Source organism: Coregonus lavaretus (genome assembly GCF_964263955.1).
Source record: "Coregonus lavaretus genome assembly, chromosome: 8".
Taxonomy (NCBI): Eukaryota; Metazoa; Chordata; class Actinopteri; order Salmoniformes; family Salmonidae; genus Coregonus; species Coregonus lavaretus.
In genome coordinates this window covers 51903105-52044879 of record NC_139995.1, presented here as the reverse complement: position 1 = coordinate 52044879, position 141775 = coordinate 51903105, and the positions used below count along the sequence as shown (strand labels likewise).

Genomic DNA, 141775 nt, shown 5'->3' with positions numbered 1-141775 from the left:
CCTAGTAGTCGGCTCTTGTCTGTTGGTGACTTTGCTTTCTTATCCTTCTCTGTTCTCTGTTTTTCGTCTCTCTCTCTCTCCACTCCTTCATATGTCAGGCATGTGTTTGTGTTCCCACATATGTGAGCCCCAGTGTGGAGGAGGCCAGAAAAACACAGATGGCTCCCAGATGGAAGAGGATAGCCAGGCCTCTCTCTCTCTCTCTCTCTCTCTCTCTCTCTCTCTCTCTCTCTCTCTCTCTCTCTCTCTCGATGTCACTGACGAGGCCACGCCCCCCTCGGTGGAGCTCAGCCAATGCCGCACTAATCTATTTAATGTATTTACCGACAGGCCTCGTAATAAACATAACTAATTGTCCTGGCACCTACAGACTAAACAGAGGCCGTGCCAAGAAGGGGGGGGTATTACTTTCCTTTTAACCTCCCTTCAAGAGTGGGGCTCTCACAATGTTTTATACCCCCTCCGTGGTCCTTTTTCTTGTTGTTTTACCAACTTAATGCAGTCTGGTAGACCATTGAATCCAGTGTGTGGACATGTGAGGGGAGATGAATGCAACCTCTTGTCCTCGAGCTTCACTGAGTTAAACGTAAGCCACCGAATGACTTATCTGCAATACAAAAACAGATTCAAAAGAGAGAAAGATGGAAACAAATCGTAGAAAGTGGATGGTTTTTGCTTTCCACCAAAATGTTTGGGGCATGGAAGCCTCTAAAAAATAAATGTTTAGTGCTGACTTTAGATTGTGTGGCGAGTCAATTATTAGGCTCTATAAATGACAACTGGCAAACCACGGTACACATAATCAAGGCTTTTCAAAACTCCAGACAGGGGTCCTCTAAAATAACACACACAACAACAAACAAACAGTAGTCAAACACAAGCAGTTCATTAAGAAGTGATATAGCTCAGCCTTACACACACACACACACACACGCACACACACTAATGGCTTCCCAAGGTTCAGCAGATACTGCTGGTTGCGCACATACACACACAGCACAGCTTTATCGGATATCCTTGGACCGATACAGAGAGTGCATCTGGCCTTGGGAGAGAGGGCCAGAGCGCCATGGTAGGGGGAACAGGAGGCGCAGCACTGACTGCGGGTGCTCTGCAGATGCTAACCCAGATGCTCGCTAGCCCTTCAGATCAGTGTGTCCACGCTAGCTAGCTAACTAGCACATCATACCAGATAACCCACACCAACCAACCACTCTTAGCCCTTTCGTTTTCTCTGCCACACTGTCTGAACTGTGTATGATAGAGTGGGAAAGGAAAGCATACACTTATGTAATCATTTTTTAATGAGGAAAGTCAATACTGAATGTGGTATGGAATTGCTTTAGCTCCTTCTTCATGCAGTCTCCCACAGCTGTTAACCATTGTGCTGAACTGTGCAGCCCGAGATTGAAAAAGAAAAGGGGCCGTTTCTAGCTGCCTACAAAATTAGATATCCCAGTGAACCTTGAGCATCTGGTTCTGTTCACACGCTCTCTCTCCGAACATCTACTTTTATAAAAATAAACAGAGAGCTTAAACGACAGCACCAGCGCTCTCCTCCAGTCCAGAGCTGGGAGGAACGAGGAGTTTGGACATTGGAGGGTCTGAAGGGGGTAGAGAGAGAAACATAAAATCATTACCTCACTCAATCACTCATTTTTCCTTGTGTTGGATGGTTTGTTGTGCGAGCGAAGGCAATAGGGGGATGGTTGTGGTCTTGAGTCCACAATGATATAGCTACGGATCCAATGGATACAGCAGTGTTGGGCCAAAGCCTTGACCATTTGGAGTGTGTGTGTGTGTATGTGTGTTCCCACAAAGCCTCAACCAAAGTGTAGTCACACCTCGGTAAGTGATAATGTATTTTGGATGACCCACACTCAGATGCAATCATTACCCCATCTACAGTACGTTGACAGTGAAGAGTGCCAAAGGTAGCCTACTCTGCCAGGGATGGGGCATGTCATGTGGTCTCAATCAAAAACCATCCTCCTTCAGCCAAAGACCCAGGCACAAACAGCTCCCCTCTTGGAGCGAACCCAAAAGCCTTTATACACACTTTACACTCACACCACCTTGTGCTAGGAAAACACAGCGGCCCCCGGTCAGCTGAGTTGACTACTGAAAGGAGTCATTATTATCACAAAAGGTGGCCACGCAGCCTTGTGGTGGCTCCAATGCCTCATGAATGGCTGTGGTGGCTGCTGATGGGAGGCTCCATCTCAAAGGGGGCTGGGGTAAAAAATAACTTTGCTTCTGAAATGGGCAATTATCTCCTGGCATTTTAACAAGCCCCAGAGGGCAACAAAGCTGGGGCGAGCCCGGCAGTGCTGTGGGCCCCCTCTTCTCTGTGCAGAGAAAGCCACCAACCACCACAACGCAACAGGAGCCCCATTATGCTAAGGCAACGCACATATGGTCTGAACGCAACGGATAATGTACTAGCCTTAGCGCTACGTTTGGTTTATATCTCTGACGGCTTCAGTCAAATGTTGGGCTGCATTAGCATATGAAGCCATTCAAGAAAGTTTTAGGTGACGAATGTTTGCGAAGCACGCAGGGTGGGAGGCAGCAGCATTTACTGCAATTTCATTGGTGATAATGGCATAATGACTGCTAATACTTAGCAAACAGCAGACAAACATGGAAGCCTACTCAGGAAGTAAACAAACAGACAAAAAACTATGGCCTTTTGTCAATTGGATTTGCTAAACTCCTGTGTCCTCTCTGGTAATCGAGGAGTGGCGGCAAGGAGAGGGAAAGTGGCCGAAAATGTGCTTGTATGAAATGAGACTCTCCTCCAATCACACGGCATCAGGCAAATGACGAGTTATGATTTTCATATGCACATTTCCATGGAAAATTTTCATTTCATTTATAAAAAGTCTTCATATCTCAAAATCAATGTCATGTGGTTAATCAAAATTCTATCTAAATGAAAATTATACAAATCTAAAAGTAACTTCTATTGCCATTGCCAATATATAAAAATAGCATGCATAAACCAACAAATACAAACATTGCAGCCTACATGTTGAAAATATCCTGATAAAAAAAAGAAACTATAAATCACATTGGCTACACATGGCCTGTCTGCAAGGAACTTGAAACATTGTATCAACTATTAACTTGGTCCAGCCCGATCGTGCTACCATACTTGCAACATTGTAAGGCCCTCAGAGTTTCTGCGCCAGTGAGCTCCGGACAGACAGACACATCTGTAGATTATTTGCGCAAGAGATCAGGTAGGCCGATTTTGACTTTCCACCAGATGTCACGCCCTGGCCTTGAGAGGCCCGTTGTCTTTAGTTGGTTTGGTCAGGGCGTGAGAATCTATGCTAGAAATTCTATGTTTATGTTCTAGGTATTGTATTTCTATGTTTGGCCGGGTGTGATTTCCAATCAGAGACAGCTGTCGCTCGTTGTCTCTGATTGGGGATCATACTTAAGTAGCCTGTTTGCCTACCTTAGTTGTGGGATCTTGTTCCTGTGTTAGGCTTGTTTTGTGTATAGCCTTGGACTTCACGTTACGTTGGTTTGTTGTTTTGTTTTGTGTTTATTGCACCTTGGTCTGACCCGTCTCTCAACGATCGTGACAGAAGATCCCACCAAACAAGGACCAAGCAGCGTGGCCAGGAGCGGACATCCTGGACATGGGAGGAGATCCTGGATGGTAAGGGATCTTGGACATGGGAGGAGATCCAGGCTGGGATGGATCGCCGTCCTTGGGAACAGACAGAGGATGCCCGGGTTAGAGAGGAGCAACGGCAACACAGAAGGTGCCGGCCGAGGAGGAAGCCCGAGAGACAGCCCCAATATTTTTTTGGGGGGGCTAAAAGGGTGGTCGGGGATCGATAGAGAAGAGCCCTGACCACTGCACTTGTGGGGGCTCAAGGAGGAGTCCTCACTGGAGGAGGACTGGGCACGGAGAGTAAAAGACTGGTACAGTCGGAGATCTCTAACGACAGTTCCCAGTCCGGTACACCTCGTGCCTGCGTCTCGCACCAAGCTAGTGGTGCGTGTTCCCAGTCCGGTACGGCCCGTGCCTGCTCCTCGCACCAAACCAGTGGTGCGTGTCGCCAGCCCGGTACGCCCCGTACCTGCTCCCCGCACCAAGCCAGTGGTGCGTGTTCCCAGTCCAGTACGGCCCGCCCCTGCGACTCGCACCAAGCCAGTGGTGCGTCTTCCCAGTCCAGTACGGCCCATCCCTGCTCCTCGCACCAAACCAGTGGTGCGTGTCGCCAGCCCGGTACGCCTCGTACCTGCTCCCCGCACCAAGCCAGTGGTGTGTGTTCCCAGTCTAGTACGGCCCGTCCCTGCTCCTCGCACCAAACCAGTGGTGCGTGTCGCCAGCCCGGTACGCCCCGTACCTGCTCCCCGCACCAAACCAGTGGTGCGTGTTCCCAGTCCAGTACGGCCCGTCCCTGCTCCTCGCACCAGACCAGTAGTGCGTGTCGTCAGCCCGGTACGCCCCGTACCTGCTCCCCGCACCAGACCTGTGGTGCGTGTCTCCAGTCCGGGCCGGCCCGTTCCTGCTCCTCGCACCAGACCAGTGGTGCGTGTTCCCAGTCTGGCCCGGCCCTGCTCCTCACACCAAGCCAGTGGTGCGTGTTCCCAGTCCGGCACGGCCCGTGCCCGTTCCACCGGTGCCTGGTTCAGCACCGGTCAGCTGCTCCACTCCGGAGTCAGAGCAGTCCGCTCCACCGGTGCCTAGTCCAGCTCCGGTCAGCGGCTCCACTCCGGAGCCAGAGCAATCTGCTCTGCCGGTGCCCAGTCCAGCTCCGGTCAGCGGTTCCACTCCGGAGCCAGAGCAGTCCGCTCCACCGGTGCCCAGTCCAGCCCCGGTCAGCGGCTCCACTCCGGAGCCAGAGCAGTCCGCTCCACCGGTGCTCAATCCAGCCTCGGTCAGCGGCTCCATTCCGGAGACAGAGTAGTCTGCTCCAAAGGTTACCAGTCCAGCTCCGGTCAGCGGTTCCACTCCAGAGCCAGAGCAGTCCGCTCCACCGGGGTCCAGTTCAGCTCCAGTCAGCGACTCTACTTCAGACCCAGACGTCAGCCCCTCTCCAGGTTCGGGGTCTCCCACACCAAGATGAGAGAGGCCTGTAATTTTCATCATAGGTACACGTCAACTATGACAGACAAATTGAGGAAAAAAAATCCAGAAAATCACATTGTAGGATTTTTTATGAATTTATTTGCAAATTATGGTGGAAAATAAGTATTTGGTCACCTACAAACAAGCAAGATTTTTGGCTCTCACAGACCTGTAACTTCTTCTTTAAGAGGCTCCTCTGTCCTCCACTCGTTACCTGTATTAATGGCACCTGTTTGTACTTGTTATCAGTATAAAAGACACCTGTCCACAACCTCAAACAGTCACACTCCAAACTCCACTATGGCCAAGACCAAAGAGCTGTCAAAGGACACCAGAAACAAAATTGTAGACCTGCACCAGGCTGGGAAGACTGAATCTGCAATAGGTAAGCAGCTTGGTTTGAAGAAATCAACTGTGGGAGCAATTATTAGGAAATGGAAGACATACAAGACCACTGATAATCTCCCTCGATCTGGGGCTCCACGCAAGATCTCACCCCGTGGGGTCAAAATGATCACAAGAACGGTGAGCAAAAATCCCAGAACCACATGGGGGGACCTAGTGAATGACCTGCAGAGAGCTGGGACCAAAGTAACAAAGCCTACCATCAGTAACACACTACGCCGCCAGGGACTCAAATCCTGCAGTGCCAGACGTGTCCCCCTGCTTAAGCCAGTACATGTCCAGGCCCGTCTGAAGTTTGCTAGAGTGCATTTGGATGATCCAGAAGAGGATTGGGAGAATGTCATATGGTCAGATGAAACCAAAATAGAACTTTTTGGTAAAACTCAACTCGTCGTGTTTGATGGACAAAGAATGCTGAGTTGCATCCAAAGAACACCATACCTACTGTGAAGCATGGGGGTGGAAACATCATGCTTTGGGGCTGTTTTTCTGCAAAGGGACCAGGACGACTGATCCGTGTAAAGGAAAGAATGAATGGGGCCATGTATCGTGAGATTTTGAGTGAAAACCTCCTTCCATCAGCAAGGGCATTGAAGATGAAACGTGGCTGGGTCTTTCAGCATGACAATGATCCCAAACACACCTCCCGGGCAACGAAGGAGTGGCTTCGTAAGAAGCATTTCAAGGTCCTGGAGTGGCCTAGCCAGTCTCCAGATCTCAACCCCATAGAAAATCTTTGGAGGGAGTTGAAAGTCTGTGTTGCCCAGCGACAGCCCCAAAACATCACTGCTCTAGAGGAGATCTGCATGGAGGAATGGGCCAAAATACCAGCAACAGTGTGTGAAAACCTTGTGAAGACTTACAGAAAACGTTTGACCTGTGTCATTGCCAATGAAGGGTATATAACAAAGTATTGAGAAACTTTTGTTATTGACCAAATACTTATTTTCCACCATAATTTGCTAATAAATTCATTAAAAATCCTACAATGTGATTTTCTGGATTTCTTTTTCTCATTTTGTCTGTCATAGTTGACGTGTACCTATGATGAAAATTACAGGCCTCTCTCATCTTTTTGAGTGGGAGAACTTGCACAATTGGTGGCTGACTAAATACTTTTTTCCCCACTGTATGTGATGTTTTCTATGTTTAAGATTCGTATTTCTATGTTTGGCCGGGTATCATTCCCAATCAGAGGCAGCTGTCGCTCGTTGTCTCTGATTGGGGATCATACTTAAGTAGCCTTGTTGCCTACTATGTTTGTGGGATCTTGTTCCGTGTTAGGCTTGTATGTGTATAGCCTGAGGACTTCACGTTACGTTGTTTCTTGTTTTGTTTATGTTTATTGAGTTTAATAAAAATTTACGCTTTTCACGCTGCACCTTGGTCTGACCCGTCTCTCAACGTTCATGACACCAGATCAGAGCATTACATTTTTTCCCCTTTCATGCTGAGTGGTTATCAAAAGGGAGAGCTGGAAAGACTTTTCAAATAGGCTACGTTGAGGAACTATTGTCATTCTCAATGGACGCATAAACAGACTTTGTTTACTTGCTGTTTGAGGCAAAGAAAAAATTACTTTGAGAAGCTACACAGTGATGGTGAGTTAAGACAATCAGATCCCCAAATGGGCACATTCATAGGCCTACATTTGCGCGCAGGCCAGGTAGCCTAGGCCTACTTCTATGCGTAAAACAGGTGCGTGTCCTTACTCAAGATTGACAGGAGCGCTCCAAACAAAAGACAATTAATACATTGACAACTTGTAAATGGAATGAAATAAACCAAAACTTTTTTCTCACAAGTGTAGCCTAGGTTGTGCGCTCTGCAAACAACATGTCCACTCTTACAATGACAACGGTAAGACTGTAATAACAATATATTGAATGCATGAACAGATATTACCATAACCAAACAAACATTGTAGATTTGAAATTGTGGGAATTAACGGTAAATGTACTACTGGTGATACTGGTGTGTCATCCCCGCGGCCTCCGCAACGGATTAGTCCACTGAGACAGGCGTGAATCAGACAGGTGTCTCGTGTGCCATAATTTTTTACAATATATATTTGCCACTGCTCGACTAAAAACATCTCAGTTGACCAACAGCATATCGGACCAATTGTCACGATCGTTTACAGACGGGACGGACCAAGGTGCAGCGTGATATGCATACATGTTTATTTATATTGAATAAACACCACGACAAAACAACAAATGAAACGAAACGTGAAGTCCAAGGTAGACAAACAACATACCTCACACGGAACAAGATCCCACAACTAACTCGTGCCAAAAGGCTGCCTAAGTATGGTCCCCAATCAGAGACAACGAGCGACAGCTGCCTCTGATTGGGAACCACACCGGCCAAAATAGAAATAGACATACTAGAACATCAACATAGAAATATACAACATAGAACATACACACCCTGACTCAACATATACGAGTCCCTTGAGTCAGGGCGTGACACCAATCGACTAAATGGGGTCAGCCCTACAGAATTCAAAACTCTTCCGTGAAGTACTCAAGTAGGATACACTTGTGCTTCTTCACCAGAAGGAGACTATCGAGGAGGGGAGGACCGTCTCCCGTTTGCCTACTAACGATTTTAAATCCTAGAGTAGAGAGGATGGAGAGAGGGGGGACTTTTTCCCAAATGAGAAAAGGCCTTTGAGGCAGCTTGAGTGTCTTACATCAGTAAATACATTTCCAATAAGACATACATGACTGAAAACATTCATTAACTTCATTTGCAATAATGACTGCTAATGCTGCGCAAACATGCTAACGCTAGCCAACATGCTAACGCTAGCCAACATGCTAACATGCTAACGCTAGCCAACACTAAATTGCTAACAACATGCAAATAGGGCTCCATGCAGTAAGTAAACAAAAAACACTAGGATGCTGCTAAGTGTATTTTCTTTCAGCCGTAAAGCATCTATCCCCCCCACCTTGGTTCAAGTAGACGCAAGAGATTGTTTGTGTGTTGTTTTTTTGTCTCTTGAAAGGCCAAGCTTGTCTTTCGACATTCACAGGCTTGAGAGCCAGCCAAAACAGATCACTCCTTGGCTTGCCTCCCACCCACCATATCTCAGGCCACAGGGGTTCCCTTGGAATCAATGAAGGCACAATGCACCTCAATCTTTGTGTGTGTCTCTCTCTCAAAAATAGTGCACTATGAAGGGAATATGGTGCCATTTTGAACACACCCCTGCTCTCCTCTGCTCCAGCACCTCTCTACCGCCACACTACTGCAAGGAACTCATTGTGCTTTATGTGTGCATTCTGGAGGTACTGGCCTTTTTTGGAAAATGTGCTTATTTTTCTGTCCTGTGCTAATAATAGACAGATGAAGAGATGACTTCACACCTTAACCATTGGCTGGAGTCTCTCTCTCTCTCTCTCTCCCTCTCTCTCTCTTTTGCTTTTCTTTGCAGACTCCTGCCTTAGATTATCAGAGGAGGAAACCGCATGAGTCCCGTCTGATCTTTTAATGCCCTCTTTTCCATTACATCTGGTGTGGGGACAACCTGACAGGAGACATAATGATTTTCTCCATGTCTGCTAGGATCATTTAGGGTGAAGGAAAAAAATGTAAAATAAATATGATGCTTGGCAGTGGTCTGGTCACATGCTAAAGTGAGGGACTATTTTCCTCACTGTATGCTCGGCACACTAATGATATCAAATCAGAACAGGCCATGTGAAGTCCTACGGGGAGGATGGTTGGCGGGGGGTGTTCTCTTCTTGGCCTCATCCCCAAGAAGTCTCAATTCAAAGCTATTGATTCACTCAAAGGCTTGTTCGCAGCTCATCCCGGGGATATTAAAAACAAATGGGTGGGGTGAAACGCTTCGAGCGAAAACACCAAAATATCCATTGACTGCTACTTTAGCCCCCCCCCCCCCCCCCCACATAAGCTATTGTACCCTACTTTTCAGACACTCCTCCTATATCACCCACTATTATTTTTCTCTCACTCACCCCCCCCCACACCCCCACCCTCGTTCCCTCTCCCTCACTCTCGATGAAAGGCATGCATTGAGCCGGCAGTGGCATTCCGAAACCTCAACCCACGGCTCCAGAGTGTCTGGCTATTCAACACTGCTGGGAGCGATTAGTTTAAGTAAGGCCTGACCCGCCTACTCACCCATGGAAAAACGTCAGATCTCTTGTTACACTTTGGGTTGGAGAAGAGGAGGCCTGTGTGTGCATTGTGTATGTGTGTGTTGATGTGTGTGTGCATTGTGTTTGTGTGTGTTGATGTGTGTGTGCATTGTGTATGTGTGTGTTGATGTGTGTGTGCTTGTGAAAGAGAGAGAGAGTGCATTCGTGTATGAAAGAGAGCGTGTGTGTGTGCACGCGCGTAGAATTTACGAGAGGTGGGTCACACGCTCACTTGGCTGCATCTTCCTAAAGTTTCCACAGAGGAAGGCCAAGTGCACAGACGCCAAACCTTTTCTCCAATAACTCTGTTAAACGATATTCAATAACCACCTTCTCCTTCTCTCGCCATTTAAACCGAGCACCAGATAAACCTACTGGGCTATAGTTAAAGCCTTACATGCTCCCACTTACAGCATTATAATTACTAAATGCACAATGCAGCAAGAGCTCATCTGAAGTTTGTCATCCTCTGCCAACCGCAGCACATAAACATGAGTTCTAAATTACTGATTAGAAGCAAAAACATGCCAGACCGACAGTCAGAGTGCAATATGCATGCTTTCTATGGCCCTACTGTAGTTTTGATACCTACAGTATGAAGGCCTAAAGCCTTTGTTCTATAGTATAGCATAGTAACATATACCATATGCAATATGCATACTGCGTTCTTATCTTCTAATAGCCAAAACATACAACATATACTGTAATCCATTTGAAGTCCATGATTATTATAAGCATAGTGCATTAATGTACACTGAACAAAAATATAAACGCAACATGTAAAGTGTTGGTCCAATGTTTCATGAGCTGAAATAAAAGATACCAGAAATGTTCCATACGCACAAAAAGCTTATTTCTCTCAAATGTTGTGCACACATTTGTTTACATCTCTGTTAGTAAGCAATTTATCCTTTGTCAAGATAATCTATCCACCTGACAAGTGTGGCATATCAAGAAGCTGATTAAATACCATGATCATTACACAGTCACACCTTGTGCTGGGGACAATAAAAGGCCACTCTAAAATGTGCAGTTTTGTCACACAACACAAGTTTTGAGGGAGTGTGCAATTGGTATGCTGACTGCAGGAATGTCCACCAGAGCTGTTGCCAGAAAATGTAATGTTCATATCTCTACCATAAGCCGCCTCCAACGTAGTTTTAGAGAATTTGGCAGTACGTCCAACCGGCCTCACAACCGCAGACCACATGTAAGCACGCCAGCCCAGGACCTCCACATCCGGCTTCTTCACCTGTGGGATAGTCTGGGGTGGGGGGGTGGTTCTGAGGAGTATTTCTGTCTGTAATAAAGCCCTTTTGTGGGGAAAAACTCCTTCTCATTGGCTAGGCCTGGCTCCCCAGTGGGTGGACCTGGCTCCCAAGTGGGTGGGCCTATGCCCAGTCATGTGAAATCCATAGATTAAAGCCTAATGAATTTATTTCAATTGACTGATTTCCTTATATGTGAAATGTAACTCAGCAAAATCTTTGAAATTGTTGCATGTTGCGTTTATATTTTTGTTCAGTATACTTAACAGCCACCTCGTAAAACAATTGTGCTTACAGGAAGGACCTGACAATAGTGCCACTTTCTGACCCACTAAGAACTGTATCGTTCCTGTCATGTCAGAGACGTAACAATAGGCATGTGAAATGAAACATACATCAAGACGGGGGCCCGGGAAAGTCCTTGTCGTTTCGACTCAAAGGTGTGCTTTGACATCGCCAGCCAGAGACCTCATCTCATCAGGGTGTACGGTTACCGTGACCTTGCGTGTGTTGTTCTGGTGCGTGTGTGTTCCTTCCTCTACCTGCAGTTGATCCTATAATAACCTTCTCGTTATCCCACGGGCCCGAGCAGCTGTGTTGTGCTCTTGTCTGGCGACAGCCACACCTGTGTTTTGCATGTGGCTCATCTGGAGAGCTGTGTTGGGAACACCTGACCAGGCAGATAGAGCCTGCTGGGGGATTTGTGAAGGGCTCAATTAAGCCTTGTTCACACTGCAGGCCTTAATGCTCAAATCAGTTTTATTTTTCACATTTGTTTTGGAATACTGACTGTCCAAACAGCAAGTTACAAGTGACCAAATCGGATTTGTGTGTGTTCAAACTGTAGTCATTTGCTGACATGGCTACGCTAGTTGTCATAGTAACGACGGGTGTGTGCTCAGGGGTGTAGGCTGATTGGTGGTGGTGCTTCTGCTTCCTATCACTCAGAAGTTGTTTTGTAGCAAGCTAAGGTGACAACAATGCCTGCCATTGAAGTCTCCCAGTTGCTTTGAATGTTCGAAATCATAGTGTAAGAACACTTTTAAAGCCTCAAAGGATAAGATGATCCAACTTTCAAAACAAATCATTTTTGGCTAGCCAAGGCAGTCAACTAGCTAGCTAGGTAGCTAGGAAATTCATTCATTTGTTTGCAAACAATTAACAAGCTAATTAGGTACCACATGTTCTTGTCAAACTGTCAAAAGAGTAGCAAGCAACAAGATATGCCAAATAACAGTCCACAAACTAAATAAATCAGATTTGACCGTTCAGACACAAGTCGCATGGCGAGGGATCTGATTTGTATCTGATTTCAAACCACCTAAAAAGGGCTCGTAAGGGCTCGTAAGTAAACGTTTCATGGTATGGTCTACTACACCTGTTGTATTCGGCGCATGTGACAAATACAATTTGATTTGAGAAATCAGATTTGTATCTGATTTCAAGCCACCTATAAAGGTGGTTTGAAATGTGGCTTAAATTATCAAATTTCATGTGCTTTTTGGCTGTTCAGACTGCAGGAAAAAGATCAGTTTCGAATATGCAAAAATTTGGATTTGAGTCACTTCAAACTGCCAGCGCGAAGAAGGCTTTACAGCTCAGCTAGATAAGAACTCTGGGGGCAGACACACACACACGGGCATGCCTTTGCCTTACTCAGGGTTCAGCCGCAGGGATGTTAAGACTTGTCAGAAGTGCGCTCCCCCTGAAGGTGTGTGTGTGAGTGAGTGAGTGAGTGAGTGAGTGAGTGAGTGAGTGAGTGAGTGAGTGAGTGAGTGAGTGAGTGAGTGAGTGAGTGACTCTCTCACCCTATTTCTCCCACAGACACTAACAAAACAAACAGACAAGTTGTGTTTCTCTTTGTTGTTGACTAAAACTGATACAAGTTCTCTCTCCCCCCCTCTCTCTCTCAATTCAAAGGGGGTTTACTGGCATGGGAAACATGTTTACATTGCCAAAGCAAGTGAAATAAACAATAAACAAAACAACAACGAAAAAAAACAACAAAGAAAATTTAACAAAACAAAGATCTTTCTCCAAAAACTTCCCCACACAATAAGGATGATGAGACCACCTGCCTCGGCTCTGTGACCACAAGAGGTAAACTAAGGGCATAATAACACCACTGATCCCTTGATAGCAGAACACAAAAAGCCAACAAGCAAAAGACACCACTAAAGGTAAGACACATGAAGATAATTGCACAGGTCTGAAAAGATCACATTCCAACAAAAGAGTGCAAGCATCGTTGAATACTGTCTGGAGATAGAGGAATGACAGAATGACAGCAGGGTTTAATTTCACAACAACTGGGCCCATATTCATAAAGCATCTCAGAGTAGATGTGCTGATCTAGGATCAGGTTCCCCCCGACGATAATAATTGTATAAAGACGATGATCTAAAAGGCAAAACTGATCCAAGATCAGCACTTTATGACTTCAGACCCTGAACAGACCCCCTTCCCTGGGTGACACTGAAGCTCAGCAGGACTGGAAACAGATCGGCGATAAATGGGGTGCAGTTTGATGAGGTAGCATGAGGAGTCATAAAGCGCTCGTACAACAGACACATGGGAAGAGTTGTAGGGAGACTTTGTCTGAACCTTCCATCATTCGTGATTTAAGTCTGCCGGTTTGCCAGAAAAGGTTAGCTTTAAAGCAGGGGTGTCAAATTCCTTCCATGGAGGGCCTAGTGTCTGCTGGTTTTTGTTTTTTCCTTTCAATTAAGACCTAGACAATCAGGTGAGGGGTGCTCCTTACTAATTAGTGACCTTAATTAATCAATTAAGTACAAGGGAGGAGCGAAAACCCGCAGACACTCGCCCCTCCGTGGATTGAGTTTGACACGTGCGCTTAAGCATATAACGAGACAGACTTGGACAATTTTACACATTATTTTTAACAGCCAATGATGTGTCATGTCATGTCACGGTTATGACAGTGTAAAGAATGTCAACAGTTATGACAATGTAAAGAATTCCGTGTGAGAGAAGGTTTGCATTTAAAATATGTCCTAACTCTTGAAAGGTTTGGGGGGAAATTCTGCAAAGTCTGAAAGGGGTATTTGGGGGGGGGGGGGGTCAAAATAACTGACAACTGAGTTTCTCATTTGAAAACCAGTCCATATTGTGCTATCAGTTTTCAATGGGAAACTCATTTAGGCATGGATTTGAACTCTCCTCTGGGTGCTGACAAGCCCACTGCAGCTGGACTCCCCATACCCATTGACCAGGAGCGAGACAGAGAGAGAGGGGTAGAATATCCCGAAAGCAGTGGAGAATAGGGGGAACCAATCCTAACGAGGCTTTGTCTGGGCTGGAAGAGGGAAGAACGGGTATTGAAAAAGCATAATGTGGTGGTAAGTTCCTTTCAGTTTTCTTTTTCCACTGTGACCGCTCTAATTTACTACTGGGTGATTAGTACTTTTGTTCTCGGTCAATGTCCTCTGCTTAAAGTAGGAGCCTTAATAAATGCCCACAGACAATAAGGCCCCCACGTCCCACCAGTCGAATGCCCGAAAACACAGAGGGGTAGAAAGGATACATGCACTTTCAATGACGGTTTTGAAAGAAACACTTTTCACAGCAGTACAAAGGTCTTAATCCATTTTGGGGGACTTTCAAAAGTCCTCTGAAATCTGCTAAACACATTTTGAACCCCATTGCTGGTTTCAAACCCTTAAATGTGTTAAATGATATCAATGTGTAACGCAGATACAATGACACAGTACCTACATTATGAGGCTAGTTAGTCAAACAAAATGACAGTGTTAACAGCTCTGCGAACTGAGCCCTGTAGTCAACTCAACAGCATCACAAAAAGCCTCTAAGAAGTGATCGTCTTGACCGTCCACAAAAAAAAAAAGGGTTTGACATGGCGAGAGGAACGGAGCGGAGCGCGCCCCAGGCCCACTAATAGGTTTTGTCTCCTGTAGACTGGCATTCCAGAGGATTGTTATTGGCGGGCGATCCAAAGAGTAGGGCCCACATCTGGATCCAATCCTCGCACTCGATCCGTGCAGTGCGCAGCAACAAGAAACAGCTGTGCGAACCTGGTGTCAATTAGCCTCACATTCTCCTGACAGTTAATCAGTTCCTCTCCTTTTTTTTCTTCCCCCCTCCTTCACTTTCTGTCTCTCTATCGCTTTTCTGTCTCTCCCCCACACTCTCCTTCGCTTCAGGTTGCCTCACAGGCTGAAATAATAGGGGTATGTGAAATAAGGACGGACGGCAACTATCTCACGAAAACACATTACATGACAGGGTCTGTCAAGGGCGATTCATTGAGTCAGTGACTCGCAACACACTATCACAGCTTATTGTGAAATAGACACAAATTACTTATTTGAAATTCTTGACAGGCACACGAAAAAGTCAATTTTTCGTGTGTATTACACGATTTTCATTACACGATTTTCTTTCTTCATGATTAATTCGTGTACATTACACAAACTCAAATTTGTTGTGGCTAACGTTAGCTAGGCTAGCTAGGTGGCTAACTTTAGCTAGGCTAGGGGTTAAGGTTAGGGTTTAAGGTTAGTGTTAGGTTACGGATTAAGGTTAGGACTAGTTAACATGCTAGCTAAGTAGTTAAATGGTTAGGTTTAGGAGTTAGGTTAAAGAGTTAACGTTAGGGGAAGGGTTAGCTAACATGCTAAGTAGTTGCAAAGTAGCTCAAAAGTAGTAAGTAGTTGCAAAGTAGCTAATTAGCGAAAATGCTAAAGTTATCCATGATGAGATTCGAACACACAAACTTTGGGTTGCTGGGTTCTGACTCGTGTTAACCCTTGTGGAAGAGATTTAGGGTAGATGTTGTGAGTTTCAAAACTCGAATGAACTTAAAAATGGATAGGACAGATGGATGTTTGTGATTTCCTCTCACCAAATGGAATAGATTGATTTACTAGAGTAAAAGTTTGGTTTTCATTTATACTTTTTAAGTTAGTATTTTAGTAGTTTATGACCCTCATTAATGAATAGAAGACTTCGGAACAGAACACGTTTGCGATTGTTTTTGTTGTGGCTCTTGATGAGGTTACGGAAAAGCGAGGCACCGCGATCTAACTGATCTAACTCCACTCTAAGCATGAAAGTGTGCTCAAGTTGTTTCCATTCATAACCACACTTTATAAATGACTACGTATGATCTGCCTGTGCACACAAAATGTAATCACCCATCAGTGATGACTCAAACTTAGTTCATCTAAAAAAAAAAATCAATTCCACCCCACTCCACTCAAATCATCTGCATTTCTGAATCAAACTCAGATTCATCCTCTGATAGTTATTAATGGGGGCCAGACTTAGAGCAAACCTCCAATCTGATGGGCCTGATGACGGAGCTGGATGAGCCCCCAGCCAGCGCAGCGCCATGGGGCCCAGTAAAGCATTAACAGGTGTTACTGGTGGAAAAGACCCACTCAGAGACCAGAGAGAGCCGTACATGAGAGACGATGAGAGTGGATGAGGATGCTGGGCTGACTCACTCCCCGCTACAGGCACCTCTCTCTCCACAGCGCCAGGGAAATTCTCCCACATGACAACACAACATAAAGGCGCCAAATCTGGCAACCCGGAGGAGCCACTCGAGCCAAAACCAATTAGGAGCCTAATGCAAACCTGCAGGGCCTTTTTGTCATTTATTTATTTCCCTTTTAAAAGTCAGGGGAATGGAATCACAAAAAAGAAGGAAAAAAAGAAGGAAAAATTGGAAAATTGTAGTTGTGTCCAATTTGCCCAAATGTTTTCAAGTGGATTTAATTGAATCAAGTGACAAAACAGTGATTGAGAAAGAACGTGAGCGATGCTGTATTCTCTTTGGCACGTTTGTCATCGCACAACTATCTCCTAACACACCATATCCTAGCAAGACAACCGAGGCGCCACACTCCCCTCCATACTTTAAAACGATTCAAGTCATACCATTGAAAAAATAACTACATACTAACTAGTTGTATTTCAACAGGTCAACATTTTGGACCAAAACCCAAGAACACTAAGAACCATAAAACGGCAAATCGATCACGATTACGTTTCCATCATGGATGCCAGAGGAGCTCTGCTGCTCTCTGCTGGTTACTGTAACAAACAATTTCTCATCATTAGGACTACTGTCTCGTCTTTGTCGAACCATCGTTTGTTATTCGACATTGGGACAAAGGGGAGACGAATTGTTGCTCCCGGGTCAAACACACAAATACAGTTGTGCCTTGAGGCTGTGGCTAGGTCTGGCGACCCCACTTCCATTGCATGACTGTGCCTTTGTCCTACAGGCTAAGTAGAAACGTGGGAGTTCTCTATTGGCAGTCTTTCGACCGCCTGGTGTTATTGTCTTGAAAAGCTGTAAACTCCAGATGGTGCAAAACTTTGCCTGGTGGATTAACTCCAAATCATCCACTGAAAAGGCACATTTAGAGTGGCGGCATAATATCAGGATAGTATCAGCTATATGAGGGCAAAGCTCACAACATAATTATATGCATGTTATTATAGCCTACAGTTAGGTTAATAATTTAATCATCTAACAACCATGACAACAAAGGTAATGCATTTTTTTATTTTTATAATGAGACACATTTTAATTGACACCAAGACTGTCAACATAATTATATTGTTCTTGATGTAGGCCTACTTGGGCTATGTGTGAATGTTTTGGTACATGTAGATCCCATTGAATGTTTCCACTCTCAGTCAAAATATTGAGATCAAATTAAAATGTCTGCCTACTGAACGTCATAACATTACATTAGGCAACAAAACACTCAGGACAAAAGACACGTCTATTGTTGTGGGAGAAAATAGAGTAGCCTACCATACAAACACAGTTTCCGCATTTATGACTCCTTTCCTGAGCGCGCGCGACCAGTAGCTAGTTGACGTTGTCCCTTTTATTTATAGCGGCGCATCTCAACCAAACAAATAGCCATAGGATATTGTCAAAATAATAATAATACACAAAATGGTCACAAAAAAACCTTTTGGATGTATTTTACAGCACTAAAACAAACTAGCCGACAGCATTACATATAGATAGGTTAGTTACTTACATTGCAAAGCGCCCGGGATCCCGACCATGCTCTTCGCACTTTAAATGGCAGTGTGCACGTTTCAAGATACAGCCTACTATAATCAAAATATTATGCTTATCGAGTCAACTGATATCAGCCACTGACTTGTTGTTTTTCTATCAAGATAATAGACCACATTGATTTGTAACACTGCAGCATCAGGTATCAGGGGGCATAGGCTGCTACTGTAGCAACATTGCGCTGAATATTTGGGTGGGCGGGCCAAATTGTAATCCTTTCGACACAAGCCAATACTCTGCTGCGTTGTTACACCGTCGTAAAAGCAGGGAAATACATTTTACTGGCGCTAAATTAGGTTATGGGAAATACGACAATAATAATAATTAGGTGGGCGCTTACATTTGTCCTATTTCACACATGTACAAGTGCGAATTGGAAATTTGACAGCAACCCTGGAGCAATTAGGGTTAAGTGCCTTGCTCAAGGGCACATCCACAGATTTTTCACCTAGTCTGCTCTTGATTTTAACCAGCGACCTTTCGGTTACTGGCTCTACTCTCCTAACCGCTAGGCTACCTGTCGTCCAATAGACCACTGCTTGGATATCAACGGTGTGTAGACAAAATGTTCTTTACCGGGAGCCATGTCTTTTAAATCAAGATATATATTATGTTTTTAGCAACCACTAGTCTGCAATGCATATAGGCCATATCCTACTGTAGTCATAAGAAAGAGCAGACAGTCATTACTAATGTCTGAACATTTTATCATGTTATCCTTGTTGAGAATATTCAGGTAATGTTTAGATTGATTCAGTGTTCTATTTTGGTCATGTTGTAGGCTATTTGTGGCATAGATGCTAATCAAGAATGTTCTATTTGATAATAATAATAATTTCTATTTGAGAGAGAGGTAGGTCTGGAGCACATCCCCATCTATTTATTTGATACATCCTTGTGCCATCTCTACAGTAGTGTTGCTTTCTTGCCTCTCTGCAACACAACAACCTATTGAAGGCAAGGAATGACTGGTATTGGAACCCATCCAGGCCCTCATGTTGTTTCTCTTGGAAACAGGATATATAATTTGGTTGCTGAGAGCTAGCCCTCCAACCCTCCCCCAACCCCCCTACCAACCACCCACACAAACACATACCACATGCTCCTCTCTCCCTCCCCCTCTTCTCCTCCCTCCCTCTCTCTCAATCCCCCATCCACCACCCCTGCGAGGCTGCCACCTGCTCTCGGAGCATGCCGCACAGCTGCTGAGTTACAATAACAAATTAACGCCCACCGTGGCCCAGCCATTACCTACTGTTTGTGGTCCCCACCAGGGACCTACTGCAGGCTGCAGCCTATCAACCCCAACCGGGACCTACTGTAGGCTGCAGCCCATCAACCCCAACCGGTGACCTACTGCAGGCTGTAGCCCATCAACCCTAACCGGTGACCTACTGCTGGCTGCAGCCATCCAGAGAGAGAGGGAGAAAGAGAGGGGGAGAGAGGGTGAGAGAAAGAGGGAGAAAGAGAGGGAGAGAGAGCGGTTGTCACAACTGCATCTGCAGCTTATTTTTGAACATTCTAGAAGGGAACAGGCGGCATCCCCTCAATCTCCAGATCCATCTTCATCATCTCCATCTACAGCACATAGCCTATACTATTCTAGGAAACAGATTAAAAGATGACTATGGAACAAATGAATAAAAAATATGATGGATGAAATTCAAGGTTGGGTTTGATATTTCAAATTTTCACATCATGTCAGAATTACGTCACCAAACGAAGTAAAAGCAGAGTACCATAACCCAAAAATATTCAGTGGTGGGAAAAGTACCCAATTGTCATACTTGAGTAAAAGTAAAGATAACTTAATAGAAAATGACTCAAGTAAAAGTGAAAGTTTAAAATAATTGCTAAAATATACTTAAGTATAAAAAGTACTAAAGTATTCGGTCGCGCCCGAGTGGCGCAGTGGTCTAAGAGATCCTGGTTCAAATCCAGGCTCTGTCGTAGCCGGCCGTGACCGGGAGACCCGTGGGGTGGCGCACAATTGGTCCAGTGTAGGGGAGGGAATGGCCGGCAGGGATGTAGCTCAGTTGGTAGAGCATGGTGTTTGCAACACCAGGGTTGTGGGTTCAATTCCCACGGGGGGCCAGTATGAAAATAATGAATGTATGCACTAACTGTAAGTCACTCTGGATAAGAGCGTCTGCTAAATGATGTAAATCATTTCCTTATATTAAGCAAACCAGACGGCACCATGTTCTTGTTATTTTAATGTACGGATAGCCAGTGGCAGACTCCAACACTCAGACATAATTTACAAACGAAGCATGTGTGTTTAGTGAGTCCGCCAGATCAGAGGCATTAGGATGACCAGGGATGTTCTCTTGATAAGTGAGTGAATTGGACCATTTTCATGACCTGCTAAGCATTTAAAATGTAACAAGTATTTTGGGTGTCATGGAAAATGTATGAAGTTAAAAGTGCATTATTTTCTTTAGGAATGTAGTGGAGTAAAAGTAAAAGTAGTCAAATATATAAATAGTAAAGTAAAGTACAGATACCTAAAAACAAAAATACTTAAGTAGTACTTTAAAGTATTTTTACTTAAGTACTTTACACCACTGAAAATATTAATCAATGGGTTGAACGAAGGGATGATAAATTGTTTACATGTTCAACATCCGAGCACAAGAACCAACCAATAATAAATCAGGAAGAAGCTGCTTGTTGTAGACACTGTCTGGCAACACTGAACATATACAAGCAATTTAAGAGCTTTCTAATTATATTCTCCTAAATAATCTCCTTCTATACTACTACAGATGCCGTATGTGATAGTAGGCACAAAGTAAGTTAAGTACGTGTTACAGTATAAGCAAGTTTTAAAGTCTAATTACTACAGATATACTAATAAAGACATTGCATTTGGACCTTTTACAAAATGCACCTTTAATTATCTTAAACACAGGCAAAAACAAAGAGCAACAAACATTCTATTCCTCATCTATGTGTCCAATGAATACAAACAACAAAGTGTTGACAAGTGATAACCTTTCAGTAGAGTAACTGAACAGTACCTAAAACCTCTAGTAAAACCAGTTTCAGTCGAGTACCTAAACAGTACCTAAAACCTCTAGTAAAACAAGTTTCAGTCGAGTACCTAAACAGTACCTAAAACCTCTAGTAAAACAAGTTGGTGACACGTTAACAAAAACTGGCTAGAGTCCAAGAGTGGCTCAAAGAGAGCAGAGTCAGAGAGCCGGGATTTGCCCCTGTCATTATTGCCCTGTGTGTGACAGCTGGCCTCTGCGTCTTTGTCACCGTTCCCTTAATCACACACCAGCAGGTCTGCTGCAGCCTGCCACTGAGCTGTGGGTGACCTGGCAGATTGCGCACCCTGACAAAGAACTGTTCACCCTGCCACACTTCCTGCTCCTACTGACAGCTGACTGACTGGCCGGCCCTGGCCCGGTGACTCTTAACCCGGGCCGACCCAGGGCCGAATCTGGGCCAGACGGGATTAGGTGGGTTTAGGGCCAAGGCCATGGTTTGGGGGGTTTGGGAGACCAGCAAGATGGGTGGCCATTGTAATAGTCATTCAGTGACCCTGAGCCTGCTGTCCACTTGTCTTCTTCTTGTCTTCCTCCCCCTCTTTTGTTGTCCTCTGCATGTTGGGGCCACACGGCGGCACGCTTATCAGCTGAGCTCAGGAAACGGTCGGTGTCAGAGGGGTCACGCGGCAGACGCTGTGTTCATTCTCTAGAGTATAGCCCCCCACGACCTTCAACACACACACACACACACACACACACACACACACACACACACACACACACACACACCACCACCACCACCCTCAACACGCACACCCATACACCAGCTCTGACATCACCCTCAACATGCACACACACACACCATCAGTCTTGAGATACACACACAAACATACACCACCACCCTTAACACGCATGCGCACACACACACCAAATCCCGCAAGTACCCCATCAGTATGAGAAAGTGCAGAGGGCATCCACATCATCAGTAGGGGGGAGAGGGACCACCAGACAGACAGACAGTAGGGATTACAACATCCATGGCCCAGAGAGAGAGAGACAGAGAGAGAGAGACAGAGAGACAGAGAGAGAGAGAGAGAGAGAGAGAGAGAGAGAGAGAGAGAGAGAGAGAGAGAGAGAGAGAGAGAGAGAGAGAGAGAGAGAGAGAGAGAGAGAGACAGAGAGACAGAGAGACAGAGAGATGGCCCATTACGTAGATCCTCCCTCTGTCCTCATGCATATATATACGTTGACATTATTGAGGAAGAAAAGGACAGAGGAAGTAATGAGATCAAGCGAACACCGACCTTGTGCTCTCACTTGACCCCTCATTGTATACAGCAGGAGGTGCAGCCGCCCTGACCTCGCGCTCTCACTTGACCCCTCATTGTCACCCAAAGTCTCATATTGGTAAGTACATATTGGTAAGTGGATGGGGTGAGTCACCCAAACCTGCCCACCCCAATTTATTACAACTAATTGCAATGTAAAGTACTGTAAAGTACTGTACAGTGATGTAAAGTAATGTAAAATGATGTAAGCACTATATACAGTATAGGGACTGTATTAATCTGAAATCAGGGCTGTGTAACCCCGTCTGAATCAGGCAGGCAGAACCCTCCTGTCCATCCTCCATCCACCACCCTCCCTGACAGGCTGCTGGGGCTGGGGGTAGCAGCCCAGGCTGCCTGCCGTCTGCTCAGACGGACACACTGGCACATATGGCATATCTGCAGATCTGGAGAGGGGGAAGGGTGGTTAGGTGGAGGGGGATTTGAAATTAATCAGCAGACCATCCCCAACTGTCCACCACCACCACCACCACCACCTCCACCACCACTACCACCACCTCCACCACCACAACCATCATCACCACCTCCACCACCATCACTACCACCACCACCATCTCACCACCGCTACCACCACCACCACCACCTCCACCTCCACCTCACCACCACTACCACCTCGACCACTACCACCTCGACCACCACCACCACCACAACCACCACCTCCAACCCCACTAACACCTCCACCACCTCCACTACCACCACTATCATCACCACCTCCACCACCACCACTACCACCACCATCATCACCACCTCCACAACAACCTCCTCCACCACCACTACCACCACCTCCACCACCACCACCACCACCTCCACGACCATCACCACCTCACCACCACTACCACCTCGACCACTACCACCTCGACCACCACCACCATCACCACAACCACCACCTCCAACCCCACTAACACCTCCACCACCACCTCCACCACAACTAACACCACCACCTCCACCACCACTACCACCACCACCACCACCATACTAACACCACCACTTCCACCACTACCACCACCTCCACTACCACCACTACCACCTCGACCACCACCACCACCTCCACCACCACCACCACCACCATCATCACTACCACCACCACCATTACCACCACCACTAACACCACCACCTCCACCACCACTAACCCCACCACCTCCACACACACAAAATCACAGTCAACCGAAGTGTGCTTGCATAAAGCTGTGCTCTCTTTGGAGTATATGTCAACCTTTGTGCAAAGGCATTAGTGTGTGCTGGCTCCATTGTGTATGTATGGATCTACACGTTAGTGTGTGTGTGAGAGAGTTATTTTGTGTTTGTATGGATCAATACAGTTAACCCTCAAGTGTGTGTTTGTATCTATACACTTCTTTATGTCTATGAGTCTTATGAACCCTGCAGGTGTTCCATTCACTGCAGCTTTTAGGAATATTAGATTGAATCCTTTAGAATGGCTTGGGGTGGCCATCTGTCATACGCATTACAAAGAAGCAGCAGTATGACAGATGCATGAAGTCATATGGTCAAAGAATTTGTTATAATTCCATTGTTATATGTGCCACTCAAATCAAGCAGCATTGCCCACTTAGATAGATCATCTGATACTGAGATGATAATCATAATAATAATAATAATATGGTCTACTGTATCTATTTTCCCCTTCACATAATGTTGGTTAACCCAGAACTAAAAGCTTGCGTAATTTTGTCAGATCCTTGTAGTCTGTCCACGAGAGATTACCTCACACAAGGCCTTTCAAATAACATATCATTTTCACAGTGTTTTAACACATATCAGATTTGCAGCAGTACATTTTATTGTCAGAACTGGGAAGATTATTCTGGGGTCCCACTTTTAAAAAACTACAACTCAAAAAGGTTTCATAGAATATTAATAATGTCTTCATAAGCACCACATAGATGCTTCACAAATCAATTATAAGCAAAGTCATACTACATCGAGCAAGATATAAAAGGGTTATGTGTGGTCATGTGTTGTGTCTGTCTGTCTGTCTGTCTGTCTGTCTGTCTATCGATCGATCGATCTATCTACACATCTAACAGATTCATTTATATTACCTTTGGAGATCAGACTAAGTGTATATGTCTGTGTTTGGATTTCATGTCTGTGTGTGTGTGTGTGTGTGGGGGGGTGTGGGTGGGGGGTGTATATTGAAATGGACATCTGTCTAGAAATGCTGTACTCAAGACACTATTGGGGTAAACAGTTAATCCTTTGGTGCGTGGGGTGGGGTTGGGTGGGGGGTTGGGGTACATGGGGTGGGGTGGGGGGTTAGGGGTACATGGGGTGGGGTGGGGGGTTGGGGTACATGGGGTGGGGTGGGGGGTTAGGGGTACATGGGGTGGGGTGGGGGGTTAGGGTACATGGGGTGGGGTGGGGGGTTAGGGGTACATGGGGTGGGGTGGGGGGTTAGGGTACATGGGGTGGGGTGGGGGGTTAGGGGTACATGGGGTGCTGGTAATGTTTACTTGACTCGGCTTAGTATCATATAGATATGTATCACCATAACAAAGTCAGGGGATAGCTGAAGTTGAACGCAGAGACACACTGACAACACAGCCTGTATTCATAAAGAGTCTCATTGTAGGAGTGCTGATCTAGGATCAGGTCCCCTCTGTCCATGTAATGTAAAGTATTATAGTTATAGCTGAGGTCAGAGGTCAGCCCACATGGCTACATTTAGCTTTTCCTGGCTATGTCCTTGTTCACTTCCCTTCACTGATTTAAAAATAATATGGTGGAAACTCCCCAGCCACCTTTGCATTTTAGATTGGGAACACTCGTTCTGTATATGCATTTCTTATGTGTCGCATTAGTGACACCCCAGGATGAGCAAAGACAACAGTCTCATATGTAAAGAGACCATAGATTTACTTGGAGACACACGTGATAGGTAAGTTCAACCACCAGAGGGTGGCAAATGTTTGAGAAAAAAAGCTATTGAACTACAATAAGCTACCTGAGGGGCGGCAGGTAGCTTAGTGGTTAAGAGCGTTGCGCCAGTAACCGAAAGGTCGCTGGTTCTGATCCCCGAGCCGACTAGGTGAAAAATCTGTCGATGTGCCCTTGAGCAAGGCACTTAACCCTAATTGCTCCTGTAAGTCGCTCTGGTTAAGAGCGTCTGCTAAATGACCAAATAAAATAAAAATACATCTTGTGTCTTTCTTACTTTTTATTTTCTATTTGCCACAGATCACGAGCTTTGGGCCAGTGAGCACAAAGTATCACCTATTAGCCTTCCAGAAACGTATAGGTGAAACCATATACAGAATACGCTTCGAAGTGTATTCCAATGACAGATGTTCTATTTCAGTTATTTTACGGCAAACTCTTTCCTCACTATGCGTATTATCGTGTGTTAAAGGTAGACTGCATACAACTTGAAGGGACTCCATTAGTGTAGTTCCTTCCTGTATCCATGTCAAGGGTGTTGCAGTACAAAAAACTACATTAACTAGAGAGAGAGGGACAGACATGCGGGTTGAAGCTCCACGTTCTAAATCGGGTTAACTGCTGTGCTGTTTCACTTGCTGCCTAGTAACAGATGCAGTGAAGCAGCGCATTTACATCTAGGCTATAGTTTGACACCTCGGACAATCTCCGTTCTCGCGACTGTCTGGTTGCATTCCAAATTGCAACCCTATTCCCTATGTAGCGCGCAGGTTGACGTTTTTCGTCATGCATCTTGTTCTGGAGGCAGCTTTGCAGAGTAGTTACTAGCTGGCACAGCCACTAAATCATACAATCTGATTTTAAACCTATCCCTAACCTTAACCACACTGCTAACACTAATGCCTAACCCTAATCTGAAATTAAGACCAAAAAGCACATTTTTGACTTTGCAGCTGGCCTATCTAAGGGGAAATCGCTCAGTTCTGCCTCCAGGACAAGACTCATGACAATAAACGTCAAACAGTATGAAAATGTATGCACTCACTAACTGTAAGTCGCTCTGGATAAGAGCGTCTGCTAAATGACTAAAATGTAAAAATGTCAAAAATAAACACAAATAAAAAAATATATGTAAATGCACTACCTTTGACCAGAGCGACCAGAAACCTATAAGATCCTGGTCAAAAGTGGTGCACTATGTAGGGAATAAGGTGCCATTTGGTATGGCCTCTGTGCTCTCTGTACTAAGAGCACACTCCCCTCACCCCTCAGGAATTCACAGTTCGTCTGAGTCAGGCTCTTCGGAGTAGTTGGCAGATTGATTACGATTCAGAGCCCCATACTACATCCTCCTCTACAGAATGGTGTTAACTTCTTTAGAGGAAGGGCCATATGCTAAGAGCCCAAGAAGAGGTCAATATAGGATACGTCCCAAATGGCACCCTATTCCCTATATAGTGCACTACTTTTGACCAGGGCCCATAGGGGTTCAATAGTGAATAGGGTTCTGTTTCTCCTTTTTACCGATACTGTATAGGCCTAGTGGGATGGTTGTCTCCTATAAACAGTTTATAGGTTATTGATGATCCTATTACACTGGCAATTTTAATCTAAAAATGTACTGAGTTGCTATTTCTCAGCACTTTTATAAAGTATGACTATGTTTCACTTTCTTCAATTAATGTGTTAAAAAAAACAATACTATATCAACATGGATACATATCATGTCTCCCCTTTAACCTTTTGAGGTGCCAAAACTGTAGTGGACTATTAGGCTATAATGTAAATTAATCATATAAAGTGGCCCTCTGGTAGAATTCAATATCATCACTAAAGTGGGATTGTATTGTAATACATTTAGGCTAAAGATAATGGGATATTTAGTTCTACCCCAATCACCATTAGATACAATGCAACATCATACAAATCATGTATGTTTCATACAAGTGTAAAGAACACGTTATAACATGATATTGTGGCGACCTTAACCCAACACCTAGTGACCGGTTAAGGTGTTGGCTTGACAGTTGCTGGACCCGAGTTCGAGTCCCGGTCGGGACTACCCCCCGAATTCGCTACACTGGTGTCAGATGTGGGATGGCATCTGAGGCCATCGGAGGGGCGTGTAAACATGAGCGACTTGGTAAAGACAAGCGTGAGGACACACTCTCCTGAAGTAAGGGGATATTATATAATGTCGAGACCTTAACCCAACACCTAGCGACCTCATCAAGCGGTTCGGGCGTAATGTTTAAGGTGTTGGCTGTTGGTTAAGGTGTTGGCTGACAGTCGCTGGACGGGGGTCCGAGTCCCGGTTGTGGTTACCCCCGAATTCGGTACAATATCAATCTTTTATCAGAGAAAACATTAAACCCAAACCATAGTCAATAATATTAAAATATAAGATTAAAATATTTGACCCATAAAAAACATATATTGGGGTAGTTTGATTTGGTAGGCTACTTCAGCCTTTTTCTGATATCATACAAATAATAAAGTGATTCATGTTAAATCGGGATGTCTCAATAGAATGATTTATAACACGTTCTAAATAATTATGAAAGTCCAGCACTAATTAATTATTTTCATTCGACAAAAAAACATGTTGGCCACACTGCAATAACTTTGGTCATTAATGAATTGTCCTCAATTAACTTCAGAGTATAATATTGCAAAACCTCTTGGAACAGAAGAGAGAGAGAGAGTTGGTGGAGGGGGCTGGGTCTCTTCTCCCTCACCCCTATCTCTTTACACGACTGCCAACCAGTTTAGAGTTATTCCAGGAATGTGTTGAACATGGCTGCCGCGATGAAGGCACAGAAAACGGGACTGTTGGAACTTCGAGTTACCGTGGACCGTTGGATCCGTGTATTAGCCACACTTACGGAGGATACTTTAACCGTGAGCCCCGGAGAGTTCGCCGAAGAACCAGTGAAACCCAACCCAACTCCCGCCGGTGCCATTAATGGAGACCAAGCAAACCTCAGCTCCTCTCCCGTCCCAGAAACGATCACCAACGTTAAGCGCACGGTGCGAGTCACAAAGCAAGATGTGGGAGGACTTGGAATTAGTATTAAAGGTAAGTTCAATGTCGTGCGCTATTAAACAACACTCTAAAACATGTATTTGGTCCGTTTCCCAAGTTTAACTTTGTAAGCTACCCGACACTTGGATTAGACTCAACTAAAAGTAAATGCCGAAAGCAGTCTACCAAAATTATCCCTCACCGAAGACTTCAACTCTTCAAAGGTCAGTAATTGGGTTGAAGGTTTTCATTCTGAATGTAGTGCACTACATAGACTACGCCTATTTATCGAAGTTCTAACAACAGCGGAACCTATTGAAAGCACACATCACAAACTACTCACCAAGACCAGCCCTATCAGTTCATCATGAAGTTATCCCAATAACCCGTGCAACGGTGCAAGAAACTCTATTTCTTTAGAAATATTATTTTGATGACCTGATTCTCTCTAAACACGTTATATGACAGGGTAAAGATAGTCTACCAAGAAAGGTCGAAGTTGATAAGGATACATGGTAACTTCTAGTGAAAGCTAGTCTATCTGCCATGCTTCTGTGCAATAATGGCATATACAGTGGGGGGAAAAAAGTATTTAGTCAGCCACCAATTGTGCAAGTTCTCCCACTTAAAAAGATGAGAGGCCTGTAATTTTCATCATAGGTACACGTCAACTATGACAGACAAATTGAGAAGAAAAAAATAATCCAGAAAATCACATTGTAGGATTTTTTATGAATTTATTTGCAAATTATGGTGGAAAATAAATATTTGGTCACCTACAAACAAGCAAGATTTCTGGCTCTCACAGACCTGTAACTTCTTCTTTAAGAGGCTCCTCTGTCCTCCACTCGTTACCTGTATTAATGGCACCTGTTTGAACTTGTTATCAGTATAAAAGACACCTGTCCACAACCTCAAACAGTCACACTCCAAACTCCACTATGGCCAAGACCAAAGAGCTGTCAAAGGACACCAGAAACAAAATTGTAGACCTGCACCAGGCTGGGAAGACTGAATCTGCAATAGGTAAGCAGCTTGGTTTGAAGAAATCAACTGTGGGAGCAATTATTAGGAAATGGAAGACATACAAGACCACTGATAATCTCCCTTGATCTGGGGCTCCACGCAAGATCTCACCCCGTGGGGTCAAAATGATCACAAGAACGGTGAGCAAAAATCCCAGAAACACACGGGGGGACCTAGTGAATGACCTGCAGAGAGCTGGGACCAAAGTAACAAAGCCTACCATCAGTAACACACTACGCCGCCAGGGACTCAAATCCTGCAGTGCCAGACATGTCCCCCTGCTTAAGCCAGTACATGTCCAGGCCCGTCTGAAGTTTGCTAGAGTGCATTTGGATGACCCAGAAGAGGATTGGGAGAATGTCATATGGTCAGATGAAACCAAAATAGAACTTTTTAGTAAAAACTCAACTCGTCGTGTTTGGAGGACAAAGAATGCTGAGTTGCATCCAAAGAACACCATACCTACTGTGAAGCATGGGGGTGGAAACATCATGCTTTGGGGCTGTTTTTCTGCAAAGGGACCAGGACGACTGATCCGTGTAAAGGAAATAATTTTTGGGGCCATGTATCATGAGATTTTTAGTGAAAACCTCCTTCCATCAGCAAGGGCATTGAAGATGAAACGTGGCTGGGTCTTTCAGCATGACAATGATCCCAAACACACCGCCCGGGCAACGAAGGAGTGACTTCGTAAGAAGCATTTCAAGGTCCTGGAGTGGCCTAGCCAGTCTCCAGATCTCAATCCCATAGAAAATCTTTGGAGGGAGTTGAAAGTCCGTGTTGCCCAGCGACAGCCCCAAAACATCACTGCTCTAGAGGAGATCTGCATGGAGGAATGGGCCAAAATACCAGCAACAGTGTGTAAAAACCTTGTGAAGACTTACAGAAAACGTTTGACCTGTGTCATTGCCAACAAAGGGTATATAACAAAGTATTGAGAAACTTCTGTTATTGACCAAATACTTATTTTCCACCATAATTTGCAAATAAATTCATAAAAATCCTACAATGTGATTTTCTGGAAAAACATTTCTCATTTTGTCTGTCATAGTTGACGTGTACCTATGATGAAAATTACAGGCCTCTCTCATCTTTTTAAGTGGGAGAACTTGCACAATTGGTGGCTGACTAAATACTTTTTCCCCCCACTGTAGTAAACTCTTCATATAGAAATAAGAGCAAGCACCACTGTGAAATAGTTACATGATGTCATGGGAGTGAAATGTTGTCTAATGTAGTCCCGTGGGAATTTGGAGCCAGATTCTGATATCCATACCAAAAGCTGACATTTAAGATGATATGGCAGTCTACTACATCAAAGAAGTAGGCTAAGGTCCATATGTCATATTGAATTAGGACATCTATTTATTACAGTAGTTAATGTATTACAGTAGTTACATGATTTTTCTTTAAAATATTGTGTTTACAAGTTATTATATATACATAAAAATGTCTCTGTATAGTCCATGGTCTTTTTGGAGTATACCTCAATCAAAGTTATGGCTCAAACTTGTGATTGGGAAGCAGTTATCTTCCTGCTTACTGCGTCATCAAAATCGAAAAGAAAGTCAACAAAAACCCTTTGAGACACACCCTTTCCATCTAGGCTACTGGATTATCTATTGTACACCACTCAGGGCACCATTGAAAATGAGACCCTGGTCTCAATTGAGCTCCCCTGATTAAATAAAAGTTAATAAAAATGTTGTAAAAAAAACTATAGCATGCACATGCAGTCAGATACAGTGATGGAACATGCTTGTAGGAAGAGCAAGACTTCTGAGGTCTCAAGCGGTATTTCTAAGAATACATCCCTACTCCTGTTTGAGCTTGAGAAGGTGTGTGTGTTTGTGTGTGTGTGAGGAGGGGGTGAGGGGAGTTCAACCCCTTAAAAATCTCTTAATCTAGAGACTAACATTCCTGTGCTCAGTTGTGTTTAGTAGCGCCCAGGCTGATAAAACACTATTTTCCTCCACAAGCTTCTGTCTGCCTGTCAGAACAGGCAGGTGTCACTCAGCTTTCCCAACATGGTGTGGTGGGCTATAGCTTCGCGTTCCTTTTGATGTTTAAAACAGCAGCAAAGCTGGTTAGGAAAATACCTCTGTATAGCCAATGACAATTCAGTTTGAGAACTTCTATCATATAAAAGGCACCATCATCAAACATCAATGACTATGTTTATCATGGCTGTTGTGAATAATGCATTATCATGGAGAGACTAGAGGACTATGGCATGGAGCTGGGCGATATGCGCATAAATCCATATTGCGATAAATTACCTGAACTGATGAGATAACGATAAATAGAATGCTAAGTTTATAACATTAATTTGCACCACAGTTTTTTTATCTATTTATTTTATTTATTTATTATCCTTTAAACTACTACTGCCATCCAGGACCTCTATATCAGGCGGTGTCATAGGAAGAGACTAAAAATTGCAGAAGACTCCAGGCACCCAATCCATAGACTGTTCACTCTGCTCTACCCCCAAGCCATAAGACTGCTAAATAGCCAGACTGCTAAGTAGTCAATTGACGGTACCTGGACTATCTGCACTGGCTCTATCTTGTACTGACCTTACCCACACTCACTAGACTATATATACACACCAGATACACACTCACTAGACCATACAGTGAGGAGATCAAGTATTTGATACACTGCCGATTTTGCAGGTTTTCCTACTTACAAAGCATGTAGAGGTCTGTAATTTTTTATCATAGGTACACTTCAACTGTGAGAGACGGAATCTAAAACAAAAATCCAGAAAATCACATTGTATGATTTTTAAGTAATTAATTTGCATGTTATTGCATGACATAAGTATTTGATCACCTACCAACCAGTAAGAATTCCGGCTCTCACAGACCTGTTAGTTTTTCTTTAAGAAGCCCTCCTGTTCTCCACTCATTACCTGTGTTAACCGCACCTGTTTGAACTCGTTACCTGTATAAAAGACACCTGTCCACACACTCAATCAAACAGACTCCAACCTCTCCACAATGGCCAAGACCAGAGAGCTGTGTAAGGACATCAGGGATAAAATTGTAGACCTGCACTGGGATGGGCTACAGAACAATAGGCAAGCAGCTTGGTGAGAAGGCAACAACTGTTGGCGCAATTATTAGAAAATGGAAGAAGTTCAAGATGACGGTCAATCACCCTCGGTCTGGGGCTCCATGCAAGATCTCACCTCGTGGGGCATCAATGATCATGAGGAAGGTGAGGGATCAGCCCAGAACTACACGGCAGGACCTGGTCAATGACCTGAAGAGAGCTGGGACCACAGTCTCAAAGAAAACCATTAGTAACACACAACGCCGTCATGGATTAAAATCCTGATGTGGTCTGATGAGACAAAAATAGAGCTTTTTGGTCTAAACTCCACTCGCCGTGTTTGGAGGAAGAAGAAGGATGAGTACAACCCCAAGAACACCATCCCAACCGTGAAGCATGGAGGTGGAAACATCATTCTTTGGGGATGCTTTTCTGCAAAGGGGACAGGACGACTGCACCGTATTGAGGGGAGGATGGATAGGGCCATGTTTCGCGAGATCTTGGCCAACAACCTCCTTCCCTCAGTAAGAGCATTGAAGATGGGTCGTGGCTGGGTCTTCCAGCATGACAACGACCCGAAACACACAGCCAGGGCAACTAAGGAGTGGCTCCGTAAGAAGCATCTCAAGGTCCTGGAGTGGCCTAGCCAGTCTCCAGACCTGAACCCAATAGAAAATCTTTGGAGGGAGCTGAAAGTCCGTATTGCCCAGCGACAGCCCCGAAACCTGAAGGATCTGGAGAAGGTCTGTATGGAGGAGTGGGCCAAAATCCCTGCTGCAGTGTGTGCAAACCTGGTCAAGACCTACAGGAAACGTATGATCTCTGTAATTGCAAACAAAGGTTTCTGTACCAAATATTAAGTTCTGCTTTTCTGATGTATCAAATACTTATGTCATGCAATAAAATGCAAATTAATTACTTAAAAATCATACAATATGATTTTCTGGATTTTTGTTTTAGATTCCGTCTCTCACAGTTGAAGTGTACCTATGATAAAAATTACAGACCTCTACATGCTTTGTAATTAGGAAAACCTGCAAAATCGGCAGTGTATCAAATACTTGTTCTGCCCACTGTATATACACACCATATACACACTCACTCACACACTACATTGACACTCCCCACAAGACTTGAAAATGTCTGTCTAACAATGATCAACAACCAACTTGACAGAGCTTGAAGAATTTTTTAAAGAATAATTAGCAAATATTGTACAATCCAGGTGTGGAAAGCTCTTAGAGACTTACCCAGAAAGACTCAAAGCTGTAATCGCTGCCAAAGGTGATTCTAACATGTATGGATTCAGGGGGTTTAATACTTGTCTAATCAAGATACTGTATATTAGTGTTTTATTTTCCATTAATAAAAAATAAAAAACATTTTAGAATTTTTCTTCCACTTTTTCTTCCACTTTGACAGAGTATTTTGTGTAGATAAAAAAAGAAAAAAAAGAAAACTAAATCCATTTTAATCCCACTTAGTAACACAACAAAATGTGGAAAAAGTCAATGGGTGTGAATACTTTCCGAAGGCACGGTACATATCTACCATCTGCACATTGATCTGGTACTAGTACTCACAGTGCATTCGGAAAGTATTCAGACCCCTTGACTTTTCCACATTTTGTTACGTTACAGCGTTATTCTAAAATTGAATAAATAGTTTTTTCCCCTCATCAATCTACACACAATACCCCATAATGACAACGCAAAAACAGATTTTTAGAACATTTATGACAATAAAAAAAAAAAAAAAAAATTAAATGTCACATTTACATAAGTATTCAGACCCTTTACTCAGTACTTTGTTGAAGCACCTTTGGCAGCGATTACAGCCTTGAGTCTTCTTGGGTATGACACTACAAGCTTGGCACACCTGTATTTGGGGAGTTTCTCCCATTCTTCTCTGCAGATCCTCTCAAGCTCTGTCAGGTTGGATGGGGAGCGTAGCTGCACAGCTATTTTCAGGTCTCTCCAAAGATGTTCGATTGGGTTCAAGTCCGGGCTCTGGCTGGGCCACTCAAGGACATCCAGAGACTTGTCCCGAAGCCACTCCTGCATTGTCTTGGCTGTGAGCTTAGGGTCATTGTCCTGTTAGAAGGTGACCTTCGCCCCAGTCTGAGGTCCTGAGCACTCTGGAGCAGGTTTTCATCAAGGATCTCTCTGTACTTTGCTCTGTTCATCTTTCCCTCGATCCTGACTATTCTCCCAGTCCCTGGCGCTGAAAAATATCCCCACAGCATAATGCTGCCACCACCATGCTTCACTGTAGGGATGGTGCCAGGTTTTCTCCAGACGTGACGCTTGGCATTCAGGCCAAAGAGTTCAATCTTGGTTTCATCAGATCAGATAATCTTGTTTCTTATGGTCTGAGAGTCCTTTAGGTGCCTTTTGGCAAACTCCAAGCGGGCTATCATGTGCTTTTTACTGAGGAGTGGCTTCCGTCTGGCCACTCTACCATAAAGGCCTGATTGGTGGAGTGCTGCAGAGATGGTGGTCCTTCTGGAAGGTTCTCCCATCTCAACAGAGGAACTCGGGAGCTCTGTCAGAGTGACCATCAGGTTCTTGGTCACCTCCCTGACCAAGGCCCTTCTCACCCGATTGCTCAGTTTGGCCGGGCAGCCAGCTCTAGGAAGAGTCTTTGTGGTTCCAAACTTTTTCCATTCAAGAATGATGGCCACTATGTTCTTAGGGACCTTCAATGCTGCAGTAATGTTTTGGTACCCTTCCCCAGATCTGTGCCTCGACACAATCCTGTCTCTGAGCTCTACGGACAATTCCTTCGACCTCATGGCTTGGTTTTTGCTCTGACATGCACTGTCAACTTTGGGAACTTATATAGACAGGTGTGTGCCTTTCCAAATCATGTCCAATGAATTTAATTTACCACAGGTGGACTCCAATCAAGTTGTAGAATCATCTCAAGGATGATCAATGGAAACAGGATGCACCTGAGCTCAATTTGGAGTCTCATAGCAAAGGGTCTGAATACTTATGTAAATAAGGTATTTCAGTTTAATATTTATTATACATTTCTCTACATTTTCACTTTGTCTTTATGGGGTATTGTGTGTAGATTGATGAGGATAAAATAAAATGTATAGGCTACTCATCGTAATGAACAATATCAGACAAATCCCTGCGATAAGTGATCAGAATGGTCGGTTTATCGTCCCAGCTCTACAATGACGTCTGAGGGGGGTGCGTGATTGGCTTCCTGGAAGTTCTGCATGTATAGACAGACCCTCATTTCACCCTGGCAACCTGCACAGGAGAGTCCATTTTGATAGACGGCCTGGACCTGCTGCAATGCAAAACGCTTCAACGTTGTTTGGCAGGCAACGGTGGTGGTGATGGTGTTGTATTCGTGTTGTATCCCTACAAAATGAGTCCCCCTAATGACATAGACATGGCGTTCACCTCAGTGGTTTATCGTGGCTTTGAAAATCAAATGGCGCCGTTTAAATAAGTAAAACCAACCACCAACCGGTGACTCCCCGCTGGCACAGCAGAGTGGCGCTGCTGCGTCAAGCCGAGAGAGAGCGAGCAAAAGGCAGGAGGCGGCCAGCTGACACCCAATGCGAACAGCTGACGAGAAGCTCCCAGAATGCAGTTGTAATTGGCCTGAGATTAAAAGTATTTGATGGGAGTGGAGCAGTCTGCCGGTGTGTGTGTATGTTTGGCTTGGTGGAGGGAAGCATTGATTCGACCTTGCGTTTGGTCTAAAGTGCCAATGAGCACTCTCGGCAGCTCTCGCACAGCTACATTTAAGGTAGCTTAAACCCTTAAGTTTGACTTGACACCATATACTGTGGGTAGAAGTAGACCAGTGTGTAGAAATGTTTGCACATCTCAGATGTTCAGCTCATGCAACAAATCATATGTTAAATAGTCAATCAGCTTTAATAAGCATTGGTTGTATCCCTCAGGAGCGACAAAGTGAAACATGTCAATTATAAATCTCCCTAGAGATTCTAGTCAGAATCAACCGGTCAAGTGTGTTGCGTTCCTCATTCAATTGTTAGTCAAACCGTCTATTCACACTGTGGGAACAAAGGAGTGATGTCCTCCTAAAACCTTGTTTGACAGCTAGGTCCAAAAGACTTCTCAACAGCTTCTACCCCAAGCCATAAGACTCCTGAACAGCTAATCATGGCTACCCGGACTATTTGCACTGCCCCCCCCCCACCCCATCTTTTTACGCTGCTGCTACTCTGGTAATTATTTATGCATAGTCACTTTAACTCTACCCACATGTACATATTACTTCAACTACCTCAACTAGCCGGTGCCCCCGCACATTGACTCTGCACCGGTACCCCCTGTATATCACGGCGCTTGTAACGCCAAGGTAGTGGGTTCGATCCCCGGGACCACCCATACACAAAAATGTATGCACGCATGACTGTAAGTCGCTTTGGATAAAAGCGTCTGCTAAATGGCATATTATATTATTATTATTATTATATATAGCCTCCCTACTGTTATTTTATTTGACTTCTGCTCTTTTTTTCTCAACACTTTTTTGTTGTTGTTTTATTTTACTTTTTTATTAAAAATAAATGCACTGTTGGTTAAGGGCTGTAAGTAAGCATGTCACTGTAATGTCTGCACCTGTTGTATTCGGCGCATGTGGCCAATAAAATTTGATTTGATTTGATATGACATGTTTAGACAAGGTGGACAGAGTGCTGCCTGTCTGTATTGTTCCCTCATCACACTCTCTGTAGGTGGTCCTCTTATCTCTTTCAAGGTTGTAGTTTGCCCAGATACAGGGACAAGACGCTGCAGCTGACTTAAGGGAAATGCTGAAGAGCACCCTTCTCGTGGTTTATACTGTACTATGCAGATGATATAGTATGTTAGCGTGTCTGTCCAGTGGTTTTGGCAGCCGTCCCAGCCATTTACTCATTATATGGGTGAACGCGTACTGACCAGGTGCTGGGGTGATTACTGGCGTCCGATGGCTTATATTTGTACTCTCCTGGGGGCGGGGTAAGAGGTCCGGAGTGTTAGGGTAACGCAGTGAAAGAAGCTTACAGTTGAAGTCGGATGTTCACATACACCTTAGCCAAATACATTTAAACTCTGTTTTTCACAATTCCTGACATTTAACATCAAACACATCAAGTCCTGCACCAGTTGTTTGAAACAATAATCAATAGTATAAATCCAAGTTGTAATTTAAAAAAACATGTAAGACCTCATTTTAATCTGACAAGTGTGATTCATTTTCCTTGTAACTAAAGTATGTGCATAATCAAATAGCGTGGAAATTATATATGATGTTAAAATCAGAAAAATAACATCTGATTCTATTTCTTTGGTGAAAATCACATTCAATCAAGACTTTGGGGTATGAATGCTTACTATTTAAATTATGTGCAATATTCATCAAGTGTGATTTATTTGTTTCGAATTTTACATTCAAGTTGATTGCAAAGAATGTAGTCAATGAAATATTGCCCCAAAAGCATATTGCCTATGATTTGTTCATGATCTAATCTAAAAGTCTATTTGGAGTTTGTTCCTTGGTGATATCAATTTGATCACCTGGTGATATTACAGTCTGGATACATTTTTCTGGTATTTCTGTTATATCAGTTGGATATTTTTCCCGCTGTCTATCACCTCATATGCCTCTCACACAATTCATCAGAGGTCAGAATCTCAACTCGGTGGGCATTATTTCTGCACCTCAATCACCGAACAAACAACCATCAAATGTCTCTCTAGTGTGCACCGCTAGACCCAGACAGACATAAAAGATCGTGTTGACAGCGGAGGGAGTCGCCGTCTGCGCCGATGCCCCTGTGATTGAGATGCATGGGTGAGTGTGTCAGCCCCAGCATTTTTTATTGAAGACACCTGGCTCTAGTCTCAGAAAGACGATGCACAAATTAAATCTGTGGAATCGCCCGTGGGAGCCAACCTGTGATAGATATATTCTGAATTCATTTGATTTAATCCTCTTTCTGAACATTTCTCAGCCGCTTTAAGGCCGACACCCGACTGGCACTTGACATTATTGACAATATTTACCACGAAGGGCCCCGTGGAAGTGGCAGATTCATCAGCCTATGAACTGAGCTTCATTATCCTGTTAGAGAGAAGACACCGCAGCCGGGCAAAGTGGATGACTGGTGTCCTCGTATGTTCTACAACTGCAGTCTTAATGGGAAACCTATCCCTTGCTCAGCTTTTCAAATTAAACTGCTTGAGCACTGCTGTGAGTGCAGTGATGCGCTGTTATGTACAGTGCTTTCAGAAAGTATTCATACCCCTTGACTTATTCCACATTTTGTTGTGTTACAGCCTGAATTCAAAATGGATGAAATCGATTTTTTGGCCACCCATCTATACACAATACCCCATAATGACAAAGTGAAAACTTGTTTGCAAATGTATTATATCTAATTTACATAAGTATACCCCACCCCTGAGTCAATACTTTGTAGAAGCACCTTTGGCAGCGATTACAGCTGTGTCTTTCTGGGTAAGTCTCTAAGAGCTTTGCACACCTGGATTGTGCAACATTTGCCCATTATTCTTTAAAAAATGATTCAAGCTCTGTCAAATTGGTTGTTGATCATTGCTAGGCAACCATTTACAGGTCTTGACATAGATTTTCAAGCAGATATAGCCCTTTCCTGCAGTCAATGACCAACAGGATTGGTTTTCATAATTTCATAATTAATAAAGATTATTTAAAAAACCTGACGTGGTATTTGTATGTCAAACAGTTTTGTTATATTTCAGTCTTCTGTGATGTATATAAAGTGTAATATTGGGATGCAAACTCAAAATGGAATAAATGTCAACTCTATATATTCCTTCCTCTCCGGCAACTTAGTTAGGAAGGACACCTGTATCTTTGTAGTGACTGGGTGTATTGATACACCATCCAAAGTGTAATTAATAACTTCACCATGCTCAAAGGTAGATACAATGTACAGATGAAGTCGGAAGTTTACATACACCTTAGCCAAATACATTTAAACTCAGTTTTTCACAATTCCTGACATTTAATCCTAGTAAAAATTCCCAGTCTTAGGTCAGTTAGGATCACCACTTTATTTTAAGAATGTGAAATGTCAGAATAATAGTAGAGAGAATGATTTATTTCAGCTTTTATTTATTTCATCACATTCCCAGTGGGTCAGAAATTTACATACACTCAATTAGTATTTGGTAGCATTGCCTTTAAATTGTTTAACTTGGGTCAAACGTTTCGTGTAGCCTTCCACAAGCTTCCCACAATAAGTTGGGTGAATTTTGGCCCATTCCTCCTGACAGAGCTGGTGTAACTGAGTCAGGTTTGTAGACCTCCTTGCTCGCACAAACTTTTTCAGTTCTGCCCACACATTTCTATAGGATTGAGGTCAGGGCTTTGTGATGGCCACTCCAATAACTTGACTTTGTTGTCCTTAAGCCATTTTTCCACAACTTTGGAAGTATGCTTGGGGTCATTGTCCATTTGGAAGACCCATTTGCGACCAAGCTTTAACTTCCTGACTGATATCTTGAGATGTTGCTTCAATATATCCACATAATTTTCCTTCCTCATGATGCAATCTATTTTGTGAAGTGCACCAGAAACCTCCTGCAGCAAAGCACCCCCACAGCATGATGCTGCCACCTCCGTGCTTCACGGTTGGGATGGTGTTCTTCGGCTTGCAAGCCTACCCCTTTTTCCTCCAAACATAACAATGGTCATTATGGCCAAACAGTTCTATTTTTGTTTAATCAGACCAGAGGACATTTGTCCAAAAAGTACGATCTTTGTCCCCATGTGCAGTTGAAAACCGTAGTCTGGCTTTTTTATGGCAGTTTTGTAGCAGTGGCTTCTTCCTTGCTGAGCGGCCTTTCAGGTTATGTCGATATAGGACTTGTTTTACTGTGGATATAGATACTTTTGTACCTGTTTCCTCCAGCATCTTCACAAGGTCCTTTGCTGTTGTTCTGGGATTGATTTGCACTTCTCGCACCAAAGTGTGTTCATCTCTAGGAGACAAAACGCGTCTCCTTCCTGAGCGGTATGACGGCTGCGTGGTCCCATGGTGTTTATACTTGTGTACTATTGTTTGTACAGATGAACGTGGTACCTTCAGGCGTTTGGAAATTGCTCCCAAGGATAAACCAGACTTGTGGAGGTCTACAATTTGTTTTCTGAGGTCTTGGCTGATTTCTTTTGATTTTCCCATGATGTCAAGCAAACAGGCACTGAGTTTGAAGGTAAGCCTTGAAATACATCCACAGGTACACCTCCAATTGACTCAAATGATGTCAATTAGCCTATCAGAAGCTTCTAAAGCCATGACATCATTTTCTGGAATTTTCCAAGCTGTTTAAAGGCACAGTCAACTTAGTGTATGTAAACTTCTAACCCACTGGAATTGTGATACAGTGAAATAATCTGTCTGTAAACAATTGTTTGAAAAATTATTTGTGTCATGCACAAAGTAGATGTCCTAACCGACTTGCCAAAACTATAGTTTGTTAACAAGACATGTGTAGAATGGTTGAAAAACTAGTTTTAATGACTCCAACCAGGTGTATGTAAACCTCCGACTTCAACTGTATGTTTATTTTTATTTTGATCAATCTACGAATAGGTGCCCTTCTTTGCAAGGCATTGGAAAACCTCCCTGGTCTTTGTGGTTGAAATTGACTGCTCGACTGAGGGACCTTACAGATAATTGTATATGTGGGATACAGAGATGAGTAGTCATTAAAAAATCATGTTAACCTCTACGGGATCGGTGTCCCGAATACGGGACGGTTGAGCTAACATGCGCTAATGTGATTAGCATGACTGTTGTAAGTAGCAGCAAACTTTCCAGGACATAGACATGTCTTATATGGGCAGAAAGCTTAAATTCTTGTTAATCTAACGGCACGGTCCAATTTACAGTAGCTATTACAGTGAAAGAAGACCATGCTATTGTTTGAGGACAATTGTTTGAGTGCACAACAACAAAAAACGTATCACGGCAACTGGTTTGATACATTCACCTCTGAAGGTAAATAATGTTCTTACATTCAGTAATCTTGCTCTGATTTGTCATCCTGAGGGTCCCAGAGATAAAATGTAGCATAGTTTGGTTTGATAAAATCCATTTTTATATTCAAATGAAGGAACTGGGTTCTACAGTTTGAACCCTTGCTGTCTCTGGCTCCACACCCACCCCGCCCGGCCATCTAGATGTGTGAACGTTAGTGTATAAGCTAATGATCCATCACGTATGACATTCCTGGGAGTGTGTAAACTTACATTTTGTATTACCATATAATTTGTGTATGTTCTGTATAGTTATGTACTTGAAAATGTATCAATTTACCAATTCGGCACATTAACTCAGTCCAGTATTGCAACGCTTCACTGGATCTAGTGGCCAAAATCTAAATTGCGCCTAAACTGCAATATTATATTGTGGCCTTTCTCTTGCATTTCAAAGATTATGGAACAAAAAAATAAATAGAAAACGCATCTTTTTTTTGTTTGAATTATCTTTTACCAGATCTAATGTGTTATATTCTCCTACAGTAATTTCACATTTCCACAAACTTCAGTGTTTCCTTTCAAATGGTATCAAGAAAATGCATATCCTTGCTTCAGGTCCTGAGCTACAGGCAGTTAGATTTGGGTATGTCATTTTAGGCGAAAATTGAAAAAAAGGGTCCAATCCTTAAGAGGTTAAACACTATTATTGCACACAGAGTGAGTCAATGCAACTTATGTGACTTGTTAAGCACATTTTTACTGCTGAACTTATTTAGGCTTGCCATGACAGTGGTTGAATACTTATTGACTCAAGACATTTCAGCTTTTCATTTTTAATTCATTTGTAAAGATTTCGAAAAACATAATTCCACTTTGATATTATAGGGTATTGTGTGTAGGCCAGTGACAAAAAGTATCTATTTAATCCATTTTTAATTCAGGCTGTAACGCAACAAAATTTGGAAAAAGTCAAGGGGTGTGAATACTTTCTTAAGTGCCCTCCTGAATTATTGGCACCCCAGGTAAATATGAACAAAAAAGACGGCGAAAAAATGTCATTGTTGTTTATCAGCTTGATCTTACACTCAAAGTATTATATGAACCAAACCTATAATTGAGTTCAAATTGTTCAAAGAAAATAAAATGGTCATCAATAAATAATTATTTCATTCAAAAACATGAGTCAATTATTGATACCCCTGCATTTAGTACTTAGTGCCCCCTCCCTTTGCCAAGATAACATCTCAGAGTCGTCTCCTATAATGTTTGATTAGGTGGGAGAACACATAGGAAGGGATTTGAGACCATTCCTCCATACAGAAACTCTCTAGATCCTTCAGAGTCCTTGGTACTCACTTGTGAACTCTCCTCTTAAGCTTACCCCACAGGTTTTCAATGGGGTTTAGGTCAGGGGACTGGTATGGCCATTGCAAAAGCTAGATTCTATGGTCAGTGAACCATTTTCGTGTGGATTTTGAGTTTTACTTTGGATCGTTGTCCTGTTGGAAGATCCAACGATGACCCAGTTTTAGCGTCCTGGCAGAGGCAGACAGGTTTTTGACTAAAATCTCCTGGTACTTGATGGAGTCCATGATGCCATGTATCCTAACAATGTTCCCAGGGCCTTTGGAAGTAAAACAGCCCCACAACATCAAAGATCCACCACCATACTTCACAGTGGTGATTAGGTTATTTTCTGCATGACCATGGCTCTTTTTACGCCAAACCCACCTCTTGTGTTTGTTGCCAAAAAGCTATATATTTTTGGTCGCATCATACCATAAAACCTGGTTCCAATCAAAGTTCCAATGACATTTAGCAAACTCCAGGCACTTATGTTTGTGGTTTAGTGACAGCAGAGGCTTTCTTCTGGCAACCCTTCCAATGAACTTGTTGGCATGGAGGTGGTGTCTAAGAGGTGTTTTAGAGACTTGTGACCCCAAGATGTAACCAACTTCTGCAATTCTCCAACTGTGATCCTTGGAGATTTTTTTGCCACTTGAACCATTCTTCTCACTGTGCTTGGGGTCAAAATACACTTGCTTCCTCTTCCAGGCAGGTTCATCACAGCTCCAATTGTTTATTTGTATGTGTTGGGCTTTAGCTGAGATTATTCTTTACACAGTCAAGTGTATTTGTCCAGGCTTCAATTGTTCCTTGACTCACACCATTCATTCTCGCTGTCGATAATTCTAATGTCATAACTTCTAATAGCAACTGTATCCACTGACGAATTGGGAGAGAGTGAGGTGATTGGCATCTAAGAGCCAACATATTTTTTGCAGCAGTGCTGCCTGCCAGCAGTAATCGTCTTTGATTAATTGAGAGATTCAAAGAAGCTTTCATCATTAAGTAACATAGTAGATGCAAGCATTGAATATTTACATTCATGCACTTTGAAATTAATTTTGTAACTTTGTCCCAGAAGCATTTAACTGCAGGGCATCCCACATCATATGACGGAATGTGCCTACCTAATTTAGGGGACACAGTGAACAGTTGGGAGTTGGGGCCAATTTCATCGTAAAATGTTTCCTTGGTGTTAAATACAGTCTGTGAACAAACTTAAAATGCATATGTTGATGGTTCGGATTACGTGATGCCAAGGTAATATTTTTCCATATTCTGTTCCATCACTTAGATCTGTGGACCATCCTTTTTTAATGGCTAGCTTGTTTATATATTATAGAGATCAGTCCTTTTGGGAGCCCAGATCATTTATTTATAAATCCCATCGTTGAATGGTTCGATACTTATGAAAAGCATTTTCTCAATCACAAATATTCATACCACTTTGAGCTGTCCATAAATAAAGATAACTGTTACCAGATCATTTATTTATAAATCCCATCGTTGGATGGTTCGATACTTATGAAAAGCATTTTCTCAATCACAAATATTCATACCACTTTGAGCTGTCCATAAATAAAGATAACTGTTACCAGATCATTTATTTATAAATCCCATCGTTGGATGGTTCGATACTTATGAAAAGCATTTTCTCAATCACAAATATTCATACCACTTTGAGCTGTCCATAAATAAAGATAATTGTTACCAGATCATTTATTTATAAATCCCATCGTTGGATGGTTCGATACTTATGAAAAGCATTTTCTCAATCACAAATATTCATACCACTTTGAGCTGTCCATAAATAAAGATAACTGTTACCAGATCATTTATTTATAGATCCCATCGTTGGATGGTTCGATACTTATGAAAAGCATTTTCTCAATCACAAATATTCATACCACTTTGAGCTGTCCATAAATAAAGATAACTGTAAACAGTAGTATTGTTTCAAGCGATTTATTATAGTTAGCTAGAAGTAGAACAGCGTCTTATCTTCTCATTCTGCAGCATAAATCCGACCGACCACGGACTGTCACAGTGCAGCATAAATCCGACCGACCACGGACTGTCACAGTGCAGCATAAGTGAAAAATGAAAACTACTTTGAAATCCCGGCACCGGGATTTTTCCTGATTGGAATAGCTGGATGAAATGTAAAACGTGAAATAGAGTTCTGACTTTTAACCTTTTCAAATTATGGAATTTTCACAATGCCCTCAAATAACATAATTTCCAAGCATTCCAAAGGAGTATGTTGACTGGTAGTCATGCCTCTTTTAGTGTTATATCAAGGATACAAAATCCACCCTTACCAAAATATTATTGCAGATCATTTTATGATGTACTTAGCTGTTGTATAATGAAAGGTTTGGAAAAACAGGAAAAAATCTTTGCCTGTCACCTTTACGCCCTAGGAAAAAGCGTACGATATTCCTGTAGACCACCATATTTCATATTCACATCCCATCTCCTTTAAGGAGAGGGGCACACTCTTAGCCGGTAACCATCTGGTTTATACTTTGTACGAGAAGCGTACCGTGTTCTTTAATTATTTGTTACTTTTATTTCTTTTTTTTTTAGGGTATTCTTTCTTAAAACTGCATTGTTGGTTAAGGGCTTGTAAGTAAGCATTTCACTGTAAGGTCTACACCTGTTGTATTCGACACGTGACAAATAAAATTAGATTTGATTCCTTTGAGATGAACTGAACCGATGCCATATGCTTTACTTTGCAGGTGGAAAAGAGAACAAAATGCCTATTCTCATCTCGAAGATCTTCAAAGGGTTGGCGGCTGACCAGACGGATGCCCTTTACGTGGGCGACGCCATACTTTCGGTCAACGGCTCTGACCTCCGGGAGGCCACACACGACGACGCCGTGCAGGCTCTGAAGAAGACAGGGAAGGAGGTCATCCTAGAGGGTAAGCACCACCAGAACATTTCTGCCAGGCCGGGGTTCCAAGAAATGTTGTAGCGTGACCAAGTCGATTATCGACCGAAAGGTCGCTGGTGTATAGGTTCAAACCCAGCATTGCATGCCATGAGGTGGATTGCTTCTCCTTCAGTGGATTAGAAGCAAGATGAACTGTGAGTAAGTGAACAGTAAGTCACTTTGGATAGCAGTAGCAAACAACTGCCAAGAAATAGAAATTTCTCACCTCGAGGAAAAGCCTCTTAGCACGCTGAGATGGAGCCGGGGCTCTAGAGGGGGGTTACAGATGTAGGATCTACATTTGATCACCCTGTTTGTTACAGGATAACTTGTAGTGTTAAAATTTGTAGTGTATTTGAGGTTTAAAAAGGCTTCTGAAGTTTGTAATTTCCACTTTGAAATTTCATACTTGATTTTCTCTTTTAAAAAATGTATCAACCCCTATAAAAATGTCCATTAATTATAATCTACATAATAATTCAAATTTCCTGTTGCTGCAGGATTATTTTCCTGCTGTAGCAAAATGGCTTAAATTAAAATCCTACATCTGTATCAGAGTTGATCCTATTGAACCAAAAATAATGGCTGCTGCAAATCCCATCAGAACCCTTCAAACGCCACATTGAAACTAGCTAAAATGAGATCCTGTCATAAATCGGGGGAAACTTATTGAGAACTTCTAGGCTGCCGGTCGGCACTGCAGGGGAGCAATGTGGAGAAAGTCCTGGAGGTGGTCTTGTAGGTTCACTGTTCTTTGTCTGTTAGCCAGGCCAGGCAGCTCCAGCAGCAGGTGAAGGGAAACGGACAGTGTTGAATTTGAGATGAGGTCTTTAACTGAGATCAATAGAAGGCATGCATGTTGTCCATCGATTGCATCACAGGTGTTCTGTGACTCCCAATCTTTTATGTGCATAATGAATGTGCACATCATTGGACAGGTCTGTTATTCTACGCTCTACAAAAGGGACTTATGCTGTGCTGTAGAAGGGAAACACAATATCCACAAGAATACGTTTGAGTGAATTTCTGTAGCGTTAAGTTAGGCTGTTGACCACCAATTTCTCCAGTACTGTCCAGATCGCCCGCTGAGACATGCATACAGTAGGCGGATACACCAGTTTATTAATGTGAGGCGGGTTAGCTTGCTGGCACACAACTCCACAGCAGTCCACAGCCAGGCAGGCAGCCAGGCAGGCAGGGGAAATCACTCTAAATCCCTCTGCCCTGTCAACACAGGAGCAGAAAAGCATCAGGCAGCTCATCCACCAGGCCTGTGATCCATAATGTCAGAAATCATTTCATGGGTTACTCACCCTGAGGAGCGGATTTGGCAGGAAACATGTCGAGAGGCTTTGGGACTTTGCTGAGGGGGAGGTTATTGCGAGTCTTCTGTTGTATCTAGGAGTGCTCCTGCATTCTCCAACAGTTTATAAACAACAGCGCTAAGCCTGAGGTAGTTCAGGCAACATGGCATTGTATTGGCTACTTTGTCCATTGTGACACCTGTGATAGTCTTGTGACTTCCAGAACTTGGAAAAGAAAGAGAAGTGCTCGCACACTGTCTCTGTGCTCCTGTCTTGGCAACTTTAGTCCAACATGTGAGAGTATTTTTCTTTATTTTCTATGACATTGATTGCATTCTGAATCTGTGGATATGTGTTGACTTCCATAGCTTTCCATAGAGTTCAATCAGATCAACTTGATTGTGAAAGCCCCTCCATATGACATCTTTGGTAGGGTTTTCTTGTTGAAGTTCTTTGAATTACTGGTAAGCCTGTCGCATGCTTCCCAGTCGAAACAGTTTGCGCTTATATTCTGACTAAATTGAGTGACGTTAGTTTTGGTGTTGGTTAGTTTTTTTCCCGGCTGTTCACACACACAACATTTTTCTTGAGGGAAGTCGAAGTTCGGTAGCCGATCTCTATGCCCCTTCGTCGGTGATTGGTCAACAGTAGGGGTGGGAACTATGGACGGGATTCTTCAATGAAGTGTTTGCTGTAATTCAACGAGAGAGACGAGAGAGCGCAGCCAATTATGTATATAAACCCTAGATTGTTGATGTTATGTATTGGCCAATGAGAGACCCCTTGACTTTTTCGACATTTTAAAATGGATTTTAAAAAATGTGTTGCTCTATTAATCTTTCCCTCAATCCTGACTAGTCTCCCAGTCCCTACCACTGAAAAACATCCTTTAGGTGCCTTTTGGCAAACTCCAAGCGGGCTGTCATGTGCCTTTTACTGAGGAGTGGCTTCCGTCTGGCCACTCTACCATAAAGGCCTGATTGGTGGAGTGCTGCAGAGATGGTTGTCCTTCTGGAAGGTTCACCCATCTCCACAGAGGAACTCTGGAGCGCTGTCAGAGTGACCATCGGGTTCTTGGTCACCTCCCTGACCAAGGCCCTTCTCCCCCGATCGCTCCGTTTGGCCGGGCAGCCAGCTCTAGGAAGAGTCTTGGTGTCCCCTAAATTAGGAATGATGGAGGCCACTGTGTTCTTGGGGACCTTCAATGCTGCAGAAATGTTTTGGTACCCTTACCCAGATCTGTGCCTCGATAAAACCCTGTCTCGGAGCTCTACAGACAATTCCTTCAACCTCATGGCTTGGTTTTTGTTCTGACACACACTGTCAACTGTGGGACCTTATATAGACAGGTGTGTGCCTTTCCAAATCATGTCCAATCAATTGAATTTACCACAGGTGGACTAAAATCAAGTTGTAGAAACATTTCAAGGATAATCAATGGAAACAAGATGCACCTGAGCTCAATTTCGGGTCTCATAGCAAAGGGTCTGAATACTTATGTAAATGTGATATTTCCGTTTTTATTTTGTAAGAAATATATATTTTCAATGTTTTATACATTTTAAAATTATGCATTAACGTGTCTGTAATAGAATAAATGTGGCAAAAACTAATGTAGACATTTATAAATGCATTTCTATAGCTTCCAAAATATGTTTTACAATGGTGGGGGAGTGCCAAGATGGACGTGTGTGGCTTCAAAACAGCGCCCCCTGTCAGTCATCTAAAGTACACTATATATACAAAAGTATGTGGACACCCCTTCAAATTAGTGGTAGTCTTTTAAGGGAGTATGCGAGCGCACTCATTCGGTTCGCCTAGCCAAGTTTGGCTAGGGGCCAGCCGAACTGAAGCATACTGACGCCTTAAGGAGAGAGAGACATTCGAACATTGCAGCAGCAGGTAGGCCTATACAATATGATGGAGAACAGACTAATAACTAGGTATCCAATTCAAAACATACACTACATGGTCAAAAGTATGTGGAGACCCTTTCAAATTAGGAGATTCGGCTATTTTAGCCACACCCGTTGCTGACAAGTGTATAAAATCGAGCACACAGCCATGCAATCGCCATAGACAAACATTGGCAGTAGAATGGCCTTACTGAAGAGCTCAGTGACTTTCAACGTGGCACCGTCATAGGATGCCACCTTTCCAACAAGTCAGATAGTCAAATGTCTGCCCTGTTAGAGCTGCCCCGGTCAACTGTAAGTGGTAGGCCACACAAGCTCACAGAACGGGATCGCCGAGTTCTGAAGCGTGTAGCACGTAAAAATCGTCTGTCCTCGGTTGCAACACTCACTACCAAGTTCCAAACTGCCTCTGGAAGCAGCGTCAGCACAATAACTGTTTGTCGGGAGCATGAAATGGGTTTCCATGGCTGAGCAGCTGCACACAAGCCAAAGATCACCATGCGCAATGCCAAGCATCGGCTGGAGTGGTGTAAAGCTCGCCGCCATTGGACTCTGGAGCAGTGGAAACGCGTTCTCTGGAGTGATGAATCACGCTTCACCATCTGGCAGTCCGACGGACTAATCTGGGTTTGGTGGATGCCAGGACAACGCTACATTCCCGAATGCATAGTGCCAACTGTAAAGTTTGGTGGAGGAGGAATAATGGCCTGGGGCTGTTTTTCATGGTTCGGGCTAGGCCTCTTAGTTCCAGTGAAGGGAAATCTTAACGCATACAATGACATTCCTGTTTCAGCATGACAATGCCCCCTTGCACAAAGCGAGGTCCGTACAGAAATGGTTTTTCGAGATTGGTGTGGAAGAACTTGACTGGCCTGCACAGAGCCCTGACCTCAATCCCGTCGAACACCTTTGGGATGAATTGGAACGCCAACCTCGAGCCAGGCCTAATCGCCCAACATGACTTGAATGAGATTTTTGCCACAAATGCAAAAAAATAGCATTAGGAAACAGTGCCAGGGAATTAAACCAAAGCATGTCATATCTTGTCCATTGACTGCTTACAGGGTAAGGAAACCAATAAGTTATTTAGTAATTTGGATGAATTATCCCTTTAAGTTACAATTAGCATTTTATGTGTACAGTTTACAACAGATATCCCTATTTCAAGCCTGTGGTATGTTACTTTAGATTATTGCACTTTATGTTGATAATAATATTGAATGATAATGCACGGCATAATGGACGTAAACATATTTGAGCAGTGTAGAGGGACAGGCTCTTCAGTATTCCTGGCATCCCTCCATTAGAGTGGAAATGGAATAATCAATCCAACTGGGTGACATAAACACCTGAGAAGGTCAGATGCATATAACAGCAAAACATCACCGATTGAACAGGTTTTCATTTCTTATCAGAGCTTACTGTGAGAGAGAGAGAGAGAGAGAGAGAGAGAGAGAGAGAGAGAGAGAGAGAGAGAGAGAGAGAGAGAGAGAGAGAGAGAGAGAGAGAGAGAGAGAGAGAGAGAGAGAGAGAGAGAGAGAGAGAGAGAGAGAGAGAGAGAGAGAGAGAGAGAGAGAGAGAGAGAGAGAGAGAGAGAGAGAGAGAGAGAGAGAGAGAGAGAGAGAGAGAGAGAGAGAGAGAGAGAGAGAGAGAGAGAGAGAGAGAGAGAGAGAGAGAGCTGCACCTGATGTGGTCATACTTGACATAATGTGTCTGTCAATACCTGGACTTGGATGTATATATAATATAGAGAATAATTCATACTATTATATAAGATACTTTACTTTAATACTGTATAAATAAGTTTGTCCTAATAAGGTCATTTATCTAACCTCTGGCTTAGAGGAGAGGTGTTCTAACAAAAAGCACTGAACCAACTCCACCCAGGTTAAGGGAACACTGCCTTTGACACATATCTCAGCCTGGACTTCATTTGGATTCTGCCCTGAGACTGCACTCATCACTGCCCCTGGCCAACCAGGCAGCATTCCCACACAGTGAGAGGAAGGTTGGCAGCATGCTTCCCAGGGCAACCAAGCCTGACAGGGTGTCACAGAGGGTGTCTGGGTGGCAGAGAGGTGACAGCGTGACGTGGACAGGAGAGAGAAACAGAATGTGTGTGTGTGTGTGCGTGTGCCTGTGCGAGTGTGTGTGCAAGCATGTTTTTGTGTGCATGCATACATTCTGCTTACAGCGTACATACAGCTTACATGCACACTGTGTGTACGTACAGTATGTGCAGTGTTTAGCGTGTCTTGGTGGGAGGGGGGTGGGTAAGAGTACCGGTGGTGCACCATGTGCTGTGGCGTGGGGCATAATGGGAGGTTTCTAGGGCAAAGTGATGAACAGGAAGGAGCTCTTCCTAAACCCCACCAGACCAGGAATCTTCAGCTCCACTTACTGTATGTCTTATCTACATGGTCTACCGGTCTGAAAAGGCTACTCTACTGTATGTCTTATCTACATGGTCTACCGGTCTGAAAAGGCTACTCTACTGTATGTCTTATCTACATGGTCTACCGTCTGAAAAGGCTACTCTACTGTATGTCTTATCTACATGGTCTACCGGTCTGAAAAGGCTACTCTACTGTATGTCTTATCTACATGGTCTACCGGTCTGAAAAGGCTACTCTACTGTATGTCTTATCTACATGGTCTACCGGTCTGAAAAGGCTACTCTACTGTATGTCTTATCTACATGGTCTACCGTCTGAAAAGGCTACTCTACTGTATGTCTTATCTACATGGTCTACCGGTCTGAAAAGGCTACTCTACTGTATGTCTTATCTACATGGTCTACCGGTCTGAAAAGGCTACTCTACTGTATGTCTTATCTACATGGTCTACCGTCTGAAAAGGCTACTCTACTGTATGTCTTATCTACATGGTCTACCGTCTGAAAAGGCTACTCTACTGTATGTCTTATCTACATGGTCTACTGGTCTGAAAAGGCTACTCTACTGTATGTCTTATCTACATGGTCTACCGGTCTGAAAAGGCTACTCTACTGTATGTCTTATCTACATGGTCTACCGGTCTGAAAAGGCTACTCTACTGTATGTCTTATCTACATGGTCTACCGGTCTGAAAAGGCTACTCTACTGTATGTCTTATCTACATGGTCTACCGTCTGAAAAGGCTACTCTACTGTATGTCTTATCTACATGGTCTACCGGTCTGAAAAGGCTACTCTACTGTATGTCTTATCTACATGGTCTACCGGTCTGAAAAGGCTACTCTACTGTATGTCTTATCTACATGGTCTACCGTCTGAAAAGGCTACTCTACTGTATGTCTTATCTACATGGTCTACCGTCTGAAAAGGCTACTCTACTGTATGTCTTATCTACATGGTCTACCGGTCTGAAAAGGCTACTCTACTGTATGTCTTATCTACATGGTCTACCGGTCTGAAAAGGCTACTCTACTGTATGTCTTATCTACATGGTCTACCGTCTTAAAAGGCTACTCTACTGTATGTCTTATCTACATGGTCTACCGGTCTGAAAAGGCTACTCTACCGTATGTCTTATCTACATGGTCTACCGTCTGAAAAGGCTACTCTACTGTATGTCTTATCTACATGGTCTACCGGTCTGAAAAGGCTACTCTACTGTATGTCTTATCTACATGGTCTACCGGTCTGAAAAGGCTACTCTACTGTATGTCTTATCTACATGGTCTACCGGTCTGAAAAGGCTACTCTACTGTATGTCTTATCTACATGGTCTACCGTCTTAAAAGGCTACTCTACTGTATGTCTTATCTACATGGTCTACCGTCTTAAAAGGCTACTCTACTGTATGTCTTATCTACATGGTCTACCGGTCTGAAAAGGCTACTCTACTGTATGTCTTATCTACATGGTCTACCGGTCTGAAAAGGCTACTCTACTGTATGTCTTATCTACATGGTCTACCGGTCTGAAAAGGCTACTCTACTGTATGTCTTATCTACATGGTCTACCGGTCTGAAAAGGCTACTCTACTGTATGTCTTATCTACATGGTCTACCGGTCTGAAAAGGCTACTCTACTGTATGTCTTATCTACATGGTCTACCGGTCTGAAAAGGCTACTCTACTGTATGTCTTATCTACATGGTCTACCGGTCTGAAAAGGCTACTCTACTGTATGTCTTATCTACATGGTCTACCGGTCTGAAAAGGCTACTCTACTGTATGTCTTATCTACATGGTCTACCGTCTGAAAAGGCTACTCTACTGTATGTCTTATCTACATGGTCTACCGTCTTAAAAGGCTACTCTACTGTATGTCTTATCTACATGGTCTACCGTCTGAAAAGGCTACTCTACTGTATGTCTTATCTACATGGTCTACCGGTCTGAAAAGGCTACTCTACTGTATGTCTTATCTACATGGTCTACCGTCTGAAAAGGCTACTCTACTGTATGTCTTATCTACATGGTCTATCGTCTTAAAAGGCTACTCTACTGTATGTCTTATCTACATGGTCTACCGTCTTAAAAGGCTACTCTACTGTATGTCTTATCTACATGGTCTACCGTCTGAAAAGGCTACTCTACTGTATGTCTTATCTACATGGTCTACCGGTCTGAAAAGGCTACTCTACTGTATGTCTTATCTACATGGTCTACCGTCTGAAAAGGCTACTCTACTGTATGTCTTATCTACATGGTCTACCGTCTGAAAAGGCTACTCTACTGTATGTCTTATCTACATGGTCTACCGGTCTGAAAAGGCTACTCTACTGTATGTCTTATCTACATGGTCTACCGGTCTGAAAAGGCTACTCTACTGTATGTCTTATCTACATGGTCTACCGGTCTGAAAAGGCTACTCTACTGTATGTCTTATCTACATGGTCTACCGGTCTGAAAAGGCTACTCTACTGTATGTCTTATCTACATGGTCTACCGTCTTAAAAGGCTACTCTACTGTATGTGCTAATGAGAGAATAGGGCTGCCTCCCTAATTGTACCCTGTTCTGGTCAAAGGTAGTGCCCTATGTAGGCAATAGAGTGCCATGTGGGACGCAGCCTTAGATGTAGCCTACATGTATTCAGTAGAGTCCAACAGATGGGGAAGATTACATTGTAGCGAGAGACAGTGTGAGAAAGTGCGGCAATCGCAGCACCTTTCCTCAACTATAAGCAAGGATATTTGCTTAGTGTCAGGCTAACTTTCGGTTGAATTTTACTGGACCAGTCTCTGGCCAACGGCAGTAAATCCGTGGGTGAAATGTGCTGGTGCCCATTGGCAAGCCATTTAACGAGGAACACTGGTAACGACTGACAGAGCGGCCCAGCCAGTCTGCACACAGAGCTTCATTATTCTATTATTACCAAGGGCTCTATAGTGCACTGATACAGCAGGGTTTAGAGTAGTTACGTTGTAGCCTGGTTGCCAGACTCTAGCCTGGTTGCCAGACTCTAGCCTGGTTGCCAGACTCTAGCCTGGTTGCCAGACTCTAGCCTGGTTGCCAGACTCTAGCCTAGTTGCCAGACTCTAGCCTGGTTGCCAGACTCTAGCCTGGTTGCCAGACTCTAGCCTGGTTGCCAGAATCGTATTGCTTGAGCCAACTTGCCATGGTCTTAGTGTTGAATGAACACTTCCGAGACAATCAGGGTAATGTTCAGTAGCGAACACTGTAGCTAATCGTTTTGAAATGGAAACCAAAAATGATCATTTCTAATTGGACTAGCCTTTTACAGGTTCCTACATGTTTCAAATCATGTTCTGGTTGTGGTGCATGAGTAAGCATGTCGACCTCTTGTTGCTTGTTAAAGTTACAGTAGATGCATTATGACTATTGATGAACATCAAATTGAAGTGCATCATTCCAAGATCAAACTTACAGCTGTATTTCTCCTCTTTGTGAGTTAAGCAACCTCTTTATGTATATGGTTTTCTACAAGTGATCAGTTCCTGACTTCAACTTTTTCTGTGCCGTAAAAAGTCTATACAATTGAACATATACAGTGCCTTCGGAAAGTATTCAGACCCTTTGACTTTTTCCACATTTTGTTAGATTACAACCTTATTCTAAAATGTATTAAATTGTTTTTTTCCTCACCAATCTACACACATTAGAGGCTGCTGCTGCCTATTGAAATCACTGGCCACTTTAAGAAATGGAACACTAGTCACTTTAATAACGTTTACATATCTTGCACTACTCATCTCATATGTATATACTGTATTCTATTCTATAATATTCTACTGTATCTTAGTCCATGCCGCTCTGTCATTGCTTGTCCATATATGTATATATTCTTAAATTCCATTCCTTACTAGATTTGTGTATTGGGTATATGTTGTTGAAATTGTTAGATATTACTTGTTAGATATTACTGCACTGTCGGAGCTAGAAGAACAAGCATTTCGCTACACCCACAATAACATCTGCTAAACACGTGTATGTGACAATTAAATGTGATTTGATTTGATTTGACAATACTCCACAATGACAAAGTAAAAACAGGTTTTTAGAATTTTTTGCTAATTAAAAATGAAAATGAAAACTGAAATATCACATTTACATAAGTATTCAGACCCTTTACTCAGTACTTTGTTGAAGCACCTTTGGCAGCGATTACAGCCTCGAGTCTTCTTGGGTATGACGCTACAAGCTTGGCACACCTGTATTTGGGGAGTTTCTCCCATTCTTTTCTGCAGATCCTCTCAAGCTCTGTCAGGTTGGATGGGAAGCGTTGCTGCACAGCTATTTTCAGGTCTCTCCAGAGATGTTCGATCGGGTTCAAGTCCGGGCTCTGGCTGGGCCACTCAAGGACATTCAGAGACTTGTCCCGAAGCCATTCCTGCGTTTTCTTGGCTGTGTGCTTAGGATCGTTGTCCTGTTGGAAGGTGAACCTTCGCCCCAGCCTGAGGTCCTGAGCGCTCTGGAGCAGGTTTTCATTAAGGATCTCTCTGTACTTTGCTCTGTTAATCTTTGCCTTAATCCTGACTAGTCTCCCAGTCCCTGCCGCTGAAAAATATCCTCACAGCATGATGATGCCTCCACCATGCTTCACTGTAGGGATAGTGCCAGGTTTCCTCCAGATGTGACGCTTGGCATTCAGGCCAAAGAGTTCAATCTTGGTTTCATCAGACCAGGGAATATCTTTCTCATGGTCTGAGAGTCTTTAGGTGCCTTTTGGCAAACTCCAAGCGGGCTGTCATGTGCCTTTTACTGAGGAGTGGCTTCCGTCTGGCCACTCTACCATAAAGGCCTGATTGGTGGAGTGCTGCAGAGATGGTTGTCCTTCTGGAAGGTTCCCCCATCTCCACAGAGGAACTCTAGAGCTTTGTCAGAGTGACCATCGGGTTCTTGGTCACCTCCCTGACCAAGACCCTTCTCCCCCGATTGCTCAGTTTGGCCGGGCGGCCAGCTCTAGGAAGAGTCTTGGTGGTCCAAACTTCTTCCATTTAAGAATGATGGAGGCCACTGTGTTCTCAGGGACCTTCAATGCTGCAGATATTTTTTGGTACCCTTCCCCAAATCTGTGCCTCCACACAATCCTGTCTCAGAGCTCTACGGACAATCCCTTCCTCCCTCATGGCTTGGTTTTGGCTCTGACATGCACTGTCAACTGTGGGACCTTATATAGACAGGTGTGTGCCTTTCCAAATCATGTCCAATAAATTGAATTTACCACAGGTGAACTCCAATCAAGTTGTAGAAACATCTCAAGGATGATCAATGGAGATAGTATGCACCTGAGCTCAATTTTGAGTCTCCTAGCAAAGGGTCTGAATACTTATGTAAATAAGGTATTTCTGTTTTAATTTTTTTATAAATTAGCAAAAATGTCTAAAAACCTGTTTTCGCTTTGTCATTATGGGGTATTGTGTGTAGATTGCTGAGGATTTGTATTTATTTAATCCATTTTACAATAAGGCTGTAACGTAACAAAATGTGGAAAAAGTCAAGGGGTCTGAATACTTTCCGAAGGCACAGTGCATACCCCTTGACTTATTCCAAATTTTGTTACGTTACAGCTTTGACTTATTCCACATTTTGTTGTCTTACAGACTGATTTCAAAATGGATTCAGTATATTTTTCTCTCATCCATCTACACACAATACCCCATAATGACAAAGTGAAAACATGTTTATAGAAATGTTAGCAAATTTATAAAAAGTTGAATACAGAAATATCTTATTTACATAAGTATTCACACCCCTGAGTAAATACTTTGTGGAAGCACATTTGGCAGCGATTACAGCTGTGAGACTTTTTGGGTAAGTCTCTATGCACTTTCCACACCTGGATTGTGCAACATTTGCCCATCATTCTTTTAAATTATTCAAGCTCTGTCAAACAGGTTGTTGATCATTGCTAGACAACCATTTTCAGGTCTTGCCATAGATTTTCAAGTAGATTTACGTCAAAACTGTAACTCGGCCACTCAGGAACATTCACTGTCTTCTTGGTAAGCAACTCCAGTGTAGATTTGGCCTTGTGTTTTAGGTTAATAATAATAATAATAATATGCCATTTAGCAGACGCTTTTATCCAAAGCGACTTACAGTCATGTGTGCATACATTTTTACGTATGGGTGGTCCCGGTGATCGAACCCACTACCCTGGCGTTACAAGCGCCATGCTCTACCAATTGAGCTACAGAGGACCACATTGAGCTACAGCAGGTTATTGTCCTGCTGAAAGGTGAATCCATCTCCCAGTTTCTGGTGGAAAGCAGACTGAACCAGGTTTTCCTCTAGGGTTTTGCCTGTGCTTAGCTCCATTCTGTTTATTTTTTATTCTGAAAAACACCCTCGTCCTTGACGATTACAAGCATACCCATAACATGATGCAGCCACCACCATGCTTGAAAATATGAGGAGTGGTACTCAGTGATGTGTTGTATTGGATTTGCCCCAAACATAACACTTTTTTTTCAGGACATACAGTTCATTTCTTTGCCACATTTTTAGCAGTATTACTTTAGTGCCTTGTTGCAAACAGGATGCATGTTTTGTAATATTTTTATTCTGTACAGGCTTCCTTCTTTTCACTCTGTCAATTAGGTTAGTATTGTGGAGTAATTACAATGTTCTTGATCCATCCTCAGTTTTCTCCTATCGCGGCCATTCACCTCTGTAACTGTTTTAAAGTCACCGTTGGCCTCATGGTGAAATCCCTGAGCAGATTCCTTCCTCTCCGGCAACTGAGTTAGGAAGTACGCCTGTATCTTTGTAGTGACTTGGTGTATTGATACACCATCCAAAGTATAATTAATAACTTCACCATGCTCAAAGGAATATTCAATGTCTGCTTGTTTTATTTTTTACCCATCTACCAATAGGAGCCCTTCTTTGCGAGGCATTGGAAAACCTCCCTGGTCTTTGTGGTTGAATCTGTGTTTCAAATTCACTGCTCGACTGAGGGACCTTACAGATAATTGTATATGTGGGGTACAGAGATGAGGTAGTCATTCAAAAATCATGTTAAACACAGAGTGAGTCCATGCAAATAATTGTGTGACTTGTTAAGCACATTTTTACTCCTAAACGTATTTAGGCTTGCCATATCAAAGGGGTTGAATACTTATTGACTCAAAACATTTCAGCTTTTCGTTTGTAATTCATTTGTAAAAAAAAAAATCGAAAAACATAATTCCACTTTGACATTATGGGGTATTGTGTGTAGGCCAATGACAAAAACATCTAAATGTAATCCATTTTAAATTCAGGCTGTAACACAATAAAATGTGGACAAAGTCAAGGGGTGGGAATACTTTCTGAAGGCACTGTCATGAACATGTGTCAGTACAGGAATTGGATATTAAAGGCGTTCATTTCTGCTTGTGATAAGTATTGGCTCCGTGGTTCCTTGTCATGACAATGATGCTAATATGTCCTGGCCGAGTGTGTTTGGTCCAACGAATAATGTGCCCCCTGGTTCTCCATGTTCTTCCCAGAGTTCTCCGGCTGGAGCCGCAGCCAGACATCTGTCGCTGAAGCGACAGGTGATGGCGAGCAACTATGTCTACATCTCCCTCCCCCTTCCCTGCATATCCCAATCCCAGCCTTCCCTGCTTATCTGGAGATCGGCCAAACAAAAGAGTGCAGGCCTTGGAATTGGGAAAGGCTGGGAAACCGGGAAGTACTGTAGGATCCGTGGTAATTCCTCTCATCCCACCATTCCTGTTCTTTCCCATGGCCAAAATAGGAAAAGCTGTAACTCCCCAGGGCTTAGGACATGAGCTGCAGACGTTTACAGGCTTGTTATATTTCTTTTTTTCCTAAAGTAATTGAGCCTCTGTGTCTTGGCACATGCAGCATTCCTACTTATTTTTCTCCCTTTTTAGGTTGCCAGTGAGGCAGCGCAATTTGATTAATTGGCAGTTGGGTGCCAGTTTTGTGCCCACGCAGCCTTTTTCCCAGTCAGCAATGTGTGAGGTAGCAGCCGGAGCTAACCTGACCCTAAAGCTCTCATGCAGCAGGGCTAGCCTTGGTTACATGTTAGCCTAGCAACTTAGCAAGGCTTGTAGCTTTACTGTAAGCTTAGTGACTGGCTGGTTCAACAGCAAGAATACATAGACATTAATTTGGTTGAGAGTTGCTAAAACCCTCTTCAGAGCGGTTTCTAAAGGGTTAATAATATCAAATGAAATGTTAACCAGAGAATCATCAAGCTCCCTGGTAAGCAATGCCAAAGATGTTCTATTATATTGGCAAGATAGTTGTGTGACCGCTCTAACAATGGAAATAAATGTCCTCAAAGATGGAAGGAAGGCAGGCGGGAGGAGGCGAGATCAGGTGGGACCATTCTAGCCAAGGAGAGGGCAGATATGCGTGTGAACAACAGGCACAACTCCGATATAATTGTTTATTTTTTTGTTACCCAAATGCCATGTGTGTCCACTTATATCAGTGCATTCATAACAATCTAAACATTACGAAACGTACAGGCCAGTCAAAAGTTTGGACACACCTACTCATTTTCTTTAATTTTTTTTCTCTATTTTGTTGCCTTACAACCTGGAATTAAAATGGATTTTATGGGGGTTTGTATCATTTGATTTACACAACATGGCTATCACTTTGAAGATGCTAAATATTTTTTATTGTGAAACAAACAAGAAATAAGACAAAAAAACTGAAAACTTAAGCGTGCATAACTATTCACCCCCCCCCCCCAAACTAGGAGGCCCACAGCAGCCCAATCACACACAGGTTCCACTGACTCCAAAAAGGGTTACAGAAGCCACCTTTTTCCCTAATAGTTACCCGAGAAGGCTGAACTGTCAGAGCCTCATGAGGACTGAACTGTCAGAGCCCCATATAGGGAAACAGAACCTGCTGCAACTTGGCTATGCACACTGACACGCTGCCACTGCAGCCCAAATCGATAGAACCCACGGTTCCAAGAACAATACTTACCTTGCGAGGTAAGGAATCACAAATCCAAAACAACAGAACATCTGTAGTGACTTGGTAAAGGCTCAAACCCACAGGGAACTGTGGTAACCCGGAAAAATTCTGCCTAACATCGACCACGGCAGCCCAAGTCCATAGACCCTACTGGTTCCAGAAAGGCGCACACAGAGACCTAAGGAGTCTGGAACGGCAGGAATCCCACAAGGAACTGCAAGTCCAAAACAACAGGGCACCTGCTGTGACTTGATAATGCGCACTCGCGCTCCAACTCATTGACGAACCATGGCAGCCCAAGGCTCAAACCCTCAGGGAAACTGTGGTAACCCGGATAAGGCAACCCTTGTCCTTTGCTGTCATACACCAGGGAGAGAGCCTCCACAATCCAAATGTGAAAGACGCTGCTTAGAAAGTGCCCTACCCCCAGCTGGATTAGCGAAACAGTCAAAAAGCTGGTCACAAACGCGGACATCCTTGTTCCTATCCATATACTTGCGTAAAGCATGCATCGGACACAGGCCATGCAACCTCTGTTGTTCGCTGGAAGCAAATGGAGGAGGTGAGAAAGGGAAAGCTCGAAAGCCAGAACCTGGGAGCAAACTGCATTAGGACGTAACTTTACTTTGGAATCGCCAGGCACGAACTCCAAACAGGAAGGGTGTACTAATAGCGTGTGTAGATCCTCAACATGCTTGGTGGACACCAAGGCCATGAGCAGGGCAGTCTTGTAGGAAAGGACCTTCAGGTCCACAGACTCCAATGGTTCAAACGGAGGCTCAAACAGATTGTCCAGGACCAACTCCAGGTCCCAGGTAGGTGCCATAGGCTTAGACATAGTTCAGACCCTGGGGTAGAGCCGTCAATCCCAACATAACACGCTGAAATGTGGAAAAAGAAAACCAGCACTCCAAAAGCTCTTGCAAGAACATCAAAATGTCCACCAAAGAGCTCTGAAAAGGAGAAACTCCTTCAACCTGCCACCAACCCTCAACTGCATGCCACTTATATGTATACAACCCTTTCGTAGAGGGCGCAAGCGGAAATGCGTTTGGCAGACCGCACCACCCTCTGGAGAGCCCTGCGGTTGCGGGCGGTGCAGTTGCCGTACCAGGCGGTGATACAGCCCAACAGGATGCTCTCAATTGTGCTTCTGTAAAAGTGTGTGAGGGTTTTAGGTGCTAAGCCCAATTTCTTCAGCCTCCTGTGGTTGAAGAGGCTCTGTTGTGCTTTCTTCACCACACTGTGTGCGTGGGTGGACCATTTCAGTTTGTCGGTGATGTGTACGCTAAGGAACTTGAAGCTTTCCACCTTCTCCACTGCGGTCCCGTCAATGTGGATAGGGGGGTGCACCCTCTGCTGTTTCCTGAAGTCCACGGTCATCTCCTTTGTTTTGTTGATGTTGAGTGAGAGGTTATTTTCCTGGCACCACACTCCCAGAGCCCTCACCTCCTCCCTGTAGGGCGGTCTCGTCATTGTTGGTAATCAAGCCTACTACTGTTGTGTCGTCTGCAAACTTGATGATTGAGTTGGAGGCGTGCTTGGCCACACAGTCATTGGTGAACAGGGAGTACAGGAGGGGGCTGAGCACGCACCCTTGTGGGGCCCCAGTGTTGAGGATCAGCGAAGTGGAGATGTTGTTTCCTACCTTCACCACCTGGGGGCGGCCCGTCAGGAAGTCCAGGACCCAGTTGCACAGGGCGGGGTTCAGACCCAGGGCCTCAAGCTTAATGTTGAGCTTGGAGTGTACTATGGTGTTGAATGCCCGAGCTATAGTCAATGAACAGCATTCTTACATAGGTATTCCTCTTGTCCAGATGGGTCCGAGGTCACTGATACGCCAAAGCGTATTTTCTCGCGATGTGTAAGATCTACCTCAGCCATGCTGAACCGCTCCCATATCTGGGCCACCACCGAGGGGTGCAGTCTAGAGATAGGACCCCCCTGGAAAGTAGATCTGCACCCACGTTGGGAGATCTGACGATACAAGTGACAGGAAATGCGCACTGTTCCATACGAGCAGATAACGGGCCAGGTTTAGGAGAAAGAGAGACCGCGTCCCTCCCTGCCTGTTGATGTATGCCACCACCGTCCTGTTGTGGGACCTTACCAACACATGCTGGCCCTCCAACATCGGAAAGAAACACATCAGCGCTAGCAAAATAGTCAGTAGCTCTAGGTAATTGATATGCAGCGTGTGTGTCGTGATCACCCTGCAGGACACTACCTGGCCCATGAGAACCCCCTGCAACAGCAGTCGCGGGTCTCTCCAAGGAGTCAATACCCTTAGGCATGACGGGGATACCTTGAGCAACCGATGACAGTGGCGAGATGCGTCCAGACACGTTGCAATCAGCCAGCGCTGAAACAGATGCATCAACAGAAGTCCCAGAGGCACCACAGCTATCATAGAGGCCATCAGACCCAATAACCACAGGCACAAGTGAAAAGGCACAGAGTGCCCCAACTGAAACCGTGCCAGACAGAGCCAGAATGCGACCCTCCTCTGTTGGGAGAAAGCACATGATTCAGAACCGAGTTCAGAACGAGACCCAGAAACTGAATGCAGTGAGCTGGAGTCAAATACTGTAACTTTTCTTGTGATTCACTTTGAACCCCAGAGATTGAATCTGGGAAACCAGCGTGGCAGTGTGGAGCTATGACCAGCCAATCGTCCAGATAGGTGAGTACTCTGATCCCCTGGCACTGCACCGGCGCCAAAGCCACCTCCACTACGATAGACAAGGTGCGGGGCGATAGGGAGATGGGGAGGATGTATAGCACATGAAAAGATGCATCTTTCAGATCTATGGACATGTACCAATCGCTGGAACGCACCGACTGCAATAGTAACCCTGAGGTGCTTGTTTAAAACATGCTAGTCCAGGATGGGATGCAACGTTCCATTGCTCTTGGGAAATAAGAAGTACTGGCTGTACCAACCGCTCTGTACTTCTGAGACGGGGACCATCCAAATAGCCTGCTTTTGAAGGAGAGAGGAAATCTCCTCTTTCAAGACAGGCGCTAGGACCCCGGGGACCATTTACGTAATGACGCCACGAAAAGGAGGAGGACGCACAGCGAACTCCTGACCGTACCCCCTCATCTCCGTCTTCGTCAACTGCGCATGCGCGTCACTGGACAGAGCACTCAGCCAGTCTCACATACAGTCCATTATCTCCTGAACAGGTAGAGCACCACCATTTTTTTGTCATGCTTGCTTTCATATCCACCAATCTTGACAACCGTGTGTCTGAACGTGGGGAAGGAACTGTGCGTTCTGATACCCAGCCCACACCGGGTTCGGTTCGGGGACCTTGGCAACCAGTAACTTACCCCCATTGACCGAGCCACTTGGGAGCACTAGTATGTTATACCGAGTGACCGATTGAAAGGGAAAGTACAGTTATGATTTAACTACTGTTCCCTGCCACAGTAGCTAAGTAACTCGCCAATCATCAGCAAAACCTTTAAACAAGGGTAAGCGACGCTTCACCGCTGCAGGGACAGAAGGTAAATATCTTCCCCCAAACCTGGAGGAACTCCGCTGTGGGGGAAGAAAACGCCATCAAAGATGCATTCACCACCAATGGATCAATCTCCCCTGCCAAATCCAAAGCCGGGGCTTCAGGCTGCCCCTGGCTGATGTCATCCGATTCACACTCTGAAAACCCTCCAGAGCCAATCAGGTATAGTATATCATCCCCGGAATCTGGACATTGAACACTGCCAGGGAAACTGGAATGAGTCTCACATGGCTGGAATGACATCCCTATCAACTCCGACCACCAATCTTCCTCACAAAGTCAGCGCGACTCCCAATGGAAGTTGAACCCAGCCGGAGACAATGGTCACACTAACTGGTCAGAGCCAAGGCCTCCTGAGTGTGTTTCCACCCCAGGCAACAGGACAGCACTCGTAAGGATCTTTAATTTTCATTGTGAAACCACATGCCCTATGGCACGGTCGGAGGTTCAAACTCGTCTGGTTATAATTTTTTTACGTACTCTTACCACTGGCCATCTTACTCAAGCAAGGAAGCATTAGCTACACAAGTAGAGCAGAAAGTAGTTCGCGTTTAGCAAACACAAAAACCGATACAAAGACCCAAAACTCACAACAGCTAAAGTAAGTGGATGACTTCTCTGTCCCCACTAAGAGACACCTAAGTTGGAGCCGAATCTCGCAGCCTTCGTGTGCTTGAAAAGTTTGTAAATTGCGTGATACGTTCTTCCTTCAGGCGAGCTGAAGAGCGAAGAATTTAGGAAATGGATGCAAGCCCCGGTATTATAGCCAGGAAAGCAGGGCTTCCGAGGGCTGGCTCGGCACCCATTGGCCTGTTGTGCGTGATTTCAGTTTGCTTCAGGTGAATAGGATTGGTCAATGACTCCCCATAGTATGTTATAACGAGTGTCCGACTGAAAGGGAATGGAGGTTGTTATGTCAGAGGTTTTCTGGTTAGCCTGTCAATCAAAATAAATTGGCTTGTGAAACTCGGTGACACTATCTCAGTGGTCCACATCAAAGTAACCAAACATGGTGCCAACAAAATAGCGGATGAGCCAGTTACAGTATTACCCCCCACGAATTCATTGGAGCTAACCACTAACCTTTGAGGCATAACCATGCTTTTTTCGCTGAACAAGCCCTATGATGGTGCTCTGTAGATCCGACGGTCCAGACCACCTACGCATAGTAGCTCCCAAGCTGTTAATAGGTGAACAGAGGTGAAATGTCCAGCTGTCTTTCAACTGCGTACACATAAAACAACTTATGACCACACAAACCACATTTCCATCCAACCATTTCATGAGGATGAAATACATGAGGCATGAAAAAAGTCAGGACCGGGCTGATGGAAACAGGAAATGCTGGTACAACTTTATAAATGCCGACAGACAATTTGTTCGTTCGACATGGGTGGGATCTTTTTGTGTCTGTAAAATGTATTATGCGAGAAATGGCGGTGGAAACGCCTTTATGTACAAATATTGATATAATAACCATCATATCGAAGTATCCTAAACTCAGAGTCACGCGATATGTTGTGTGGTCCTCCCACTACGACTCGGGAAAGCATGCAGTTTATTAGGATGAACTTCACAGGGTGGTGGAAGTGCAAGGTGATGAGCTTGATGCTCCTTTCCAATAAATATTGAGGGTCTTATACTGGTGACATGATGATTGATGCTTGGCTGCCATTTGACAAATACAAATAATATCGCTCTTATCCATAATAATCTCATCATGTAGACTAGCCTACCCACACTGTATCTGCCAGCTGTTGGCTAGAGCGCACGTGCCAAGACCAGAGTGGGCACATTTGCTATATATAATCTAACAGTTTTTGTGACAAAACCATCAGTAGAGTTGAAAATGCAATGGAAACTCATTTAACTTGTATTTTTCATTCAGTACATGGGAATTTAACGGCAAAAGTTATTTTATGTGCACTACATCATCACGCATAGCCTTTTTTTCCGCAATAAGTCTGTTTGATGGAAAAACATCTCGTGGGAAAATGTGCATGTTGTTTTACGCAGATTTTTAGAATATTCACACGGAAATCTGTCGCAAATTGGATTGAAACCAGATGCTCTTTTATAGAACGCTCTGTTTGATTCAAACTTGGTGAACTTTTTCTGAACTTAAAAGGCCAGTGGACAATGTCAGTTGGCCTTGCAGACCGTGAGATGCTCCTATTCATTTCTTTCACTACTATGGTTCAATTTTCAAGATTTAGACACTCAGCTCACGCCGAGTACACTTGATAATGTGGCTCGCGCTCTCTCGCTGGCCGAAAGTTACGCTTCCAGTGTATTGTCTTTTTTGTATTTAATAAGGATCCCCATTCCAGCAACTCTTCCTGGGTCCAGCAACATTAAGGCAGTTATATCAAAGAAAAAATGACATGACATTACATTTCAGTTTCTATGTATGTTTCTCCCCCACCGTATTTCAAATGAATATTAAGTGACTCAACACGTTCCTCAGCGTAGAAAAATGTAATGGCTACGACGATGAGCGAAGTGCCAAAGGGCATGTATCTATCGCCTTATTAAAACATCCATGACAATATAATTATCACTTTCAAAATAAACCTCTACCTTAAAGCTGGCTCTATATTTGCACCACATTCCATTTAGCGCCAACTTCAAGTCTTCTATTAGCAGGTCTCGAGTCTCGAGTCGTCTCTTCATAATGTATTTGCCCCACGTGACTTACTTTACTGTAAAGTGATACAGACTGTTCTCTTAGCCACCTTTTAGTCTGATCTTTGGCTGGTTGGTTGCTTGCTTGCTATTTGCAAGGTGATGGTCAATGCCATTTCAACTCAGTCCATTAATGAAATTGTAATTTGTCTATTTTCTCTGAGACTGTTACGCAAAGTATTAGCTGTCTTGGGCAACACAGCTTTGATCCACTTACAGTATACACCAGAATGTAATTTTGTAATGAGCATCTATTCATATAGGCCATATGTAGCAGAGGCTTAGTTTGGAGTCTGTTTTGGCTTCAGTCACACTTTTGTGCTGTTGCATGACAACAAAACGGCCAAGAGTTGGCTAAAGTTGAAATGTTGAAGTCAATGCTGAATGAGACACACAGATTTACTAAAGCATTTGCACTTTGCACCACCTTTTCCCCCAGAATAAAACACCAAAAACAAAGCTAAAACATGAAACTGTGTTCTTTCTCCTAACCTTAACCTGCTTCAGAGAGGTAAAGTAATTCTTATGAAAATAATTAGTAGGAATACATTGCTAATTCTACTCTGTAGCTCAGCTGGTAGAGCACGGCGCTTGTAACGCCAAGGTAGTGGGTTCGATCCCCGGGACCACCCATACACAAAAAATGTATGCACGCATGACTGTAAGTCGCTTTGGATAAAAGCGTCTGCTAAATGGCATATTATTATTTATTATTATTACTAATGTTGTGCCACTGACAACAACTATCTCCAAAACCTTATTGGGATTGGGATGGCTCAGGCTTTCAACTACAGTTTGTGTTTTCCATGGACTGAACCACCGGCCCGGAGGAAAATGTGTGCGTCCTATTCCCAAAGACGTTCTGGCCTGTGTGCACATTCTGGTCAGGCTCATGGGTGGATTAGTACCACCAAAGAAAATGTTTCAAGTAAATCACAACTCCCCCTGACCCTTTCTCTTCCAGCACCCCTGAACCCCCCTCCCAACTAGGCAAAGCCCCCTCATTAGTAAAATATGTCTAGTGAGATCTATCTCTCTTCAACATCAGATGTGCAACTTTTCTGTTTACACTACCTTGGATGTGGTGTGGCCAAAACCACATTCCTGCTTCATGTGTGAGTTCAGCTATTAACATACCGTAAATACCTATAGTTTATAGACAAACAGGTTTATAGACAGAAAGGTTAGCAATTCAAACTTCACAGGAGCTTCTAATCTAAAACATACTGCACATAGTGTTGCACACTTGATTAATGCAATGATTCACAAATGTGTGGATATTTAAAAGCCTTTAGTTTTCAATGCTGTCTACTGGTATTAAGGTAGTTAAAGAGATGCTGCGAGATTTCTAAATCTATTTCTAAATCTTTCTACTTACCCAGAGTCAGATGAACTCATGGATACCATTTTTATGTCTCTGCGTGCAGGTTGTAGATAATTTAAGTTAGCATATCTTTAGCTTAGTGCAATTGCTGGAAGTCTCCAGGTACAGTAGCCAGTTCCTCTCAAACGCAGGGAAATAGACCCTCTAACTACTCCAAAGCTGGGTGGTTGGTAATTTATAGTCTTGCAAAGTTATACATAGTAATCAAAATTTTATAAATTCATTAATTTGACTGATAATCATAAACAATGACATTCTATCAACTTCCTCACGCTGTCACATTGTCACAGCTGGCTACTGTAGTTAGAAGGCTTTGGAGTAGTTAGAAGGTCTATTTCCCTGCGTTTGAGAGGAGCTGGCTACTGTACCTGGAGACTTCCAGCAATTGCGCTAAGCTAACGATATGCTAACTTCAATTATCTCCAAACTGCACGCAGAGACATAAAAATGAGTTCATGTGACTCTGGGTAAGTAGAAAAATTTTTAAAATGTGGAAATCTTGCAGTATCCCTTTAAGGTAATCCTTGCAGGGACAATTCTTGCAGCCGTTGCCTTTACACTGTACCACTCAGAGCTTAAAGGGAGTTTTGAATCTAGATCTGTCTCGTTACACTACACAAGTACTGTATCTTTCCTGGACCTAGTTTGTGTCGTCAAAGTAATGTAGTGTAAGTAGGTCCATAGCTGTAGCCATGTCGCCACAACAACCTGCTATGGGCGCAACAAGAACCACCTCTTGCACCAGGGTTGGTTTACATAGATTGATAGTACTTACATTACCTTTGACATCACCTTTGACTGCAAAGAGCAGTGTCTAGTTCTGAATAAGAAATTGACTAAAATTGACAATTGAATTGCTTTGCCGGGAACTTACTCCTTGCAATGGCCACTTGCAATAGGCAAAGATAGATATTTTATCTGTGGTAAAAAAAAAAAGAATGCCTTTTACAATGGAAAGTGGAAGGCTGACAGAATCGCCAGATTCTTATCGAAAAGTGGGAAATTAAGTGGAACCCGGTCCAGAGCTTCATTTTGTCCTCTGCTGAATTCAGTTAACTTTCCCTACTTTGGTGAACATTTATATAATTACCTCTCTTGACATTTTATGCAAAGCAATCAAGTTTTTAAGTTATGTCGTATATCTGAATTAGTTAGGAAGTATGATTCACTCCCTGACTGCGTCCCAAATGGCACCCTATTCCCTACAACCTACCCCTATGAGTCCTACATAAGGAATCGGATGCCATTTGGGACACAGCCTCTGTGACCCTCCTATCACTATGGCTCTTGTCCATGATTATAATGAGATGGACTGTGTGGATGATTGGCCTATCCCACTTGAATCTAAATAATTTCCGGTGGTGGGAATACCTAACTTCCTTACCCACTCTAGCCAAGTGAGTCAGTCCACATAATCGGACCCACATTACTGGCCTGGCCCCTATTAAGTTGAGGAATACACACACACACACCACATCACATGTTAATAAGGAGATGAAAAACACTTTAGCTGGAACAATCAAATCAAATCAAAATGTATTGGTCACATACACATATTTAGCAGATGTTATTGCGGGTGTAGTGGCATGCTTGTGTTCCTAGCTCCAACAGTGCAATAGTATCTAACAATTCACAACAATACACAAATCTAAAAGTAAAAGAATGGAATTAAGAAATATATAAATATTAGGACGAGCAATGTCGGAGTGGCATTGACTAAAATACAGTAGAATAGAATACAGTATATACGTATGAGATGAGTAAAGCAGTATGTCAACATTATTAAAGTGACGGCTATTTAACAGTCTGATGGCCTTGAGATAGAAGCTGTTTTTCAGTCTCTCGGTCCCAGCTTTGATACACCTGTACTGACCTCGCCTTCTGGATGATAGCGGGGTGAACAGGCTGTGGCTCGGGTGGTTGATGTCCTTGATGATCTTTTTGGTCTCAATGGAAGTCTCTCTGTGATAATAACCCCAAATTGTGTCTTGACTGCAACTATGACACATTGTTTACACACACAACCACATAGAAAATATAACTAATATAGTACTGTGTGTCTGGTATAGTACTGTGTGTCTGGTATAGTACTGTGTTTGGTATAGTACTGTGTCTGGTATAGTACTGTGTGTGGTATAGTACTGTGTCTGGTATAGTACTGTGTCTGGTATAATACTGTGTCTGGTATAGTACTGTGTCTGGTATAGTACTGTGTTTGGTATAGTACTGTGTCTGGTATAGTACTGTGTCTGGTATAATACTGTGTCTGGTATAATACTGTGTCTGGTATAGTACTGTGTCTGGTATAGTACTGTGTTTGGTATAGTACTGTGTCTGGTATAGTACTGTGTCTGGTATAATAATGTGTCTGGTATAATACTGTGTCTGGTATAGTACTGTGTCTGGTATAGTACTGTGTCTGGTATAGTACTGTGTCTGGTATAGTACTGTGTCTGGTATAATACTGTGTCTGGTATAGTACTGTGTCTGGTATAATACTGTGTCTGGTATAGTACTGTGTTTGGTATAGTACTGTGTCTGGTATAGTACTGTGTGTGGTATAGTACTGTGTCTGGTATAGTACTGTGTCTGGTATAATACTGTGTCTGGTATAGTACTGTGTCTGGTATAATACTGTGTCTGGTATAGTACTGTGTCTGGTATAGTACTGTGTCTGGTATAATACTGTGTCTGGTATAGTACTGTCTGTGGTATAGTACTGTGTGTCTGGTATAGTACTGTGTCTGGTATAGTACTGTGTGTCTGGTATAGTACTGTGTGTATGGTATAGTACTGTGTGTATGGTATAGTACTGTGTGTCTGGTATAGTACTGTGTGTCTGGTATAGTACTGTGTGTATGGTATAGTACTGTGTGTCTGGTATAGTACTTGTCTGTATTAGGGACTGTATTATGGTGTTTTGTCTGCCAGGGACATTTTGTGCGGTAGATAAAGGGACATTCCTCTGGCTAATAGGGCAGACAGCATGCTTCAAATATCACAATGAAACAGAATTCCAGCCGCTCCCACGGCAACAAGGAAGCAGGGGGCTCAGCCACAGAGCATTGTTGTCTTTGACTTGGCAACAGAGAGTTGTGTTTGCCAAGTCAGGCCGCGAAACTAATGACCGCTACCATGCTGACTGACTATGGTAGTCTACCCCCATGGTTTACTGCCATATCTCCCCTGATGATAATAGCATCTGCCCCAATAATAACGCCAAAGGGGGATTTGGAAGATATGGTTTCGTTTACCCCATCTTTTAAAGTTTTTCTGCAATTTAAGTGGCGACTGCTGTCTTTTTTGGCCCATTAGGTGATTTAGCGAGCCCTTTAAAAAAACGCCCCGAGTTAAGTGAACAATGTCGAACTGAATTGGGTAGGAAATGCATAGTCGGGATTTGCGGATTCAATGTAAAGTGTCCCAAAGAAAAGCTTAGCGGGGGATTCTGCAATTAGAGTAAAGAAACTCCACACACACACACACACACACACACACACACACACACACACACACACACACACACACACAACTACTTCTGTGGCCTGCCAGATAAGCTAAAGTAATAACAGTACAGTCTCAGCTAATTTTAGCCCTGCTATGAATGTGCCCGCCACTGGTATTCATGGCAACATTTGGATTCTCTTAAACATCTTTTGCCTCTGGTTAAGTCGAGCTTAGTCATATTTTCACTCTGTACAGGGCCAAGCTATTCAGCGATGGCCTCCCTTTTCCATTTGTCCTGCTCGGTTTAAATGATATACAGTGGGGAAAAAAGGATTTAGTCAGCCACCAATTGTGCAAGTTCTCCCACTTAAAAAGATGAGAGAGGCCTGTAATTTTCATCATAGGTACACGTCAACTATGACAGACAAATTGAGAATTTTTTTCTCCAGAAAATCACATTGTAGGATTTTTAATGAATTTATTTGCAAATTATGGTGGAAAAAAAGTATTTGGTCACCTACAAACAAGCAAGATGTCTGGCTCTCACAGACCTGTAACTTCTTCTTTAAGAGGCTCATCTGTCCTCCACTCGTTACCTGTATTAATGGCACCTGTTTGAACTTGTTATCAGTATAAAAGACACCTGTCCACAACCTCAAACAGTCACACTCCAAACTCCACTATGGCCAAGACCAAAGAGCTGTCAAAGGACACCAGAAACAAAATTGTAGACCTGCACCAGGCTGGGAAGACTGAATCTGCAATAGGTAAGCAGCTTGGTTTGAAGAAATCAACTGTGGGAGCAATTATTAGGAAATGGAAGACATACAAGACCACTGATAATCTCCCTCGATCTGGGGCTCCACGCAAGATCTCACCCCGTGGGGTCAAAATGATCACAAGAACGGTGAGCAAAAATCCCAGAACCACATGGGGGGACCTAGTGAATGACCTGCAGAGAGCTGGGACCAAAGTAACAAAGCCTACCATCAGTAACACACTACGCCGCCAGGGACTAAAATCCTGCAGTGCCAGACGTGGCCCCCTGCTTAAGCCAGTACATGTCCAGGCCCGTCTGAAGTTTGCTAGAGTGCATTTGGATAATCCAGAAGAGGATTGGGAGAATGTCATATGGTCAGATGAAACCAAAATATAACTTTTTGGTAAAAACTCAACTCGTCGTGTTTGGAGGACAAAGAATGCTGAGTTGCATCCAAAGAACACCATACCTACTGTGAAGCATGGGGGTGGAAACATCATGCTTTGGGGCTGTTTTTCTGCAAAGGGACCAGGACGACTGATCTGTGTAAAAGAAAGAATGAATGGGGCCATGTATCGTGAGATTTTGAATGAAAACCTCCTTCCATCAGCAAGGGCATTGAAGATGAAACGTGGCTGGGTCTTTCAGCATGAAAATGATCCCAAACACACCGCCCAGGCAACGAAGGAGTGGCTTCGTAAGAAGCATTTCAAGGTCCTGGAGTAGCCTAGCCAGTCTCCAGATCTCAACCCCATAGAAAATCTTTGGAGGGAGTTGAAAGTCTGTGTTGCCCAGCGACAGCCCCAAAACATCACTGCTCTAGAGGAGATCTGCATGGAGGAATGGGCCAAAATACCAGCAACAGTGTGTGAAAACCTTGTGAAGACTTACAGAAAACGTTTGACCTGTGTCATTGCCAATAAAGGGTATATAACAAAGTATTGAGAAACTTTTGTTATTGACCAAATACTTATTTTCCACCATAATTTGCTAATAAATTCATTAATAATCCTACAATGTGATTTTCTGGAGAAAAAAAAATTCATTTTGTCTGTCATAGTTGACGTGTACCTATGATGAAAATTACAGGCCTATCTCATCTTTTTAAGTGGGAGAACTTGCACAATTGGTGGCTGACTAAATACTTTTTCCCCCCACTGTATATGACAATATGAATCCAGGGATATGTGACAATATGAATCCAGGGATATGTGACAATATGAATCCAGGGATATGTGACAATATGAATCCAGGGATATGTGATAATATGAATCCAGGGATATGTGACAATATGAATCCAGGGATATGTGACAATATGAATCCAGGGATATGTGACAATATGAATCCTCCCTAAAACAACAACTAGGTTGGGCCAGGGATATGTGACAATATGAATCCAGGGATATGTGACAATATGAATCCAGGGATATGTGACAATGTGAATCCAGGGATATGTGACAATATGAATCCTCCCTAAAACAACAACTAGGTTGGGCCAGGGATATGTGACAATATGAATCCAGGGATATGTGACAATATGAATCCAGGGATATGTGATAATATGAATCCAGGGATATGTGATAATATGAATCCAGGGATATGTGACAATATGAATCCAGGGATATTTGACAAAATGAATCCAGGGAAATGTGACAATATGAATCCAGGGATATGTGACAATATGAATCCAGGGATATGTGACAATATGGATCCAGGGAAATGTGACAATATGAATCCAGGGATATGTGACAATATGAATCCAGAGATATGTGACAATATGAATCCAGAGATATGTGACAATATGAATCCAGAGATATGTGACAATATGAATCCAGGGATATGTGACAATATGAATCCAGGGATATGTGACAATATGAATCCAGGGATATGTGACAATATGAATCCAGGGATATGTGACAATATGAATCCAGGGAAATGTGACAATATGAATCCAGGGATATGTGACAATATGAATCCAGGGATATGTGACAACTCCTCCTAGTCTCTTTTTCCTCTTTCAGTGAAATACATCAAGGAGATGTCAGCCTTTTTTAAAAACACCTCCCCCGGTGCACCCTGGGACTCCCCCCATGCCACGCCACAGAAGGGCGCAGACGCCCCACCTGCTGAGCTGAAGGAGGCCAGGACCATCCCCCTGAAAATGTGCCAGGTGACCAGGAAGCAGTGCCCCCCGGACACAGAGAACAGGTACTGTGGGTGGAACCCAGTTCAATGGGGAACTGAGTTACATGATCAGAGAGAGAGAGAGAGAGAGAGAGAGGGGGGGGGGGGGGGAGAGGGGGAGAGAGACAGACAGACAGACAGGGGGAGAGGGGGAGAGAGAGATACAGACAGACAGACAGACAGACAGGGGGAGAGGGGGAGAGAGGGGGAGAGAGAGATACAGACAGACAGACAGACAAGGGGAGAGGGGGAGAGACAGACAGACAGAGGGGGAGAGGGACAGAGGGGGAGAGGGGGAGAGAGACAGAGGGGGAGAGGGGGAGAGAGACAGAGGGGGAGAGAGAGAGAGACAGAGGGGGAGAGAGACAGAGAGACAGAGGGGGAGAGAGGGACAGAGGGGGAGAGAGAGGGACAGAGGGGGAGAGAGAGAAACAGAGAGAGAGAGAGAGAGAGAGAGGGAGAGAGAGAAACAGAGAGAGAGAAACAGAGAGAGAGAAACAGAGAGAGAGCGAGAGGGACAGAGAGGGAGAGAGAGAGAGGGACAGAGATAGGGATAGAGGGGGAGAGAGAGAAACAGAGAGAGAGAGAGAGAGAGAGGGACAGAGAGAGAGACAGAGATAGGGACAGAGAGGGAGAGAGAGAAACAGAGAGAGAGCGAGAGGGACAGAGAGAGAGAGAGAGAGGGACAGAGATAGGGACAGAGGGGGAGAGAGAGAAACAGAGAGAGAGAGAGAGAGAGAGAGGGACAGAGAGAGAGACAGAGATAGGGACAGAGAGGGAGAGAGAGAAACAGAGAGAGAGCGAGAGGGACAGAGAGAGAGGCAGAGAGACGGACAGAGAGAGGGACAGAGAGACAAAGAGAGAGAAACTGGGTATGATAGCTTGTATCTTGAATTCAGTAAGATGTTCATCAAGTCAGAAGACCCACAAGGCGCTCCTTTTGGAATTTAAATCAAGGCCCCTTGAATGTAACAAGCACTCTACGTTTTATTATTTACCTGATGCAAAGTAGCGCTCCATTTTCTCACCCAAGTTCTAGGCCTATATCTACAAAGGTCTGGGCCTGTATCCACAAAGCTTAGGTCTGGACCTGTATCCACAAAGCTTAGGTCTGGACCTGTATCCACAAAGCTTAGGTATGGACCTGTATCCACAAAGCTTAGGTATGGACCTGTATCCACAAAGCTTAGGTCTGGACCTGTATCCACAAAGCTTAGGTCTGGACCTGTATCCACAAAGCTTAGGTATGGACCTGTATCCACAAAGCTTAGGTATGGACCTGTATCCACAAAGCTTAGGTCTGGACCTGTATCCACAAAGCTTAGGTCTGGACCTGTATCCACAAAGCTTAGGTCTGGACCTGTATCCACAAAGCTTAGGTATGGACCTGTATCCACAAAGCTTAGGTCTGGACCTGTATCCACAAGGCTTAGGTCTGGACCTGTATCCACAAAGCTTAGGTATGGACCTGTATCCACAAAGCTTAGGTCTGGACCTGTATCCACAAAGCTTAGGTATGGACCTGTATCCACAAAGCTTAGGTATGGACCTGTATCCACAAAGCTTAGGTATGGACCTGTATCCACAAAGCTTAGGTCTGGACCTGTATCCACAAAGCTTAGGTCTGGACCTGTATCCACAAAGCTTAGGTATGGACCTGTATCCACAAAGCTTAGGTATGGACCTGTATCCACAAAGCTTAGGTCTGGACCTGTATCCACAAAGCTTAGGTCTGGACCTGTATCCACAAAGCTTAGGTCTGGACCTGTATCCACAAAGCTTAGGTATGGACCTGTATCCACAAAGCTTAGGTCTGGACCTGTATCCACAAAGCTTAGGTCTGGACCTGTATCCACAAAGCTTAGGTCTGGACCTGTATCCACAAAGCTTAGGTATGGACCTGTATCCACAAAGCTTAGGTCTGGACCTGTATCCACAAAGCTTAGGTCTGGACCTGTATCCACAAAGCTTAGGTCTGGACCTGTATCCACAAAGCTTAGGTATGGACCTGTATCCACAAAGCTTAGGTCTGGACCTGTATCCACAATGCTTAGGTCTGGACCTGTATCCACAAAGCTTAGGTATGGACCTGTATCCACAAAGCTTAGGTATGGACCTGTATCCACAAGGCTTAGGTCTGGACCTGTATCCACAAAGCTTAGGTATGGACCTGTATCCACAAAGCTTAGGTCTGGACCTGTATCCACAAAGCTTAGGTCTGGACCTGTATCCACAAAGCTTAGGTCTGGACCTGTATCCACAAAGCTTAGGTCTGGACCTGTATCCACAAAGCTTAGGTATGGACCTGTATCTCAGAGTAGGAGAACTGATCTAGGGTCTGTCCATATAATCTTATTCATTATGATCTAAAATACAAAACTGATCCTAGATAAGCACTCCTACTATGAGGCGCTTTGTGAATATGGACCCTGAGCTCCAGATGTCCCCTCTGGTTAGACTTTCGTAGCCAATGGCTGGACAAAGTCCTCTCTTGGATCCTAACGTTGTTGTACTAAGCCTATTTAAAGGCATGTAGTGGAGCAATAGGGTGTCTGGGTCCTGCTTCACCCCTCTCCGTATCTCACACCTTATGGGTCATTCCAGGTGAAAATATTGAAATATTTCAAGAAGTATCTCCAGCACACTGGTATTGGGTTATCTCGTACTCTCCACAATGAGCTTCAATCGCTCGCAAACCAACGTTTCGATCAACAGACCCCAGTCCCTATTTGAACAAACCTAACGCTCTGAACAGTTGAAACTGGATTTTAAAGAGCTGATTGACTCTCTGCTAGACACTAACAAAAAACCCATCATATCTGGTCCTGTGCCCTCTCTGAATCGTGGAATTGAACTCTTTAGCAGGATTCTTGGCCTTCACAACTGGCTACGTGATTATTGCAGCTCAATGGGTGTAACTTTTGTGGACAATTTTGATACCGTTTGGAAACAAAACATATTTTATAAGGATGGGATCCACCCAAATAAATAATAATATGCCATTTAGCAGACGCTTTTATCCAAAGCGACTTACAGTCATGTGTGCATACATTTTTACATATGGGTGGTCCCGGGGATCGAACCCACTACCCTGGCGTTACAAGCGCCATGCTCTACCAATTGAGCTACAGAGGACCCCAAATCATTTGGGTTCCTGGATCCTGTCACAGCATTATAAGGCTGCGTTGAGACAATGACTTAGCAATGACCCAAGCCCAGCTCAACTAATCCCTACCATTGTGACGCAGAGTTGTCAAAATGCTTCAGCAAATGTACATTACATCAGGGGCGTCGGTAGACACAATGTGGGTAACCTGGTTTGTGTCCCTCTAGCTGCCCTGGGTGCCTCTGCTGATTCTGCAGCTGTTGTGTGCAGTGATCATGTGCCTAGGAACCAGATTTATACTGTTAGCACTGAGCCGGTGTGCCCGAGGAGGCAGTCCACTGTGTGCAGCTCATCCTGCACTAACATAAAGAACATGAGCACATCTACTGCTGCTAAGCTTCCCAGTAAAGCAATAAAAACAAATAAGCATCCCAGAAGAAAAGTGCTCAAAATAGCCCACGTTAACATATGTAGCTTAAGAAACAAGGTTCTTGAAATCAATAATTTGTTAGTAACAGATGACATTCATATTCTGACTATCTCTGAAACTCACTTAGATAATACCTGTGATGATACAGTGGTAGCAATACAAGGTTATAACATTTACAGAAAATATAGAAATGCCAATGGTGGAGGTGTTGCTGTTTATATTCAGAACCACATTCCTGTGAAGATTAGAGAGGATCTCATGTTAAATACTGTTGAAGTAATATGGCTACAGGTTCACCTAAAGCCAATTCTGGTGGGAAGCTGCTATAGACCACCAAGTGCTAACAGTCAGTATCTGGATAGCATGTGTGAAATGCTTGATAATGTATGTGATATCAACAGAGATGTATATTTTCTGGGTGATTTAAATATTGACTGGCTTTCATCAGGCTGCCCCCACAAGAGAAAGCTTCAAACTTTAACTAGTGCCTGCAACCTGGTTCAGGTTATCAGTCAACCTACCACGGTAGTTACAACCAGCACAGGAATGAAATCATCAACATGTATTGATCACATCTTTAATAATGCTGCAGAAATTAGCTTTAAAGCAGAATCCAAATCCATCGGATGTAGTGATCACAATATAGTAGCCATATCTAGGAAAACCAAAGTTCCAAATGCTGGGCCTAATATAATGTATAAGAGGTCATACAATAAGTTTTGTAGTGATTCCTATGTTGTTGATGTAAAAAATATGTGTTGGTCTGTGGAGCAACCAGATGCTGCACTTGACAAATTTATGAAATTGCTTATTCCTGTTACTAATAAGCATACACCCATTATGAAAATGACGGTACAAACTGTTAAGTCCCCATGGATTGATGAGGAATTGAAAAATGTAATGGTTGAGAGGGATGAGGCAAAAGGAATGGCAAATAAGTCTGGCTGCACAACCGATTGGCAAACATATTGCAAATTGAGAAATCATGTGACTAAACTGAATAAAAAGAAGAAGAAACAACACTATGAAACAAGGATAAATGACATAAAGAATGATAGTAAAAAGCTTTGGAGCACCTTAAATTAAATGTTGGGAAAAAGGCAAACTCAGCTCCATCATTCATTGAATCAGATGACTCATTCATCACAAAACCAACTGATATTGCCAACTACTTTAATAATGATTTCATTGGCAAGATTAGAAAACTTAGGCATGACATGCCAGCAACAATTTCTGACACTACACATCCAAGTATATCTGACCAAATTATGAAAGACAAGCATTGTAATTTTGAATTGCATAAAGTGAGTGTGGAAGAGGTGAAAAAATGATTGTTGTCTATTATCAATGACAAGCCACCGGGGTCTGACAACTTGGATGGAAAATTGCTGAGGAAATAACGGACAATATTGCCACTCCTATTTGCCATATTTTCAATTTAAGCCTAATAGAATGTATGTGCCCCCAGGCTTGGAGGGAAGCAAAAGTCATTCCGCTACCTAAGAATAGTAAAGCCCCCTTTACTGGCTCAAATAGCCAACCAATTAGCCTGTTACCAACCCTTAGTAAACTATTGGAAAAAATTGTGTTTGACCAGATACAATGCTATTTTACTGTAAACAAATTGACAACAAACTTTCAGCATGCTTATAGAGAAGGACATTCAACAGGCACAGCACTTACACAAATGACTGATGATTGGCCTAGAGAAATTGATGTTAAAAAGATTGTGGGGGCTGTTTTGTTAGACTTCAGTGTGGCTTTTGACATTATCGATCATAGTCTGCTGCTGGAAAAACGTATGTGTTATGGCTTTACACCCCCTGCTATAATGTGGATAAAGAGTTACCTGTCTAACAGAACACAGAGGGTGTTCTTTAATGGAAGCCTCTCAAACATCTCCAGGTAGAATCAGGAATTCCCCAGGGCAGCTGTCTAGGCCCCTTGCTTTTTTCCATCTTTACTAACGACATGCCACTGGCTTTGAGTAAAGCCAGTGTGTCTATGTATGCGGATGACTAAACACTATACACGTCAGCTACTACAGCAACTGAAATAACTGCAACACTTAACAAAGAGTTGCAGTTAGGTTCGGAATGGGTGGCAAGGATTAAGTTAGTCCTGAATATTTCCAAAACTAAATGCATTGTATTTGGGTCAAATCATTCACTAAGCCCTAAACCTCAACTAATGAATCTCGTAATGAATAATGTGGAAATTGAGCAAGTTGAGGAGACTAAACTGCCTGGAGTAACCCCGGATTGTAGACTGTCATGGTCAAAGCATATTGATACAACAGTAGCTAAGATGGGGAGAAGTGTGTCCATAATTAAGCGCTGATCTGCCTTCTTAACACTATCAACAAGGCAGGTCCTACAGGCTCAAGTTTTGTCACAACTAGACTACTGTTCAGTAGTGTGGTCAGGTGCCACAAGGAGGGACTTGGGAAAATTGCAGTTGGCTCAGAACAGGGCAGCACGGCCCTTAAAAGTAAACGGAGAGCTAATATTAATGACTTGCATGTCAGTCTCTCCTGGCTCAGAGTGGAAGAGAGATTGACTTCATCACTGCTTGTTTTTGTAAGAGGTGTTGACAAGCTGAATGTACCGAGCTCTCTGTTTAAACTACTATCACACAGCTCGGAAACCCATGCATACACCACAAGACATGCCACCAGAGGTCTCTTCACAGTCCCCAAGTCCAGAACAGACTATGGGAGGCGCACAGTACTACATAGAGCCATGACTACATGGAACTCTATTCCACATCAGGTAACTGATGCAAGCAGTAGAATCAGATTAAAAAACAGGTAAAAATACACTGTATGGAACAACGGGGACTGTGAAGAGACACACACAAGGGTATAGACACATGCATACGCACACATTGTGATATTGTTGTATGGTGGTATTAAACATTTTGTATTGTAGATACAGTTGAAGTCGGAAGTTTACATACACTTAGGTTGGAGTCATTAAAACTCGTTTTTCAACCACTCCACACATTTCTTGTTAACAAACTATAGTTTTGGCAAGTCGGTTAGGACATCTACTTTGTCCATGACACAAGTAATTTTTCCAACAATTGTTTACAGACAGATGATTTCACTTATAATTCACTGTATCACAATTCCAGTGGGTCAGAAGTTTACATACACTAAGTTGACTGTGCCTTTAAACAGCTTGGACAATTCCAGAAAATGATGTCATGGCTTTAGAAGCTTCTGATAGGCTAATTTACATAATTTGAGTCAATTGGAGGTGTACCTGTGGCCAAGACCTCAGAAAGAAAATTGTAGAACTCCACAAGTCTGGTTCATCCTTGGGAGCAATTTCCAAACACCTGAAGGTACCACGTTCATCTGTACAAACAATAGTACGCAAGTATAAACACCATGGGACCACACAGCTGTCATACCGCTCAGGAAGGAGACATGTTCTGTCTCCTAGAGATTAACGTATTTTGGTGCGAAAAGTGCAAATCAATCCCAGAACAACAGCAAAGGACCTTGTGAAGATGCTGTAGGAAACAGGTACAAAAATATATATATCCACAGTAAAACGAGTCCTATATCGACATAACCTGAAAGGCCGCTCAGCAAGGAAGAAGCCACTGCTCCAAAACCGCCATAAAAAAGCCAGACTACGGTTTGCAACTGCACATGGGGACAAAGATCGTACTTTTTGGAGAAATGTCCGCTGGTCTGATGAAACAAAAATAGAACTGTTTGGCCATAATGACCATTGTTATGTTTGGAGGAAAAAGGGGGATGCTTGCAAGCCGAAGAACACCATCCCAACCATGAAGCACAGGGGTGGCAGCATCATGCTGTGGGGGTGCTTTGCTGCAGGAGGGACTGGTGCACTTCACAAAATAGATGGCATCTTGAGGAAGGAAAATTATGTGGATATATTAAAGCAACATCTCAAGACATCAGTCAGGAAATTAAAGCTTGGTCGCAAATGGGTCTTCCAAATGGACAATGACCCCAAGCATACTTCCAAAGTTGTGGCAAAATGGCTTAAGGACAACAAAGTAAAGGTATTGGAGTGGCCATCACAAAGCCCTGCCCTCAATTCTATAGAACATTTGTGGGCAGAACTGAAAAAGCATGTGTGAGCAAGGAGGCCTACAAACCTGACTCAGTTACACCAGCTCTGTCAGGAGGAATGGGCCAAAATTCACCCAACTTATTGTGGGAAGCTTGTGGAAGGCTACTCGAAACTTTTGACCCAAGTTAAACAATTTAAAGGCAATGCTACCAAATACTAATTGAGTGTATGTAAACTTCTGACTCACTGGGAATGTGATGAAAGAAATAAAAGCTGAAATAAATCATTCTCTTTACTATTATTCTGACATTTCACATTCTTAAAATAAACTGACCTAAGACATGGAATTTTTACTAGGATTAAATGTCAGGAATTGTGAAAAACTGAGTTTAAATGTATTTGGCTAAGGTGTATGTAAACTTCTGACTTCAACTGTAGGTAGTGGTGTAATAATGTCATATGATGTACTGTTTTATATTTTGTTTTATATGTAATGTAAGTGCTTTAATATGTTTGGACCCCAGACCTTGGCAGCAGCTAATGGGGATCCCTAATAAATACAAATACAAACGCAATGGTAAATCTAAGCGCTGGCGGTAGTGCTATAGATCTGGTGGTGTGTCGGAAATATTTTTGCTATTTTCACAGACGTTATTATGAGCGCAATTGCTGGCAGAGGCGCGAAAGGACTGGGTTTTGATGAATATACAAGTTGTAGGTGTGATACTGCATACGTTTGTCTCAAGTTCTGTAGGTAATTGACTAGTGATGGGGGCAAAAATGTATACTGTTACATTTCGGGATATTATTTTGGACGATATATCGTATCGTTTTGACAATTTAACAATATTATTTTTGCGCTAGTTGGCTGTACTTGCAATACATATTGTATCGGTTAAGAGCGTTGGGCCAGTAACCAAAATATCGCTGGTTCGAATCAAAATCAAATCTAATTTGATTGGTCGCGTACACATATTAAGTAGATGTTATTGCGAGTGTAGCGAAATGCTTGTGTTCCTACCTCCCACAAAAATCTCCAAGCTGACTAGGTGAAAAATCTGTCGATGTGCCCTTGAGCAAGGCACTTAACCCTAATTGCTTCTGTAAGTCGCTCTGGATAAGAGCGTCTGCTAAATAACTTAAATGTTTCTGAATATGAGAGTCACCGGATTATCTCATTTCTTGTTCCATGATGGGAATATAGCCTACATGGAGGGGTTTTTACACACATCCAAAATAATTAACAGGAGCGTCGCGGCTGGATAGGCTGCGCTTCCGTTGTCAAAATCCATGCCATAACCAACTGCATTACTGCTAAGACCAGCTTTGTCCAGAGGTAAAGGAGAGGAGAATTTTAATAGTATGCAAATTCATTTGTAACAGGAGGCAAGCTAATTGACCCTCCTCAACTTCAAGGGTCATCAAAATTGATTTTAGTGCATTCTCCAGGGACCTGACCACAGCTAACACTGTTTTCTTGTGTTCGTCTCTCCCTTTCCTGTCCTTACCTATTTTCTTTCTCCCTGTCTCTCACTTCACCCCCCCCCCCCTCTCTCTCTCTCTTTCTGTCTCCTCTCGCTCCCCCTTTCCCGCTCCCTCTCTCCCCTCCACACAGGTACTTTGAGGTGATCTCGTCCAGCAGAAAGAACTCAGTGTTCCTGAGGGCCAAGGATCCTGCTATGGCCCAGTCCTGGTACAACGCCATCCAAGCCGGGGCCTCGGCCCTGGTGCCCCAAGTTAGGGGCGAGCTGAGGGCCATGCAGGCGGGCCTGGAGGTCAAACACATGGGATGGATCACTGAACAGGTACAAAGAGTCAAAGGTCAAATTTGAGTTCATTCATTTCTATTTATGGCTGCCTGCCCTGGGTTCAAATAATTACTTTGAGCATTTGCTTTAGCCTGCCTGGAGTCCCAGGTGGGTGGGCTTTTGTACTTCCTGGACTTTTCTGTTGGTTCTATCGCAACAGACAAGCTCAATCAAGCACAGATAAAGTATTTGAAATTATTTCAAATAGTATTTGATCCCAGGTCTTGCCGCAATTATTTATTTACTTGTTAGTTTTGACAAATGGTAAGAACCTAACCAAGACAGGCCTCTCTATTGGCTAGTCATCTAATGTGTCACTTGAGTGCGTTCCAATAAACATTGTCCATAACATCAGCTGTTGTGACTGAAAATGTAATCTGGTTTATTTTTTAGCATTTTAGCAATGCGAAGGCCAGATTAGCAATGAACAGAGTGAAATAAGGAATGTCTGACTCAAACACTGTGCTCTGTTTAAATGCATTAGCGAGTAGTCTAGTGTCTGTTTAGTCTATTGAAAGTGACTTTCTGAGAATAGTGTTTGCGCTAGCCTTGTGCTAAGGAGCTGCCAGTTAATAAGTCGTATGTCCCTTGAAAAGGGAAAATAATTAAAATAATGAAAACCCAACAACAAAGACAACAACGTCTAAAATCCTTTGATGGACGGAACAGGACCATTAAAGACCCACAAGACATTGAATTTTCTAAATAAATATTTCTGTTGATGTTTTTAAGTGTCCTTGCCCACTGTGAATGCTGACATTCTTTGGAATGAAAAGAGCAAAATGGAACTGAATACATAGTCATTGTCACGCCCTGACTCTGGGGACTCCTATTTGTGGAGTCAGGGTGTGTATATTCTATGTTGTGTAGTTCTATGTTTATATCTAGTATGGGTATTTCTATGTTGGCCGGTGTGGTTCCCAATCAGAGGCAGCTGTCGCTCGTTGTCTCTGATTGGGGACCATACTTAGGCAGCCTATTGGCACTAGTGGGTTGTGGGATCTTGTTCCGTGTTAGGTAGGTTGTTTGTGTACCTTGGACTTCACGTTTCGTAGTTGTGTTTATAAGTCAAATAAACATGTATGCATATCACGCTGCGCCTTGGTCTGACCCGTTCATGAATGAACGTGACAGAAGATCCCACCAAACGAGGACCAAGCAGCGTGCCCAGGAAGAGTGAATAGCCATGTCACAGGTGGGCAAATGGTGGTCATGGGAGGAGATATTTGCGGGGAAAGGGCCATGGGCGAAGGTAGATGCCCAGGCAGGAGAGGTGAAACGGTGCCAACCGTGCCGACGACGGAGACCCGAGAGGCAACCCCAATAATTTTTTTGGGGGGGGCACACGGGGTGGATGACGAGGCTACAGGAGGCTAAAAGGGAGAAGGAAAGTGTAGAGGCACGGCGAGAGGAGCTGGTTAGGCAGCAGAAGGAGCGGGGGTTAATAAAGGAACCCAGTCCCGCTCCACGCACCAAGCAAGTGGTGCGTGTCGCCAGTCCGGTCCGGCCCGTTCCTGCTCCCCGCACTAAGCCAGTGGTGCGCGTTGCCAGCCCGGTCCGGCCTGTTCCTGTACCTCACACCAAGCCAGTGGTGCGCGTCGCCAGCCCGGCCCGGCCTGTTCCTGCCCCTCGCACCAAGCCAGTGGTGCGCGTCGCCAGCCCGGCTCGGCCTGTTCCTGTCCCTCGCACCAAGCTAGTGGTGCGCGTCGCCAGCCCGGCCCGGCCTGTTCCTGACCCTCGCACCAAGCCAGTGGTGTGCGTTGCCAGCCCGGTCCGGCCTGTTCCTGCCCCTCGCACCAAGCTAGTGGTGCGCGTTGCCAGCCCGGCTCGGCCTGTTCCTGTCCCTCGCACCAAGCTAGTGGTGCGCGTCGCCAGCCCGGCCCGGCCTGTTCCTGACCCTCGCACCAAGCCAGTGGTGTGCGTTGCCAGCCCGGTCCGGCCTGTTCCTGCCCCTCGCACCAAGCTAGTGGTGCGCGTTGCCAGCCCGGCCCAGCCTGTTCCTGCCCCTCGCACCAAACCAGTGGTGCGCGTCGCCAGCCCGGCCCGGCCTGTTCCTGTCCCTCGCACCAAGCCAGTGGTGCACGTCGCCAGCCGGCCCGGCCTGTTCCTGCCCCTCGCACCAAGCCAGTGGTGCGCGTTTCCGGCCTGGCCTGTGCCTGTCCCTCGCACCAAGCTAGTGGTGCGCGTCGCCAGCCCAGCCCGGCCTGTTCCTGCCCCTCGCACCAAGCTAGTGGTGCGCGTCGCCAGCCCGGCCCGGCCTGTTCCTGCCCCTCGCACCAAGCTAGTGGTGCGCTTCGCCAGCCCGGCACGGCCTGTTCCTGCCCCTCGCACCAAGCCAGTGGTGCGCGTCGCCAGCCCGGCCCGGCCTGTTCCTGCCCCTCGCACCAAGCCAGTGGTGTGCGTAGCCAGCCCGGCCCGGCCTGTTCCTGTCCCTCGCACCAAGCCAGTGGTGCGCGTCGCCAGCCCGGCCCGGCCTGTTCCACTCCGGAGCCAGAGCAGTCCTCTCCACCGGGGTCCAGTCCAGATCCGGTCAGCGGCTCTAGTCCGGAGCCTGAGCAGTCCGCTCCACCGGTGCCCGGACCAGCTCCGGTCAGCGGCTCCAGTCCAGACCCAGACGTCAGCCCCTCTCCAGGTTCGGGGTCTCCCACACCAGGGTCCAGACAGGGCTTGGAGTATAGTGGGAGGAAGGAGAGGGGAAGCAGCGCGCCGAGGTCCAGACCAGACCAGGGGCGCAACAGGGAGGCGGAGAATAGGTGGTTGTCACGCCCGGAGCCGGATCCGCCTCCGAGGTGGAATGCCCACACGGCCCCTACCCTGTTAAAGGTTGTGCGGTCGGAGTCCGCACTTTTGGGGGGGGGGGTACTGTCACGCCCTGACTCTGGGGACGCTTATTTGTGGAGTCAGGGTGTGTATATTCTATGTTGTGTAGTTCTATGTTTATATCTAGTATGGGTATTTCTATGTTGGCCGGTGTGGTTCCCAATCAGAGGCAGCTGTCGCTCATTGTCTCTGATTGGGGACCATACTTAGGCAGCCTATTGGCACTAGTGGGTTGTGGGATCTTGTTCCGTGTTAGGTAGGTTGTTTGTGTACCTTGGACTTCACGTTTCGTTTCTTGTTTTGTCGTTGTGTTTATATGTCAAATAAACATGTATGCATATCACGCTGCGCCTTGGTCTGACCCGTTCATGAACGAACGTGACAGTCATTAACAAGATACCCATTGTTATGATCCAGGATAAATTATGTTGTTACACATTCCCCTCGCTTGTACTTCAGTATGGAATTGAAAATAATATTTGATGTTAACCTTTTGTCAAGGAAGTATTGAAATATGTGACAGTGTGTGTATTACATTCATAAGGATGTGTAAATATGTTGTGATATTTGAGTCATAAAAAGTGTTTATGTGTGTGTGTGTGCCTGTCTCTGTGTGTGTATGTTTGTGCGTGTGTCTGTCTCTGTGTGTGTGTCTGTCTGTTTGTCCTCCTCTCCGTCAAGGCGACCCAGGGTCCAGAGAGACCGGTGCTGGCTCTGCTAACTGAGAGAGACCTGCTGCTGTACCCCACCCTTCCTGACAGTAAGGACAGCATCAACAGCCCAGCCAAGAGCCATCCGCTCATCACAACCAGGTAGGATAGAGACAGTAAAACCGTTGCACTGCACTTCGACCAGGCGGTTAAATATCTTTCAAAACCAGCAAGTCAAATAGACATTTTCACAAAACACAGTATCCATTGATGGCTGAGTTTAGTCCACGAAAATGAGCAGTATATATATAATATTATTTGTCTATTTCTAGGCTGCTAAAGGCTTTTTAACATATAAAACCTCACCAAAAAGCGGCCTTTTCTTAAAGCTCTTAAGCCTTGTTCACACTGCAGGCCATAATGCTCAAATCAGTTTTGTTTTTCAAATCCGTTTTGGAATACTGAATGTCCAAACAGCAAGAGATAAGTGACCAAATCGGATTTGTGTGTGTTCAGACAGCAGTCATTTGCTGACATGGCTATGCTAGTTGTCATAGTAATGACGGGTGTGTGCTCAGGGGTGTAGGCTGATTGGTGGTGGTGCTTCTGCTTCCTATCACTCAGAAGTTGTTTTGTAGCAAGCTAAGGTGATAACAATGCCTGCCATGGATGATTCCCAGTTGCTTTGAATGTTATAAATCATAGTGTAGGAAAACTTTTAAAGCCTCAAAGGATAAGATTATCCAACTTTCAAATCGAGTCCTTTTTGGCTAGCCACAGCAGTCAACTAGCTAGCTAGGTAGCTGATTAGCTTTCTAGCACATTCACTAATTTGTTTGTAAACAATTAACAAGCTAATTAGCTACCACATGTTCTTGTCAAACTGTCAACAGAGTAGCTAGCAAGCAAAAATATATGCCAAATAACAGTCTAAAAACCACTTGAGGGCAAATAAATCAGATTTGACCGTTCAGACACAAGGCACATGGCCAGGAATCAGATTTGTATCTAACTTCAAACCACCTACGAAGATAGTTTGAAATGTGGTTTGAAATATCTGATTCCATGTGACTTTTGGCTGTTCAGAATGCAGGAAAAAGAACAGATTCGAATCACATTTGAGTCACTTCAAACTGCCAATGTGAACACTGCTTTAATGCTCTCTTAAAGGGATGAGCAATGGAAATGGCTATGGTGGCCATCTTTGATTTGCCAGTGCAAATAATGCAGTCAGACCTGGCAGATACATCACACAAATAGTAACGAAAAGGGGCGTAGAAAGGTTTAACCCTACAAGGTTTTATAACTTTATAGCCAGTCAAATCTCCTTCCAGACCAGCCAGTCAAATCTCCTTCGAAACCATCCAGTCAAATCTCCTTACAGACCAGCCAGACAAATCTCCTTCGAAACCAGCCAGTCAAATCTCCTTCCAGACCAGTCAGTCAAATCTCCTCCCAAACTAGCCAGTCAAATTTCCTATTTGTGAATGGGCAAGACAAAATATTTAAGTGCCTTTGAACAGGGTATGGTAGTAGGTGCCAGGCGCACCGGTTTGTGTCAAGAACTGCAACGCTGCTGGGTTTTTCACACTCAACAGTTTCCCATGTGTGTCAAGAATGGTCCACCACCCAAAGGACATCCAGCCAACTTGACACAACTGTGGGAAGCATTGGAGTCAACATGGGCCAACATCCCTGTGGAACGCTTTTGACACCTTGTAGAGTCCATGCCCTGACGAATTGAGGCTGGTGCAACTCAATATTAGGAAGGTGTTCCTAATGTTTGATATACTCAGTGTATATTGCATTGTATGCAATTAAAAGCAGTCACTTTTTAAATATACTGTATATATAGTATCATATATTAGAATGATCATTAAGTCAGTCATTATCTCATATCAACTAGGAGGGACACCTATTCACGTGTACACACACTACCCTGTTTGTCTGCACTGTATTTAAAGCTAGTCAGTCAAGACATCCTGGCCAAACAGCAAGTCATACTTAAACACCCAAACTGGGCTATCGTGAAGAAATGTTGAATTATAGTTTTGGCATATTTAATAATCTTCCATAAATGGTCCATTGAAAATGTTCTAGCATGATCTCATTTTCATGTGCAAACGATTAGGAAAACCAGCACGTTATCAGTAATGTGTTCTCCACCCCTCATGTTGCTTTCTCCCTCTTTTTCCACTCTTTCTCTGTTCTCTTTCTTTCCTTTCTCTGTTTCTACCTCTCCTCTCTCCCCCTTTCTGTCTCTCTCCTCTCTCCCCCTTTCTGTCTCTCTCCCCTCTCCCCCTTTCTGTCTCTCTCCTCTCTCCCCCTTTCTGTCTCTCTCCTCTCTCTCTCTCTCTCATCATACCTACTGTCTCTCTCCATCATACCTACTGTCTCTCTCCTCTCTCTCTCTCCATCATACCTACTGTCTCTCTCCTCTCTCTCTCTCATCATACCTACTGTCTCCCTCCTCTCTCCCCCTTTCTGTCTCTATCCTCTCTCTCTCATCATACCTACTGTCTCCCTCCTCTCTCCCCCTTTCTGTCTCTCTCCTCTCTCTCTCATCATACCTACTGTCTCTCTCCTCTCTCTCTCTCCATCATACATACTGTCTCTCTCCTCTCTCTCTCTCCATCATACATACTGTCTCTCTCCTCTCTCTCTCTCCATCATACCTACTGTCTCTCTCCTCTCTCTCTCTCCATCATACCTACTGTCTCTCTCCTCTCTCTCTCTCCATCATACCTACTGTCTCTCTCCTCTCTCTCTCTCCATCATACCTACTGTCTCTCTCCTCTCTCTCTCTCATCATACCTACTGTCTCTCTCCTCTCTCTCTCTCCATCATACCTACTGTCTCTCTCCTCTCTCTCTCTCATCATACCTACTGTCTCTCTCCTCTCTCTCTCTCCATCATACCTACTGTCTCTCTCCTCTCTCTCTCTCATCATACCTACTGTCTTTCTCCATCATACCTGCTGTCTCTCCTCTCTCTCTCTCTCCATCATACCTACTGTCTCTCTCCTCTCTCTCTCATCATACCTACTGTCTCCCTCCTCTCTCCCCCTTTCTGTCTCTCTCCTCTCTCTCTCATCATACATACTCTCTCTCCTCTCTCTCTCATCATACCTACTGTCTCTCTCCTCTCTCCCCCTTTCTGTCTCTATCCTCTCTCTCTCATCATACATACTCTCTCTCCTCTCTCTCTCATCATACCTACTGTCTCTCTCCTCTCTCCCCCTTTCTGTCTCTCTCCTTTCTCTCATCATACCTACTGTCTCTCTCCTCTCTCTCTCATCATACCTGCTGTCTCTCTCCTCTCTCTCTCTCCATCATACCTACTGTCTCCTCTCTCTCTCTCCATCATACCTACTGTCTCTCTCCTCTCTATCATACCTACTGTCTCTCTCCTCTCTCCCCCTTTCTGTCTCTCTCCTCTCTCTCTCATCATACCTACTGTCTCTCTCCTCTCTCTCTCATCATACCTACTGTCTCTCTCCTCTCTCTCTCTCCATCATACCTACTGTCTCTCTCCTCTCTATCATACCTACTGTCTCTCTCCTCTCTCCCCCTTTCTGTCTCTATCCTCTCTCTCTCATCATACCTACTGTCTCTCTCCTCTCTCCCCCTTTCTGTCTCTATCCTCTCTCTCTCATCATACCTACTCTCTCTCCTCTCTCCCCCTTTCTGTCTCTCATCATACCTACTGTCTCTCTCCTCTCTCCCCCTTTCTGTCTCTCTCCTCTCTCTCTCATCATACCTACTGTCTCTCTCCTCTCTCTCTCCATCATACCTGCTGTCTCTCTCCTCTCTCTCTCTCCATCATACCTACTGTCTCTCTCCTCTCTCTCTCTCCATCATACCTACTGTCTCTCTCCTCTCTCTCTCCATCATACCTACTGTCTCTCTCCTCTCTCTCTCTCCATCATACCTACTGTCTCTCTCCTCTCTCTCTCTCATCATACCTACTGTCTCTCTCCTCTCTCTCTCCATCATACCTGCTGTCTCTCTCCTCTCTCTCTCCATCATACCTACTGTCTCTCTCCTCTCTCTCTCTCCATCATACCTACTGTCTCTCTCCTCTCTCTCTCTCCATCATACCTACTGTCTCTCTCCTCTCTCTCTCTCCATCATACCTACTGTCTCTCTCCTCTCTCTCTCTCCATCATACCTACTGTCTCTCTCCTCTCTCTCTCTCCATCATACCTACTGTCTCTCTCCTCTCTCCCCCTTTCTGTCTCTATCCACTCTCTCTCATCATACCTACTGTCTCCCTCCTCTCTCCCCCTTTCTGTCTCTCTCCTCTCTCTCTCATCATACCTACTGTTTCTCTCCTCTCTCCCCCTTTCTGTCTCTATCCTCTCTCTCTCATCATACCTACTCTCTCTCCTCTCTCTCTCTCCATCATACATACTGTGTCTCTCCTCTCTCTCTCCATCATACCTACTGTCTCTCTCCTCTCTCTCTCTCCATCATACCTACTGTCTCTCTCCTCTCTCTCTCTCCATCATACCTACTGTCTCTCTCCTCTCTCTCTCTCCATCATACCTACTGTCTCTCTCCTCTCTCTCCTCTCCATCATGCCTACTGTCTCTCTCCTCTCCATCATGCCTACTGTCTCTCTCCTCTCCATCATGCCTACTGTCTCTCTCCTCTCTCTCTCTCTCTCTCCATCATGCCTACTGTCTCTCTCCTCTCTCTCTCTCTCCATCATGCCTACTGTCTCTCTCCTCTCTCTCCATCATGCCTACTGTCTCTCTCCTCTCTCTCCATCATACATACTGTCTCTCTCCTCTCTCTCCATCATGCCTGCTGTCTCTCTCCTCTCTCTCCTCTCTCCATCATGCCTACTGTCTCTCTCCTCTCTCTCTCCTCTCTCTCCATCATGCCTACTGTCTCTCTCCTCTCTCCTCTCCATCATGCCTGCTGTCTCTCTCCTCTCTCTCCATCATGCCTACTGTCTCTCTCCTCTCCATCATGCCTACTGTCCCCTCTATTCCTTCCCTCTCTCCCCTTCCCATCTCCTCCAGACTGGTCCACTCAGGACCGGGGAAGAGCTCTCCCCTGCTGGACTCGGAGCTCTCCTTTGGGCTGCGCACAGGCACCAAGCAGGGCGTGGAGACCCACTTGTTCCGGGTGGACTCGGCCAAGGAGCTTTCGGCCTGGACCCACATGCTGGTGGACGGCTGCCACAACGCCGCCGAGCTCATCCAGGAGGTCACCACAGGTATAGATACAGGAGTAGCAGATGAAGTTAGCCCACTGGGGGAGCTAACACGAGTCTTCAGATCTCAGACAAGGTTCCAGTTCAGGAATGAGGAGCATCCGCCAAGTCCGCTGAGCTAATGCATGAGCTCGGGAAGCTAACACAAGTCTTCAGGTCTTAGACAGGGTTTCGATACAGAACCATGCTCGCGTGATGAGGGGTCTGAGACTGAAGGACTTGTGTTAGGTCTATGTGGACTTTTCAATTCATTCAATTCATGTTAATTCTATTCCTGAATTGAAATGGAATTGAACCCATCTCTGATGCCAAATAATACACCAAGTCCCACTTAATCAAAACAAACAGCTACAAAATACTACATACAGGGCATTCAAAAGTTAACCTGTACTTTCAAAAACATTGTGAATGTTGATTGCTAATGAAGTTAGTGCTTGGTGTCAACCTGAAAGACTGTGTCACGTTAGCGATGAATCGTTGCTGCATCACAGGTATTTAGAAAAGTAACATTTTACTGCTCCAACTGCAATATATCATAATGAATGGCTGTAAGACAGCAGCAAATGGTCTAGCAAAGACCTACAGCAAGTATGTGCAGGTCTGGCTGTTTTATATAGGGTAGTCCTGCCCTCTGCTGGCGTTGTTGTGTGTTGCAACATAATAACAATAAAAAGTCACTCATCACCTTCATGGGAGGCAGCCACATTTTAGCTGCCTGCACCTACAAAATCAATGAAATCCAACTGTCTGCATTCATATATTCACTGTATGATCGATGTCAATGTGATAGAACAGATCAGTCAATCAACTACTGTACCTTTAGTATTCAGTTTTGTAAGGGGAGTGATACAGAAACAAAGAGCAACCTAAAATCAGAACCTTTAGGGGCAGTTTCCTGGACACAGATTAAGCATAGTCCTGGTTCTGGACCAAAAAGCAAGATAATCTCCTTTGAGAATGTTTTTTAGTTGAGCACTAGGTCTAATCTGTGTCTGGGAAACCGGCCCTTAGTGACCAACCTTCCTAATGCCTTTATCTGTGGTCCCTGGCAGCCTGCAGCTGGAACGGGAAGGAGTGCAACCTGGGAGTGCACATCGACGAGGGCTTTAGCCTGTTCACTGAGGAGATGGGCATCAGGAAGACGGTGCTCCTCCAGCAGCCCTTCGAGCGCCTGCGCATGTCCTCAGACGACGGTGTACACATGATCTTCCTCGACTTCGGAGGGCCAGAGGCGGAGATTGTGAGTTGGACTGTTTACTGGACTGTTTGGTGTTGGTTGGCTGCTTGGTGTTGGTTGGCTGCTTGGTGTTGGTTGGTTGATTGGTGTTGGTTGATTGCTTGGTGTTGGTTGGTTGATTGGTTGGTTGGTTGCTTGGTTTTGGTTGCTTGGTGTTGGTTGCTTGGTGTTGGTTGGTTGGTTGCTTGGTGTTGGTTGCTTGGTGTTGGTTGGTTAGTTTGTTGGTTGGTTAGTTTGTTGGATGGATGGTTAGTTGGTTGCTTGGTGTTGGTTAGTTGGTGTTGGTTGGTTGGTTGCTTGCTTGCTTGCTTGCTTGCTTGCTTGCTTGCTTGGTGTTGGTTGCTTGGTGTTGGTTGGTTAGTTGGTTGCTTGGTGTTGGTTGGTTGGTGTTGGTTGGTTGGTGTTGGTTGGTTGCTTGCTTGCTTGCTTGGTGTTGGTTGCTTGGTGTTGGTTGCTTGGTGTTGGTTGCTTGGTTGTTTGATGTTGGTTACTTGGTGTTGGTTGGTTGCTTGGTGTTGGTTGGTTGCTTGGTGTTGGTTGGTTGCTTGGTGTTGGTTGGTTGCTTGGTGTTGGTTGCTTGGTGTTGGTTGCTTGGTTGTTTGATGTTGGTTACTTGGTGTTGGTTGGTTGCTTGGTGTTGCTTGGTTGCTTGTTGTTGGTTGGTTGCTTGGTGTTGGTTGCTTGGTGTTGGTTGCTTGGTGTTGGTTGCTTGGTGTTGGTTGCTTGGTGTTGGTTGGTTGGTGTTGGTTGGTTGGTTGTTTGGTGTTTATTTTTTTTCTTCACTTTCTATCTGTCTCTCTGTCTCTCTGTCTCTCTGTCTCTGTCTCTCTCTCTCTCTCTCTCTCTCTCTCTCTCTCTCTCTCTCTCTCTCTCTCTTTCGTCCTAGCTGTATCTCCTTTCTCCTTTGCTGTTGGGTTCCTTCTCTTGTTCACATGACAAACCTCATTTTCAAACCCCCAAAAAAGTTTCAATACAGAGTAAACGTTTTAACAGAGTAGTCATTGTTTGCTATGCTAACTCAACTATAACAACGTCAAAGGTGATAATGAACTTCTCTCTCTCTTCCCTCTGCCTCCCCTCTCCTCTTTCTAACTCCCTCCTTTCCTCTTCCTCCCTTGCAGCAACTGGACCTCCACTCCTGCCCCAAGACTATGGTGTTCATCATCCACTCCTTCCTCTCTGCTAAGGTCAAGCGGCTAGGCCTGTTAGCATGATAACAGTTTGACCTGCAACCCCACCGAAGCGTATTTACATGCAGCCATGACTCTTAACGTTAGGAGGATGTGATGTCACTGCAGAGGATATGATGTCAGCGCTCTGTTTCAAACCGCCACCAAGCAGTTATAACAGACAGCATTGATATTACAAAAATCATGACGGCTTTGAAATTTGTTACAGCATTTTCAACTGTTACCTGCATTGTTTACTGATTGAACTATTCAGAGAGGTTAGTGTTTTATCATCCTAAATCTACGTTATTTTTATGTTTTGGCTGCCATTTTGAGAAACATTATTTTATGTCTGCTATTAAGGATGTTTTCCAAATGCTGATTCAGAGACATTTTGAGTGCAGCGAAAAGACTCTCCCTGCATTTCTTTAGTAGATTCATAAATGTTTCCCATAGCCAATATCAACATGAAGATAAACTATGTCATAAAGCAAATTTAAAGTTAATCCCTAAATCCAAATGTTTAGAAACGGTTTATTAATTTCACGTAACCCCAACTCCAACTAACTTGAATGACCTTATGCATAAGAGTGCTATGCATTTATATCGATAGAGTATATACACAGTTTGACACTGTATAATTTCAGTCAAGTGTGCATACCCCTTTTGATTTAGGAAGTTCACCCTCTAGATAATTTTAATTTTGATGAAATATCGATGGAATAGTTCTAACATTGGTATTACCAGAGCCTTCTAGCTGTATGTGTTTGTAACTATATACCTATAGCGCCTTCAAAAAAAAATAATAACTTGAATTGTTCCACATTTTGTTGTGTTACAGCCTAAATTTAAAATAGATTAAATCGATTTTTCTCTCACCCATCTACACACAATACCCCAAAGTGAAAACATGTTTTTAGAAATGTTATCAAATGTATTGAAAAAGAAATGCAGAAATATCTAATTTACATAAGTATTCACACCTCTGAGTCAATACATGTTAGAATCACCTTTTGCAGCGATTACAGCTGTGAGTCTTTCTGGGAAGGTCTGCACACCTAGATTGTACAATACTTGCACATTATTATTTTAAAAATTCTGTCAAGTTGGTTGTTGATCATTGCTACACAGCCAGCCATTTTCAAGTCTTGCCGTAACTTTAACTAGGCCACTCAGGAACATTCCATGTCGTCTTGGTAAGCAACTCCAGTGTATATTCGGCCTTGTGTTCTAGGTTATTGTCCTGCTGAAAGATGAATTTGTCTCCCAGTGTCTGTTGGAAAGCAGACTGAACCAGGTTTCCCTCTAGGATTTTGCCTGTGCTTAGCTCTATTCCATTTCATTTTATCCTAAAAAACTCCCTAGTCCTTGCCGATGACAAGCATACATATAACATGATGCAGCCCCCACCATGCTTGAAAATATGAAGAGTGGTACTCAGTGATGTGTTTTGTTGTATTTGCCCCAAACATAACACTTTGTATTTACAACATAAAGTTAATTTCTTTCCCACATGTTTTGCTGTATTACTTTAGTGCCTTATTGCAAACAGAATGCATGTTTTGTAATATTTTTATTCTGTACAGGCTTTCTTCTTTTCACTCTCTCATTTAGGTTAGCATTGTGGAGTAACTATAATGTTGTTGATCCCATCCTCAGCTTTCTCCTCTCACATCCACTAAACTCTGTATAATGTCACTATTGGCCTCATGGTGAAATCCCTGAGCAGTTGTCCTTCCTCTCCGGCAACTGAGTTAGGAAGGATGCCTGTATCTTCATAGTGACTGGGTGTATTGGCACACCATCCAAAGTGTAATGAATAACTTCACCATGCTCAAAGGGATGTAAAATGTCTGCTTTTTTTATTTTTACCCATCTACCAATAGGTATTGGAAAACCTCCCTGGTCTTTGTGGTTGAATCTGTTTTTGAAATTCACTTCTCGACTGAGGGACCTTACAGATAATTCATTGTATGTGTGGGGTACAGAGATGAGGTAGTCATTCAAAAATCATGTTAAACACTATTATTGCACACAGTGTGAGTCCAGGCAACTTATTATGTGACTTGTTAAGCATATTTGTACTCCTGAACTTATTTAGGCTTGCCATAACAAAGGGTTGAATACTTATTGACTCAAGACATTTCAGCTTTTCATTTTCAACTAATTTGTAAACATTTCTAAAAACAAAGTTCCACTTTGACATTATGGGGTATTGTGTGTAGGCCAGTGACACAATATCTGAATTGAATCAATTTTACATTCAGGCTGTAACAGAACAAAATGTGGAAAAAGTCAAGGGTTGTGAATACTTTCTGAAGGCACTGTACATATTTGGCTCTGGGTATAACATTATCAATGAATACATTGATAGTGTTTCATATTGAAAGAGCAATGGGTTATCAGAGTATATGCTATAGGTACTGAGATTATATATTGAAACCGTTCTCACAAAGCTAGTTGAATACACATTATTTTGTCTTCTTAATGACTACAGCCAAAATCACAGATGCATTTGAAAGATATAAGCTTGTTGGGAAGTAATGATGCGGTTTTGATACAGCGTTAGTCCTTTTGTTAGTGTGTGCATTTACAGAAATTATCGCGAACCAACTGAAAATAAACAAAAATGGCGTCTATAGTTTACCTGACAATGTGTTCAATTGCCCCCATTTATTTTGTGTCAAAGGAAAATCCACTATTTGTGGCCTTCTCTCTACAATGCTAAACAAACTTATATTAATATATATTTCAAAACGAAAACTTTTTTGCTTTCAAGAATAAAAATGTATTGTATATTATAATTTAAACAAAAGGTGTGCCTTGCAAGGTTGTTTGTATATAAAAGTGTAATAAACTTTGATTGTTAACTTTTACTGTTCTTTATTGGTAGATCTCTAGATTTTATTCTTTTATTTAATCTTTATTTTAACAGGGAAGACAAATTGAGAACTGGTCTCTTTTTCAAATGCGCACTGTATAATAAAACATAAATATACACATTATACACATAAATATACACATTATACACATAAATATACACATTATATACATAAATATACACATTATACACACACACCTACAGTACCAGTCAAAGGTTTGGACTCACCTACTCATTCCAGGGTTTTTCTTTATTTGCTACTATTTTCTACATTGTAGAATAATAGTGAAGACATCAACACTATGAAATAACACATATGGAATCATGTAGTAACCCAAAAAGTTGTAAACAATTTTTAGATTCTTCAAAGTAGCCACCCTTTGCCTTGATGACAGCTTTGCTCACTCTTGGCATTCTCTCAACCAGCTTTACCTGGAATGCTTTCCCAACAGTCTTGAAGGAGTTCCCACATATGCTGAGCACTTGTTGGCTGCTTTTCCTTCACTCTGTGGTCCAACTCATCCCAAACCATCTCAATTGGGTTGAGGTTGGGTGATTGTGGAGGCCAGGTCATCTGATGCAGCACTCCATCACTCTCCTTCTTGGTAAAATAGCCCTTATACAGCCTGGAGGTGTGTTGGGTCATTGTCCTGTTGAAAAACAAATGATAGTCCCACTAAGCGCAAACCAGATAGGAAGGCGTATCGCTGCAGAATGCAGTGGTAACCATGCTGGTTAAGTGTGCCTTGAATTTTAAATAAATCACAGACAGTGTCGCCAGCAAAGCACCCCCACACCATCACACCTCCTCCTCCATGCTTCACGGTGGGAACCACACATGCGGAGATCATCTATTCACCTACTCTGCGTCTCACAAAGACATGGCGGTTGGAACCAAAAATGTCAAATTTGTACTCATCAGCCAAAGGACAGATTTCCACCGGTCTAATGTCCGTTGCTCGTGTTTCTTGGCCCAAGCAAGTCTCTTCTTCTTATTGGTTCTACCATGAAGGCCTGATTCACGCAGTGTCCTCTGAACAGTTGATGTTGAGATGTATCTGTTACTTGAACTCTGTGAAGCATTTATTTGGGCTAAATTAAATTAAATAAAGGGATGGTAATCAAGGTGATGATGAGGTCCATGTGTGCGTAATGATGGGGAGCAGGTGTGCGTAATAATAATAATAATAATAATATGCCATTTAGCAGACGCTTTTATCCAAAGCGACTTACAGTCATGCGTGCATACATTTTTGTGTATGGGTGGTCCCGGGGATCGAACCCACTACCTTGGCGTTATGATGATTGCCAGGACCAGTGGTTAGTAGACCGGCGACGTCGAGTGCCGGAGCAGGGGAGCGGGAGTAGGCTTGACAACGGGAACACGTTCGATTGGAGAACCATCTAATGAGTGAACATGTAGTTCATCAGATTTTTTTTACGAGAGTTTAAAAACAACATGTATTTTGTTTTGCCCGTATTTTAAATCAGCAAGGGATTCCTGCATAGCTATAAACATCTGACTGTAATTTTGACACAGCCAGATCAACAGTCAGGTCAATAGCATACATAATAGTATTATCCGCATATAGATGAAGTTTACAATTTTTTACAGATTGACCAATGGTGTTTATGTAAATAGTGAAGAGAACAGGTCCCAAAATCGACCCCTGTGGTACACCTTTATGTACTTCAAGAAATGTAGACTTAACCACATCAATCATGATGGCCTGAGTTCTGTCACTAAGATAATCATGAAACCATGAACAGGAGTCTGAACTCAGGCATAATGAGGACAACTTATTCAATAAAATAGCATGATCAACAGTATCAAAAGCTTTTGACAGGTCCACAAACAAAGTAGCACATTTCATGTTAGTGTCTAAAGTATTGACAAGATAATTAACAACTAAAGTGGTTGCTGTAATAGTGCTATGCCCAGGCCTATACCCTGATTGGTTTACATTCAAAATACATTTCTCAGATAAAAAAGTTGTAGATTTACCAAGGATTCAAGAATCTTAGCTAGACAAGGAAGCCTTGAAATGGGGCGATAATTATAAAAATCACTACTATCTCCGTCCTTATGGAGTGGCAGTACAAGAGCTGATTTCCATACTTTTGGAATATTTCCTGATAACAACGTTAAATACAAAATGTGGGTTATTTTGCCAACAGTGATGGGCGCTGCACACTTAAGCAGACCAGGATCCCTGTAGATTTCTTGTTGTCTATTGCTAGCAAATCATCCAGGACTTATTTTTCTGTAAAATAGCATAAAAGAAAAGCTTTGACTATCATTTCTCTTATCATTCATCAAGTTTCCCCTATCAGCATCCAGCCCAATATCATTGTGAATAGGCTTAGAAGTTATTTCAAAGAGATAGCCTGCTGAAAAAGAAAAGGTGATTAAATGGCACTTTATTTTCGTAATGAGGCCAATGTCTGAATGAATTTGTTGTGGCAGAGAAGAGGAAGTAGAACCCTTAAGGGATTTGACAGTTTTCCAATATTTAACCGGGTTCCCATTACAATCCGAAAGAGCGGTTACATAATAATCAGATTGAGCTTTTCTGATTTGTCTTACACAATGATTCCTCAGTTGCTTAAAATGTTGCTAGTCCGGCCCTAAGCCTGTGTTCCAGGCCTTGACCCAAGCATCATCTCTTTTATGAATGACTTCTGATATTTCCGGAGTGTACCAGGCTTTCGATCTACCATTAACCCTTAATTTTTTGAAGGGAGCATGATTATTCACAGTAGATCACGTAAAAAAGCCTGTTCACTGAAGTTTTTAAGTTCCTCTTTGTGATGACACGAGGCTTAGATTTGTGTATTCTCACATCTCTAACACAAACAACTGGGCAATGGCCACTAATGTCTTGGGCGAAGACACCAGTGGAAACATATTTATCTGGCGTAATCGTTAAAATAAGATCAATCAGAGACAAAATGCTTAAAGATAGTAGCTCAAATTTTTTGGCAAGGGAAATGGATTTCAGTAAAGAGACAGATAATAGTTTTTTTGATAAGAATGGCCACTCCACCCCCTCTACCCTGTCTGTCAGCTCTGAACACATTATAACCCTCAATATTCATATCAGAGTACAGAATGTCCCCAGAGATCCAAGTTTCAGTCAATACCAAAATGTCCGGATTTGTCTACATAACCTAGATCTTGATGTAATCCAGTAAAGGAAGTAAGCTCCTAATGTTCAGATGTGTCAACCCAAGTCCTTTACGATTTTTAAAGTCACATGGAGTCTCCAACTCAAACAAGCTACGTTCAATAGGCGGTTGCAGGCCCTGTCTGATGGGTGATAATGATATAGTTGGTATGGCTATAAGATTGCATAGAACTGCACCATTTGGTCTATCCCTATTAGTAATAGAAGAAGTAGAAATTGGAATGACTTTTCCAACGTTAGCGCCATAGGGCCTGAGGCCGCAGCCAATGTCAATATGAGGAACTCTCAGAGTAACCAATGATGGAATGTTATAAACTGATGTACATGGGCTTTGGTTGCTATCGTGCATCAGTCCAAGCCTTCTATGTGATTTGAAAACCAAGGGGGTATTCAAGTTTATGGAATTCACATTCGAACTAAAAGCACTGGGTGAGCAGACCACAGTGGGCTTCTCTTTTGAGCTAACAATAGCAGATCTAAGAGTGGAGTTCAAACGAATGGGTACAAGATTACAACTGACAACTCCCCTGGCAGTATAGACAATAGTACGACAATAACGCTTAGAAAGGATGGGAGGTATTACCTAAGTGGGGGTTGGTCTGTCTCTGAGTCAATATCTTAACGCGGCCCTGAAATCATATGAGTTTGATTGACAAGCTGCATATGTAATGAAGGTTCCGCAGTAACTGCAGTGTACTGTGTTTTTTGGGATGCAGTACTTGCCGAATAACTGCAGTATAACTGCAATGTACTGAAGTTGAAATATACCTGCAGTGTACTGCAGTTGAACTGCAGTTAAACTGCATTGTTAAAGTACACTACAAGAAAACTGTTATTTTGGACGCAGTACTTTCCGCATAACTCCAGTACAAGTTACACTGCACTGTAACTGCAATATTTTTTCGGAAGAGACGTGCGGCCATTCCGGGATGCGAACCGCTGTCCACATCAACACTTCATACCCACAAACCAGTGTGCTTACCAAAGCGAACAGCGAAAATGCTGATTCAAAATCCCCAAAACTAAGAGCTTTTTACTGTATGGGATAATCCCCTTAAAATCATTGGAAAAATTTGACATGGCATCAAACAAAGTAACGATCAACTGAGTCCTTATTGGATGGACATGGCTCCTTTATTCCTTTCCTCACCAGTAATTTATTCTTCCAGTTCAATACTGGGCTTCACGGTCAAAGACATTCACAAAATTGCTTTGCTTATACAACAGACGTGTGGAGTCTCAGAACCAGTGGGTAGTCTGACAGTTTATTAACTCAAAGCAAATTGGCCCCAGCCACTACAGCTAAGGTGGATGCATCCCATATAGCACCCTATTCCCTACGTAGTGCACTATAGGGTTGTGGTCAAAAGTAGTCCACTATGTAAAGATATGGATAGCCATTTAGGACGCACATGATGGCTTTACAGTCTACTGCTGAGGGAACAGTAGGATATCCATGAAGTGTAATAACCCTTGCCATTGTAAATCAGTATTGCAAATAACACCTGCTTTTAGATTTTTACAGTAATGGCACAATATCAGTGAAGTACAGGTGGCACATGCCAGTAAATCTAGTCTCAGTGGCTTCACCAGCTCCATGGCACAACAAGAGAGCGAATAATAATACTGTATATGAAACTAAAGCAGGATGGAGAATCCACATTAGCCCCCCCTTGCTAGCTGTGGTTGAGGGGTTGCCATGGCAACTGGGAGTCTAGGAGATTGGCAGCGGCCTCAGTGTTCTATCAGTTAGCTGGAAAAATTGCCAATCATCCCGTTAGATCCGCCATCTGAAAGGAAGGCCACAGAAGATTATGTGAATATATTTTTATTAAAAAATGGGAGGCCACTTACGAGAGAGCGAGAAGAAGGGGGAAATTGGTGGCAGCGGTGGAATACGCATCAGTATTCAGCAAAGGTCACATCGGGCTTTTTAAAATTATAGCTAGTCGTTGTCTGGAGAGCTAAAAAATAATACATACAGACAAAGGATTAGGATATTGATATATTGATATTAATCTATTTCTTATCTATAGAGATTCTCCCAATTTTTTGGTCATTTAATTTGCCGATATTATTAGCTGCAGCTTCATGCGATGAATATAGAAACTTAGTGGAGTAATTCATTAAACTGAATAAGGGAGGATAACGTACAGTATTTAATCTGTTGCTGCTACAGACAGCTGGAAAAACACCTCATGCACTCTCCTTGTCAGACTAATAGCTGTACAGCCATGTCCACCACCAGCCAAACACTGCTAGGCTTCAAAGGCCTCAGCGCAGAATATACTAACATCTCTCCAATTGTCTTTACTAACCTCTCTAACTGTCTATTCTAACATCTCTACCTGTCTATTCCAACATCTCTACCTGTATATACTAACCTCTCTACCTGTCTATTCTAACATCTCTACCTGTCTATTCTAACATCTCTACCTGTATATACTAACCTCTCTACCTGTCTATTCTAACATCTCTACCTTTCTATACTAACCTCTCTACCTGTCTATACTAACCTCTCTACCTGTCTATACTAACCTCTCTACCTGTCTATACTAACCTCTCTACCTGTCTATTCTAACATCTCTACCTGTCTATTCTAACATCTCTACCTGTCTATACTAACCTCTCTACCTGTCTATACTAACCTCTCTGCCTGTCTATTCTAACATCTCTACCTGTCTATACTAACCTCTCTACCTGTCTATACTAACCTCTCTACCTGTCTATTCTAACCTCTCTACCTGTCTATACTAACCTCTCTACCTGTGTATACTAACCTCTCCACCTGTCTATTCTAACCTCTCTACCTGTCTATACTAACCTCTCTACCTGTCTATACTAACCTCTCTACCTGTGTATACTAACCTCTCTACCTGTCTATTCTAACCTCTCTACCTGTCTATACTAACCTCTCTGCCTGTCTATAATAACCCTCTCTACCTGTCTGTACTAACCTCTCTACCTGTCTATTCTAACATCTCTACCTGTCTATACTAACCTCTCTACCTGTGTATACTAACCTCTCTACCTGTCTATACTAACCTCTCTACTAACCTCTCTACCTGTCTATACTAATCTCTCTACCTGTCTATACTAACCTCTCTACCTGTCTATACTAACCTTTCTACCTGTCTATACTAACCTATCTACCTGTCTATACTAACCTCTCTACCTGTCTATACTAACCTCTGTACCTGTCTATACTAACCTCTCTGCCTGTCTATACTAACCCCTCTACCTGTCTGTACTAACCTCTCTACCTGTCTATACTAACGTCTCTACCTGTCTATACTAACCTCTATACCTGTCTATACTAACCTCTGTACCTGTCTATACTAACCTCTCTGCCTGTCTATACTAACCCCTCTACCTGTCTGTAATAACCTCTCTACCTGTCTATACTAACGTCTCTACCTGTCTATACTAACCTCTATACCTGTCTATACTAACCTCTGTACCTGTCTATACTAACCTCTCTGCCTGTCTATACTAACCCCTCTACCTGTCTGTACTAACATCTCTACCTGTCTATACTAACCTCTCTACCTGTGTATACTAACCTCTCTACCTGTCTATACTAACCTCTCTACTAACCTCTCTACCTGTCTATACTAATCTCTCTACCTGTCTATACTAACCTCTCTACTTGTCTATACTAACCTCTCTACCAATCTATACTAACCTCTCTACCTGTCTATACTAACATTTCTACCTGTCTATACTAACCTATCTACCTGTCTATACGAACCTCTCTACCTGTCTATCCTAACCTCTCTACCTGTCTATACTAACCTCTCTACTAACCTCTCTACCTGTCTATACTAACCTCTCTACCTGTCTATACTAACCTCTCTACCTGTCTATTCTAACATCTCTACCTGTCTATTCTAACATCTCTACCTGTCTATACTAACCTCTCTACCTGTCTATACTAACCTCTCTGCCTGTCTATTCTAACATCTCTACCTGTCTATACTAACCTCTCTACCTGTCTATACTAACCTCTCTACCTGTCTATTCTAACCTCTCTACCTGTCTATACTAACCTCTCTACCTGTGTATACTAACCTCTCCACCTGTCTATTCTAACCTCTCTACCTGTCTATACTAACCTCTCTACCTGTCTATACTAACCTCTCTACCTGTGTATACTAACCTCTCTACCTGTCTATTCTAACCTCTCTACCTGTCTATACTAACCTCTCTGCCTGTCTATACTAACCCTCTCTACCTGTCTGTACTAACCTCTCTACCTGTCTATTCTAACATCTCTACCTGTCTATACTAACCTCTCTACCTGTGTATACTAACCTCTCTACCTGTCTATACTAACCTCTCTACTAACCTCTCTACCTGTCTATACTAATCTCTCTACCTGTCTATACTAACCTCTCTACCTGTCTATACTAACCTTTCTACCTGTCTATACTAACCTATCTACCTGTCTATACTAACCTCTCTACCTGTCTATACTAACCTCTGTACCTGTCTATACTAACCTCTCTGCCTGTCTATACTAACCCCTCTACCTGTCTGTACTAACCTCTCTACCTGTCTATACTAACGTCTCTACCTGTCTATACTAACCTCTATACCTGTCTATACTAACCTCTGTACCTGTCTATACTAACCTCTCTGCCTGTCTATACTAACCCCTCTACCTGTCTGTACTAACCTCTCTACCTGTCTATACTAACGTCTCTACCTGTCTATACTAACCTCTATACCTGTCTATACTAACCTCTGTACCTGTCTATACTAACCTCTCTGCCTGTCTATACTAACCCCTCTACCTGTCTGTACTAACATCTCTACCTGTCTATACTAACCTCTCTACCTGTGTATACTAACCTCTCTACCTGTCTATACTAACCTCTCTACTAACCTCTCTACCTGTCTATACTAATCTCTCTACCTGTCTATACTAACCTCTCTACTTGTCTATACTAACCTCTCTACCAATCTATACTAACCTCTCTACCTGTCTATACTAACATTTCTACCTGTCTATACTAACCTATCTACCTGTCTATACGAACCTCTCTACCTGTCTATATTAACATCTCTACCTGTCTATACTATATACTAACCTCTCTACCTGTCTATACTAACCTCTCTACCTGTCTATACTAACCTCTCTACTAACCTCTCTACCTGTCTATACTAACCTCTCTAGCTGTCTATACTAACCTCTCTACCTGTGTATACTAACCTCTCTACCTGTCTATACTAACCTCTCTACCTGTCTATACTAACCTCTCTACCTGTCTATACTAACCTCTCTACCTGTCTATACTAACCTCTCTACCTTTGTATACTAACATCTATACCTGTCTATTCTAACCTCTCTACCTGTCTATACTATATATTATTATCTCTACCAGTCCATACTATATACTAACCTCTCTACCTGTCTATACTAATCTCTCTACCTGTCTATACTAACCTCTCTACTAACCTCTCTACCTGTCTATACTAACCTCTCTACCTGTCTATACTAACCTCTCTACCTGTCTATACTAACCTCTCTACTAACCTCTCTACCTGTCTATACTAAACTATCTACCTGTGTATACTAACCTCTCTACCTGTCTATACTAACCTCTCTACCTGTCTATACTAACCTAAATACCTGTCTATACTAACCTAAATACCTGTCTATACTAACCTCTGTACCTGTCTATACTAACCTCTCTACCTGTCTATACTAACCTCTCTACCTGTCTATACTAACCTCTCTACCTGTCTATACTAACCTCTCTACCTGTCTATACTAACCTCTCTACCTGTGTATACTAACCTCTCTACCTGTCTATTCTAACCTCTCTACCTGTCTATACTAACCTCTCTGATTGTCTATACTAACCCCTCTACCTGTCTGTACTAACCTCTCTACCTGTCTATTCTAACATCTCTACCTGTCTATACTAACCTCTCTACCTATCTATACTAGCCTCTCTACCTGTCTATACTAACCTCTCTACCTGTCTATACTAACCTCTCTACTAACCTCTCTACCTGTCTATACTAAACTCTCTACCTGTGTGTACTAACCTCTCTACCTGTGTATACTAACCTCTCTACCTGTCTATACTAATCTCTCTACCTGTCTATACTAACCTCTCTACCTGTCTATACTAGCCTCTCTACCTGTCTATACTAACCTCTCTACCTGTCTATACTAACCTCTCTACTAACCTCTCTACCTGTCTATACTAAACTCTCTACCTGTCTATACTAACCTCTCTACCTGTCTATACTAACCTCTCTACCTGTCTATACTAACCTCTGTACCTGTCTATACTAACCTCTCTACCTGTCTATACTAACCTCTCTACTAACCTCTCTACCTGTCTATACTAACCTCTCTGCCGTTCTATACTAACCTCTCTACCTGTCTATACTAACCTCTCTAACTGTCTATACTAACCTCTCTACCTTTCTATACTAACCTCTCTACCTGTCTATACTAAACTCTCTACCTGTCTATACTAACCTCTCTACTTTAGTATACCAACCTCTCTACTAACCTCTCTACCTGTGTATACTAACCTCTCTACCTGTCTGTACTCAGCTCTCTACCTGTCTATACTAACCTCTCTACCTGTCTATACTAACCTCTTTACCTATCTATACTAACCTCTCTACCTGTCTATACTAACCTCTCTACCTATCTATACTAACCTCTCTACCTGTCTATACTAACTTCTCTACCTGTGTATACTAACCTCTCTACCTGTCTATACTAACCTTTCTACCTGTCTATACTAACCTCTCTGCCTTCTATACTAACCTCTCTACTAACCTCTCTACCTGTCTATACTAACCTCTCTACCTGTCTATACTAACCACTCTACCTGTCTATACTAACCTCTTTACCTGTGTATACTAACCTCTCTACCTGTCTATACTAACCTCTCTACCTGTCTATACTAACCTCTCTACCTGTATATACTAACCTCTCTTCCTGTATATACTAACCTCTTCCTGTTTATACTATATACAAACCTCTCCACCTATCTATACTAACCTCTCTACCTTTCTATACTAATCTCTCTAGCTGTCTATAGTAACCTCTCTACCTGTCTATACTAACCTCTCTACCTTTCTATACTAACCTCTCTACCTTTCTATACTAAGCTCTCTACCTGTCTATACTAACCTCTCTACCTGTCTATACTAACCTCTCTACCTGTCTATACTAACCTCTCTACCTGTCTATACTAACCTCTCTACCTGTGTATACTAACCTCTCTACCTGTCTATACTAACCTCTCTACCTGTCTATACTAACCTCTCTACCTGTCTATACTAACCTCTCTACCTGTCTATACTAACCTCTCTACCTGTCTATACTAACTTCTCTACTAACCTCTCTACCTGTCTATACTAACCTCTCTACCTGTCTATACTAACCTCTCTACCTATCTATACTAACCTCTCGACCTGTCTATACTAACCTCTCTACCTGTCTATACTAACCTCTCTACCTGTCTATACTAACCTCTATACCTGTGTATACTAACCTCTCTACCTGTCTATACTAACCTCTCTACTAACCTCTCTACCTGTCTATACTAATCTCTCTACCTGTCTATACTAACCTCTCTACTTGTCTATACTAACCTCTCTACCAATCTATACTAACCTCTCTACCTGTCTATACTAACCTTTCTACCTGTCTATACTAACCTATCTACCTGTCTATACGAACCTCTCTACCTGTCTATATTAACATCTCTACCTGTCTATACTATATACTAACCTCTCTACCTGTCTATACTAACCTCTCTACCTGTCTATACTAACCTCTCTACTAACCTCTCTACCTGTCTATACTAACCTCTCTAGCTGTCTATACTAACCTCTCTACCTGTGTATACTAACCTCTCTACCTGTCTATACTAACCTCTCTACCTGTCTATACTAACCTCTCTACCTGTCTATACTAACCTCTCTACCTGTCTATACTAACCTCTCTACCTTTGTATACTAACATCTATACCTGTCTATTCTAACCTCTCTACCTGTCTATACTATATATTATTATCTCTACCAGTCCATACTATATACTAACCTCTCTACCTGTCTATACTAATCTCTCTACCTGTCTATACTAACCTCTCTACTAACCTCTCTACCTGTCTATACTAACCTCTCTACCTGTCTATACTAACCTCTCTACCTGTCTATACTAACCTCTCTACTAACCTCTCTACCTGTCTATACTAAACTATCTACCTGTGTATACTAACCTCTCTACCTGTCTATACTAACCTCTCTACCTGTCTATACTAACCTCTCTACCTGTCTATACTAACCTAAATACCTGTCTATACTAACCTCTGTACCTGTCTATACTAACCTCTCTACCTGTCTATACTAACCTCTCTACCTGTCTATACTAACCTCTCTACCTGTCTATACTAACCTCTCTACCTGTCTATACTAACCTCTCTACCTGTGTATACTAACCTCTCTACCTGTCTATTCTAACCTCTCTACCTGTCTATACTAACCTCTCTGCCTGTCTATACCAACCTCTCTACCTGTCTATACTAACCTCTCTACCTGTCTATTCTAACATCTCTACCTGTCTATACTAACCTCTCTACCTGTATATACTAACCTCTCTAACTGTCTATACTAACCTCTCTGCCTGTCTATTCTAACATCTCTACATGTGTATACTAACCTCTCTACTAACCTCTCTACCTGTCTATACTAACCTCTCTACCTGTCTATACTAACCTCTCTACCTGTCTATTCTAACCTCTCTACCTGTCTATACTAACCTCTCTACCTGTGTATACTAACCTCTCTACCTGTCTATTCTAACCTCTCTACCTGTCTATACTAACCTCTCTGATTGTCTATACTAACCCCTCTACCTGTCTGTACTAACCTCTCTACCTGTCTATTCTAACATCTCTACCTGTCTATACTAACCTCTCTACCTGTCTATACTAGCCTCTCTACCTGTCTATACTAACCTCTCTACCTGTCTATACTAACCTCTCTACTAACCTCTCTACCTGTCTATACTAAACTCTCTACCTGTGTGTACTAACCTCTCTACCTGTGTATACTAACCTCTCTACCTGTCTATACTAATCTCTCTACCTGTCTATACTAACCTCTCTACCTGTCTATACTAGCCTCTCTACCTGTCTATACTAACCTCTCTACCTGTCTATACTAACCTCTCTACTAACCTCTCTACCTGTCTATACTAAACTCTCTACCTGTCTATACTAACCTCTCTACCTGTCTATACTAACCTCTCTACCTGTCTATACTAACCTCTGTACCTGTCTATACTAACCTCTCTACCTGTCTATACTAACCTCTCTACTAACCTCTCTACCTGTCTATACTAACCTCTCTGCCGTTCTATACTAACCTCTCTACCTGTCTATACTAACCTCTCTACTAACCTCTCTACCTGTCTATACTAACCTCTCTGCCGTTCTATACTAACCTCTCTACCTGTCTATACTAACCTCTCTAACTGTCTATACTAACCTCTCTACCTTTCTATACTAACCTCTCTACCTGTCTATACTAAACTCTCTACCTGTCTATACTAACCTCTCTACTTTAGTATACCAACCTCTCTACTAACCTCTCTACCTGTGTATACTAACCTCTCTACCTGTCTGTACTCAGCTCTCTACCTGTCTATACTAACCTCTCTACCTGTCTATACTAACCTCTTTACCTATCTATACTAACCTCTCTACCTGTCTATACTAACCTCTCTACCTATCTATACTAACCTCTCTACCTGTCTATACTAACTTCTCTACCTGTGTATACTAACCTCTCTACCTGTCTATACTAACCTTTCTACCTGTCTATACTAACCTCTCTGCCTTCTATACTAACCTCTCTACTAACCTCTCTACCTGTCTATACTAACCTCTCTACCTGTCTATACTAACCACTCTACCTGTCTATACTAACCTCTTTACCTGTGTATACTAACCTCTCTACCTGTCTATACTAACCTCTCTACCTGTCTATACTAACCTCTCTACCTGTATATACTAACCTCTCTTCCTGTATATACTAACCTCTTCCTGTTTATACTATATACAAACCTCTCCACCTATCTATACTAACCTCTCTACCTTTCTATACTAATCTCTCTAGCTGTCTATAGTAACCTCTCTACCTGTCTATACTAACCTCTCTACCTTTCTATACTAACCTCTCTACCTTTCTATACTAAGCTCTCTACCTGTCTATACTAACCTCTCTACCTGTCTATACTAACCTCTCTACCTGTCTATACTAACCTCTCTACCTGTCTATACTAACCTCTCTACCTGTGTATACTAACCTCTCTACCTGTCTATACTAACCTCTCTACCTGTCTATACTAACCTCTCTACCTGTCTATACTAACCTCTCTACCTGTCTATACTAACCTCTCTACCTGTCTATACTAACTTCTCTACTAACCTCTCTACCTGTCTATACTAACCTCTCTACCTGTCTATACTAACCTCTCTACCTATCTATACTAACCTCTCGACCTGTCTATACTAACCTCTCTACCTGTCTATACTAACCTCTCTACCTGTCTATACTAACCTCTATACCTGTGTATACTAACCTCTCTACCTGTCTATACTAACCTCTCTACTAACCTCTCTACCTGTCTATACTAATCTCTCTACCTGTCTATACTAACCTCTCTACTTGTCTATACTAACCTCTCTACCAATCTATACTAACCTCTCTACCTGTCTATACTAACCTTTCTACCTGTCTATACTAACCTATCTACCTGTCTATACGAACCTCTCTACCTGTCTATATTAACATCTCTACCTGTCTATACTATATACTAACCTCTCTACCTGTCTATACTAACCTCTCTACCTGTCTATACTAACCTCTCTACTAACCTCTCTACCTGTCTATACTAACCTCTCTAGCTGTCTATACTAACCTCTCTACCTGTGTATACTAACCTCTCTACCTGTCTATACTAACCTCTCTACCTGTCTATACTAACCTCTCTACCTGTCTATACTAACCTCTCTACCTGTCTATACTAACCTCTCTACCTTTGTATACTAACATCTATACCTGTCTATTCTAACCTCTCTACCTGTCTATACTATATATTATTATCTCTACCAGTCCATACTATATACTAACCTCTCTACCTGTCTATACTAATCTCTCTACCTGTCTATACTAACCTCTCTACTAACCTCTCTACCTGTCTATACTAACCTCTCTACCTGTCTATACTAACCTCTCTACCTGTCTATACTAACCTCTCTACTAACCTCTCTACCTGTCTATACTAAACTATCTACCTGTGTATACTAACCTCTCTACCTGTCTATACTAACCTCTCTACCTGTCTATACTAACCTCTCTACCTGTCTATACTAACCTAAATACCTGTCTATACTAACCTCTGTACCTGTCTATACTAACCTCTCTACCTGTCTATACTAACCTCTCTACCTGTCTATACTAACCTCTCTACCTGTCTATACTAACCTCTCTACCTGTCTATACTAACCTCTCTACCTGTGTATACTAACCTCTCTACCTGTCTATTCTAACCTCTCTACCTGTCTATACTAACCTCTCTGCCTGTCTATACCAACCTCTCTACCTGTCTATACTAACCTCTCTACCTGTCTATTCTAACATCTCTACCTGTCTATACTAACCTCTCTACCTGTATATACTAACCTCTCTAACTGTCTATACTAACCTCTCTGCCTGTCTATTCTAACATCTCTACATGTGTATACTAACCTCTCTACTAACCTCTCTACCTGTCTATACTAACCTCTCTACCTGTCTATACTAACCTCTCTACCTGTCTATTCTAACCTCTCTACCTGTCTATACTAACCTCTCTACCTGTGTATACTAACCTCTCTACCTGTCTATTCTAACCTCTCTACCTGTCTATACTAACCTCTCTGATTGTCTATACTAACCCCTCTACCTGTCTGTACTAACCTCTCTACCTGTCTATTCTAACATCTCTACCTGTCTATACTAACCTCTCTACCTGTCTATACTAGCCTCTCTACCTGTCTATACTAACCTCTCTACCTGTCTATACTAACCTCTCTACTAACCTCTCTACCTGTCTATACTAAACTCTCTACCTGTGTGTACTAACCTCTCTACCTGTGTATACTAACCTCTCTACCTGTCTATACTAATCTCTCTACCTGTCTATACTAACCTCTCTACCTGTCTATACTAGCCTCTCTACCTGTCTATACTAACCTCTCTACCTGTCTATACTAACCTCTCTACTAACCTCTCTACCTGTCTATACTAAACTCTCTACCTGTCTATACTAACCTCTCTACCTGTCTATACTAACCTCTCTACCTGTCTATACTAACCTCTGTACCTGTCTATACTAACCTCTCTACCTGTCTATACTAACCTCTCTACTAACCTCTCTACCTGTCTATACTAACCTCTCTGCCGTTCTATACTAACCTCTCTACCTGTCTATACTAACCTCTCTACCTGTCTATACTAACCTCTCTACCTTTCTATACTAACCTCTCTACCTGTCTATACTAAACTCTCTACCTGTCTATACTAACCTCTCTACTTTAGTATACCAACCTCTCTACTAACCTCTCTACCTGTGTATACTAACCTCTCTACCTGTCTGTACTCAGCTCTCTACCTGTCTATACTAACCTCTCTACCTGTCTATACTAACCTCTTTACCTATCTATACTAACCTCTCTACCTGTCTATACTAACCTCTCTACCTGTCTATACTAACCTCTCTACCTATCTATACTAACCTCTCTACCTGTCTATACTAACTTCTCTACCTGTGTATACTAACCTCTCTACCTGTCTATACTAACCTTTCTACCTGTCTATACTAACCTCTCTGCCTTCTATACTAACCTCTCTACTAACCTCTCTACCTGTCTATACTAACCTCTCTACCTGTCTATACTAACCACTCTACCTGTCTATACTAACCTCTTTACCTGTGTATACTAACCTCTCTACCTGTCTATACTAACCTCTCTACCTGTCTATACTAACCTCTCTACCTGTATATACTAACCTCTCTTCCTGTATATACTAACCTCTTCCTGTTTATACTATATACAAACCTCTCCACCTATCTATACTAACCTCTCTACCTTTCTATACTAATCTCTCTAGCTGTCTATAGTAACCTCTCTACCTGTCTATACTAACCTCTCTACCTTTCTATACTAACCTCTCTACCTTTCTATACTAAGCTCTCTACCTGTCTATACTAACCTCTCTACCTGTCTATACTAACCTCTCTACCTGTCTATACTAACCTCTCTACCTGTCTATACTAACCTCTCTACCTGTGTATACTAACCTCTCTACCTGTCTATACTAACCTCTCTACCTGTCTATACTAACCTCTCTACCTGTCTATACTAACCTCTCTACCTGTCTATACTAACCTCTCTACCTGTCTATACTAACTTCTCTACTAACCTCTCTACCTGTCTATACTAACCTCTCTACCTGTCTATACTAACCTCTCTACCTATCTATACTAACCTCTCGACCTGTCTATACTAACCTCTCTACCTGTCTATACTAACCTCTCTACCTGTCTATACTAACCTCTATACCTGTCTATACTAACCTCTGTACCTGTCTATACTAACCTCTCTACCTGTCTATACTAACCTCTCTACCTGTCTATACTAACCTCTCTACCTGTGTATACTAACCTCTCTACCTGTCTATTCTAACCTCTCTACCTGTCTATACTAACCTCTCTGCCTGTCTATACCAACCTCTCTACCTGTCTATACTAACCTCTCTACCTGTCTATTCTAACATCTCTACCTGTCTATACTAACCTCTCTACCTGTGTATACTAACCTCTCTAACTGTCAATACTAACCTCTCTGCCTGTCTATTCTAACATCTCTACATGTGTATACTATCCTCTCTACTAACCTCTCTACCTGTCTATACTAACCTCTCTACCTGTCTATACTAACCTCTCTACCTGTCTATTCTAACCTCTCTACCTGTCTATACTAACCTCTCTACCTGTGTATACTAACCTCTCTACCTGTCTATTCTAACCTCTCTACCTGTCTATACTAACCTCTCTGCCTGACTATACTAACTCCTCTACCTGTCTGTACTAACCTCTCTACCTGTCTATTCTAACATCTCTACATGTCTATACTAACCTCTCTACCTGTCTATACTAACCTCTCTACCTTTGTATACTAACCTCTATACCTGTCTATACTAACCTCTCTACCTGTCTATACTATATATTATTATCTCTACCAGTCCATACTATATACTAACCTCTCTACCTGTCTATACTAACCTCTCTACCTGTCTATACTAACCTCTCTACTAACCTTTCTACCTGTCTATACTAACCTCTCTACCTGTGTATACTAACCTCTCTACCTGTCTATACTAACCTTTCTACCTGTCTATACTAACCTCTCTACCTGTCTATACTAACCTCTCTACCTGTCTATACTAACCTCTCTACCTGTCTATACTAATCTCTCTACTAACCTCTCTACCTGTCTATACTAAACTCTCTACCTGTGTATACTAACCTCTCTACCTGTCTATACTAACCTCTCTACCTGTCTATACTAACGTCTCTACCTGTCTATACTAACCTCTATACCTGTCTATACTAACCTCTGTACCTGTCTATACTAACCTCTCTACCTGTCTATACTAACCTCTCTACTAACCTCTCTACCTGTCTATTCTAACCTCTCTACCGTTCTATACTAACCTCTCTACCGGTCTATACTAACCTCTCTACCTTTCTATACTAACCTCTCTACCTTTCTATACTAACCTCTCTACCTGTCTATACTAAGCTCTCTACCTGTCTATACTAACCTCTCTACCTGTCTATACTAACCTCTCTACCTGTCTATACTAACCTCTCTACCTGTGTATACTAACCTCTCTACCTGTCTATACTAATCTCTCTACCTGTCTATACTAACCTCTCTACCTGTCTATACTAACCTCTCTGCCGTTCTATACTAACCTCTCTACTTGTCTATACTAACCTCTCTACCTGTCTATACTAACCTCTCTACCTTTCTATACTAACCTCTCTACCTGTCTATACTAAACTCTCTACCTGTCTATACTAACCTCTCTACTTTAGTATACCAAACTCTCTACTAACCTCTCTACCTGTGTATACTAACCTCTCTACCTGTCTGTACTCAGCTCTCTACCTGTCTATACTAACCTCTCTACCTGTCTATACTAACCTCTTTACCTATCTATACTAACCTCTCTACCTGTCTATACTAACCTCTCTACCTGTCTATACTAACCTCTCTACCTATCTATACTAACCTCTCTACCTGTCTATACTAACTTCTCTACCTGTGTATACTAAACTCTCTACCTGTCTATACTAACCTCTCTACCTGTCTATACTAACCTCTCTGCCTTCTATACTAACCTCTCTACTAACCTCTCTACCTGTCTATACTAACCTCTCTACCTGTCTATACTAACCACTCTACCTGTCTATACTAACCTCTTTACCTGTGTATACTAACCTCTCTACCTGTCTATACTAACCTCTCTACCTGTCTATACTAACCTCTCTACCTGTATATACTAACCTCTCTTCCTGTATATACTAACCTCACTTCCTGTTTATACTATATACAAACCTCTCCACCTATCTATACTAACCTCTCTACCTTTTTATACTAATATCTCTAGCTGTCTATAGTAACCTCTCTACCTGTCTATACTAACCTCTCTACCTTTCTATACTAACCTCTCTACCTTTCTATACTAACCTCTCTACCTGTCTATACTAAGCTCTCTACCTGTCTATACTAACCTCTCTACCTGTCTATACTAACCTCTCTACCTGTCTATACTAACATCTCTACCTGTCTATACTAACCTCTCTACCTGTCTATACTAACCTCTCTACCTGTCTATACTAACCTCTCTACCTGTCTATACTAACCTCTCTACCTATCTATACTAACCTCTCGACCTGTCTATACTAACCTCTCTACCTGTCTATACTAACCTCTCTACCTGTCTATTTAACCTCTCTACCTGTCTATACTAACCTCTCTACCTGTCTATACTAACCTCTCTACCTTTCTATTCTAACCTCTCTACCTGTCTATACTAACCTCTCTACCTGTCTATACTAACCTCTCTACCTGTCTATTCTATCTCTTCCTGTCTATACTAACCTCTCCACCTGTGTGTACTAACTCTTTACCTGTCTATACTAACCTCTCTACATTTATATAATAACCTCTCTACCTGTCTATACTAACCTCTCTACCTGTCTGTACTAACCTCTTTACATGTCTATAATAACCTCTCTACATTTCTATAATAACCTCGCTACTTGTCTATACTTACCTCTCTAACTGTCTACACTACCTTCTCTACATGTCTATTCTATATACTAAACTCTCCACCTGTCTATACTATATATTAACATCTCCACCTGTCTATACTATATACTAACCTCTCTACCTGTCTATACTAACCTCTCTACCTGTCTATACTAACCTCTCTACCTGTCTATACTATATATTAACATCTCTACCTGTCTATACTATATACTAACCTCTCTACCTGTCTATACTAACCTATCTGCCTGTCTATACTAACCTCTCTAACTGTCTATACTAACCTCTCTACCTGTCTATTCTAACCTCTCTGCCTGTCTTTACTAACCTCTCTACCTGTGTATACTAACCTCTCTACCTGTCTATACTAACCTCTCTACCTTTCTATACTAACCACTTTACCTGTCTATACTAACCTCTCTACCTGTCTATACTAACCTCTCTACCTGTCTATACTAACCTCTCTACCTTTCTATAGTAACCTCTCTACCTGTCTATACTAACCTCTCTACCTGTGTATACTAACCTCTCTACCTGTCTATACTAACCTCTCTACCTGTCTATACTAACCTCTCTACCTGACTATACTAACCTCTCTGCCTTTCTATACTAACCACTTTACCTGTGTATACTAACCTCTCTACCTGTCTATACTAACCTCTCTACCTGTCTATACTATATATAAACACCTCTACCTGTCTATACTATATACTAACCTCTCTACCTGTCTATACTAACCTCTCTACCTGTCTATACTAACCTCTCTACTAACTTCTCTACCTGTCTATACTAACCTCTCTACCTGTCTATACTAACCTCTCTACCTGTGTATACTAACCTCTCTACCTGTCTAAACTAACCTCTCTACCTGTCTAAACTAACCTCTCTACCTATCTATACTAACCTCTCGACCTGTCTATACTAACCTCTCTACCTGTCTATACTAACCTCTCTACCTGTCTTTACTAACCTCTCTACCTGTCTATTTAACCTCTCTACCTGTCTATACTAACCTCTCTACCTGTCTATTCAAACCTCTCTACCTGTCTATACTAACCGCTCTACCTGTCTATTCTATATCTTCCTGTCTATACTAACCTCTCTACCTGTCTATAATAACCTCTCTACATTTATATAATAACCCCTCTACTTGTCTATACTTACCTCTCTAACTGTCTACACTACCTTCTCTACATGTGTATTCTATATACTAAACTCTCCACCTGTCTATACTATATATTAACATCTCCACCTGTCTATACTATATACTAACCTCTCTACCTGTCTATACTAACCTCTCTACCTGTCTATACTACATATTAACATCTCTACCTGTCTATACTATATACTAACCTCTCTACCTGTCTATACTAACTTCTCTACCTGTCTATACTAACCTCTCTGCCTGTCTATACTAACCTCTCTACCTGTCTATACTAACCTCTCTCTACCTGTCTATTCTAACGTCTCTGCCTGTCTTTACTAACCTCTCTACCTGTGTATACTAACCTCTCTACCTTTCTATACTAACCACTTTACCTGTCTATACTAACCTCTCTACCTGTCTAGACTAACCTCTCTACCTGTCTATACTAACCTCTCTACCTTTCTATAGTAACCTCTCTACCTGTCTATACTAACCTCTCTACCTGTGTATACTAACCTCTCTACCTGTCTATACTAACCTCTATACCTGTCTATACTAACCTCTCTACCTGACTATACTAACCTCTCTGCCTTTCTATACTAACCACTTTACCTGTCTATACTAACCTCTCTACCTGTCTATACTAACCTCTCTACCTGTCTATACTAACCTCTCTACCTGTCTATACTAACCTCTCTACATTTCTATAGTAACCTCTCTACCTGTCTATCCTAACCTCTCTACCTGTCTATACTAACCTCTCTACTAACCTCTCTACCTGTCTATACTAACCTCTCTACCTGTCTATACTAACCTCTCTACCTGTCTATACTATATATAAACACCTCTACCTGTCTATACTATATACTAACCTCTCTACCTGTCTATACTAACCTCTCTACCTGTCTATACTAACCTCTCTACTAACTTCTCTACCTGTCTATACTAACCTCTCTACCTGTCTATACTAACCTCTCTACCTGTGTATACTAACCTCTCTACCTGTCTAAACTAACCTCTCTACGTGTCTAAACTAACCTCTCTACCTGTCTATACTAACCTCTCTACCTGTCTATATTAACCTCTCTACCTATCTATACTAACCTCTCTACCTGTCTATACTAACCTCTCTACCTGTCTATACTAACCTCTCTACCTGTCTTTACTAACCTCTCTACCTGTCTATTTAACCTCTCTACCTGTCTATACTAACCTCTCTACCTGTCTATTCCAACCTCTCTACCTGTCTATACTAACCGCTCTACCTGTCTATTCTATATCTTCCTGTCTATACTAACCTCTCTACCTGTCTATAATAACCTCTCTACATTTATATAATAACCCCTCTACTTGTCTATACTTACCTCTCTAACTGTCTATACTAACCTCTCTACCTTTCTATAGTAACCTCTCTACCTGTCTATACTAACCTCTCTACCTGTGTATACTAACCTCTCTACCTGTCTATACTAACCTCTATACCTGTCTATACTAACCTCTCTACCTGACTATACTAACCTCTCTGCCTTTCTATACTAACCACTTTACCTGTCTATACTAACCTCTCTACCTGTCTATACTAACCTCTCTACCTGTCTATACTAACCTCTCTACCTGTCTATACTAACCTCTCTACATTTCTATAGTAACCTCTCTACCTGTCTATCCTAACCTCTCTACCTGTCTATACTAACCTCTCTACTAACCTCTCTACCTGTCTATACTAACCTCTCTACCTGTCTATACTAACCTCTCTACCTGTCTATACTATATATAAACACCTCTACCTGTCTATACTATATACTAACCTCTCTACCTGTCTATACTAACCTCTCTACCTGTCTATACTAACCTCTCTACTAACTTCTCTACCTGTCTATACTAACCTCTCTACCTGTCTATACTAACCTCTCTACCTGTGTATACTAACCTCTCTACCTGTCTAAACTAACCTCTCTACGTGTCTAAACTAACCTCTCTACCTGTCTATACTAACCTCTCTACCTGTCTATATTAACCTCTCTACCTATCTATACTAACCTCTCTGCCTGTCTATACTAACCTCTCTACCTGTCTATACTAACCTCTCTCTACCTGTCTATTCTAACGTCTCTGCCTGTCTTTACTAACCTCTCTACCTGTGTATACTAACCTCTCTACCTTTCTATACTAACCACTTTACCTGTCTATACTAACCTCTCTACCTGTCTATACTAACCTCTCTACCTGTCTATACTAACCTCTCTACCTTTCTATAGTAACCTCTCTACCTGTCTATACTAACCTCTCTACCTGTTTATACTAACCTCTCTACCTGTCTATACTAACCTCTATACCTGTCTATACTAACCTCTCTACCTGACTATACTAACCTCTCTGCCTTTCTATACTAACCACTTTACCTGTCTATACTAACCTCTCTACCTGTCTATACTAACCTCTCTACCTGTCTATACTAACCTCTCTACCTGTCTATACTAACCTCTCTACATTTCTATAGTAACCTCTCTACCTGTCTATCCTAACCTCTCTACCTGTCTATACTAACCTCTCTACTAACCTCTCTACCTGTCTATACTAACCTCTCTACCTGTCTATACTAACCTCTCTACCTGTCTATACTATATATAAACACCTCTACCTGTCTATACTATATACTAACCTCTCTACCTGTCTATACTAACCTCTCTACCTGTCTATACTAACCTCTCTCTACCTGTCTATTCTAACGTCTCTGCCTGTCTTTACTAACCTCTCTACCTGTGTATACTAACCTCTCTACCTTTCTATACTAACCACTTTACCTGTCTATACTAACCTCTCTACCTGTCTATACTAACCTCTCTACCTGTCTATACTAACCTCTCTACCTTTCTATAGTAACCTCTCTACCTGTCTATACTAACCTCTCTACCTGTGTATACTAACCTCTCTACCTGTCTATACTAACCTCTATACCTGTCTATACTAACCTCTCTACCTGACTATACTAACCTCTCTGCCTTTCTATACTAACCACTTTACCTGTCTATACTAACCTCTCTACCTGTCTATACTAACCTCTCTACCTGTCTATACTAACCTCTCTACCTGTCTATACTAACCTCTCTACATTTCTATAGTAACCTCTCTACCTGTCTATCCTAACCTCTCTACCTGTCTATACTAACCTCTCTACTAACCTCTCTACCTGTCTATACTAACCTCTCTACCTGTCTATACTAACCTCTCTACCTGTCTATACTATATATAAACACCTCTACCTGTCTATACTATATACTAACCTCTCTACCTGTCTATACTAACCTCTCTACCTGTCTATACTAACCTCTCTACTAACTTCTCTACCTGTCTATACTAACCTCTCTACCTGTCTATACTAACCTCTCTACCTGTGTATACTAACCTCTCTACCTGTCTAAACTAACCTCTCTACGTGTCTAAACTAACCTCTCTACCTGTCTATACTAACCTCTCTACCTGTCTATATTAACCTCTCTACCTATCTATACTAACCTCTCTACCTGTCTATACTAACCTCTCTACCTGTCTATACTAACCTCTCTACCTGTCTTTACTAACCTCTCTACCTGTCTATTTAACCTCTCTACCTGTCTATACTAACCTCTCTACCTGTCTATTCCAACCTTTCTACCTGTCTATACTAACCGCTCTACCTGTCTATTCTATATCTTCCTGTCTATACTAACCTCTCTACCTGTCTATAATAACCTCTCTACATTTATATAATAACCCCTCTACTTGTCTATACTTACCTCTCTAACTGTCTATACTAACCTCTCTACCTTTCTATAGTAACCTCTCTACCTGTCTATACTAACCTCTCTACCTGTGTATACTAACCTCTCTACCTGTCTATACTAACCTCTATACCTGTCTATACTAACCTCTCTACCTGACTATACTAACCTCTCTGCCTTTCTATACTAACCACTTTACCTGTCTATACTAACCTCTCTACCTGTCTATACTAACCTCTCTACCTGTCTATACTAACCTCTCTACCTGTCTATACTAACCTCTCTACATTTCTATAGTAACCTCTCTACCTGTCTATCCTAACCTCTCTACCTGTCTATACTAACCTCTCTACTAACCTCTCTACCTGTCTATACTAACCTCTCTACCTGTCTATACTAACCTCTCTACCTGTCTATACTATATATAAACACCTCTACCTGTCTATACTATATACTAACCTCTCTACCTGTCTATACTAACCTCTCTACCTGTCTATACTAACCTCTCTACTAACTTCTCTACCTGTCTATACTAACCTCTCTACCTGTCTATACTAACCTCTCTACCTGTGTATACTAACCTCTCTACCTGTCTAAACTAACCTCTCTATGTGTCTAAACTAACCTCTCTACCTGTCTATACTAACCTCTCTACCTGTCTATATTAACCTCTCTACCTATCTATACTAACCTCTCTGCCTGTCTATACTAACCTCTCTACCTGTCTATACTAACCTCTCTCTACCTGTCTATTCTAACGTCTCTGCCTGTCTTTACTAACCTCTCTACCTGTGTATACTAACCTCTCTACCTTTCTATACTAACCACTTTACCTGTCTATACTAACCTCTCTACCTGTCTATACTAACCTCTCTACCTGTCTATACTAACCTCTCTACCTTTCTATAGTAACCTCTCTACCTGTCTATACTAACCTCTCTACCTGTTTATACTAACCTCTCTACCTGTCTATACTAACCTCTATACCTGTCTATACTAACCTCTCTACCTGACTATACTAACCTCTCTGCCTTTCTATACTAACCACTTTACCTGTCTATACTAACCTCTCTACCTGTCTATACTAACCTCTCTACCTGTCTATACTAACCTCTCTACCTGTCTATACTAACCTCTCTACATTTCTATAGTAACCTCTCTACCTGTCTATCCTAACCTCTCTACCTGTCTATACTAACCTCTCTACTAACCTCTCTACCTGTCTATACTAACCTCTCTACCTGTCTATACTAACCTCTCTACCTGTCTATACTATATATAAACACCTCTACCTGTCTATACTATATACTAACCTCTCTACCTGTCTATACTAACCTCTCTACCTGTCTATACTAACCTCTCTACTAACTTCTCTACCTGTCTATACTAACCTCTCTACCTGTCTATACTAACCTCTCTACCTGTGTATACTAACCTCTCTACCTGTCTAAACTAACCTCTCTACGTGTCTAAACTAACCTCTCTACCTGTCTATACTAACCTCTCTACCTGTCTATATTAACCTCTCTACCTATCTATACTAACCTCTCTACCAGTCTATACTAACCTCTCTACCTGTCTATACTAACCTCTCTGCCGTTCTATACTAACCTCTCTACTTGTCTATACTAACCTCTCTACCTGTCTATACTAACCTCTCTACCTTTCTATACTAACCTCTCTACCTGTCTATACTAAACTCTCTACCTGTCTATACTAACCTCTCTACCTTTCTATACTAACCTCTCTACCTTTCTATACTAACCTCTCTACCTGTCTATACTAAGCTCTCTACCTGTCTATACTAACCTCTCTACCTGTCTATACTAACCTCTCTACCTGTCTATACTAACCTCTCTACCTGTCTATATTAACCTCTCTACCTATCTATACTAACCTCTCTGCCGTTCTATACTAACCTCTCTACTTGTCTATACTAACCTCTCTACCTGTCTTTACTAACCTCTCTACCTGTCTATTTAACCTCTCTACCTGTCTATACTAACCTCTCTACCTGTCTATTCCAACCTCTCTACCTGTCTATACTAACCGCTCTACCTGTCTATTCTATATCTTCCTGTCTATACTAACCTCTCTACCTGTCTATAATAACCTCTCTACATTTATATAATAACCCCTCTACTTGTCTATACTTACCTCTCTGTCTACACTACCTTCTCTACATGTCTATTCTATATACTAAACTCTCCACCTGTCTATACTATATATTAACATCTCCACCTGTCTATACTATATACTAACCTCTCTACCTGTCTATACTAACCTCTCTACCTGTCTATACTACATATTAACATCTCTACCTGTCTATACTATATACTAACCTCTCTACCTGTCTATACTAACTTCTCTACCTGTCTATACTAACCTCTCTGCCTGTCTATACTAACCTCTCTACCTGTCTATACTAACCTCTCTCTACCTGTCTATTCTAACGTCTCTGCCTGTCTTTACTAACCTCTCTACCTGTGTATACTAACCTCTCTAAATGTCTATACTAACCTCTCTACCTGTCTATACTAACCTCTCTGCCTGTCTATACTAACCTCTCTGCCTGTCTATACTAACCTCTCTACCTGTCTATACTAACCTCTCTACTAACCTCTCCACCTGTCTATACTAACCTCTCTACCTGTCTATACTAACCTCTCTACCTGTCTATACTAACCTCTCTACCTGTCTATTCTAATCTCTCTACCTGTTTATACTAACTTCTCTACCTGTCTATACTAACCTCTCTACCTGTCTATACTAACCTCTCTACTAACCTCTCTACCTGTCTATACTAACCTCTCTACCTGTCTATACTAACCTCTCTACCTGTCTATACTAACCTCTCTGCCTGTCTATACTAACCTATCTACCTGTCTATACTAACCTCTCTACTAACCTCTCCACCTGTCTATACTAACCTCTCTACCTGTCTATACTAACCTCTCTACCTGTCTATACTAACCTCTCTACCTCTCTATTCTAATCTCTCTACCTGTCTATACTAACTTCTCTACCTGTCTATACTAACCTCTCTACCTGTCTATACTAACCTCTCTACTATCCTCTCTACCTGTCTATACTAACCTCTCTACCTGTCTATACTAACCTCTCTACCTGTCTATACTAACCTCTCTACCTGTCTATACTAACCTCTCTACCTGTCTATACTAACCTCTCCACTAACGTCTATACTAACCTCTCTACCTGTCTATACTAACCTCTCTACCTGTCTATTCTAACCTCTCTACCTGTCTATACTAACCGCTGTACCTGTCTATACTAACCTCTCTACCTGTCTATACTAACCTCTCTACTAACCTCTCTACCTGTCTATACTAACCTCTCTACCTGTCTATACTAACCTCTCTACTAACCTCTCTACCTGTCTATACTAACCTCTCTACCTGTGTAAACTAACCTATCTACCTTTCTATACTAACCTCTCTACCTTTCTATACTAACCTCTCTACCTGTCTATACTAACCTCTCTACCTGTCTATACTAACTTCTCTACCTATCTATACTATCCTCTCTACCTGTCTATACTAACCTCTCTAGCTGTCTATACTAACCTCTCTACCTTTGTATACTATCCTCTCTACCTGTCTATACTAACCTCTCTACCTGTCTATACTAACCTCTCTACCTGTCTATACTAACCTCTCTACCTGTCTATACTAACCTCTCTACCTGTCTATACTAACCTCTCTACTAACCTCTCTACCTGTCTATACTAACCTATCTACCTGTCTATACTAACCTATCTACCTGTGTATACTAACCTCTCTACCTGTCTATACTAACCTCTCTTCCTGTCTATACTAACAGCTCTACCTGTCTATACCAACTTCTCTACCTGTCTATACTAACCTGTCTACCTGTCTATACTAACCTCTCTAGCTGTGTATACTAACCTCTCTACTAACCTCTCTACCTGTCTATACTAACCTTTCTACCGTTCTATACTAACCTTTCTACCTGTCTATACTAAACTCTCTACCTGTCTATACTAACCTCTCTACCTGTCTATACTAACCTCTCTACCTGTCTATACTAACCTCTCTACGAACCTCTCTACCTGTCTATACTAACCTCTCTACCTGTGTATACTAACCTCTCTACCTGTCTATACTAACCTCTCTACATTCTATACTAACCTCTCTACTAACCTCTCTACCAATATATACTAACCTCTCTACCTGTCTATACTAACCTCTCTACCTGTCTATACTAACCTCTCTACCTGTCTATACTAACCTCTCTACCTTCTATACTAACCTCTCTACTAACCTCTCTGCCTGTCTATACTAACCTCTCTACCTGTCTATACTAACCTCTCTACCTGTGTATATTAACCTCTCTACTAACCTCTCTACCTGTGTATACTAACATCTGTACCTGTCTATACTAACCTCTCTACCTGTCTATACTAACTCTCTACCTGTCTATACTAACCTCTCTACCTGTCTATACTAACCTCTCTACCTGTCTATACTAACCTCTCTACCTATCTATACTAACCACTCTACCTGTCTTTACTAACCTCTCTACTAACCTCTCTACCTGTATATAAAAACCTCTCTACCTGTCTATACTAACTCTCTACCTGTCTATACTAACCTCTCTACCTGTCTATACTAACCTCTCTACCTGTCTATACTAACCTCTCTGCCTGTCTATACTATCCTATCTACCTGTCTATACTAACCTCTCTACTAACCTCTCCACCTGTCTATACTAACCTCTCTACCTGTCTATACTAACCTCTCTACCTGTCTATACTAACCTCTCTACCTGTCTATTCTAATCTCTCTACCTGTCTATACTAACTTCTCTACCTGTCTATACTAACCTCTCTACCTGTCTATACTAACCTCTCTACTATCCTCTCTACCTGTCTATACTAACCTCTCTACCTGTCTATACTAACCTCTCTACCCGTCTATACTAACCTCTCTACCTGTCTATACTAACCTCTCTACCTGTCTATACTAACCTCTCTACTAACGTCTATACTAACCTCTCTACCTGTCTATACTAACCTCTCTACCTGTCTATTCTAACCTCTCTACCTGTCTATACTAACCGCTGTACCTGTCTATACTAACCTCTCTACCTGTCTATACTAACCTCTCTACTAACCTCTCTACCTGTCTATACTAACCTATCTACCTGTCTATACTAACCTATCTACCTGTGTATACTAACCTCTCTACCTGTCTATACTAACCTCTCTACCTGTCTATACTAACAGCTCTACCTGTCTATACCAACTTCTCTACCTGTCTATACTAACCTGTCTACCTGTCTATACTAACCTCTCTACCTGTCTATACTAACCTCTCTAGCTGTGTATACTAACCTCTCTACTAACCTCTCTACCTGTCTATACTAACCTTTCTACCGATCTATACTAACCTTTCTACCTGTCTATACTAAACTCTCTACCTGTCTATACTAACCTCTCTACCTGTCTATACTAACCTCTCTACCTGTCTATACTAACCTCTCTACGAACCTCTCTACCTGTCTATACTAACCTCTCTACCTGTGTACACTAACTCTACCTGTCTATACTAACCTCTCTACCTTCTATACTAACCTCTCTACTAACCTCTCTACCAATCTATACTAACCTCTCTACCTGTCTATACTAACCTCTCTACCTGTCTATACTAACCTCTCTACCTGTCTATACTAACCTCTCTACCTTCTATACTAACCTCTCTACTAACCTCTCTACCTGTCTATACTAACCTCTCTACCGTTCTATACTAACCTTTCTACCTGTCTATACTAACCTCTCTAGCTGTCTATACTAACCTCTCTACCTGTCTATACTAACCTCTCTACCTGTCTATACTAACCTCTCTACCTGTCTATACTAACCTCTCTACCTGTGTATATTAACCTCTCTACTAACCTTTCTACCTGTGTATACTAACATCTGTACCTGTCTATACTAACCTCTCTACCTGTCTATACTAACTCTCTACCTGTCTATACTAACCTCTCTACCTGTCTATACTAACCTCTCTACCTGTCTATACTAACCTCTCTACCTGTCTATACTAACCTCTCTACCTATCTATACTAACCACTCTACCTGTCTTTACTAACCTCTCTACTAACCTCTCTACCTGTATATAAAAACCTCTCTACCTGTATATACTAACCCCTCTTCCTGTTTATACTATATACAAACCTCTCCACCTATCTATACTAACCTCTCTACCTGTCTATACTAACCTCTCTACCTGTGTATACTAACCTCTCTACCTGTCAATACTAACCTCTCTACCTGTGTATACTAACCTCTCTACCTGTCTTAACTAACCTCTCTACCTGTCTATACTAACATCTCTACCTGTGTATACTAACCTCTCTACCTTTCTATACTAACCTCTCTACCTGTCTATACTAACCTCTCTTTCTATACTAACCTCTCTACCTGTCTATGCTAACCTCTCTACCTGACTATACTAACCTCACGTTAAGCAGTTATTCTACAGTTAGCCTGACACTCCTTACCTCCTCTCACCTCATCAGTCCATTCCACTACTCACTGATGAAATGACACGTTATTCTTCATACTATAGGGCACAAATGACACCCTATTCCTCATTTCATAGGGCACAAATGACACCCTATTTCTCATATTATAGGGCACAAATGACACCCTATTCCTCATTTCATAGGGCACAAATGACACCCTATTTCTCATATAATAGGGCACAAATGACACCCTATTCCCCATATTATAGGGCACTTATGACACCCTATTTCTCATATTATAGGACACAAATGACACCCTATTCCTAATATACAGTACAGTACAGTATAAGCCACTAGACAAAAGTAGTGCACTATAGATGGAATAAGGGAATTACATAATATACACTGCTCAAAAAAATAAAGGGAACACTTAAACAACACAATGTAACTCCAAGTCAATCACACTTCTGTGAAATCAAACTGTCCACTTAGGAAGCAACACTGATTGACAATACATTTCACATGCTGTTGTGCAAATGGAATAGACAACAGGTGGAAATTATAGGCAATTAGCAAGACACCCCCAATAAAGAAGTGGTTCTGCAGGTGGTGACCACAGACCACTTCTCAGTTCCTATGCTTCCTGGCTGATGTTTTGGTCACTTTTGAATGCTGGCGGTGCTTTCACTCTAGTGGTAGCATGAGACGGAGTCTACAACCCACACAAGTGGCTCAGGTAGTGCAGCTCATCCAGGATGGCACATCAATGCGAGCTGTGGCAAGAAGGTTTGCTGTGTCTGTCAGCATAGTGTCCAGAGCATGGAGGCGCTACCAGGAGACAGGCCAGTACACCAGGAGACGTGGAGGAGGCCGTAGGAGGGCAACAACCCAGCAGCAGGACCGCTACCTCCGCCTTTTGCAAGGAGGAGCAGGAGGAGCACTGCCAGAGCCCTGCAAAATGACCTCCAGCAGGCCACAAATGTGCATGTGTCTGCTCAAACGGTCAGAAACAGACTCCATGAGGGTGGTATGAGGGCCCGACGTCCACAGGTGGGGGTTGTGCTTACAGCCCAACACCGTGCAGGACGTTTGGCATTTGCCAGAGAACACCAAGATTGGCAAATTCGCCACTGGCGCCCTGTGCTCTTCACAGATGAAAGCAGGTTCACACTGAGCACATGTGACAGACGTGACAGAGTCTGGAGACGCCGTGGAGAACGTTCTGCTGCCTGCAACATCCTCCAGCATGACCGGTTTGGCGGTGGGTCAGTCACGGTGTGGGGTGGCATTTCTTTGGGGGGCCGCACAGCCCTCCATGTGCTCGCCAGAGGTAGCCTGACTGCCATTAGGTACCGAGATGAGATCCTCAGACCCCTTGTGAGACCATATGCTGGTGCGGTTGGCCCTGGGTTCCTCCTAATGCAAGACAATGCTAGACCTCATGTGGCTGGAGTGTGTCAGCAGTTCCTGCAAGAGGAAGGCATTGATGCTATGGACTGGCCCGCCAGTTCCCCAGACCTGAATCCAATTGAGCACATCTGTCTCGCTCCATCCACCAATGCCACGTTGCACCACAGACTGTCCAGGAGTTGGCGGATGCTTTAGTCCAGGTCTGGGAGGAGATCCCTCAGGAGTCAATCCGCCACCTCATCAGGAGCATGCCCAGGCATTGTAGGAAGGTCATACAGGCACGTGGAGGCCACACACACATTTTGACTTGTTTTAAGGACATTACATCAAAGTTGGATCAGCCTGTAGTGTGGTTTTCCACTTTAATTTTGAGGGTGACTCCAAATCCAGACCTCCATGGGTTGATACATTTGATTTCCATTGATAATTTTTGTGTGATTTTGTTGTCAGCACATTCAACTATGTAAAGAAAAAAGTATTTAATAAGATTATTTCATTCATTCAGATCTAGGATGTGTTATTTTAGTGTTCCCTTAATTTTCTTGAGCAGTGTATATACAAATGTATGTTGACACCCCTTCAAATTAGTGGATTCAGCTATTTCAGCCATACCCGTTGCTGACAGGTGTATAAAATTGAGCACACCGCCATGCAATCTCCATGGACAAACATTGGCAGTAGAATGGCCTTACTGAAGAGCTCAGTGACTTTCAACGTGGCAACGTCATAGGATGCTGCCTTTCCAACAAGTCAGTTTGTCAAATATCTGCCCTGCTAGAGCTGCCCCGGTTAACTGTAAGTGCTGTTATTGTGGTGGAAACGTCTAGGAGCAACAATGGCTCAGCCGTGAAGTGGTAGGCCACACAAGCTCACAGAACGGGACCGCCGAGTGCTGAAGCGCGAAGCACGTAAAAATCGTCTGTCCTCGGTTGCAACACTCACTATCGAGTTCCAAACTGCCTCTGGAAGCAACGTCAGCACAATAACTGTTTGTCGGGAGCTTCATGAAATGTGTTTCCATGGCCGAGAAGCCGCACACAAGCCTAAGATCACCATGTGCAGTGCCAAGCGTCGGCTGCAGTGGTGTAAAGCTCACCGCCATTGGACTCTGGAGCAGTGGAAATGTGTTCTCTGGAGTGATGATTCATGCTTCACCATCTGGCAGTCCGACGGACGAATCTGTGTTTGACAGATGCCAGGAGAACGCTACCTGCCCCAATGCATAGTGCCAACTGTAAAGTTTGGTGGATTATGGTCTGGGGCTGATTTTCATGGTTTGGGCTAGGCTCCTTAGTTCCAGTGAAGGGAACTTAACGCTACAGCATACAATTACATTCTAGAAGATTCTGTGCTTCCAAATTTGTGGCAACAGTTTGGGGAAGGCCCTTTCCTGTTTCAGCATGACAATGTCCCCGTGCACAAAGCGAGGTCCATACAGAAATGGTTTGTTGAGATCGGTGTGGAAGAACTTGACTCACCTAAACAGAACCCTAACCTCAACCCCATCGAACACCTTTGGGATGAATTGGAACGCCGACTGCGAGCAAGGCCTAATCGCCCAACATCAGTGCCCGACCTCACTAATGCTCGTGGCTGAATGGAAGCAAGTCCCCGCAGCAATGTTCCAACGTCTAGTGGAAAGCCTTCCCAGAAAAGTAGAGGCTGTTATAGCAGCAAAGGGGGGACATACTCCATATTAATGCCCATGATTTTGGAATGAGATGTTCGACGAGCAGGTGTCCACATACTTTTTGGTCAATTTAGTGTATGTCGATCTCAGAGAGTCTGCTTGCCCTTGGACAGAACTGGGTCAGTCTGAACTCCAGTGACCTTTTCCTCATGTTCGCTCTTTGTTTACGTTCAGCCACTTCGTTGACATTCTGATGGTGTCATGATTCAATAATGTTGGTTCAGTGGTGAATGTGCTCTGAGGTTAATCATTTTGGGATTCAAGTGGAAAATGGAAAATAGATGGAATAACAAGGGACTAGCGATACCAACTGTGGAATCTCTTTTGGGAATCTTTACGACTGCTGTGCTGACCAGCTGCAACAGGTGCATTAGGATACATTCAAAATACAATGACCACTATGGACACATTTGTTCATGATTGGATAGATACAGTATGATCACATACGACACTATATAATGTGATAAAACGTCAATGCTAGTAATGCCCCCTTTTGGATTATGAAATGTATCAAAACCACTATGGGTCTCTGTGTCTCTACTGATCAGAATCACTAGGGCAAGGATCATCAACTAGATTCAGCTGCGTAGACTGGAAATTGACCTCAAGAAGCCCAAACAGACACATTGTTTGACTAAAACATAATAATCTCAAACCTTGCATATATTTGTATACAATCACGTGTCTCTCTACTATGTGTGGGAATACTTGGGAACAGATTTCTTAAATAAAAATAACTTGGAGCTGATTTCTTGGTGTTTTTACAGTCTTTATGTCCAACAATTAAAAAAGCAATACAAATGTTTGTTTTGTTTGTTTTTTTGTTTTGTTTCTTGCTCTTCTAGGGCCTAAAACACCCACCCGCCGGCCAAATTCGGCCACTGGGCCGCCAGTTGGGAAACCCTGCACTAGGCATCTCTGTGTCTCTACTGATCAGAACCACTAGGCGTCTCTGTGTCTCTACTGATCAGAACCACTAGCGGTCTCTGTGTCTCTACTGATCAGAACCACTAGGCGTCTCTGTGTCTCTACTAATCAGAACCACTAGGTGTCTCTGTGTCTCTACTAATCAGAACCACTAGCGGTCTCTGTGTCTCTACTGATCAGAACCACTGGCGGTCTCTGTGTCTCTACTGATCAGTTCCACTAGGCGTCTCTGTGTCTCTACTAATCAGAACCACTAGCGGTCTCTGTGTCTCTACTGATCAGAACCACTAGCGGTCTCTGTGTCTCTACTGATCAGAACCACTAGGGGTCTCTGTGTCTCTACTGATCAGAACCACTAGCGGTCTCTGTGCCTCTACTGATCAGAACCACTAGGGGTCTCTGTGTCTCTACTGATCAGAACCACTAGCAGTCTCTGTGCCTCTACTGATCAGAACCACTAGGGGTCTCTGTGTCTCTACTGATCAGAACCACTAGCGGTCTCTGTGTCTATTCATGTTGGCTCACAAAGAGTGTATTAGCGTTTGATGAGAGAGAGAGGGACAGAGAGAGAGAGAGAGAGAGAGAGAGAGAGAGAGAGAGAGAGAGAGAAAGATAGAGAGAGAGAGAGAGAGAGAGAGAGAGAGAGAGAGAGAGAGAGAGAGAGAGAGAGAGACTTGGATCTCTGACTGGAGATTACCTAATTCAACTCAGGACGTTCCACAACGTGCTCTCTCTCTCTTTCTCTCTCTGGCTCTCTCTCTCTCTGGCTCTCTCTCTCTCTCTCTCTCTCTCTCTCTCTCTCTCTCTCTCTCTCTCTCTCTCTCTCACACACACACACACACACACACACACACACACACACACACACACACACACACATTTACACATACACACACAAACACACAGAGGGAGATATATATATATATATATATATACACACTACCAGTCAAAAGTTTGGGCACACCTACTCATTCAAGGGTTTTTCTTTATTTTTACTATTTTCTACATTGTAGAATAATAGTGAAGACATCAAAACTATGAAATAGCACATATGGAATCATGTAGTAACCAAAAAGGTGTTAAACAAATCAAAATATATTTTATATTTGAGATTCTTCAAATAGCCACCCTTTGCCTTGATGACAGCTTTGCACACTCTTGGCATTCTCTCAACCAGCTTCATGAGGTAGTCAACTGGAATGCATTTCAATTAACAGGTGTGCCTTCTTAAAAGTTAATTTGTGGAATTTATGTCCTTCTTAATGCGTTTGAGCCGATCAGTTGTGTTGTGACAAGGTGTGGGGGGGTATGCAGAAGATAGCCCTATTTGGTAAAAGACCAAGTCCATATTATGGCAAGAACAGCTCAAATAAGCACAGAGAAACGACAGTCCATCTTTACTTTAAGACAATAACTTTTAAAGTTTCCTCAAGTGCAGTCGCAAAAACCATAAAGCGCTATGATGACACTGGCTCTCATGAGGACCACCACAGGAATGGAAGACCCAGAGTTACCTCTGCTGCAGAGGATAAGTTCATTAGAGTTACCAGCCTCAGATATTACAGCACAAATAAATGCCACAGAGTTCAAGTCACAGACACATCTCAACATATACTGTTCAGAGGGGACTGTGTGAATCAGGCCTTCATGGTCGAATTGCTGCAAAGAAACCGCTATTAAAGGACACCAATAAGAAGAAGAGACCTGCTTGGGCAAGAAACACGAGCAATGGACATTAGACCGGTGGAAATTTGTCCTTTGGTCTGGAGTCCAAATTGGAGATTTTTGGTTCCAACCGCTGTGTCTTTGTGAGACGCGGTGTGGGTGAACGGATGATCTCCGAATGTATATTTCCCACCATAAAGCATGGAGGAGGAGGTCGTTATGGTGTGTGGGTGCTTTGCTGGTGACACTGTCTGTGATTTATTTAGAATTCAAGGCACAATTAACCAGCATGGCTACCACAGCATTCTGCAGGCAATACGCAATCCCCATCTGGTTTGGGCTTAGTGGGACTATCATTTGTTTTTTCAACAGGACAATGACCCAACACACCTCCAAGCTGTGTAAGAGCTATTTGACCAAGAAGGAGAGTAATGGAGTGCTGCATCAGATGACCTGGCCTCCACAATCCCCCGACCTCAACCCAGTTGAGATGGTTTGGGATGAGTCGACGGCAGAGTGAAGGAAAAGTGCTAAGCATGTGTGGGAACTCCTTCAAGACTGTTGTAAAAGCATTCCAGGTGAAGCTGGTTGAGAGAATGCCAAGAGTGTGCAAAGCTGAAAATCGTAAAAAATAAAGAAAAACCTTTGAATGCGTAGGTCTGTCCAAACTTTTGACTGGTACTGTATATGAGAGAGAGAGAGAGAGAGAGAGAGAGAGAGAGAGAGAGAGAGAGAGAGAGAGAGAGAGGAGAGAGAGAGAGAGGAGAGAGAGCAAGAGAGAGAGAGAGAGAGAGAGAGGAGAGAGAGAGAGAGAGAGAGAGAGAGAGAGAGAGAGAGAGAGAGCAAGAGAGAGAGAGAGAGAGAGAGAGTGAGAGAGAGAGAGAGAGAGGAGAGAGAGGGAGAGGGAGAGGGAGAGGGAGAGAGAGAGAGAGAGAGAGAGAGAGAGAGGAGAGAGAGAGAGAGAGAGAGAGAGAGCAACTAACACAATATGAGAAAGGAGAGACAGAGGGTGTGATTAATACTGGCAGTTTCCTATTGGAAAACATGTTATCTTTTTTTCTCACACTCTTTTATTGTGCTGTTGTTCCTCAGAGGTGTTGTCAAATCAAAACAGGACTTTTGAGATGACAGTTCAGTAAATATTCAAAAACAGGAATCTAGTACAACACAAGGCATTACATTATCCCGGCATAAAGGACTCACTATCAAATCAACACCACTTTCAATAACAACGTTGAATATTTACAGAGCGAAGAGCGACTAAAATAGCAACCCTTGTCGGTGCAGCGCAACTCAGCCGAGCTTAATCAATCATGTTTGTTTGATCTCATTCAAACTGGCTCCCGGCAAATGAAAAAGGAGGACAGAGCGAATCACAGAGAGCGAGCTGACTCGGCTAACTTTAACAAGACTTCGCTCACTCACCCCCCTTTTCCCAGAGGCAGGAATTATGGGCAGTCATTTCATGCTAAGGCATGGCTGGGAGTTTTTTCCCAATGTTATTATTGTTATTATTACAGTATGTACTAAAGAGCCAGGTTAGGGTTATTAAATATGCCAGATCGAATTGTATTTTTGCTCAAGTAAGCTTCTTGGAAATATTCCATCAGAGCCCTTTTATTCTTCAGAATGTAGTTATGAATTTTAAAGTAGACTCGTACTACTGGAGGAGAGAGGGTTGTGATCTGAATTCTGAGTAATTCCGAGATTGGAAATTCTTGTTCCACAGGCTCTAAAAAAGGAGAATATGACTGTCAACCATGGAGTGTAAAAGGAGGGGAAGTGGGGATGGTGTGAGGGTATATGAAAACCAGGGGTGTTTGATAACACCGACATCAGATAGACATTCAGGAATTTTTTTAATCATTATTTTGTTGGTATTCATGAGCATATGTTCATGTGTAAAGTCCCAATAAATATAATATGCATAGTCCTTAATTGTTCCTTCATAATTAGGCTACAGTTTTGGGGGTTTTGGCTCAGGTCTACAAACCACCGCTTGTTATATTTTTCTTGTTTTGGAGCCTCGAATGATTTCCATGACAAGTGAGGGAGAGAGAGAAGGTGAGAAATGCTGGAAGAAAAAAAGACATGAAAAAATGAAGACTCAATCAGAATGGTGTATTAACAGTCCAAGGAAACAGATGGCCCAAAAAAAAAAACAGAAACGACAAAAACTAAAAAGACAAAAAATAAACAATCATTCAATTAGGAAGATTCCTGGATTGTACGCCGCTGCACGTCGTTTATTGAGCCGTTTAGATGAATAACCGGCTGTGATCGGGAGTCCCATAGGGTGGTGCACAATTGGTCCGGGTTAGGGGAGGGTTTGGCCGGGGGGGCTTTACTTGGCTCATTGCGCTGTGGCGGGCCGGGCGCCTGCAGGCTGACCTCGGTCGTCAGTTGAACAGTGTTTCCTCCGACACATTGGTGCGGCTGGCTTCCGGGTTAAGAAGCGCGGTTTGGCGGGACGCATGACTCGACCTTCGCCTCCCGAGCCCGTTGGGGAGTTGCAGCGATGAGACAAGATTGTGATTTGGGGAGAAAAAGGGGGTAAAAAAAATAAATAACTTTATGCCTTTCCAGTGCAATGTCGTTTTCTATTATCGGTGGCTCGTGAGAGGCGAGTTGAGTTGGTTCTGTCGGAGTTGAGTTGGTTGTGTAGGCGAATTGAGTTGGTTGTGTAGGCGAATTGAGTTGGTTGTGTGGGAGTTGAGTTGGTTGTGTAGGCGAATTGAGTTGGTTGTGTAGGTGAATTGAGTTGGTTGTGTGGGAGTTGAGTTGGTTGTGTAGGCGAATTGAGTTGGTTGTGTAGGCGAATTGAGTTGGTTGTGTGGGAGTTGAGTTGGTTGTGTAGGCGAATTGAGTTGGTTGTGTAGGCGAATTGAGTTGGTTGTGTGGGAGTTGAGTTGGTTGTGTAGGCGAATTGAGTTGGTTGTGTGGGAGTTGAGTTGGTTCTGTGGGAGATGAGTTGGTTGTGTAGGCGAATTGAGTTGGTTGTGTAGGCGAATTGAGTTTGGTTGTGTGGGAGTTGAGTTGGTTGTGTGGGAGTTGAGTTGGTTGTGTAGGCGAATTGAGTTGGTTGTGTGGGAGTTGAGTTGGTTGTGTAGGCAAATTGAGTTTGGTTGTGTGGGAGTTGAGTTGGTTGTGTAGGCGAATTGAGTTGGTTGTGTAGGCAAATTGAGTTGGTTGTGTGGGAGTTGAGTTGGTTCTGTGGGAGTTGAGTTGGTTGTGTAGGCGAATTGAGTTGGTTGTGTAGGCGAATTGAGTTGGTTGTGTGGGAGTTGAGTTGGTTGTGTAGGCGAATTGAGTTGGTTGTGTAGGCGAATTGAGTTGGTTGTGTGGGAGTTGAGTTGGTTGTGTAGGCGAATTGAGTTGGTTGTGTAGGCGAATTGAGTTGGTTGTGTGGGAGTTGAGTTGGTTGTGTAGGCGAATTGAGTTGGTTGTGTAGGCGAATTGAGTTTGGTTGTGTGGGAGTTGAGTTGGTTGTGTGGGAGTTGAGTTGGTTGTGTAGGCGAATTGAGTTGGTTGTGTAGGCGAATTGAGTTGGTTGTGTGGGAGTTGAGTTGGTTGTGTAGGCGAATTGAGTTGGTTGTGTAGGCGAATTGAGTTGGTTGTGTGGGAGTTGAGTTGGTTGTGTAGGCGAATTGAGTTGGTTGTGTAGGCGAATTGAGTTTGGTTGTGTGGGAGTTGAGTTGGTTGTGTGGGAGTTGAGTTGGTTGTGTAGGCGAATTGAGTTGGTTGTGTAGGCGAATTGAGTTGGTTGGGTGGGAGTTGAGTTGGTTGTGTAGGCGAATTGAGTTGGTTGTGTAGGCGAATTGAGTTGGTTGTGTGGGAGTTGAGTTGGTTGTGTAGGCGAATTGAGTTGGTTGTGTAGGCGAATTGAGTTGGTTGTGTGGGAGTTGAGTTGGTTGTGTAGGCGAATTTAGTTGGTTGTGTAGGCGAATTGAGTTGGTTGTGTGGGAGTTGAGTTGGTTGTGTAGGCGAATTGAGTTGGTTGTGTAGGCGAATTGAGTTGGTTGTGTGGGAGTTGAGTTGGTTGTGTAGGCGAATTGAGTTGGTTGTGTAGGCGAATTGAGTTGGTTGTGTGGGAGTTGAGTTGGTTGTGTAGGCGAATTGAGTTGGTTGTGTAGGCGAATTGAGTTGGTTGTGTGGGAGTTGAGTTGGTTGTGTGGGAGTTGAGTTGGTTGTGTAGGCGAATTGAGTTTGGTTGTGTGGGTGTTGAGTTGGTTGTGTAGGCGAATTGAGTTGGTTGTGTAGGCGAATTGAGTTGGTTGTGTGGGAGTTGAGTTGGTTGTGTAGGCGAATTGAGTTGGTTGTGTAGGCGAAATGAGTTGGTTGTGTGGGAGTTGAGTTGGTTGTGTAGGCGAATTGAGTTGGTTGTGTAGGCGAATTGAGTTTGGTTGTGTGGGAGTTGAGTTGGTTGTGTAGGCGAATTGAGTTGGTTGTGTAGGCGAATTCAGTTTGGTTGTGTGGGAGTTGAGTTGGTTGTGTAGGCGAATTGAGTTGGTTGTGTAGGCGAATTGAGTTGGTTGTGTGGGAGTTGAGTTGGTTGTGTAGGCGAATTGAGTTGGTTGTGTAGGCGAATTGAGTTGGTTGTGTGGGAGTTGAGTTGGTTGTGTAGGCGAATTGAGTTGGTTGTGTAGGCGAATTGAGTTGGTTCTGTGGGAGTTGAGTTGGTTGTGTAGGCGAATTGAGTTGGTTGTGTGGGAGTTGAGTTGGTTCTGTGGGAGTTGAGTTGGTTGTGTAGGCGAATTGAGTTGGTTGTGTAGGCGAATTGAGTTGGTTCTGTGGGAGTTGAGTTGGTTGTGTAGGCGAATTGAGTTGGTTGTGTGGGAGTTGAGTTGGTTCTGTGGGAGATGAGTTGGTTGTGTAGGCGAATTGAGTTGGTTGTGTGGGAGTTGAGTTGGTTGTGTGGGAGATGAGTTGGTTGGGTTGGAATTGTGTGGGAGTTGAGTTGGTTGTGTTGGAGTTGAATTGGTTGTGTTAGAGTTGAGTTGGGAGTTGAACGACAACCAGATTGTCATTATAGGATCACAGCTAAAAGAGGAAATGAAAAGGTGTCTGACGTGAAAACCCAGATGGCACCAACATGCTAGGGTTGGATTTCAGGTCACCAAGACAGAAAGAAGTAGCTATGATTCCGTTAGGTTGAGTGGTTTTCAGGGATTTCGTGGACATTGTACTTTCAGTGGACAACCGTGTTAGTCTGGCTAACACCTAATTCTCAAAGTCCTCCTGATTTCAGAGTTGAATGGCTCTTTGATGTTGTCAGCACAATGTGTCGATAATGAAGGGGGCTGTGCTTTTACTGGTTGGCTTTCCTCTGTGTCTTTCTCACTCAAACACCCACACGTCCAGCCACACACAGCCCCAGAGCGCCGTCCCCTTCTATTACAACGGTTGGATTTTCAAATCCAAACATTGAGGTCCCAACCCCAAGGAAAAAATTACATTTGAGAGAACCAATCAAACCCGTTGCACAATTTCTGAGCGAATATTGCATTAACAAACTGCCTCCTTTCCAGGCCAGTGTGGTCACAGCTCCCCCTGCGCTGTGAGTCACGTGGGTCAGCCAGGTTACAAACGTGTGGCTAAGGTTTAAGGTAATTATTAGTGCATGGGTTGGTTTGGCACCAGGAAGCAATAGAACTGCAACACAGAGCCCACCAGTAGAACATATACTGTGTCTACATTATCATATGGAGTGGTAAAGATCAATAGTTGGTGCCTCAACGTTACGACAACATCTCCTCTCACTTGTGTGCGTGTGTTTAGTCAGTCGAGCAAGCCTTATCCCCCAGCAATATTTGCTGATTAAGCTATATTTCCCATTCCCTACGCCCCTGTGTTAGCATTCCCATTCAGGAGCAAGATCCTTGAACAATATTTCAAAAGTTTCAAAACCCCCAGATGGGCGGGATTATCATATGCTGTCAATCACCAACTCCGTGGTATGTTTTCATATGCAGCTTTGTGGTGCTGCTATGATGTTTTGGTGCTGGGAATTTGAAGGAAGGTTCACAGGAAACACACCCACAAATGTCAGAAAGGAGAATGCACACAAAGGTAGAATGTGAAATGTACACTAAGACAGTATGAGCAAACTGTAAGAAAAGGCATTTTCACTCTTCTACCCTTTCCCAACCTTGATGTCTCATGGTGCATGCATAGACTCAAAAAGGACTGTCATCATTAACAATTCCCAAGTTACGGCCGTAAAATTGTGTACCCTTTGTAAGCATGGTATTACCTCTGGTTTAATGTGTACCCTTTGTAAACATGGTATTACCTCTGGTTTAACGTGTACCCTTTGTAAACATGGTATTACCTCTGGTTTAACGTGTACCCTTTGTAAACATGGTATTACCTCTGGTTTAACGTGTACCCTTTGTAAACATGGTATTACCTCTGGTTTAACGTGTACCCTTTGTAAACAAGGTATTACCTCTGGTTTAACGTGTACCCTTTGTAAACATGGTATTACCTCTGGTTTAACGTGTACCCTTTGTAAACATGGTATTACCTCTGGTTTAATGTGTACCCTTTGTAAACATGGTATTACCTCTGGTTTAACGTGTACCCTTTGTAAACATGGTATTACCTCTGGTTTAACGTGTACCCTTTGTAAACATGGTATTACCTCTGGTTTAACGTGTACCCTTTGTAAACATGGTATTACCTCTGGTTTAACGTGTACCCTTTGTAAACATGGTATTACCTCTGGTTTACGTTGATTGGCAGTAATGACATTGTTGTTCTCTTTTTGGGTTGATTCTCAATCCCACCCTCTTTTACCACATTGTATTTTAAAACACACAACCTCTGGCTTGCTTTGATGTAATAGTGAATGAAGAAACTTTTGAGTGGACCCTCATCTTGAAGCATTCTTAAACATGTTATAAGTGTGTGCAGTGATTTGATTAATTGGGCAAACAATGGGTTAATTATCAAAAAATTGCACAATACATAATGTTTTTTACTCCAAATAAACACAAATTTGAACCAAAGCCTTGTTCACAAACATACAGTGCCTTCAGAAAATATTCATACCGTACCCCTTGACTTTAAAAAAAAAAAAATGTGTTACAGCCGGAATTCAAAATTGATTAAATATATTTTTTTCTCACCCGTCTACACACAATACCCCATAATGACAAAGTGAAAACATGGTTTTAGAAAAGTTAGCAAATTTATTGTATGTAATTTACAATACATGTTAGAATCACTCTTGGCAGCGATTACAGCTGTGAGTCTGTCTTGGTAAGTCTCTAAGAACTTTGCACACCTTGATTGTACAACATTTGCCCATTTTATTTTATTCTTCAAGCTCTGTCAAGTTGGTTGCTAGACAGCCATTTTCTTAACCAATGATTTTCAAGCCAATTTAAGTCAAAACTGTAACTAGGCCACTCAGGAACATTCC

General features: G+C 43.0%; 2 protein-coding genes across 3 annotated transcripts in view; one reads left to right on the top strand and one right to left on the bottom strand.

The window, feature by feature from the left end:
- The window catches only part of LOC311133238 (protein CBFA2T2-like), a 65777-nt gene extending 47706 nt beyond the window's left edge, over positions 1-18071 (bottom strand). For both annotated transcript variants that reach the window (XM_084166724.1, XM_084166725.1), the window contains exon 1: positions 17990-18071. In XM_084166724.1, coding sequence (XP_084022850.1) covers positions 17990-18017 — 28 coding nt within the window. In that variant the 5' untranslated portion in view covers positions 18018-18071. The remainder of the gene's footprint in view (positions 1-17989) is intronic.
- Positions 18072-28072: 10001 nt separating this feature from the next.
- snta1 (syntrophin, alpha 1) lies at positions 28073-95540 on the top strand (the record flags this gene model as incomplete). Its single annotated transcript, XM_084166601.1, has 8 exons — positions 28073-28355; positions 45485-45670; positions 74089-74275; positions 83455-83644; positions 87149-87279; positions 92147-92343; positions 93393-93580; positions 94699-95540. The coding sequence occupies 8 exons, from the start codon at positions 28073-28075 to the stop codon at positions 94789-94791; spliced, it is 1455 nt and encodes a 484-aa protein (XP_084022727.1). The 3' UTR covers positions 94792-95540.
- Between the last annotated feature and the right edge of the window lie 46235 nt (positions 95541-141775).